This window comes from Phacochoerus africanus, chromosome 4, assembly GCF_016906955.1.
Source record: "Phacochoerus africanus isolate WHEZ1 chromosome 4, ROS_Pafr_v1, whole genome shotgun sequence".
Taxonomy (NCBI): Eukaryota; Metazoa; Chordata; class Mammalia; order Artiodactyla; family Suidae; genus Phacochoerus; species Phacochoerus africanus.
The window spans coordinates 81,619,956-81,764,134 of record NC_062547.1 but is presented as its reverse complement, the minus strand read 5'-3'; the positions used below and the strand labels follow the sequence as shown (position 1 = coordinate 81,764,134).

Genomic DNA, 144,179 nt, shown 5'->3' with positions numbered 1-144,179 from the left:
TCCGACTAGGAACCATGAGGTTGCGGGTTCGGTCCCTGCCCTTGCTCAGTGGGTTAACCATCCGGCGTTGCCGTGAGCTGTGGTGTAGGTTGCAGACGTGGCTCAGATCCCACGTTGCTGTGGCTCTGGCGTAGGCCAGTGGCTACAGCTCAGATTAGACCCCTAGCCTGGGAACCTCCATATGCCGCGGGAGCGGCCCAAGAAATAGCAAAAAAAAAAAAAAAAAAGACAAAAAAAAAGTTCTAAGGCAGGAAACACAAGACAAACTGAGAATATCTTGTCAAAACAAAAGAGCAAGAACTGAAGGCTACTAGGATTGTGGCCAAAAAATGACTTAGCAAGCAATTTCAAGAGGCTCCCACTGGCTAAAGATGAAATAATTTGAACTTCAATAAGGTTAACATATTGAAACTTATCTCCTCTGCTTAAATTCATGAGTCCATAGTGATTCTTAAAGAAAAACAAAAACAAAAACTAGCTGATCATCTTTGGAGGTGATAAGTAACTAGTTCATTATCATATGACAAAGGGGAAGAACCAAGCCTTTATCATGCCTTCTCTAAATGTACTGTATTCCTGGGTAACTGAACAGATGACAGCACATGTCAGATGTCTCTTAAATTCCAATAAATAAGCAGACATATGGAATCAGCAAAATCCAGACTGGGATAAGTTCCACAGGTTAACAGCCTGGTTTTTCAACAGCTAAATTCTAAGTAAAAGAAAGGGATGGGAGTTCCCGTCGTGGCGCAGTGGTTAACGAATCCGACTAGGAACCATGAGGTTGAGGGTTCGGTCCCTGGCCTTGCTCAGTGGGTTAATGATCCGGCGTTGCCGTGAGCTGTGGTGTAGGTTGCAGACGCGGCTCGGATCCTGCGTTGCTGTGGCTCTGGCGTAGGCCGGGGGCTACAGCTCAGATTCGACCCCTAGCCTGGGAACCTCCATATGCCTTGGAAGCGGCCCAAAGAAATAGCAAAAAGACAAAAAAAAAAAAGGAAAAAAAGAAATAAAGCTAAAATCAAAAAAAAAAAGAAAGGGATGGAGGGGATCCCATAGCTTAACAGCCTTAAAACACATATCAAACTTTTTTAAATAGGCAAAATTAGAGTATCTGGAGATGCACACTTGGCAGCTAGAACAATAAAGAAATACTATAAAAGCTGACATAAAGAAACACTATAAAAACTGTTTTGGGGGAGAAGGGGTTTTGATTAGGATAAAGCCCACAGACAGACTTCTTAGGTGGCCAGCAAAGTACTATTTTCTGACCTGGTAGCGTTAAACAGGTGCTAGGCATATAATAATTCATTAAGCTATACTGGTGACATGGTTTTCTACATCTGTTTTATTTTCTAATAAAAGGGCTTTAAAACAACAACAACAAAAAAAAAAAAAACTGCCTATAGAATAGAATTAAAGTTGTTAAACACAATATTCCAGGCCCAAATAATTTGCTCCCAAATTATATTTTGACTTTATCGTCCTGTGTCAGGACCTCTCATACCAACTATTCTCCAAATAAGTCACGCTCATTCACACTTGTTTTGTCCATTGGGCAGTTCTCTTTTGCTGATTCTTAAAATTCTCTAATTCTGGAGTTCCCGTTGTGGCACAGCGGAAATGAATTTAACTAGGATCCATGAGGACGCAGGTTCAATCCCTGGCCTTACGCAGTGGGTTTAGCATCCAGCATTGCTGTGGTATAGGTCGCAGATGCAGCTTAGATCTGGTGGTGCTGTGGCTGTGGTGTAGGCCAGCAGTTTTAGCTCCCATTAGACCCCCCAGCCTGGGAACCTCCATATGCTGTGAGTGCAGCCCTAAAAAAAGAAAGAAAAAAAAATTCTTTAATTATTTCAAGGTCAAGCGCAGAAGCTGCCTCCTTCGACCCCCAATTCCCACAATCAATTTAGTAAGATTCTTTCCTTGGGATTCTACAGCAAACTTCCAGCTTCTCACACAGAACCTATTTCACCCTGCCTTGAACTACTCACCCAGGATAGCAGAAAGAACAGAATCAGAAAGATCTGAATTTCATTTCCAAAGTTTCATTCATTTAGAGGACAAATATTTACTGAGATCCTAACTGTGTATAGCAGGTACTGGGCTAGGCACTAGGGGCTCAACAGCAAACAAGTTAAAGACAGTCCCTTCTCTCATGGAATTTATGGCCTAATGAAGGATACAGACAAGTAAACATACAATTATAAAGTAGAAGGAGGAATGCTTCCAATAAGAAGGACATAAAATAAGCTTCTAACCCTGGGGTGAAGATGGCATCCCCAGAGAGAAAGTGGTATTTAAGCTGAGACTGTAAGGGTACGATTATGCTATAATTCAAGGTGCACGCAGTTCTAACTCTCACTAGCTGACTAGTGACTTAACCTCTTTGAGTCCCTGGTCCTCATGTGTGAAATGGGAAACATACCATCAGCTCCTGAGGATTTGTGTGAGGACTCAGTAAAGATAAGGTGGAAGATTCTCAAGAAAGGTTAGAATTCTTCATTACTACAGTGAAACCTAGAACAAGGTGAGGGGTGCCAAATCTCTGCATTGTCAAAAATCCAAAAATAACCTGAGTTGGCCCTCTATATCCACAGTTCCATATCCCAGATTCAACCAACCACAGATCATCTGGGCAGCCCAAATCCGTGTTGTTCAAAGGTCAACTGTATCTGTCCTTTTGGCTTCTTCAGCATAGACTCACACCTAATTCATCTTGGTATCCACCACAGCACCCAATGCAAAGAGAGGACAGAACCCTAAGCTAAAAGTCCCTTACCTGAGTATGTTGATACAGCCATTGCCATTTGTCAGGAAGAACATGTTATTGTCATTATTCCAGGAGATTTCATTGACCTCGAACTTGAACTGCTCCTCTGCTTTGGAACGGTGTGTCTTGGCATCAATAAAAGTCACCACATCATCCTTATTGCCTACAGCAATGGTCTGCCCGTCAGGACTCCAGCAGATATTAATGTTCTCCCCTGGAAACCCATATAATCAGCAAGATATTGTTAGCCCATAACCCTCTAGAACTTCATTCTGTTATCACAAAAAGACTAGAACATCGTCAGAGCTCATTCACTAAGGTCTTCATCAGTGGAAGCAAACTACTACTTACAAATCACCAACTACCACCACATTCATCTACAAAGTTCCCCTTAGTTCTCATATTTCTCTAAGGGACACTTTTTTATCCCCGCTTTATAGGTGAAGAAATGAAAGATAAGAGAGATGAGCCAAATTGTCAAAGCTGTGAAGTAAGAGAGCTAAAATCTAAACCTGGATTTGATGCCAAAGCCTCTTAGTCTCTCTTACACCTGCGCTTCCCAAACTCTAGCCACTCACATGCCATTTTCACAATTTTTTTTTTTTTTTAAATTTTGCTTTTTAGGGCTGAACCCACAGCATATGGAAGTTTCCAGGCTAGGGGTCAAATGGGAGCTGCAGCTGCCAGCCTACGCCTGCCACAGCCACAGCAACAGCAACGTGGGATCCGAGCCAGTCTGCAACCTACACCACAGATCATGGCAACACCAGATCCTTAACCCACTGAGTGAGGCCAGAGATCCAACCCACATCCTCATGGATACTAGTCAGGTTCATTTCCACTGTGCCGCAACAGGAACTTCCATTTTCACAATTTTTGTACTATCCATGTAACAGCTATACTTTTCTTCATTGGAGATGTTTTTTCCTTAAAACTTACCCCCCCAAATTTTTACTTAAATAAATTTAACTTCACTTTATCAATAAATTCTTCTCTATTAGGTATACACATACAACCAGTTTTTAATGTTCATCCATGTAACCACCTAAATCACTCACATACCATCACTTGTTTACTTGGGGGAATGACTCCATCATTCCAACTCCAGGTACAGGTCTTGCCAACAAAGTCCAATGGCCCCCATTGAATACATCAATTAAAAATTTCATCAACCTTAGGAGTTCCCATCATGGCGCAGAGGAAACAAATCCCACTAGGAACTATGAGGTTGCAGGTTCAATCCCTGACCTCACTCAGTAGGTTAAGGATCTGGCATTGCCATGAGCTGTGGTATAGGTCACAGATGCATCTCCGATCTGGCATGGCTGTGGCTATCGTCTAGGCTGGCAGCTATAGCTTCAATTAGACCCCTAGCCTGGGAACCTCCATATGCCATGGGTGCAGCCCTAAAAAACAAAACAAACAAACAAAAAAAATCCCATCAACCTTATTGATTCTAAGACGCTTTTTTTTCACATTTTATTATCTCAAATTTTTGGTGTATCATCATCTGATAAAGTGGTACATAAAATATTGATGCATTTCATAATCAATACCATCTTAGTCAATAAAATTTAATAAATGGCCTCAAGGTTTATAGGACAATATCTGGTAAAGAACAGAGTCTATAAATCCTTAGACCAGCTATTCTAGCCTATCAGCAGTTTCCCAAATTCTCCATTCCTTTGCACATGCTGTTCCCTTCTGGGGTTGCCCACCCACCCACCCACTGCACTCTCACCATTAAATCTCTATGGCTACTCCATGGGTTTGCTCAAATCCTGGGAGGCCCTCCCTAGCTCCCCCAGGACAATTGAAGCACTTCCACTCTGATATCCACCTTGCAGCCTTCTCTAGTCTAAGATAATCCATGTCATACTACATTAGTTTTTTTATTATTATTATTCATATGTCTCTCACACTGCACTAAACGATAAGGTCCCTGGAGCTGGAGACTGTCTTGTTCAGCTCAGAATGTCCAATACCTACAGGTCTGTGCACAGAGAAGATACTCAGAAAACACTTGCTAAATGGCTATAAGTAGCTTATCTTCCTATTGCCCTCTCTCTGAGTAGTCACCTTTAGTGTTCACGGTGGCAATGCATTTTGTAGTCCTTACATCCCAGATGCGAATGGTTTTGTCTCCAGATGCAGTGACAAAAAGATCAGGATTACTTGGGTGCCAACAGAGCTGGTCCACGCTATCCCCATGGCCCCGATAATTGTTTTCTTTGACCTGAAAGAACAGAATCTATATGTCACTACACTCATAGGTACCTGCCAACATATGTAACTTAACCTTATTCAAACCCTGTGACCAAAAAAAAGTTTGGATAATTAAAAAGAGTCCAACAGGGAACTATTCAATATCCTGTGACAAACCATAATGAAAAAGAATGTTTTTTTAAAAGAATGTCTATATATGTATAACTTTATCACTTTGCTGTACAGCAGAAATTAACACAACACTGTAAATCGACTATACTTAAACTAAAAAAAAAAAAAAGGGTCCAGTCTTTCCAAGCCTTTTCCCCCAATCTCTTCACAGTATTCTTCCTCTCTCCCCCCTCCCCAATCAGTCTGAACTGATCTGAGAATGGGTTCCAGAGCAACACCGTTACTCTTTTGCCCTCCCTGGCTTTTCTCCTTCTTTCAGGTTTTCCAGCCTTACTCTGCCACCAAGGATCCCAATCCACCTACTCACTGCGAAGGCGGTCCTATCGTTTTCAGGGAGGCCTTCCTTACCACCAAAGGAAGCTGCCCCAGCCACTCCTCACCACCACCCAATTCCTTCTACCACTCCCACACCCCCACCATCCTCCTCACCGCCACTGCCCGCTCATCTTCACATCTCACTACTACAACCCTGCACACCGCCACCTCCCCTTACTACCAGTCTTCTCTCCACCACCCCGTCCTCAACCCCCATCACCCCAACCCGTTGTCCCCCCCCTCCTCACACCCCCTCCTCTTTTCCGCACCACGCACGCCGCTGACCCCACACCCCTTCTTAGTCCTCCGCCCTCCTCCCTTCCACCCTCCTTACTACCACACTTCGCTTTACCACAGCCCCTCTCTCTCTCTAGCCTGGGCCGGGCCCCAGCAGCTCACCAACCGGTCCTTCTCCAGCAGGAAGACACTGGCCGTCTTGTCGAAGGACCCCGAGGCCAGGCGACGCCCGTCACAGCTCCAGGCCACTGAGTGCACCTTGGCGCTGTGCGCCGGGAACTCGCGCGTCTTGCTGTGGCCGCGGAACAACTCCTGCATTCCGAGCACATAGCGCGTCGGGCCGCTAGTCACTGAACACCAGGGAGCCATCGAGCCGGGACCGCTCTGGCCCAATGCCGAGGGCCCCATAGACGCCGCGGGTACAGCCATGCTAAGCTCCCGGACGCCTGTTCGGCCTCCTCAGTCCAGGTGCAGTCAGTCCTGCCGCCCCCGCCGTCGCACGCATGCGCACGGGAGAGCGCCCGCTCTTTTGCGCAGCCTCACTGTGGACCACCTCGGAAGGGACTACAAGTCCCGGCACGCAGCGCGCACCCGCTTTAGCTTTTTCAAACTCTATTGGTTCCGCTCTAAATTTCCTTCGCAATTAATGATTGGGAAGGTTTTTGGCGGGGTGGGAGGGGGTCCCTATTTTCCCCTTATCTACAGCTCGGTAGTCATATCTGTATCCCTGTTTAATCTAAAAAAAAATTAACGCAGTTCTTCTAATCCTCAGATCTCCAGGAGTTAAAAACACCTTTTTTCTAGGGTTGCTCCCCACCCTTCAGCTCCCTTCCTCGGAGCAGAAGCCTCTTGACTTCTTGCTGGTGAAGGACCAGCTGGTGAAACTCGTCTGAGTAACAGACAAGGGATTTGGGGGCGGGGACGAAGGGCTTGAGAAGGGCTGAGGGAAGCCTTTGGTGGTAAAGTGGCTGGACATTTGTACAAAAACAAATATTTTTAAAAAGTTAGTACATGCACTTGATAACAAATGTAGAAAATACAAACAGGAATAGGGTGAAAAGTAAGTTTACCTCCTATATCCCTGAATTGCCCTTCCAAAAAGCAATAAATTTCTTGCTTGGCCTTCCCCAGAGAGTTTAGGTGTGAAAAAGCACCTTGGGAGAGGTAGATAGATGTGCATCCCACCCTCCCCTAAAAAATGATAGCATTCCTTACATAACTTGTTTTCAATGGTAAATGTACATAATCATTTCTTATCAGTATATGCAGATGTCTCAGTCTTTTAATGGAGGCAGTCTTTAATAATATAGATGCACAATAGTTTATTGAGCTGATCCCTCTGATGGACATTTTGTGTCCATCACAATTTGCTTTTAGGGCAATACTAAATGTCCTAAATGCTTTTAGGACAATTTGCTTTTAGAGCAATACTACAGTAAGCATCCCTATACAAATTTTATTGTGCACATATGCGCTTTTTTATTGAATAGATATTGCCAAAATACCTGTGGCTTGGAAGAGTGTCTAAGGTCCTAAGTACTAAGTGAGTGAGTCCACATGTGAAGCATAAGGCTCTGAGAGGGGCCTTAGGAAATGGGGTCCTTTTCTTTCCCCAATTCACTTCCCTACCCCTTTAAAACTAGAAATTCTTGGAGACTTTAAAACTTTTTAGACTCCAAAGAATACTGATGATTTTAGACACCACTAAAATCTTGGAATGGGAGGATATTTGGTATCCAGTGTTCCCCCCTTAGCTTTCATTTTCAGGAATCCTCTTTATGTACTAGTATTTTTGTTTCCCTACATACACTAAGCATTTATATCTCCTGGTCTCAGATAAGAATACTGAAGAACAGAGGTAAAACATCTTGCTCTGGGTCACATGGCTGGTATTAGCGCTATGGGACAGATCAAAGATTAGGACTCAAGTGATACTGACTTCAAATTTTATACTCTAATTCTTAGAATCTGAAACCTCTATGTTTTAAATGTCATTTTTAATATTTCTGTATTAATTCTGTATTATGTAATGTGTTTTTTAATTTCATTTTCCCTTGTGTTCTTTTCCTGTATTATGTAAACACAAATATTAGAACCTCAGATGTGATATATGTATCCCACTGCTCCTCACTGAGACTGTTGTAATAGCATATATCTAGAGAGGTTAGGGTCTCCTGAGCAAGGTAGACTCATTACAATGGTCAGGCAAATGGGGGAAAAAAACAAAACTAAGGAAAGGATACAGAGCTTGATTTCAGCAGCTTAGAACTTTAATTCGGAAGCTGATAGTAATACAGTTCTATCATATACCTAGGTAATATTGGGAACAGAGCAGATGTCCCCCCCAAAATAATAATGAACTCACTACCTATTGTAAGAATTGTTTAGGGAGGATTCTGGGAAGATGACAGAGTAGAAATGAGAATCTGTCTCCCCACATAGGAAACAATTGCACTAGAAGAATCTATTTCCACTTCCAATACAAAAAGCATTCTGCAGGTTAGGCCAAGGAGTCCAAGGATAATGCAGGTCTAATCCCAGTATAAGAAACTGCAGCCAAGCTGCCTGGGACAACTGAGGACAAGCTGACTTACCCTCAGCTCCCTCTGGCCCAGCACAGAGCCTAGCACTCTGGAAGAGCTGTATTACCGAAAACTCCTTTCACCTGCAATCAAGAAAGCTTTTTTAACCCACATGACCTTTTAAATTAGATGCCAACATTTAAAAATTAGGAGAGTTCATATACAAATTGAAGCTTAGGCTTCCCACAGAAAAGGGAGCTAATGTTAGATAGTCGAAACATGAAGAACATATGTGATATAGTACCTAATACCACATACAAGTTCCAGGATCAGGGATTGAACCTGCATCACAGCTACAATCCAAGACACAGAAGGGACTGCAATGGATCCTTAACCCATTGCACCAGCAGGAAACTCCAGAAGAATCTCACTTTAAAGAAATTCTCTAAGAACATTTCAAAGCCTCCCAACGTCCAGGAAGAGACCATGTCATCTTCTTCCCAGGCAGCACCCTTCCCTGGAGTGTCACCTTCCAGTGTCCCCACCTGCAACTCTGACACCCATGCTGAGCCTCCTCCGCCTACTTTCTCAGAGCTCGGATCTGTGCATTCGCCTCCCACCACCTCCCTCCCCCACCGCCAGTCATCTGTGCTACCCACCCTGGCAAGCTGTCTCCCTAACACCTCACCTACTCATGGCTTCATTACTTTATCCCCACCTTTCTCACTCAGAAGAGGGGGAGGAGCAGGGAGAATCATGCAAGCCAGGAGATGGGCAGAGAGCAGTGGAGAGCCAGCTGCAACTCCAACCCCCACTTCAGCACACTCAACCCACAGCTTCCACAAGTCCACCCTCTAGCTGTCTGGTGCTTCTACCTCCCCTTCACCCACACACACCCTGCCATGGAATGGCCAGTAACTCTTTCTTTTCCCTGAGGATTTCAGACCCCTAATTCCACAGCTCTGGCAAAAAGCCCAATTCTCCTGTCTGGCTGGATGGATGCATTAGATAGAAGACATCCTCTAAAGTGAGTCAGGAGGAGGTGCAGCAGGAAGACCACTCACTGAGACACCTGACCCTCTCTAAGCACCAGACTCATTAGTGCTGTGACCTTGAAATATTACTCTCTGAGTCCACCTATTTATCTCCCTCCCCACCTCAAAAATACTTTAAAAAATGTAACAGTGCCAACCCTTTCTTCATGTAGCTCCGTTTCCCTGCATAGGAACTACAAGGGCAGCACAGTGTAGTGAGGCTCAGGCTTAATTCTTTATAGTCCTTGTGACTTTGGACAAGTCCCTTCACCCCTCTGAGGCTTGGTGGGATCTGAGACCTAACTCACAGGCTTTCTTTGAGAAAAAAAAAAGCAAAGCAATCATAGGATGATGGAACGCACTTTGTCAAGCTCTTGGCTACTATGGAGGAAGATTGCTTCTAAGGTGAGTTTTAAAAGAAAAATAATAGAATAATAGAATAAAAAGGTAATGGACACTTCTGCTTCCAGTGGGATGGAGTGATAGAATAGATTTAACCTCCCATATGGCACAACTTGGGAAAAAAAAAAAACAGAAAAAGTATGAAACAGTTTTCAAGAGAGCAGACCTCAGGCAATAAGGTAATGAACCATGTGCGACAGAAAACAGAGGGAGTTCTATGAGTGCCCCAGATTACTGCCTTGAGTACTGTCTAGGCACAGGGATAGGAAAACAAAGAGGAGTCACAGGCTCCTGGAGTTGGAGAGACATAGTTGAGAATCTGGGGAGAGCAAGGCAGCTAGTGTTCACAAGGCACAATAACATAGAGGGCAAAACTGGAAAGGAAACTCCAGATATCTGTGGAGCATCTGCCTTGGGCATTCAGTAGAGAACTGATCAGTTGTACAGGGAAACTACCAGAGATGAGAGAGAAATTATCTAAAAGGAAGAGTGAGAATAGTGCCTGAGTCCAGAAAGCTGAGTACCTGTTCCTACCAGTCAGACTATAAACCATAATAATCTATGGGGCTCTGGATAATGTAAGCAAAAAGGTCTTGCTTTGGTAATGGAGAGTGATTAGCTCTAGAAAAAATGCTGCTCTCCTCCAACCTAACAGTTCTTGAAAGTAAGATCTGAAAGGATCAATGTTTTTCTAAGTAACTTAACTATATCCCCCCAAAAAGCTTAAGAATATTTATAGGAGCATTAATATAATCTAGCAACAAACAAGGTATAATTTACAATATCTGGCATCCAATCTGACTAACAGCATAGAAAGCAATAGAAAAAGATGACCAAGAATGAGGAAAAAAATGGATCAACCTGAACTGACCCTGAAATGACAGAACAAGCTGACAAGAACATCAAATAGTTATTATAACTACACTCCACGCTCAAGAAAATACATGGATGACATTTCTAAAAGACCCAAACTGAACTTCTAGAGATGCAAACTACAATGTCTAAGACAAAAAATACAGTAGATAGGATTAATGGAATATTAGACACTACAGAAGAAAAGATTAGTGAACCTGAAGATACAGCAATGTTTACTACAACAAAATAAAACAGACAGAGGGGGAAAAAATTCAGAGCATCAGTAGGCTATGTGACAACTTCAAGGAGCCTATTACAGTCACCCTTCAGTATCCTTGGGGGATTGGTCCAGGACCATTTGTAAATACCAAAATCTATGGATGCTTGAATCCCTTGCACTTGGCCCTCCATATCTATAGGTTCAGCATCTGCAGATTCAACCAACCACGATCAAATAGTATTTTTGATCAATGGCTGGTTGAACCCATGGACACAGAACCTGAAGATATGGAAACCAACTGTATATGTGTAAATGGACTACCTCAAGGAAGTATCAAAGAGGACAGAAATAATAACTAAAAATTTTTCAAATTTGATGGCATTTATGGACTGATAGATCCAGGAAGATCAACAAAACCCAAGCATAAGTAATGAAGAAAACTAAACAAAGGTACATAATTTAAAAAATTCAAATTCGGTAATAAAGAGAAAAACATTAAAGTAGCCAGAAGGAAGAAAGACTACATATAAAGAAACAAAGAAAAAGATGACAGCAGAGAGGAGGGGAAAAAAGGCTTTATAATACAAAGAAATACTGAGATAATTTACGAACAGCTGACCTGTACTACAAGAAATGCTCAAACAAGTCCTTCAGACTGAGCAAAATATTACTATATGGAAATGCAGATCTACACAAAGGAATGAAGAGCACCAGAAATGACAACTACATATATGACTGTTTTCTCATTATTTAAATATCTTTAAAAGATAGTTGACAATGTAAACAAAAATATCTACAAATGGTGGAGTTTATAATATATGTATAAGTAAAATATATGGTGATAATAGCATAAAATCTGAGAAGGAAGAAATGAAGTATAATACAGTAAGATTCTTATACTATACATGAAATGGCATAATGTCACTTGCAGGTAGACTGTGATAAGTTAAATATGTATACTCTAAACCCTAGAGCAACCATTAAAAGAAGAGAATAATAGAACAAATAGAAAAAAAGTAGCAAGATAGTAGACTCAATCCTAACTATATGAATAATCATATTAAATGTAAATAGTCTAAGCATCCCAATTAAAAGGCAGAGACTGATTGTCAGACTGGATTTTTAAAAACTCAATTTTACACTGCCTATAAGAAATGTACTTCAAATATACATACCGGAGTTCCTATTATGGCTCAGCAGTAACGAACCTGAGTAGTATCCATGAGGATGTCGGTTTGTTCCCTGGCCTTGCTCAGTGGGTTAGGGATCCAGTGTTGCCATGAGCTATGGTATAGGTCGCAGATGCGGCTCGGATCCCACGTTGCTGTGGCTGTGGCATAGGCTGGCAGGTGTAGCTCCAATTTGAACCCTAGCCTGGGAACTTTCATATGCTGTAGGTGCAGCCCTAAAAAGAACTAAAAAAAAAACAAAAAAACAAAAAACGAAATCTTACCATTGTGACAAGGTGGATGGACCTAGAAAGTATTACGCTAAGTGAAATGTCAGAGACAAATACTGTATGGTTTCACTTAGATGTGGAATGGAAAAAAAACAAATATACATACTAAAAAAAAAAGAATGGAAAAAGATATATATTGTGCTAACAGTAGTCAAAAAGAGTCATTACTGAAGTTTTCTGGTAGGTCAGCAGGTTAAGGATCCAGCATTGTCACTGTTATGGTACAGGTTTGATCCCTTGCCGCAGAACCTTTGCATGCCATGGCTGCAGCCCCCCAAAAAAGAGTAATTATTTTAATATCAGATAACAGAGGTGTTTTATATATATAAATAGTCCAAATATATTATATTTTATATATTATTGGGGTATCACATCCAATATTCCTGATATTAGTAGTATGTATCTTCTCACTTTTATTGATTAGAATTTCTAGAGGTTTATCAGTTTAATGGATCTTCTCTAATAGCTCTTGGTTCATTGATTTTTCTCTACTGCCTTTCTGTTTCCTATTTTAGTGATTTCTGCTTTGATATTTAGTATTATTTTCTCCTGCCTACTTTGGGTAAGCACTTATTTTTTCTAGTTTCTTAGATGGAATCATGATAAGGAATATTATGAACAACATTATGCCGAAAATGTTGACAACTTATTTGAAATAGCCAAGTTCACCAAATGACAAAAGCTTACCAAAGCTCACCTAAGAAGGATTAATGAATGAGAATAGCCCTCATATATTAAAGAAATGAGGTTTTTTTCCTCCAACTGAATTGCCTTTGCACCTTTTTTTAAAATTAGTTGTTAACTCTAATGGCAATGAACACAACTAGTTGAGCATACCTAGTGTCCAGATCTTGTTTTTTGTGTGTGTCCGTCTTTTGTCTTTTTAGGGCCACACCTGCAGCATATGGAGATTCCCAGGCTAGGGGTCTAATTAGAGCTGTTGCTGCCGGCCTACACCAGAGCCACAGCAACACCAGATCCGAGCCATGTCTGTGACCTACACCACAGCTCAGGGCAACGCTGGATCTTCAACCCACTGAGCGAGGCCAGAGATCAAACCCGAAACCTCATGGTTGGATTTGTTTCTGCTGAGCCACGACTGGAACTCCAGATCTTAGTTTTCTTTTCTTTTTTTTTTTGGTCTTTTTGCCTTTTGAGGGCCGCTCCCTTGGCATATAGAGGTTCCCAGGCTAGGGGTCTAATTGGAGCTGTAGCCACCAGCCTATGCCACAGGCACAGCAACACAGGATCTGAGCTGCGTCTGCAACCTACACCACAGCTCACGGCAACACCGGATCCTCGACCCACTGAACAAGGCCAGGGATTGAACCCGCAACCTCATGGTTCCTAGTCGGATTGTTAGCCACTGAGCCACGACGGGAACTCCCAGATCTTGGTTTTTAATACCATTCTTCAATAAAAGGATCCAGGACTCCTTGGAGAAGTGGCTGGTTTTAGGACTGAGACAGGAAATATACAAGATGAACCTGGAGCATTTTGCAGCATCAGAAAGGAAGTACTGAAAAAAACAAAATCGTGTATTGATGGGGGTTTGTCAAAACAATATAGCAGCCAATTGAAAGAGCTCCCAATGGCCAACTTGAACAACATAAGCAACGGTATATAAATAAAGTAGTATTGGATTATAACCCGAAATATAAAATAAACATTCTTGAGCCTATATGATATAAATAATTAAATAAATAAATGGGAGAGTAGAGAAAAATCTCTCTTGCTGAAGAATTCCAAATAATTTATGTGGATAGTCCATCTTTAAGGAAAAGGAGCATAACTCCCCACTTATTAAGTGGGGCCCTGTATAGTGACTTTTTTCCAAAGAGTACAGTATAGAAGGGAGTGTGGGGGAGAATGATTTTACAGTGGAGAAAAGTGACAGACACTATCTCAGCCATGTGATCAAGCTAAACTTGAAGTGATAAATCATGTTGATAATATAGACCTTTGATAGAATAAGATGAGAATGCTACTTTACCTCTAAAGTCTTCCTTCTCCAAACACATACTGCAGTCTAATCATGAAAAAGTCAGACGAATCCCAATTGAGGGATAATCTACAAAAGACTTGACTAGTACTCCTCAAAATTCAACGTCAGGCATTCTAATGTGGCTCATGGGGTTAAGGATCCAGCATTGTCACTGCTGTGGCTTGGGTTCAGTCCCTGGTCTGGGATCTTCAGATCCCACATGCTGCAGGTGCAGACAAAAAAAAATTTCAAGATGGTAAAAAAACTGGGAAACTCTGAGACAGTGTCACAGCTAAGATATACACAGTTTTTACACTAAATGGTGGTAAAAAACTAGATAGTTGTAAGCAAAAAAATTAACTTGGGATCCACGCCTCATATCATATCATAGACCTAAATGTATAACCTGAAACAATAAGACATATAGAAGAAAAAAATGGAAAATCTTCGTGACCTTGTGCTAGACAAAAATTTATTATATGATACATAAAGATCCATATAAGAATAAATTAACACATTGGAGTTCACCAGGATTAATGTACTCTGCTCTTTGAAAAACACTATTAAGAGAATGAAAAGACAAACCACAGATGCAGGAAAAAAAAATGCGAAGCATATATCTGATAAAGGACTTCAATGCAGAATATATGTCTATTTTTAAAAGTACCACTCAAAAAATAAAAAAATAAAAATACCACTCAATAAGAAAATAATTCCATTTTTTAAATTGGCAAAAAATTTGCATACACTTTTCCAAAATGATATATGGATAGCAAATAAGCACATGAAAAGGTGCTCACCAGCATTCGTCATTAGGGGGACAATAAAATTAAAAGTATATCCATTAAAGAGGATAAAATTTTAAAAACATGTAACCATGCAAAAAGTTGGGAAGGGGGTAGAAAAACTACTAGATATGTAAGAATGAAAACTAATTGAAAAATATTTTAGCAATTTCTCAAAAATTAAACAAATGTCTACCACATGATCTAGCCATTCTACTCCTAGGTATTTAACCAAGAGACAAGAAAGTTACATGTTTATACAAAGACTTGAATACAAATGCTTCTTACTTATCTAGGTCCTGAGCATCAGCCGAAAACCTAGAGCCATATAGACACAAGAGATTGTGGATGGATGAAGAGATAAATGTGTGGATTGAAAGAGAAATAGACTGATGGAAACAGGAACCAATGATAGATGGGTAGGAGTATAAATGAACAGATAGAAAGATTAATAGATGTACCAACAAATATGGTGAGATGAATGGAAAATGGATGGACAGAAACAAATGTACAAAATGATGAAGATGAAGGGATGAATGAGAGATGAATAGGAAAAAAGGGAGATGAATGGATGAACAAACAGATGCATTGGATGGATGGGTGGGTGGGTAGATGGAAGGATGGATGAACAGAGTTCATAGGCACTTCAAGAGCAGGTCGTTTCTTATTTATCTGTTTCTCCAATGCCCCCAAAAGGACCAGGCAAAAGGTGTTAGCAGCTCAATACATATTTTTTGAAGTAATGAGTGAAAATTGAAGTACATGGTTGTGGTGAAAGTTTTTAACTAAGAGTTGGAAGACTGCTTTCCAGCTCTATTCATATCCCCAAGTTATCTCCGTGAACATGAACAACTTAACATCTTCAGTTTACTCTTCTGTAAAATGGGTAGGCTGGCTTAAATGAGATCTAAGGTTTTTTCCAAACACGCTCCTGTTCCCTGATTTGAAGCTGCACAAATCTAAGATAAGGCTGTGGGGTGGGAGGAGGAGCCACATTAGCACAAATGCGTGTTTACTTACAACTTGTCCTAATGCAGAGCTGATCCCAGATCTCTGCCAGCGCCAGGGGAGAAGAGTTAACACACTCCAGATGAGGTTCTGTTCAAACTGTCTGGCTCCAAGCCTGTGGTGGAAATGAAAGACAGGCTGAGAGAAGAGCCTGAGGGGTAATTAAGAGTGAAACATGAACCTTTGGGAGGTTGGACCCAGCTCAAGTTGAAAGGAAGGTGGAAGGGCCCAGCTCCACAAGGCCTCCAGGGCCCTTGGCGCTGGCCAAATGCACCCTTTACCCAGAAGGACGGTTGTTTCTTCTCAGAGCACATGGTCTGTCCTACCAGGGTCACACCTGGACTCCTGGTGTGCTCTGGAGTAGCCACTGTACCAAGAACACTTCTGTCACCAGTGATAGACTGCTGTGTGCCAGGCATGTCCATACATCACCTCATCACTTCTCCCAATAATCCTGGGAGGTAAGAACGAAAATCTTCACTTCATGGAGAAGCAAAACAAAGCTAGTAATTGGCAGATTGAGGACTTGAACCAGGTGGGGGGTGGGGGTTGTTGGCTGCCTGTCTGTGGACAGCTCTCCTGGAACTGGGCAGGTAATAATCCAGGGACTTCAGATTTCATTCATTTTGTTTTTTATTTAGGTATAATTGACATATAACATTATAATAATTTCAGGTATACAACATGATTCAATATTTGTATACACTGAAAAATGGTCTCCATAATAAGTGTAGTTAATATCTGTTACCATACACAGTTATAAATTTTTTCTCTTGTGATGAATTTTTAAGATCCACTCTCTTAGAAACATTAAAATTTGCAATACAGTGTTAACTACAGTCACCATGCTGTACATTATATCCCAGGACTTATTTATCTTATAACTGAAAGTCTATACCTTTTGACCCCCTTCAGTCATTTCACCCATTCTCCTATCCCCCCATCTTTGGCAACCACCAATCTACTTTTTGTATTTATGACCTTAGTTTTTCTTTTTAATTTCATATATGAGTGAGATCATATGGTATTTGTCTTTCTCTGTCTGACTTATTTCATTTAGCATAATGCCCTCAAGGTTCATCCATGTTGTTGCAAAATGGCAGAATTTTATTCTTTCCTATGGCTGAAGTATATTCCATTTTATATATACACACCACATTTCTTTATTGATTCATCCATCAATAGACACTTAGGTTGTTTGCATATCCTGGCTATTGTAAATAATGCTGCAATGAACATGGGGGTACAGATACCTTTTTGAGTTAGTGTTTGTTTGTTTGTTTGTTTGTTTGCTTGTTTGTTTTGTCTTTTTGCCTTTTTCTAGGGCCGCTCCCGCGGCATATGGAGATTCCCAGGCTAGGGGTCTAATTGGAGCTATAGCCACCGGCCTACGCCAGAGCCACAGCAACTGGGGATCCCAGCCGTGTCTGCAACCTACACCACAGCTCACGGCAATGCTGGATCCTCAACCCACTGAGCAAGGCCAGGGATCGAACCCGCAACCTTATGGTTCCTAGTCGGATCCGTTAACCACTGCGCCACGATGGGAACTCCTGAGTTAGTGTTTTAATTTCCTTTGATTAAATATTCAGAAGTTGATTCACTGGACCAGAGACTTCAGACTTCATGACACCACAAGTAGCTGTGACACACCTGCTGGAGCTTGCATGGTGCCTTTGCAATGTGCTGTCACTCTGATTCAGGCCCACAATTCTGGACCATCACTCCCATTTAATGGGGACACAGACCCATACTGACTGGTGACATGATCCAGCCATGGTCACACAATTTGTAAATGGTAGAATTGGGACTCCATCCCCAGACACTGGGGTCCCAAGCCAGGGCTCTTAAACCTGGATTATTCTCTTCCCATGTGGGAATTGTTGTGGACATCTGCGCCTTTTGCATAAACATCCATTCTTCCTTCTTCCCTCTGGTGACTTCATCTGAATTTTCTTTGGGGAAATCATACCTACCACAGCCCACCATCACCACCTTAGTCCACGTGATTTGGGTGAAATTGATATGCCCCGGCAAGCAGAGGATGAATGCTAGAGGGAAGGGGCCCCCAGTTTTGAACTGGCAGAAGAATAACTGGTTCTTCCTAAGCTCTGTTCTGCAGCCACTTGTGCTCCTGAGAAATAAACACAGCTGTCATTGAAAGTAAGAGGCTTTAGTCATGACTAATCCCAGGCCATAGATAAACAGGAACTCAGGGGTGCCCTGAGATGTGAAATGTTTGGAAAAAATGTCAGCAAGTACGCAGAGCAAGGAGGGAGGAGACAGTGCAGAGCAAATACGCAATTAGGCTTCAGACCACAAATAACAGCTGAATAATCTTCCCGGGAAGCCCCCTTCTATGTGTGTGCTTGGCTCTACTGCCCTCTAGTGATCAGACAGGGACCAGCCAGCAGACTTTAATCGAATTCCAAGGGCCAGAAAAGTAAAACTTCTCCAAGGAGGAAGGATCCATCTCAGAGAAACCAGATCCTCTCCTCTCTACTCCCTCAACCACTGGCCACAGTTCCTTCAGTTCTCTCTTACACTTCTGAATAGCCTCCTCATGGATACTTTTTAAAATAATAAAACCAACCCACTGAATGCTGACTGCAGGCACTAAGCTTACACGTGGCACTTATACCCATTTTCTCAGTGAATTCTTACAACATCCTTTGGAATTGGGTAGTATTCCATTTACCTCTAAGGAAACAGGCTCACACAAGTAAGGAAACTTACCCAAAGGCACATGAGTGAGTATACAGAGAAAAGAGGAGTGACCACTGGTGGGGATAATCTTCTTTAAGGGGGACAGTGATAAAATGTCCTAAAATTGATTGTGGTAATGGCTGTACAACTTGAAGAATACATGAAGAACCAATTAACTGTGTGGCATGTATATTATTTTCCTATTGCTCCTGAAATTACCACAACCAAGTGGCTTTAAACAACACGAATCTATTATTTTATAGTCTGGAGGCTAAAAGCTAAAATCAAGGTATTGGCAGGGCTTTTTTCCTTCTGGGAGCCCAGAAAGGAATTTCTTTTCTTGCCTTTTCTAGCTTCTTGGGTCCACTTTATTCCCTGGCTCTTGATTCCTTCCTGCGTCTTCCAAGTGTGTCACTTAACCCTCGAGATCCAACATCACATTTCCATTTTCTCTCTCTCATCCTCCTGCCTCTCTCTTATGAGGACCCTTGTTATTACACTTGACCCATCTGAATAATCCAGGATAGTTTTCCCATTTCCAGAACATTAATTTAATCACACATCCGATGTCATTTCTACCAGGCGAGGTTACACATTCACATGCTCCAGGGATTCTGAGTCCACCTCCTCTCCATCCAGGCCCTTTCCAGCAAGCTCAGCTAACAAGAGCTTACCCTCCTCCTGCCCCTCCTTCCCACGTGCATGCACAGCCCTGACTTTCACTCCACTTGTTCCCAAGTGTGCCATCCATCCTGGGAAAAAAAAAAAAAGCAGCCCTCAATCTCTCCTCTGGACCTCCCACCATGCTCAGGCCGTGATGGATAAGTTTCCTCCCTGCACAGCGCCTTCTCCCGGAATGATGAATGCAGCTCACTAAGCTTAGGCACATGGAGCAGAGAAAGCTGGCAGACTGATGGCCTGTCTCTGTGGGCAGCCTGGGCTCATGTTAGAAGCTGCTCCTCCTCCCATGGAAGGGATGTATGACCATCTCCTGTGTGTCAGGTGCTGTGTCAGATGCATCACTATCACTTATCTAAGTATAGTTGATTTACAATATTGTATTAGTTTCTGGTATAGAACAAAGTGATTCAGTTATCTCGGTATATATATTATTTTTTCATACTCTTTTCCATTATGGTTTATTACAAGACATTGAATGTAGTTCCTTGGGTTATACAGTAGGACCTTGTTGTTTATATATAGTAGTTTGTAGCTGCTAATCTCAAACTCCTAATTTATCCCCTTACCCAGCTTTCCCTTTTGGTGATCATAAGTTTATTTTCCATGTCTGTGAGTCACTTTCTGTTCTATAAATAAGTTCATTTGTATCATATTTTAGATTCCACAAATAAGTGATAGATATAATATTTATCTGTCTCTCTGGCATAATTCACTTAGTATGATAATCTCTAGGTCCATCCATGCTGCTGCAAATGGCATTATTTCCTTCTTTTTATGGCTGAGTAATATTCCGTTGCATATATACACCACAGCTTCTTTATCCATTCATCTGTTGATGAACATTTAGGTCACTTCCATGTCTTGGCTATTGTAAATAGTGCTATGAACACTGGGGTACATGTATCTTTTCAAATCAGAGCTTTCTCCAGATACATGCCCAGGAATGGGACTTCTGGGTCATATGGTAACTCTGTTTTTCATTTTTTATGGAAGTTCCATACTGTCCTCCATAGTGGTTGTACCAATTTACACTCCCATCAACAGTACAGGGAAATAACCCTCTTTCTTAGCTGCTCCCAGGGGCTGGAGAATAAGCCGTCTAGGACTGTGTGCCAAAGGAAAGAAGGTAGTGGAACATGACCTTGATAGTCAGCTGAGGCTGCCACAAACTGGCAGCCTCTTTACTGGTGTGGGTATTAATAATTTTCCTATTGCTACTGTTACCCTTAGTTAAAAGTAATGAACCTCCTCTTGTTTCAGTGATAAGTGGCAATGTTTGCTACTTTTACTTTTCACACATCCAGAGGAGAAAGTAAAAGAATCCATAGGAGTTCCCATCATGGTTCAGCAATAATGAACCCAACTAGTACCCATGAGGACGCAGGTTCAATTCCCAGTCTCGCTTGGTGGGATGAGAATCCGGCATTGCCATGAGCTGCAGTGTAGGGTCTCAGACACACCTCGGATCTGGCATTGCTGTGGCTGTAAGCCGACAGCTGCGGGTCTGATTGGACCCCTAGCCTGGGAAATTCGGCCCTAAACACATACACACACAAAATATCCATAATGACGGGGAGGGGCTGTCACTAGGTCAAATGATGCCTGGAACAAACCTTTTCCATTTTATCACAATGCCAAGGGGATGTTCACAGAAATGGAGCCACAAGCAGCCATTAAATGACAGATGCTTGCAAATTCATCCAAGTTTACTCTCGCTGACCTTTCACTGAAACCTTAAGTGTCCCCCAGGCATCTGAACAGCAATATCCTGCCAGCACAAAGTGGCAACAAGCTGGTTTGCAACATCCTTCAGGGAAAGTGGGAGCTGGCTATTCCCAGGAAGGTGCAAGTTAGTCCTCTGAGACTGAACACATGGCTCCATCCCTCCCTAACCTAGGCCAAGAGTCAACTTCTCAGAGCCATGTCAATCTGTAAAATGAGAAGCAACACTTGCAGAGACAGGCTAGCCTGCTACAATAGAAGGCATATAGGCTTTTAGACAAATCTGGATCTGAGTACTTTCATTGAGTAACCTTGAGTTACTTAGTTTCCCTGAAGCCCTAAAACAATGGTAACCCAGTCTGAGAGAGATCTGTGGTGACAACTGGTAGCAGCTTCTATAAAATGCTTGTTACAGCACCAGGCACAGAAGGCACACCTAATAAATGAAAATAGTCTATTAACCGTTACTGGCTTTTTGCTTACATTTGGCCTACAATATTGCTAACAACTCTATTGAATACTGTGCATGATTTATCATGTCATACTTGCTTTGTCTATGCCCCCAAAGATTTCTATGATGATAAAACAAACTAATATATATTTTATGTGCACATATGAGTACAGAAAAAGCTATGAAAAGATATCACCAAAATGTAATGGTTATCACATAGAGCTGTGATTATGGATGTTTTTGTTTGTTTGTTTTACCTGCCTTCTCAAGAATTTCTACAAGCTTCTCTTATGAATGTTTTGGTTTTGTCTTCTTTTTAAAAATACCTTTTAAAATGATATTGTTTATATGTAACAACCTCCTACATCAGCCATTTCTTTTGGAGGTAAGAACTAACAAAAGCTTTGCTTTCCTATGGAGCTGGTATTTTTCTTTCTAATAATACAAGTTAGCTGATCCCCCTCTTCACTTTGCCAAGGGAGCTCAGAGCCAAATGTTTACTCATTCAGGTAGGCCCTTACTCTTTGCATTTCTCTGCCTGCCTCAGTCCTGACTTTCTATTCTAACTTGTATTTGTCTTATCTTGATTTTGTATTTCTTACTTCTATTTTACTACTTTTTCTCAGTGTTTGTCATAAGCCACCACAAATCCTTTATAGAATGAGGCCAGATATACACACACATACACGTGACTAACTGATGACTTTTAAGGCTTGCTGTAGGCAGCGCACTGCATTTCCCATTTCATGCATTTCACACAGTTCTTGGTTACAACGTGAAGGACAGAATTATAGTCATCTTTAAACTCTATTTCTAAGGTTTAAAAAATGCAAAACCATAAAACCTCCCTGTAATAACATAATTTTAGAACTCCTAGACTTGGATCCACTTTCATTAAATGCTGAATTCTCAAAATTATATACATGTATGTATATATGCATATATATTTACATACTATATTTTTAGATTTTTGTATATTAAATTTTTCTTCATTTTAAAATTAAAATTAGATATTAAAAACTCCATATTTATCCCTACCCACACCACTGAATTTCGATATAGCCAAGCTGTAGCAAGCCTAACAAAGTCACTCCTAAGGAAAGGTTATAGACACTAACAAAACCCCTCTCTCTCCAAGCCCTGAGATAGAATTTCAAGAGGTCCTCAACCAAAGCCTAGTTGATTAGCCTGCAACAGCCAGCCAATCAGCCCGCAATAACTCTATACCATCATTCTCAAAAGAGGGGCCTCCTTCACGCTGGGGAAATAGGAAGTCCACAATTTTCTGCTGCTTGAAAAGACACTCAGGCAGTCCATTTGCAAATACTTAAGATGCCCACCAACTTCAAGAGAAGAGACCAGACCAATTACACAAAGGAAGGCCTCTCTCTGCCAGGCCCTTCTCCCTATGCCAAGTCTTCCTACCCAGCATCATTAGGATATCCAAACAATTTCACAGTTTCTGCTTTCTGACTGCTGTCGTGTTTGCCATCTTGATTGGCAAAGGCAAATGCCAGCAGAGGCTTTTGAGATGGCAATCCACCATAAAGTCATGGAATCATCTACACATTCCCCAGATTGCCTTTTTTGGAAATCAACAGAGAGAAACCAATGATATTAATAATAAAAGTATACATTCATGAAGTATTTGCCTATATTAACTTATTTTCTGCTTAATAACTCAATGCTCACTACCCCATTTTACAGAGAACACTAAGGTGCAGGAAGCTCACATGCCAGGAGGTGGCAGCACAGGACCTCAACACATGCTAAGAGCCTGTGCTGAACCCCTATCCCACACTCCCAGAAAAAACAGTAACAGCAGTTACTATTTGATGAGAATCCCTTAGGAATCAGACGGCTTATACTCTATTGAAAGCCAATAACAACCCAGCCAGGAAGGCTTTTTTTTTTTTTAATCACAAAAAGTAAAATTTGTCTTTTTCGATGTATTGCTCTCTAAGATTTTAAACATGCATGCATTATTGTAACCACCACCATATACAGAACATAGAATAATTCCAACCAGGGGACAAATTCCTTTGAACCTTTATATTCAAACCCCCAACCCTAACTCCTGGCAACCACTGATCTGTTCTCAGTGCCTGCATTTTTTCCTTTTCTAGACTATCATATAAATGAAATATTATGTGACATTTTGAGACAGGGTTCTTTTACTTACAATATCATATCTGAACTGCATTCATGTTGTTGTTTGCAGTCATAGTTCATTCCTCTATTGCTGAGTAGTACTTCACAGTTTGTTTATCCATTCACCTACAGACAGACATTTGAGTGGCTTCCTTTTTCTTTCTTTCTTTTTTTTTTTTTTGAGCATTATGAGTTACACATATATATACAAATCTTTGTGTAAACACAGGTTTTCATTTCTCTGGGATAAACCCTTAGAAGTGGAATTGCTAAATCATATGATAAAGGCATGTTTAACTTGTTTAAGAAACAGCCAAGCTATTTTCCAAAGTGACAATACCATTTTGCAGCCCTACCAGAAATGTATGAGAGTTCTGGTTATTATGCATGGGTCATCAGGAACTTGGCAATGTCAGTATTTTTTAATTTACCAATTGTATGGGTAGATAATGATACTTCATTGTGGTTTTAGTTATTACGAATGGCACTGAACATCTTTTCAGTTGCTTATTTGCTGTCCTTATATCCACCATGGTGAAAAGTCTGTTCAAATATTTTGCTCATTGTTAAAATCTGGTTAAATATTGTTGGGATTTCTTTATAAATTTCAGATATAAGCACTTTTTCCTTATGTGGAACGTGCCCCAATATGGAGCGGCCTTTCTATTCTCTTAATAGGGTTCTTTGTAGAGCAAATGTTTTAATTCTGACTGGGTTCAATATATTAATTTTTCTTTATGGATCTCACTAAGAAGTATTTGCCTAAGCCAACAGGAGGAATTTTCTCCTATGTTTTCTTCTAAGAACTTTACAGTTCTACGTTTTACACTTGGCTCTGTCATCCAGGCAGAGTTTGTTTTGTTTTGAAATGTAGGTAAACAATAATCACTTTTTTGCCTTTGGATGTTCCAGCACTCTTTGTTTAAAATTGCCATTGCACTTTTGTCAAAAATCAGTCGACCCTGTTTATTTCATATTGCATACCTATTTCATTGTCTGTATGTCAATGCTTTTACTAATATTACACTGTCTTAACAACTATAGCTTAACAGTGTGTCTTAAAATCAGGTAGTGAAAATCTTCTAACTTGGTTATTTTTCAAAGTTGTTTTGGTTTTCCAATTTCTGTTCATACGAATTTTAGAATAAGCTGTATCTACAAAGAATCTGTTTTAGTCTGTTCAGGCTGCCATAAGAGAGTACCACAGATGGGGTGGCTTATAAACAACAGAAGTTTATTTCTCACAGTTCTGGAGGCTGGCAAGTCCAAGATCAAGGCACCAGCAGATTCAGTGTCTTATGAGAGCCTATTTCCTAGTTCATAGGCAGCTGTCTTCTTGCTATGTCTTCATATGGCGGATGGGGCAAGGTTGCCCTCTGAGGTCTCTTTTATAAGATCATTGATCCCATTCATGACAACTCTGCCTTAACCACATGAGGATAAACATATCTTTATAAAAACAGCCCAACAAATAAGTTAAAAAGAAATAACAGAATCACAGTACCACTATTTTGCAACCCCAAATTAATAATCTAGGCAATGAGCACCAACAGCTGCAAGCCACCCACACACAGAAAAAAGGGACAGCCAGACATGACAAGCCTCTGATGAAAGTATACAACAGCATCTACATCTTGCCAAGGGGATTAAAGCTAAATCTGAGCAAGCCTCTAGAGACAACTGCCAATGTGCAGAAGTATCTCAGAGGAGCATGGCCAATCGCATCCGAAGTATGGAATCAGAAAAATCCAGATTTGGAGAATCTCTACGGGTCATGGGAATATTATTTCCCATGGTTCACTGGTTTTTCAAAGGAAAATAAAGTGATGGAGAAGGAATCTGTAGATTAAAAGAAGCTGACTTCACTATCCTGGCAAAAAGATGAGAGCTCTTTCCTTCAAAGTTTACTCCAAATGATTCTAGCCAACAGACGGGAACTGTCATTTATGCATCACAACTATGAGTCCAGCACATTCACCTACAAATGCCCCCACTAGTTCTCACAACAACTCTCTAAGATACATTTTAACCCCATTTTACAGATAGAGAAATGGAAGATAAGAGAGACCAGCCAAAATGTCAAAGCTATTAAGCAGAAGAGCAAGAATCAAAATATCCATCATTAAGGAATGGATAAACAAAATATGTAAGTTGTGAGTATGAGAAGGAGAGGGAGAGAATATGCATAAATATGAGAGAGAAAAAAATCAGCCATAAAAAAGGAATACAGTACTGATACATGCTAATATGGATGAACTTTGAAAACAGGCTAACAGAAGGGAGCCAGTCACAAAAGGCCACATACTGGATGTTTCCACTTATATGAAATGTCCAGAATAGAAAAAATCCACAGAGAGAGGAAATATATTAGAGGTTGCCACGGGGTGGGGGAGAGATGGAAATGGGGAGTGACTACTAATGGGTTTGGGGTTTCTCTCTGGAAAATGTTCTGAAATTAGAACAGAATTGGGGTGATGCTTGCACTACTTCATGACTACACCTAAGAGTGCTGAATTGTACACTTTAAAAGGGTGAATTTTACAGTCTTGGAATTATATTTCAACTTTTAAAAAGGACGTTAAGGGAGTTCCCATCGTGGCACAGTGGTTAATGAATCCAACTAGGACCCATGAGGCTGCAGGTTCAATTCTTGGCCTTGCTCAGTGGGTTAACGATCCGGCATTGCCGTGAGCTGTGGTGTAGGTTGCAGACGCGGCTCGGATCCTGCGTTGCTGTGGCTCTGGTGTAAGCTGGCAGCTACAGCTCCAATTAGACCCCTAGCCTGGGAACCTCCATATGCCGCGGGAGCGGCCCAAGAAATGGCAAAAAGACAAAAAAATAAAAATAAAAATAAACAGGATGTTAAAACAATGGGCAAAATCTGAATGTGAATTACACCCTGAATGTTAATATTGTATCAACATTAATTTTCCTGAGTTCAATCACTGTAAAGTGGTAGTATAAGAGAATGTTCCTGTTTTTAGGACAAACACACTGAAATATATAGCAGTAAAGAGTCATAATGTCTATGACAACAAAAATAATAAAAATGAATCAATGAGGCAATTAATAGTTTGCAAATTATTAATTGGTGACTCAAGGTGAGAGTTCATTGATCCATTTTCTTGCAAGTTATTGCACTATTCTTACAAGCTTAAAAGTTTTTCAGAGTAAGGAATTCCCTTCATGGCTCAGTGGTTAATGTACCTGACTAGGATCCATGAGGATGTAGGTTCGATCCCTGGCTTCGCTCGGGGGGTTAAGGATATGGTGTTGCCATGTGCTGTGATGTAGGCAAAAGCAAAGCCACTTAGCAAAGCCAGGGATTGAACCTGCATCCTCAAGAACACTATGTCGGGCTCTTAACCCATTGATCCACAATGGGAACTCTGAAAAAATTTTGCCAGTGTAACTTTTCATCTGTCTGCTTTACATTCACTTGTTATTATGATTTAATGTCATAAGCATTTCCATACCAGTGTCCTTTAAATACTTTAATAAGTGTTGCTTCTAATTCCAGAGCTATGAAAGGAGTCTGCAAAATATGAAAGGTGACAAAACCTTAAGAGGAAGGCCAATCACCATGATATACCATGCTGACATTTGAAAGAGTATAGTCTGCTAAAGAGTTCCTGCTATGGTGAAGTGAATCAACGGTAGTTCTACAGTGCTGGGATACAGGTTCAATCCCCAGGCCAGCACAGTGGGTTAAGGATCCAGCAAAGCAGGATGGAACATTGACTCTGATCTGGTCCTTGGCCTGGGAACTCCATATGCCACAGGATGGTCAAAAAAAAAAAAAAATAGAGATCATGCTGAGAAATGTTTAGAAATCAACATTAAAACACATATAAGTAACATTAGTTATTAACCTAGAAATGGATAAGTTTGGAATTACATGAAAGATATAGATCTGTGTCCCCCTCATAAAGAGAACTGCCCTTGAAGTGTCTTCAAAGTTCTCATTTCTGCTTTGGAGCTTAAGAGCTGTGAGACATCTAGCAAGCAACTTAATCTCTCAAAGCCTCAGTTTCCTCATTGGAAAATGAGGATGATAACAGGATTTAGCTCAGAGCTTTCATCAGAATTAAATGAGATAATGCACATAAAGTGCTTTTCAAAGAGACTGGTACAAAATAAATAATCACATAAGGCTCACAGTGACAGGGTAGTTTTCGCTGTGGCTTACTTCAAAAATGTTAGCTGCTAGATTACTGGTCCCTCAAAACTGATAGAGGCACCTTATCTGGGAGCCAAAACATCCAGTTTCAATTAAATCAGAACAGTGGTTCTCTACTAGGGGAAGGGGAGTGAGGAGTGACTGCAATGGGGCATAAGGGAACTTTCTGGGTGATGGAAATCTTCGATATCTTTTTTGGGGTATGGGTTTACAAGAGGGCATACAGTCATCAAAATTCATAAGACCTACACATATTACAGTATATAAACTTTCTTTTTTTTTTTTTTTGTCTTTTGCCATTTCTTGGGCCGCTGCTGTGGCATATGGAGGTTCCCGGGCTAGGGGTCGAATCGGAGCTGTAGCTGCCAGCCTATGCCAGAGCCACAGCGACGCAGGATCCGAGCCGCGTCTGCGACCTACACCACAGCTCACGGCAACGCCGGAACCTTGACCCACTGAGCAAGGGCAGGGATCGAACCCGCAACCTCATGGTTCCTAGTCGGATTCGTTAACCACTGCGCCACGATGGGAACTCCAAAACTTTCAATTCAATTTTTAAAAATTAGCATTTTGAGCTACTCACTGTCCTACTGTGGGAACAAGGCACCACTTCTTAGCGTTTAGCAGGTAAGATAAATTATTTTTGAGGCCATGCAGACATTCTTCCCATCCTAAGACTACAAAGCCCCACAGATGGGAGAGAAGTAGGAGACAAATAAAGAAGATTAGAGGCAGTGTTATTATACTGCTGCAAGCTCCACACCAGCTCCCCCATATCTAAGGTATGGCAGAGGAAGAAGCAATGAAAGGCCAATCGAAATGTGGGGGACCCAAGAATAAGACTTGTGTACCATGTCCTGCCTGGCACTTTGAAAGTAGTACCCCAATGTATGTCCCTTGTACCACTGGCATGCTAAAGAGGGCAGCATGTTCATCTGGGCAAGCCTCTCTGGAGTCTCTCCAGTACAGTTTCTGCCTGGCCCAGATTGGTCAAGGAAAAAATAATAACAGTAACAATACATTTGAAGGATTAACTCTATTCCAGGTACTTTTCTAAGGGCTTTATATGGATTATCTGTTAATCCTTTTAGAAATCCTATGTAAGTAGATACTATTATTATTCTCTTTTTATTGGTTAAGATACCAAGGTCAGGATGGCTAAGAAATTTGATCAAGGATGTGTAACTGATAAGTGATAGAATTAGGCAGTATGTAGGCAGAGCCCTTATCCTCCAACATTTTGTTTTTCAAAATTATTTTTCCTATTCTGAGTTATTCTTAATAACACTTATTTATTAATGAATTATTTCACTATTCTAATTAATGTATTAGAATCAGCTTGTCATTCTATAAAAAAAACTGCTGGGATTAGGAATGCATTGACACTATAAATGCAGTGGAGGCGTTCCTGGAGTGGCACAGCAGCACAGTGGAAACGAATCCAACTAGGAACCATGAGGTGGCGGGTTCGATCCCTGGCCTCGCTCAGGGGGTTGAGGATCCAGCGTTGCCATGAGCTATGGTGTATGTAGGTCACAGACGAGGCTTGGATCCTGCGTTGCTGTGGCTGTGGCATAGGCCAGCGGCCACAGCTCCGATTGGACCCCTAGCCTGGGAACCTCCATATGCAGCCCTGAAAAGACTAAATAAATAAATGCAATGGATATTATAGCACTATTGAATCTTCAAAATACACAAATATGGTGTATTTCTCCACTTATTTAAGTCTTCTTTAATTTTTCAGAGATATTTTTCAATTTTCACTGTATATATTTTGTTAAATTTATCTCAGCATTTCATATCTATTAATGCTATTATAAATATTATTAATTTTCAATTTCAGTTGCTTATTACTATTATATGTAAATACAACTAATGCTTGTTACGGATACATAATTCACATACCATAAAATTCACCCTTTTAAAGTACATAGTTCAGTGGCGTTTAGTATATTCATGAGGTTGTACAAACATCACCACTATCTACTTCCATAATATATTCATCATCCCTGAAAGAAACCCAGTATCCTCTTGTAGACTCACTCCTCATTTCCCCTCCCCAAGCCATTGTCAACTACAAATCTACTTCAATCTCTATGGATTTGCCCATAGAATTAATTTTTATGTATTGATCTTACATCGTGAGAACTTGCTAAACTTATTATTTCCAGAGCTTTTTTACACATTCCTCTGAATTTTCTACATATATGTTCATGTTGTCTGAGAGAATGAATATACAAATAGATGATAGCCAGACCATATATGGCAATAGAACTCTGATCCACAATCTCTTTAGCAATCAGTCTAGGAAGTCAAATCACAACCTTTGAAGCAATCTACCCAAAGGTCAGAATTTAATCAGTTTCCCTATTTTTTGATCCTGATTCTAACGCAACACCGACCAGAAAAAGATAAACATGGTTCCCAAACCATCACACAAGATGCTCACTTCTAGTTAACCCATTGCTAGCTTCCCTATGCCAATAGCCTCCAATCAGTGCATACCTGAAGCCTTCCTTTTTTGGTTGTTGTTGTCTTTTTGCCATTTCTCGGGCCACTCCCGTGGCATATGGAGGTTCCCAGGCTAGGGGTCTAATCGGAGCTGTAGCCACCAGCCTACGCCAGAGCCACAGCAACGCGGGATCCCAGCCGTGTCTGCGACCTACACCACAGCTCACGGCAACGCCGGATCGTTAACCCACTGAGCAAGGGCAGGGATCGAACCCAAAACCTCATAGTTCCTAGTCGGACTCATTAACCACTGTGCCATGACGGGAACTCCCATATTTTTTTTAATTCGAAAGCTTTCCCATCCCCCTCTCTGACTTCAAATCTCTGCTAAATGCAAGTGTTAGTAGCTAAATATCGTCTACAGCAAACTCTGAATAAATAAACTCTGTTCACATTTGGGTGGTCTTCGTTTATTTCCATATATCTGTGAATAAAGAAAGTTTTACTTCTTCCTTTCCAATTTGTGTCTTTTCTTTCTTTTTCTTGACTTGTTGCTCTGGATAGAACTTCAAGTACAATGCTTTATAAAAGTGAAAGCAGACACTTTTACCTTGTTTCTCATCTTAGAAAACTAAGGTATTTTTTCCTGAAATTAAATTGCTATGGTATTTTGACTTCTTTGGATACAGTTAAAAGTATGGGATAATAGTTGTATTTTTCTTTTTTTTTTTTTAAGGGTGGCACCTGTGGCATATGGAGGTTCCCAGGCTAGGGATCTAATCGGAACTACAGTTGCCTGCCTACACCACAGCCACAGCAACGGCAGATCAAAGCCATGTCTGTGACCTACACTACAGCTTACAGCAACACCGGATCCTTAACCCACTGAGCGAGGCCAGGAGTCGCACCTGCAACCTCATGATTCCCAGTCGCTGCACCAGGATGGGAACTCCTAATAGTTGTGTATTAAAATACTTACAGATGCAGTATCCTAGTAAATATTTTGCAACTATTTACGCTTATGATGCAAAATTTAAATGTCAACTAAAAATTGACCAAGGAGTAACACAGACGTTCTACATTCTTTTATAGGGCAATGTGCAAAATGTGAAGCAGCTCCAGTAAAGGCCATTGCTGAATCTAGGGAAGCAACAGTGTCCGAGTTTGTCAGAAGAGATCAACGAAGAGGATTAAGATTCAACTGGAACGGGCAAAGAATTTTCTGCCATTATGCAAAATGAGGGTGCAAAGTCAGAAATCAAAGAGGTATTAAAAATAAAGAAAATTGGAGCTCCTGCTGTGGCGCAAGGGGATTGGAAGTGTCTTAGGAGCGCTGGAGGGTGGGTTTGATCCCTAGCCTGGCACATGGGCTAAAGCATCTGGTATTGCTGTGGCTGCAGCTTAGGTTGAGACTGCGGCTTGGATCTGATCCCTGGCCTAGGAGCTCCAGATGCCATGGGGCGGCCAAAAATGAAAAAAAAAAAAAAAAAAAGAAAGAAAATTACACTTTATGCATACCTAATATTGTGACTGGAATTAAATTCACATTACAATTATAATAATAATTATGATGATGATGATTAGAGAGCACAGAGCCTTCCAAGACAGATGCTCTATTTTGAAAACCTCCTGCTGGTAGGGAAGAGTATAAATGAGTAAGAACCTTTCATTAGTTGGCATAATTCCTTCTCTCTCTGGGTATCACCTTACTAACTAAAACTGAAAAGTCATATTTGCAATGCTAATACCCAGCCCTGGAGAAGGCCCACAGTTACCCATCAGGCCTACTGACCTCAGAGAGCATGACTTTCCAAAGAAAAAGCTGCCCAAGGGTCAGCAGTAGCTCCCAGTAACCAAAAAGCAAGGGTCCTCCAAAGAAAAGAAAAGTTAACAACCACAGGCTGGCATCAACTTAGGGCTGAACACCCAACCCAAGAGTGACAAAACTTTTGAGGAAAATTCTAACATCAAAAATGAGAAAGAATAGGTGTTCCCACCGTGGTGCAGTGGGTTAAGAATCCAACTGCAGTGGCTCGGGTTGCTGTGGAGGTGCAGGTTCAATCCCCAGCCGGTGCAGTAGGTTAAAGGATCTGGCATTGCCACAGCTGGTCACAGATATGGCTTGGATTCATTCCATATGCCCTGGGTGCAACCACAAAAAAATAAAAAAGAGAGAGAGAGAAACTACACAAAAGAGAGAAGTAACACTTAAGGAAATATAACTGATAGGGCAAGCAGACTGGGCTCTTCTCTCCACTGAGTGAAAGTGAAGAAACTGGTTCAGAATGTCTTATACCTGAACCTCAGCTAGGACATTCACTAGACAAGAATATGCCTCTTTTGTACTCTGGCTCTATTGTGACAACCTCCCTTATGGCAAAGGATGACTAAGAGTCTAGTCATCTGAATGGGAAAAGAATAACATAGTGTATAAAACATATGGGTTTAAATATCAAAATATTTTCCCAGCATACCAAACAAAAGACTGTGGTGTGTATGTTACAATATTAATGTAACAAATGGTAGAATTCAAGATAAAAGGCACTAAAAAGGACACATAGTGATATTTCATATCAACAGAAGAACCACTGACAAAGAAGGATTGAATTTCTATGTATCTCATGTTTGAGCTTGTAAAAATATAAAGCAAAATCTAATACAAATATAGACTTAAAGGGAACCCTCCTTCACTGTTGGTGGGAATGTAAATTGGTACAACCACTATGGAAAACAGTATGGAGGTACCTTAGAAAACTATATCTAGAATTACCATATGACCCAGCAATCCCACTCGTGAGCATATATCCGGACAAAACTTTCCTTGAAAGAGACACATGCGCCCTTTAGGGTCATTGCAGCACTATTCGCAATAGCCAAGACATGGAAACAACCTAAATGTCCATCAACAGATGATTGGATTAAGGAGATGTGGTATAGGAGTTCCCGTCGTGGCGCAGTGGTTAACGAATCCGACTAGGAATCATGAGGTTGCGGGTTCGGTCCCTGGCCTTGCTCAGTAGGTTAAGGATCCAGCATTGCCGTGAACTGTGTGTAGGTCGCAGACGAGGCTCGGATCCCGAGTCACTGTGGCTCTGGCGTAGGCCAGTGGATACAGCTCCAATTTGACCCCTAGCCTAGGAACCTCCATATGCTGAGGGAGCGGCTCAAGAAAAGGCAAAGACAAAAAAAAAAAAAAAAAAAAGAAGGAAGATGTGGTAGATATCCCAGTCAGATTTGTTAACCACTGAGTCATGACAGGAACTCCGAGTTTTCACTTTCAATATCTAATGAGGAGTTCCCGTCGTGGCGCAGCAGAAACGAATCCGACTGGTACCATGAGGTTGCAGGTTCGATCCCTGGCCTCGCTCAGTGGGTTGAGGATCTGGCATTGCTGTAAACTGTGGGGTAGGTCACAGACGAGGCTCAGATCTGACTTTGCTGTTGCTGTGGTGTAGGCTGGCAGCTACAGCTCCGATTCAATTCAATCCCTAGCCTGGGAATCTCCATATGCTGAGGGTGTAGCTCTAAAAAGTCAAAAAAAAAAGAAAGAAAAAGAAAAAAGAAAGGTTAATGTTTTATATGTGTGTGTGTATCCTCATAATAATCAAATAAATCCATATTTGACCAACAAATGAGAAGAAAAACCTACTTTTTCCTATTTGATTTTGTCTGACAATAATACAAAGGCAGAAAATATCTCTTTAGACAATTATTTTGTATAAAATGGTCTTAAAAACTCCATGCAAGGTGGCCCACTCAAGCAGTCCCAAAATGCCTAGTTTAATGCAGTGTCACTAGATAATTCCCATAAAACTAAGGTCGCCATCCTGGTTATTAATGTAATTTTGGCCTAAATTGGTGTCCTAATCCAATTATTACTCAAATCAGAAATGTAAAATTTCCTTACTCTACATATTCTGCTACACTTACTGCTAATGAACAAATTGTTAGGTACAAAAATCAGATTTAAGTAATTCATCCTCCCCCAAACATTTTCCTACACATGTTTAATTTGATGGATTGCTTGGTGCATAGTTTCTTTTGAACTCTGCTTCCCCAGGAGCCCACCAGGTCCATAGGTAACTGACTCAATTCTCCCACTTCTTTCCTCCATTCAATTCAAACTCAAGTGAACTACCATAATGCTAAATGTTCTTTTAAGGAGTATGTACCAACTCAAACAATTATAAACAGAAATATAAAGCCAACACTAAAACTGCATGGTCATAAAATGATTCAGAATGTGCTCATAATTTTTAAATACTATTATTTACTTTGAAATTACAAAGTTACTTTTTTTCTTTTTTTCCCCCAAAGAATTCACAGATTCCCAGGAGGTCTGCGCACACAAATAGAGAAGGAGATTGAGGATTTTAAGAAGCTTACTGATAAAAGCAACTAGGATGATAACATCATCAATTAGCCCAATAGTTCCACTGTCATTTAGAGTTGATTAATTAGCCTTGCAATTAGGAGCAATGATTTAGTTCCTTTTTTTTTCCTCCCACTTGGACAGTTCCCTCGTGAAACAGTGCTATTTTGAAAATTTTGACAAAGACTTTGGCTTTAAGTAAGGAATTTTATTTCTAGACATCTAACAAACAGAGATTTGGTCCAGAGTACAAAGATGTAAGCACAAGAATGCTTGAAGTTGCAGTATGATGTAAACATCCAAAGTGTTCACTATTAGGTCATTAGTTAAATAAATCTTAAAATAATGTAATACTTTCCTCTGTAAACATTAGGTTTTCATACAAATTCTACTGAGAGCTATTGCAAAAGATGAACAGCCTAGGAGAAAAAAATAGTCAATGTCTATGAACAGACAGTTTCAAGAAAAAAAACTAAATGGCCAATGAACATTTTAAAAGTATCTCAACTTCATTCATAATAAAGTAAATGTAAATCAGAACAAGATATCAATTTTAATATTGATATTTAAAATTTTTAGTTGTTGACTCTCCACAACTAAAAATTTTGATAAGCAATGCTAGGAAACAAGCACTCCAACAATTGCCAGAATGTTATTTGGTGCAACCATTCTGGGTAATAATTTGGTAATTTCTATCAAGAGTAAAACACATAGATCCTTTAACCCTGTCCTCATTGCTTAGGATTTTCTCTGTGGATATGCTGGGAAAACTTATTAAGATAAGCACATAGATACTCTTGTTGTTGGTAATAGTAAAATCAAAACCACACAACAAATAAACTAGCAAAACCCCAGGAACAACCAAAATTACTATGATACAAAACTGATTAAATAAATTGTAGCATATTCTAACAAATGACTTTTTAATGCAGTTTCAGAAATATAGTTATTATAAATTATAACTTGCATTTAGGGAACTATCCCCATAATGCATTAAATGAAAAAAATCAAAGTAAATAACTGTGTATAGCATGACCTTTTTGTGTAAAAACAAACAAAAAAGAGAAAGATAGAAATATGTATATGTAAATAATTTGGGCTGTTTTGAAGGATTCACAAGAAACTAAGAAAGGCATTTGGCCTTGGGAAGATGAACTAGGAAAGAGAGGGTGGCTCTGAACTTTCATTTTTTATTTTGTAACTTTTTGTAGCATGAATTTTCTAATCTCATAGATACGTTTCTTTTACTTTAACAAACTGTTCCTTGTAGGGTCTCAGGGATGAGAGAACATGATAATACTCTTTTGTTTGCTTCTTTGTGCTTTTCTGTAAAGTAAGAACAAATCTGACACTATTTTTAAAATATTATCATGAGACAATAAAATGGATAATGTGGATCTACAGTCCCTGACACAGAAAACTGTAAAGACTTTTTTTTTTTTTTTAATTTAAGAAAGCCAACCGCAATACCATGTACATACTGTTATCCAATTTATGTAAAATTGCGCGTTGGCACCTGTGGGTATTGACATAAAGAAGTGTCTGGAAAGACATTATCAAAGTGTAATGTTGTTACATATTCTGTTCAGTAATCATTCTAAGTTGCCTTAATTTACTCAAAATGAGGATGTATAATCTTTGAATACAGAGGAGAAGACAAAATGTTAATAAGATCTCAGGCATCTATTTGATATCTCAGTCAACTAGAAGCTGGGATGGAAACAGAGAAAGGATAAGAAAATGATTTCAATACAGGTATGCACACTGAGAGGTTGCCTACTGAGGCAGCCCAGTGGCAAAGCTAGGAGTGGCCTGAAACTGGGAGATTATACCTGGAATCCAGCAAGGGGAACAGAGTGTTCCCTCGGGCAGGGAGAAACCTGAGCTGTCTAGCTCCAACATAAACAAAAGTGGGTCTGTAAGCACTGAACCTGCCACAAAGAAAAAAGAAAAAATGGGGAAATAAATTAAAGATGTATATCCGCCAAAAAAGTCCCCTTGTTAATCAAGAAGGAAGCTCTATTTCTCGGGACATCTTACTGCCAATCATGGTTTCAAATCTCCATACTAAAGCAGACTGCTCTGGTTAAAGCTAAAAATACATGCCATCTTAATGAGTACATATGAATACAGGCGAAAATACAGGAAAGCTCTAGAAGAGTAAACGCGAAAGCACTGAAGAGGGGAAATTGGGATCAGGATGGGGGAGGTGGTCAAAGAGGCCTTTAACCTTGTCTATAACATTTCCATTTTTTAATAAAAGAAAAGTATTCATACGTTTTTTACTGTGGTTAAAATATACATAAAATTTACATTATAGCCTTTTTTTTAGAGTACAATTCGGTAGCATAGCACAGTCACAAGATTATGCAATCATCACCACTCTCTACTTCTAAAACTTTGTCACCAGCCCAAATAGAAGCTCTGTCCTCATTAAAGAGCTCCCCATTTTCCCTTCCCCCAGCCCTGAATTTTTCTGTCCATCCTTTTTTTCTGTCTCTATGAATGTGCCTATTCTAGATAACTCACATAAGTAGAATCATAAAATATTTGTCCCTTGGAGTTCCCACTATGGCACTATAGGATCGGTGGTGTCTTGGAAGCACTGGGATGCAGGTTCGACCTCCACCCTTGCACAGTAAGTTAAGGATCTGGCAATGACACAGAGGCAGCTTAGGTTGCATCTGTGGCTCAGATCTGATCCCTGGCCAGGGAACTCCATATGCTGCTGGGCAGCCAAAAAAAAAAAAAAATTGTCCCTTTGTGACTGGCTTATTATATTTAGCATAATTTCCTCAACTTTCATCCATAGTGTAGCTGATGTCATAAATTCCACCCCATTTAAGGCTGAACAGAATTCTATTGTGTTGCTATACCATATTTTTGTTTATCCATTCATCTACTGATGAACACTTGAATACTTATTTCTACCTTTTGGTTATTATGAATAATGCTATGAAGATTGGTGAATAAGTATCTGAGTCTCTGCTTTCAATGTTTCGGGGAAAATACCTAGGAGTAGAATTGCTGGATCCTATGGTAATTCTAACTTTTTGAGGAACCGCCAAACTGCTCTCCACAGCAGCTGCACTGTTTTACATTCCCCTCAGCAATGCATGAGGGTTCCAATTTCTCCACATTCTCACCAAAACTTCCACCCCAACTTTTTGAAATTTTTTTTTTCTTCTTTTTAGGGCCATAACTGCAGCATGGACTAGGGGGCAAACTGGAGCTGCAGCTGCTGGCCTACACCACAGCCATAGCAATGCCAGATCTGAGCCATGTCTGCAGCTTGTGGCAGCACTAGATCCTTAACCCACTAAGCAAGGCCAAGAATTGAACCCACATCCTCATAGATACCAGCCAGGTTCTTAACCCACTGAGCCACAACAGGAACTCCTCCCTCCTTTTTAAAAAGTAATAGCTACCCTAATGGATGTGAAATGGTAACTTGCTGTGGTTTTGACTTGCATTTTCGCTTATTATTAAATTTTTAATTGAAAATTATTTTAGGAAAGAAAGGGATCAGGATTTTTCTTCATTCACAATCTTGAGATAGCTTCTTCACTGCTAAGCTCTGTGAGGACTGTCTTGTTGGTGGTTTCATACCCAACCCCTAACAAGGTGCCGGGCACATAATAGGCACTGATTAAATACGATATATATTGGATGAATAAATGATAGCATTAGTCTCCCAAGTTATGTGTGAGTTGAGGGGAATAAGTCTATGAAGAAGTATCACTCTTGAAAAATAAACACACAAATATTATTCAGTCATAAGAAGGAAATCCTACCATTTGCAACGGCATGGATGAACCTTGAGGTTAGGTGAAATAATTCAAACAGAGAAAGACAAATATTCCATGATCTCATTTATAACAAGGACTCTGAAAACACTGAGCTTGTAGAAAATGAGAGTAGAATGGTGGTTGTCAGGGTCTGGGGGTGGGGAGAATGGGGAGATGCTCGTCAAAAGGTACAAACGTGTGATTTTAAGATGAATAAGTTCCAGGGATCTAATGAACAGCATGATGACTAAGGATAATACTGTATTATATACTTCAAAGTTGCTTCACTGTTCTCACCATAATAACAACAAAATGGTAATTATGTGAGGTAAAGCATGTGTTAACTAACCTTATTTTGGTAAATATTTCCCACTATGTACATATATCGAAACATCACACTGGGGAGCTGCTGTATAGCACAGGGAACTCTACGCAATATTCTGTGATGGTCTGTGTGGGAAAAGAATCTGAAAAAGAATGGATGCGTGTACATGTATAACTGAATCACTTTGCTGGACAACAGAAATGATCACAACATTGTGAGTCAACTATACCTCAAACTTTAAAAAATAAAAAAAATTGTAAAAATAAAAATAAAATTGTAAAAAAAAATTGCACAGTATACCTCAACCGTCACAATGCTATGTCAATTATATCTCAATAAATATGGAAACATTAAATAAGACAAGTCACCTAGGAGAAAAAGAAAAGAAACATACACATACATACTAACTTCTGAAAAAGACCTCATCATTAGTTTAGAAGTCTTAGGTAAACAGCGTATTTCAAGGCAGATGCAGGATGGCCAAGAAAACATAAGTGACACTACTTACAGTTTTAAGAAAAGCATCTTCAGGGCCAGTATTTATCCATCTGGGTTGCCAGATAAGGACGAGGAACTTTCAAGTGTACTCATATTACACAACGAGGGACCTTGTGTTTCCTGAGTTTCAGGCAGGATGGCTGATTAGAAAGATATATACAATCAGAACACTGTTGTACCTCTAAGGTGATATTATTTCTATGCTTGAAAGTCAATTACTAACAAAAATCAATTTATCATAAATTCTGCAACACAGGTAGATAATTGAATTTTTTTCCAATTAGTTCATATATCCATGAAGAAACATTACCTCTTGTAGATGGCAACCATCCATTGCATCTCTCTAGCTGAAGAAGATGGAGGCCATTCATCTTGTTCTCCACTACCTTTCCACAAGTTTAAAGTGCAGTAAACTTCCTCTCCACACTCCCCAAGCTGACAATTTGTGTAAAAGTCACTGAACCATTGTCCTGGCAAAGCCCCTGATGCCCTGGGGGTGAAGGACGGGAGAGGAGAGCTAGTTGCAGAGATGGTACCCGAGATGGGAGCTACTCTCATTCCCTTCCTCCTTGAGTTCTTATGCATGTAAATTCTCCACATATGAGTCAACTGGAGAGCATGAAAGTGGCTGAAACTTGGGGCCTTGCTGGCACTCCCCAAGAAGCCCCTCCAGACAAGGATCTCCCAACAATAAAAGGCCATATTTTAGGCTGCCCCTGGGAGGCGCCAGTGGGGATGTCTGGGAGAAAGAGTTAAAACTTGACCTCTGGAGTTCCTGCTGTGGCTCAGTGGGTTAAGAACCCAACTAGTTTCCAGGAGGATGTGGGTTCGATCCCTGGCCTCACTCAATGGATTAAGGGTCCAGCATTGCCACAAGCTGCGGTGCAGGTCACAGATGCAGCTCTAATCCTAGCCCAGGAACTTCCATATGCCACTGGTGTGGCCATTAAAAAGAAAAGAAAAGAAACTTGACCATTACAGTGTGCAGGGGAGGCCCCAAGGAACAATAATGTGCCCAGTCCAGTAAGAGACCTAGTCCAGTAAGAGAGCTGGCATCTAGACTCCGGTCACAGTGGGAGAACTGTTACTGAAGTAGCAATAACCAGAAGAAAAAGAACAGGCAACTCTTCCTGGACAGTCTTGCAGAGAACATTCTTTCTCCCTCCTCCTTATCCCTACTTGGGAGCAGCAGGAGCCAAGGAGAGAGAAAGAGAAGGACATTGCCCCTCTTTCCACTAAAAGCTGTTGAGCCACAAGTCCACCTGCACTAGGAGAATGGGAAGAGCTATGAATTAAATAAGAGATTAAAGATTTTAAAAGGGCAGGCCTAAGTCATTACACTTGGAATGGGACTATATTAGTTGCTGAAAGTGACTGCATGACTGCGGGACCAGAGTAGAATTTTTTTTTTTTTCCTTTTCTCTTTTGGCCACCCTGCATCTGATCCCTGGCTTAGGAATCAGATCCGCAGTTTCAAACCAACCCCAGATACTTCAGAGATAATGACAGATCCTTAACCTGCTGTGCCACAGTGGGAACTCCTATCCATCTTGTTTCTGATGCATTTCAAAGCAACTTGCAGACAATTATACTTCACCACTTAGCACTACAGCACTCATATGATACAGCACTCATAAATTTTTATGGCAAAATTTACTTACAATGAAATCATAAATTTACTATATCAAATAACATTTGCTATATAAAATAACATTTATTTATATAATCTATATAAAATAACATTTATTTATATAATCTACAAAAATATGTATTATTATGTCCTGATATTTAGAAGTTCATAGCATGTTATGTTCATGTTCCCCCAAAATTAGTTATGTTGAAGTTCTATCCCCCAACGGAGCGGTATCTGGAGATGGGTTCTTTGGGAAGTCATTAAGGTTAGATTAGATTAGGGCATGAGGACGGAGCCTTCATGATAGGATTAGTGGCCTTACAAGAAGAGGAAGAGATCTCTCACCTCTCCCCTCTCCCCACATACGCCCACTGGGGAAAGGCCATTTGAAGATAAACTCAGAAGTCTGCAACTCCAGAAGAGTCTTCACCAGAAACTGAATTGGCCAGCACCTTAATCCTGGACTTCACAGCCTCCAGGACTGTGAGAAAATAAACTTCTGTTTAAGTCACCAATCTACGGCATTTTGTTATGGTAGCCTGAGCACACCAAGACATAGAGTTATTGGGAAGCCACAGAAAGGGCTTGAATACATACTTTCTTCAAGATCACATTGGCTGAGTGTGGAGGAAGGGATGAACAAGGACAAGAATAGATTCAGGAAGACTGGATAGGAGGCTAAGACAGTAGATTGGGCCAGAAGTGATCTCAGCTTGCCTAGAACCATAACAGTAGAGGCGGAAAATAGTAAGTGCAAGAAACACTTAGTGGGTAAGACAGACAGAATTTGTTGATGAAGAAAGGATAGAAACCAAGCATAAATCTCAGATTTCTTACTTGAGCAATTGCTGGCTGTTGGTATGACCAGTTACTGAGGTAGGGAACACAGAGGAGAAGCGGGCTTTATTTTTGGTGGGTGGGGTAGGGGAAGTTGAGTTTAGTTTTAGACATACTCAACTTGAGATGCCTATGAGATTCAGTAGACATTTGAAAAGTACATCTGGAGCTTTGAGGACTGGGCTGGGCTGGAGATAAACATGTGGGAGTCACCAGAATAAAAATTATCATTAAAGCATGGGAATGATTGAGATTGTGTAAGGAGTAGTACATGAAGGTCATGAAAACACCATGATTTAAAGGAGTGAGTTCCAGCCATAAAAAAGAACAAAATAATGCCATTTACAGCAACATGGATGGAACTAGAGACTCTCATACTAAGTAAGTCAGAGAAAGACAAATACCATATGATTATCATGTACATCTGGAATCTAATATAAGGCACAAATGAACTTTTCCACAGAAAAGAAAATCATGGACTTGGAGAAAAGACTTGTGGTTGCCAAGTCTGCCAAATTCCTGACAAGGGGAGGAGGGAGCTGGATGGACTGGGAATTTGGGGTTAATAGATGCAAACTACTGCCTTTGGAATGGATAAGCAATGAGATCCTGCTGTATAGCCTGGAAACTATATCTAGTCACTTATGATGGAGCATGATAATGTGAGAAAGAAGAATGTATATATGTATGTGTGACTGGGTCACCTTGCTGTACAGGAGAAAATTGACAGAACACTGTAAACCATCTATAATGGGAAAAAATCATTAAAAATAAATAAATAAATAAATAAATAAATAAATAAAGAGTTAGAGCAGCAAGTGTCAGCTGAGACTGAAAAGAAGTAGTAACAGAGGTAAAGAGTACCAGAAGCCTAGATAAGTTAAATAAGCTAAATGTTTAATCGCATTTGGTGAAGACAATGAATCTCTTCACCACAAAGATGGTTTCACACCATCAGAACATCTGAAACCAGTGGGCCACAGACCAGTGGTTTTCATTGTGTGGTCCTCAGAACAGCGGCATCCACATCACCTGGGCACTTCTTAGCAATGAAAACTGGGCAGCCTCACCTCATACCAACTGAGTCAGAATCCTGGGGTTGGGCGTGGCAATCTGTGTTTTAACAAGCCTCTGGGTGATTCTGATGCTTACTAAAGTCTGAGAATTGCTGCTCTAGGCAGTGCTAAAAGAGCACCTGATAACAATTGCTTAAGAAACCAATGCCCTTTGCATAAACACGTTTTCCTTTGGATCTCTTAATACGTTTCACCAAATTGCTAGAGCCTGAGCAGCAACATTCTGTGTCTACCCCACGTTTATTGTAACACAGATCCCATCTGGTCCTCTGACTACCTACCACTTCTCCCTCCACTGGGTATATCTTTTTTGCTCACTCCTAACATCTAATTATTTATGATGTTTGCTCCTTCATCGCTTCTCTCTGTGCATTTTTTCAATTTCTGATCCTGCTACCAACTGAATAAATCTCTAAATCTCACGGTTTAAATTTGTGAGCGACATAGATTGTTGGTGTAACCGCACTGGTACAACTTGGGGGAGTCATTTGGCATCATTTATTGAAACAACAGAAACATCGCCTTTGACCCAGTAATTAGACTTCCAAGAATTGATTCTACAGAGGTACCTGCACATGTGTACAAAGAAGTGAAGCCTCTCTCCCCACACTCGGCCAGAGGCCAGCTCAACCACTCTCAGTCGGTGGCAAGGCCACCCTTTACGCCGCCAGTCCGAGGCCAGGTCCCACCCGGAGGGCCTCTCTCCCGGGGTCTCAGTTCACACCTCACTTCCCACTTCAGTCAGCAGCTGGGGAAGTTCTCACAGCCTCCCCGTTCCGCGCGACCGCCCCCAACACCGGGCCAAGCCGGCTGCGACTTGATTTTCTCTCTCTCTCTCTTTTTTTCTCCTGAGTAACGAAGGACGAGGGCCACCGCCAAGCCCTGTGACCGCGGCTCCGACCGAGCGGAAGGCTACCCGCAGCCAGGGGGAGGGGCTCCGACGGGGCGGGGCCTGGCCGACGGGGCGGGGCTCGGGGCGGGAAGGGGCGGGGCGGCAGGGTGATGGCCCAGGTTGTCGCTGCCGCCTCCGCCGCCGCCGCCTCAGCCACAGGAACTGAAGTCGCCGCCGCTCCCTTAGCTGCCGCCTCCTGGGTCGCCGGCCGCCCGCGCGCTGGCTCGGCCGGGACCCGCAGCCATGGAGGACTTCATCGTGATCTCGGACGACAGCGGCTCCGAGAGCTCCGGGGGGAATCGCTCCGGCCGGGCACGGAGGCTCCGCCGGGCCCTGTCCCGGACCCCTGGCACGCTGCCCCGCCGGACCGTGGTGAGTGAGCGAGCCGCCTCTCGCCCAGCCCCGCCTGGGCTGGAGCGCCGCCCCTACTAGGGATACCCGCGGCCCGGCCTGCCGCCTCGGGCTGCCCCGCGGCCCGCCCCTGGGCGCCTCACAGCTGCAGCCGCTTCCCGCCTTGCCGCCTTCCCGGCGTGTCCCGCCCCGAGGAGCGTGTCGGGCCCGGGCCGGGGTAGCCAGGCCTCCCGCGCTCCGGGCTCAAGCCCGAGCAGGCTGAGGCTGGAGAGTGGGGGCCGAGCACATGGAAGAGGTCCTGGCGCGCCCGGTGGTGGGGGTGCTGGAGCCCACAGCGGGCGGAGGCCGGGCCGCAGGCTTCCCCGAGCTTTGGCAGGACCGGTGGCTGGGGGTCCGTGGGGACGCGAGGTCCTGAACCTCGAGGCGGGGACGCGGGAGCGTGTAATTGTTTGGCTTGTGGTGGGTACAGATGTATGCAGGGGAGGTAACAGGAGCCCAGGCTCGGAGGGAGGGAAGCCAGGGCCTGGGCCAGATGGTGGCTGCGCTCCAGGGCCTGGCAGCGGAGTGAGGGGCCCGATTTTGGAGTTGTGCGGGGGGCGGGGGGGGGTGATTTATTTCGCTGAGCAAACATTCACCAAGCTCTAAAGGGAGGGAAACATCTCTCACGATTTCTTTTTCCTTCAGGCTCCTTAGTCTTTGTCCTTCCTGAGGTGGTGAATAAAACATCTATGTCCCTGCCTTTCTAGAATCCTCCACAGATATTTATTGAACCCCTACTTTGAGCCAGATGCCCTAGGAGCTCGGAATATGATGGAGAACACAGCATCCGTGGCTCCTGTCATAGAAGGTGATATAATCAACAAGTGGCTATTGAGTACTCAAGGGATGGGAGACGGCGTTCTCTCAGGAGACTCAGCATCAGACTTCCAACAATCTTCCCAGCTGCCCAAAGCCACACCCCAGAAATAACAGAATTGTCACGCTGACGTCATTTGTAAAGGCCTGCCTTCATATGCAAATACACCGTCCATACTAATCTAGTTTCTGCTTCTCCAGTCCCCTTCCCACAGAGAGCCACTTCTGTGTCCCAGGTGTAGTTAGTGCTAAATCTAGGAGGTCACTGTAGAATGAATGGCATGCAAAACTAATTAACTTTCGGTGCTATGTTGCCATGGTTCAACCAAGAGTGATTCTCAATAAATTTGAATAAAGATTTTAGGTGAGATGGACAGACAAGAGATTTTCAAGGTAAAAGTGACCCAACTTGGGAAGTGAAGGGATGTACCTACTGCTGTGACAGTATGGGGTACATACTAGATCCACACAAAAAAATTTGTTGGAAGAAAGAATGTTTGAAGGAATTTGAATGGGGGGGCATGGGGAGAGAGCAGTTCAGACAGATGTTTGATGAGTGAGCAAATACAATGGGTGTAGGCTTGGGGTGGTGGGAATGCCAAGTTCAAGAAGACTTGAACTCTGGAGGAAAATCATAACAGGAGAGATTTGGTAATCTAAGTAGAAAGGAGCATTGGAGACCTAATTGCGACTGAGATAATCAAGGAAAAGAATATAGGAAGGAAAAAATAACTGCAGAATAACTCCCAACTGCCTCTCCCAGTTCTTCTTCTTTCCTGTTCCTCCTCTCAGTCCCCCTTTAACTATGTCCTTCCAGCCTGCTTCCATTCCTGCCAATCGATGTCCGTCTTCCCTCATCCTGGTCCAGCTTTCTTCTTCAAGTGCCCAGATGTGTATACTGTGATCTTTATATACATACATGGGGCACTCTCAAACTGTCCCCCTCCCCATGAGCACCCAATCAAGCATTTTGATGCGGAGCTTTTTTTTTTTGTCTTTTTTTTTGCTATTTCTTTGGGCCGCTCCTGCGGCATATGGAGGTTCCCAGGCTAGGGGTTGAATCGGAGCTGTAGCCACCGGCCTACGCCAGAGCCACAGCAACGCGGGATCCGAGCCGCGTCTGCAACCTACACCACAGCTCACGGCAACGCCGGATCGTTAACCCACTGAGCAAGGCCAGGGATTGAACCCGCAACCTCATGGTTCCTAGTCGGATTCGTTAACCACTGTGCCACGACGGGAACTCCATGATGCAGAGCTTTTTGAGTTGAAAAGAAATGAAGGTTAATTGCCAGAGTAGTACTCAAAGTAAATCTGGCTTCTCCAGATATTTACTCCAGCTTTCTAAAAACTGCAGGCTGGTTCTCCTTTTACCTTCATTGCAAGTTAGATAATGGTGGTAGGATAACCACACAAAGATCAGAGGCAGTAAGAGACTTGCAAGGTTATAGAGCCTAAAGCACCTTTGCCCAGGTTTTCCTCAAGGCCTGGAGGTCAGAGAAACCTCTGTTCAAATCAGGAAACTTCTCCCACCCCCCGACCCCATAACAGCTGTGTGAGCTTTGGCAAGTTCTGTCATCTCTCTCAGCTTTTGCACTTGAGAATATTAATACCTACCTGACAGAACCATTAGAAAGTTTTAAATGAAGCAATGCAAGAAAAATGCCCAGCATAAATGATAGCTTTTGCTACACTTTGTGCTGTTTCTCAGGCCTGATCTTTCCAAGCTTGGCAAGCGATGAAGAAACAAGTTTTGTCATTTTTTTTTCCTTTTTTGCAAAAATTGACTGTGGGGAGACAACTTGCTTGAATTCAGGAAATCATAAAGCGATCTCCAGTGTTGAAGTTTATGTTGCTGAACTCTTAACCCAGACTTTAGACATCATTAAGTTGATGAAATGTATCTGTGTTTTTTATAATATTTGTTGGATTTTTTCCCACCTATAAAAGCAGGACATGTTCAGCTAAGTTTCATTGACCTAATTACAGAAAATTTAGAAATGTGAATAGAAGAAAATTTAAATTGCTCTTAACCTCACCATCTAAAGATAACCAATGTTGGAGTTCCCTCGTGGCTTAGCGGGTTAAGGATCTGGCATTGTCACTTCTATGGCTCTTGTTCCTGCTGTGGCAAGGGGTTGATAACTGGCCTGGGAACTTCTGCATCCCACAAGCAAAGCCAAAGAGGGGGAAAAAAAATGATAACCAATGTTAACGTTTTGAAATATACCTGCCTAAACTTTTATCTGTAAATGCCTGTGTGTGTAAATAGTATCCATGTGTCTTGACCCATACATATTTTTTTTGCAAAAATGAAGTCTTGCTATACTTCTTTTTTTAAGCTTGTCTTTTTCTCCTCATATACTTTTTATCTTTCTGCATCAATAAGTACACATTTTCACCAATTTTTTAATATATTTAATTATACTGATTTATAATTACATTTATCTTCCATAAATTGATATCATACTGCCATTTATAAATTTTCTTATAAAGAACTCAGTGATATAGCACAGGAAAATCTACTGAAAGGTTTGTAATACCTATATGGGAAAAAAGAACGGATATATTTATATGTATGACTGATTCACTGTGCTGTACACCTGAAACTAATACAATATTGGAAGTCTACTCCAATAAAATTAAATTTTAAAAAAAAGGGAGTTCCCGTCGTGGCGCAGTGGTTAACGAATCCGACTAGGAACCATGAGGTTGCGGGTTCGGTCCCTGCCCTTGCTCAGTGGGTTGGCGATCCGGCGTTGCCGTGAGCTGTGGTGTAGGTTGCAGACGTGGCTCGGATCCTGCGTTGCTGTGGCTCTGGCGTAGGCTGGTGGCTACAGCTCCGATTGGACCCCTAGCCTGGGAAACTCCATATGCCGCAGGAGCGGCCCAAAGAAATAGCAAAAAAAAAAAAAGACAAAAAAAAAAGAACTTGGAAATTTCCTCATAAATAATCTTTTTACTCTTGTTCAGTGGTTTGTTTAGGATAAGTTCCTCTTCTGAGATTGCTGAGTTTAAAAGTATGCCCTCTTTTGAGGGGTTTTGATGTACATTTTCAAATTCCTGCAGAAATCATGAACCAATTATATTCTCACCATGCCCCTTTCTCCACTACCTAGACCCTCCTAGATATTGTCAGTTTACTCAGTGAATATTTATTGAACACTTACTGTATACCATGCACTCTTGTAGGTGCTAAGAATACAGCTGTGAACAAAACCAAGTCCCTATTCTCATCAAGGTTTCATTTTAGAGGGAAACAAAGAGTAAACAATCATATGAATGTCATGTCAGATGATATACTGAGTGTTAGGAAGAAAAGTAAGGCATTTTTGTTCTTTTAATCTTTGGTGATTTGATAGCCAGGATCTGTGAGCTGTTACAGCTTTAATTTTTTTTTTCCTTTGGCTCTGATTCATTCTCTGATTACATACTTATTGAGTACATGCTCTGACCCTGGGTACCAAAGGTGAACAAAATGACATTGGTTGAGAGAGATATGCAATAAACAAACAAGTGAACAATATAATAAGAGAGTAACTTCCTTGGGGTTGGAAACATTAAATCCTGTTTTCAAAGAGGGTCTCTGAAGAGTTAATATTTGATCTGAGAACAAAATGACAGAACAGATTTGTTAAGAGACCGTCTTGGGGAATCAAGTAGCAGCAAAGAGTGCAACAAAAACAAAGCCTTGGAGCTGGGAATGGGCATAGCTAATTGGAGGAATGGAAAGGCTAGAATGTGAGTGAAGGAAAGAATTGGAAGAGATGAAAAGTAGGTGGGCTCTGTTATATATGGCTTGTAGACCACAGTAAGGAACTTGGACTTTATTCTTATGTAATTAGAAATCTTTGAAGGCTTTTAAGCAGGGGAATAACATCTGATTTACATTTATAAAAGGTGACTCTAGGAGTTCCCACTGTGGCATAGTGGGTTCAGAATCAGACTGCAGTGGCTCAGGTTGCTGTGGAGGTATGGGTTCAATTTCCAACCCAGTGCAGTAGGTTAAAGGATCCAGTGTTGCTTGCAGTTTGGATTCAATCCTTGGCCAGGGAGCTTCCATATGCCACAGATATGGCGATTAGGAAAAAAAAAAAAAAAGGTGACCTTAGCTACCATGAGAAGAAAAGACTGTGAGCAAGGTGACCATATAATTTATCATTCCAATGGGCATTCTTCTGCAAATGAAAAGAGGTGCTAACGGGACAGGGTGTCAAGCAACAGGTGAAAACTGAAACTGTTCAAATTAACCAGAAGTATGGTCACCTTACTGTGAGGGGACAAAAGTGGAATCTGGAAGATCCGTCTTGGAGGCTGCAGTGGTAATCCAGGCCAGAGATAATGGTAGCTTAGCCTAGAGTGGTGGGCAGCTGGGAGACAGGAGGGATATGGAAAGAATTTATGAAGTAAAAGCAGCTGGACCTGATCCTTGGATTTGTTTAATGAGCAAAGGAAGGAAAGTAGAATGATGCACTGCTTTTGGCTTGAGTGACTGGATTCAAGTTGGTGTCATTCACTGAAAGACTTGGAGAGGAACAGGTTTGGAGAAAAGATTCAAGAGTTCTCTTTGAAAAGTGTTGAATTTAAGATGCCTGTGGGATAGCCAGCTGAGATGCCAGGTATGATGTTTGTAGTGAGTTTGGAGGCCAGGGAACAAGTCCTGACTAGGGTCACAAATTCAGGGTCATTAGCACATAGGTTGTAGTAAAGTCATTGACCTAGATGAGGTCATGTAGCTGAGAGTCTACAAGAGGAAGAGCTTCTAGGATGTAGCCCCAAGAGCATGCCACAGCACCCAGCCCAGGCAAAGGAAGGAGGAGCAGCTAGTGAGGTTGGAGTATGTGCTTGGCATATAGCACAGCTGGACATCTTGTTAGTGTTTATTGGAGACAGACATATTGGAGATCTCTCTCTTTCATGTATATATACACACACATACATATAAATATACATACTTATATATGTACACTGTGTGTGTATGTATGGTGTGAGAGAATTGTCTGTTCTTGTCCTGTTGAGGCGGGTTGTTTTGTTTTGTTTTGTTTTGTTTTTACTAATTTGTCAGTTTTACTTAGTAAAGATGTTTTATAGGTTGAATTGAGTCCTCCAGAAAGAAGTGTTGAAGTCCTCACCACTTCAACAGGTGGCCTTATTTGAAAATCGGGTCATTGCAGTTATACTCAGTGAAGATGAGATCATGCAGAGCAGGGTGGGCCCTTAGTCCCGTATAAGATATGAAGGAGAGGAGGAATACTATGTGAGATGGGAGTTATGCAGCTCCAAATCAAGGAACATCAAGGATCGCTGGCGACACCAGAAGCTAAGAGAAAGGCACAGAACAGATTCGGCCCTTGAGCCTCTGAGGAAAGCATGGTCCTGCAAACTCCTTGCTTTTGAACTTTTGAGCCTCCAGAACTGTGAGAAGATCAATTTCTGTTGTTTTAAGCCAGCTGGTTTGTAGTAATGTGTACTAGGAATCTAAAAAAGCTCCCTGTGTTATATAAGTTACATTCTTTCCCAACTTTGTGTGTGTGTGTGTTTGTCTTCTTAGGGCCACGCCACTGGCCTGTGGAAGTTCCCAGGCTAGGGGTGGAATCAGAGCTGCGGCCACAGCGAATCAGGATCTGAGCTGCATCTGCAACCTACACAGCAGCTCACGGCAATGCCAGATTCTTAACCCACTGAGCAAGGCCAGGAATCAAACCTGCATCTTCATGGATCCTAGTCAGTTTCGTTACTGCTGAGCCACAGTGGGAGCTCCCTCTTTCCCAACTTTTTATCTCTTTGGTTTTCTTTACAAAGATTTTACTTTTTTATGTACTCAATTCTGTCACTCTTTTCCTTTTATGATTTCTTTGTTGCCATACTTAGAAAGGCTTTCCTTACTTCTAAGATTATAAAAATAGTTTTTATATTTAATTCATTAATCTGCCTGATTTTAGTCTAAAAAAATAGAATCATAATCTAATATTTTCTTTCAAGATGGTTATTATCCTTTTTAGCCAGTGGTTTGAAATATTACCTTTATCAATTGATAACCTTTGTGACTATTTGTGGACTTTGTGTTCTGGCCTTATTACATGCTGTTCTAATAATAAGCAGAGGAAACTCTTTTTTTTTTTTTGTCTTTTTGCTATTTCTTGGGCCGCTTCCGCAGCATATGGAGGTTCCCAGGCTAGGGGTCTAATCGGAGCTGCAGCCACCGGCCTACACCAGAGCCACAGCAACGTGGGATCCGAGCTGCGTCTGCAACCTACACCACAGCTCACAGCAACGCCGGATTGTTAACCCACTGAGCAAGGGCAGGGACCGAACCCGCAACCTCATGATTTGTTAACCACTGTGCCATGACAGGAACTCCAGGAAACTCTTTATTGCTCTTCTTTTTAAAAATTTTCTGCTAGTTTGCCATATACTTTCAGATAATTTTAAAATCAATTTTGGTCAACTTCCAAATAATTTTTACTTTTTGAAATTGAGATTATACTAAACTTAGAAATCTATAGTTTATAATGTTTTATTTAATGAAGTTTTGTATTTTTACATAAATATTTGTGTATCTTTTTTCTTTGTTTTTTTTTTGTTGTTGTTGTTTAGAAAGATTTTTCCTGTCCTGAGAATATTTTCCTGTTACTTCCTTATTATTTTACTATCTCATTCTTAGTATTTATTTCTTTAATTCATCTGAATTGTTTTATATGGCACAAAGTATACTTACCATTTTCCATATACTATATTGCCTTATTTCTAAGAGAGCACTGAATTTGAGACTTGCTATCAATTTAAGAGAGCTTTTCGGGAAAAGAAACTACTGCTAGAAATATTTACACTGTTAGATGCATCTTGATTTGCAGATGTATGAGGGAAACATTCTGGATAATAGAATATTTAATACATGATAATCAATTGTCTGAGAATCATTTCCTAAAGAGTTAATTTGAAACACATTTTTTAACACCATATTATTTTATGCGTTTGTATTGGTTTTCTGGGTTTTTTATTGTTTCATGTTCTCAATGCTAGAACTTTACTGTTTTATTTTTACAGTTTGATAATATTTTTTGGTATCTTATAGAGCAATTACCTCTCCTTGCTTCTTTTTCCCCCCAGAATTTCTTGGCACCTGTGACCACTTTAGTCTTCCAAGTGAATTTTAGAATCATCTCATCATTAGATCAGGGTTTCTTTGGGCCAGATAATTCTTTGTTGTGGGAAGCTGTCCTGTGCACTGTGGAATGCTTAGTTTAGCTGTCCCGTGCACTGTTTGCTATAACGGGTTGACTGTGTTAATCGCAGTGAGCATCACATAGTAAGAAAAGCTGGCATTTATGCTGGGTATCATGTTAAGTGCTTTGCAAGGATTAACTCATGTAATCCTCACTGCAGTGCCATGAGGTGGGTACTATTATTGTCCCTATGTGATAGATGAGGAAACTGAGGTCGGTTCAACAAGGTACTAATTGGTAGAGCAAGTTTGCCACCACTAGTGATCCTGAAAATCCTGGAGTGAACTTGAAAACCTCTCACCAGGTTTCTAAAGGAACATCCTCTGGGGATGCTAGAAATAAATAGTTAAGTGGAAAACAAGTTGCAAAATATAATTCTATTTTTCAAATGTATATTTTTATCAGAATAGACCCACCAGGGTTTTTTATTCCAAAAATTATTTTTTATTTTTATTTTTATTTTTTTTAGGGCCTTACCTGTGGCATATGTAAGTTCCCAGGCCACAGGTTGAATCCAAGCTGCAGCTGCCAGCCTGTGCCACAGCCACATCAACGCTGGATCCCAGCCATGTCTGTGATCTATGCCACAAATTGCGACAATGCCAGATCCTTTAACCCACTGAGCCAGGCCAGGGATCGAACCCACATCCTCATGGATGCTAGTCAGGTTCTTAACCTACTGAGCCACAATGGGAACTCCTCAAATTGTTTTTTAAACTTTATCATGTACTTTAAAAATATTTTTTAAGTTGCCTTCTATTTCTCAATCCCTTCTCTCAAATATTGTAAGTTTACTGCTGAACACAGCCACATACTTAATGCCTCAAACATAATAGGTGCTCATTAATTATTTACTCAAGGAGAAACAGAATTCTTATTACTGGTTTCCTAAGGAATCCTTTCCTCCCGAGATAAATTATGGTACAGTTATAGCAGAATACCCTCTGCAGGATGGGGAAAACCAAAGGGTAAATAATGGCATCCATCCCAGAAAAGTTTTTTATAAAGATTTGGGGAACTGAAAATATGAATATGTTATAGAGTATAAGGAAAAATTCACCTATATTTTAAATTTAAAACATCAAATGTAGGAATTCCCATCTTGGCACAGCAGAAATGAATCAAATCCAACTAGGAACCATGAGGTTGCGGGTTCAATCCCTGGCCTCACACAGTGGGTTAAAGGATCCGGCATTGCCACAAGCTGTGGCCTAGGTCACAGCTATGGTGTTGCCTCGAGCTATGGTGCAGGTCACAGATGCAGCTCGGATCTGGCACTGCTGTGTTTGGGGTGTAGGCAAGCAGCTGTAGCTCTGATTCGACCTCTGGCATGGGAACCTCCATATGCCTCAGGTGCAGCCCTAAAAAGCAAAACAAACAAACAACCCCAAAAAACAACAAAAAAAGATCAAATGTCAAACCAATTTGGATCTTAAGTCAAGGTCAGTCCCATGTAAGCCTGCACATCACTTACTCCGTTCCCCATTAACAGCATTAAGATAAAATTCCAGTAGTTCTCATTGTGTCTCAGTGATAACAAGCCCAACTAGTATCCATGAGGATGCAGGTTCGATCCTGGCTTTGCTCAGTGGGTTAAGAATCCATCTGGTGTTGCTGTGAGCTGTGACATAGGTCACAGACGCACCTTGGATCCCGTGTGGCTGTGGCTGTGGCTTAGGCTGGCAGCTGCAGCTCCAATTCAACTCCTAGTCTGGGAACTTAAATGTGCTGCATCTGCAGCCATAAAAAGCAAAAAAAAAAAAAAAAAAAAAAAAAGAAGAAGAAGATAAAGTTCCGTACCATACATAAAATTCTTTGAATTCCCTGAGTTGTTTTACCATTACCACTATCTAATTTTAGAACATTTTCTTCACTCCAAAAGGGAACCCTATATCCTTCAATGAGTTGTCTGGTTTTTTTTAAAGGTACACAATCATATCATTTGAAAATAGAATCTACCTTATCCTGTAGCAGTAGGGTGTGAGGTAGAGCTGGCCATGTGAGAGTGATAATTGCAAATTCAGTTGTGTAATACGGTTTAAGACATTAATTTTGACTGTGTAGACTCCAAACTTGGTTCTCAGGCTCTCTTCTAGATTCTAGGAGCTACCTATTATCCTTAATTAGTTCCTGTTGTGATTAAATTGGTCAGAGTTTTGTTTATGTTTTTGTTTTTGCTTGTAATTAAAATCACTAGTTGATCTATAATCACCAAATTGTACTTCACAAAGGCTATAATATATATTCTAACATGGACAGTGTTTAAGAATACCTGTTCTCTTATGCTGACTCACAGACATTGAAAAACTTATGGTCTCCGGAGGAGACAGTTTGGGGGGGTGGGGGGATGTGCCTGGGATGTGGGATGGAAATCCTGTGAAATCAAATTGTTATGATCATTATACAACTACAGATGTGATAAATTCATTTGAGTAATAAAAAAATAGAAAAAAAAAGAATACCTGTTCTCTTATTTGGGTCAACCCAGATATTATCAGACTTCTTAGATTTGTACCAAATGTAATTGTCTAATTTTTCAATTATCTAGAATTTTGCTGAAAGGAAAAACTCTCAAATGATTAGTTTTTTTTTTTTTTTTTTTTTTTTTTGCTTTTTAGGGCTGCACTCGCAGCATATGGAGATTCCCAGGCTAGGGGTCTAGTCGGAGCTGTAGCCACTGGCCTACACCACAGCCACAGCAACGCTGGATCTGATCCATGTCTGCAACCTACACCATAGCTCGTGGCAATGCCAGATCCTTAACCCACTGAGCAAGGCCAGGGATGGAACCTAAGTCCTCATGGATACTAGTTGTGTTCATTAACCATTGAGCCATGACAGGAACTCCCATAGTTAGCTCATTTAATAGTATTGAATAATCTATGCAATTATATGAAAAACTACCTGTATCTTAAACTAAATTTTCAGATAATTTGGGGCCTATTTTTACATATATTAATTACTATAGTTTTAAATTTTGACTTAATATTTGGTCAGGCAAAGCCTCCTAATTAATTTTTTGTTTTGTTTTCCTCTTAAGTTTATTCTCATTTTGGCCACACTCATGTCATATAGAAGTTCCATGCTAGGAATCAAACCCATGCCACAGCAGTGGCCCAAGCCACCGCAGTGACAATGCCAAATACTTAAGCTGCTGTGCCATCAAGGAACTCAGTCCCTTTATGTTATTCTTGAGATTTCTTCTTTCAAATGAACTTTTAAATCATCTTATTTATTCCTTTTATCTTTTGTCTTTTTCTTGTTGTTGTTGTTGTTGCTATTTCTTGGGCCGCTCCCGCGGCATATGGAGGTTCCCAGGCTAGGGGTCCAATTGGAGCTGTAGCCCCCGGCCTACGCCAGAGCCACAGCAACGCGGGATCCGAGCCGCGTCTGCAACCTACACCACAAGCTCACGGCAACGCCGGATCGTTAACCCACTGAGCAAGGGCAGGGACCGAACCTGCAACCTCATGGTTCCTAGTCGGATTCGTTAACCACTGCGCCACGACGGGAACTCCTTATTTATTCCTTTTAAAAATGCTACTGGAGGAGTTCCCATTGTGGCTCAGCATGGTAAGAACCCGACATAGTGCCCGTGAGGATACAGGTTCAATCCCTGGCCTCACTTAGTGAGTTAACTATCTGATATTGCCACAAGCTGCCATGTAGGTTGCAGATGTGGCTCAGATCCCATGTAGCTATGGCCATGGCATAGGGCAGCAGCTGCTGATCTGATTTGACCCCTAGCCGGGGAACTTCCATGTGCCATGGGTAGGGCCCTAAAAAGAAAAAAAAAAAATACTATTGGAATTTTGTTTGGAGTTTATTAAATTTATAGATTAATTTGGAGGTAGCCAATACTTTTTAAACTTTAAATTTTTTGTTATAAAAGTTATATGTCTAAACTATCTGAATAGACCTGTATCTCTTAGCTTGAATCAAAAATTAGTAACTCTACAAATCAGAAAGCATCAGGCCCAGACGGATTCACTTGTATATTCTGCTAAACATTTAAAAAAGAAATTATGCCAGTTCTCTGCAGAAGATAGAAGCAGAGGGAATACTTCCTAATTCAGTCTATTACCCTAATACCCTAAACCTAGACAAAGACATTACAAGAAGAGAAAACAGACCAGTATCTCTCATTGAACATAGATGCAAAAGTCCTCAATAAAATATTAGCAAATTGGATCCAACAATGTATGAAAGGAATTATACAGCACAACCAAGAGGAATTTTTCTCAGGTATGCAAGTCTGGTTCATACAAAAATCCATTAATGTAATCCACCACATCAGCAGGCTAAAGAAGAAAATTTTTCTTCATATGATCTTATTAATAAATGCAGAAAATACATTTGAAAAAATCCAATACCCATTCATGGTTTAAAAAACAAACAACCTGGTGTTCCTGTCATGGTGCAGTGGAAATTAATCCGACTAGGAACCATGAGGTTTTGGGTTCGACCCCTGGCCTCACTCAGTGGGTTAAGGGTCCCGCGTTGCCGTGAGCTGTGGTATAGGTCACAGATGCGGCTCAAATCCTGAGTTGCTGTGGCTCTGGCATAGGCCGGCAGCTGTAGCTCTGATTAGACCCCTAGCCTGGGAACCTCCATGTGCTGCAGGTGCAGCCCTAAAAAAAGACAAAAAAAAAAAAAAACCCAACCAACTAAAAGCTTCTCAGCAAGCTAGGATTAAAGGAGGAAATTCCTCACCTTGATAAAGAACATTTTCAAAAAACGTCTCATACTTAATGGTAGGAAACTTGAAATTTTCTGCCAATCAAGAACAAGGCAAGTTCTCTCACCAATGTGTTTCAGCATTGTACTGGAAATCCTAGCTTATGCTGTTGGATAAGAAAAAGTATACAAATTGAGGAAGAAATAAAATTTTCTTTACTCAGATGTCATAATCACCTATGTAGAAAAAATCCAGCAGAATTAACAATAACAACACAAAAACCAATAAGTAAATAGCAGGATTAAAGGATGCAAGGTCAGTTTACAAAAGTCAGTCACTTTCCTGTATACCAGCAGTGGACAAGTAGAATTTAAAATTAAAAAGATATAACCATTTATATTAAAATCTAAAGAATGAAATACTTAAGTATAAATGTAATAAAATGTAATTGAGGAAAACTACAAGACTGATAAAAGGTATCAAAGAAGAACTAAATAAATGGAGATATATACCATGTTCATGGATAGAAACAATATTGTCAAGATGTCAGTTCTTATGAACCTGATCTATAGATTCAATGCAATCCCAATCAAAATCCTAGCAAATTATTTTGTGTATATTAATAAACTGATTAAAGTTTATATGTAGAGACAAATGAGAATAGCCAACTCAATTTTGAAGAACAAAGTCAGAGGACTGCCACTACCTGACTTCAAGACTACTAGAAACTACAGTGATCGAAACAGTGTGGTATTAGTGAAAGAATAGACAAGTAGATCAGCAGAAAAGAAAGCTCAGAAATAGACCTACATTACTATAGTTGACTGATCTTTTACAAAGGAGCTAAACTAATACAACGGAGCAAAGATTGTCAATTCAACAAATGATGCTGGAACAACTGGACATTTACATGCAAATAAATAAATCTAGACATAGACCTTACACCCTTCATAAAAATTAACTCAAAATGAATTATAGACCTCAAACTAAATTGTAAAATTCCTGAAAGATAACATTGGAGAAAACCTAGATGCCTTTGGATTTGGTAATGTTGTTTTGGATAAAATACCAAGGATATGATCCATGGAAGAAATAATTCTTAAGCTAGACTTTATTACTACTAAAAACTTCTCTGTGAGACACAATGTCAAGAGAATAAGATAAACCACAGATTAGAAGAAAATATTTGCATAAGACACATTTGATAAAGGACTGTTCTTTTAAAAATGCAAAGAACTCTTAAAACTCAACAACAACAACAACAAAAAACGGAACAACCTGATTTAAAAATGGCGAAAAGGAGTTCCCGTCGTGGCGCAGTGGTTAACGAATCCGACCAGGAACCATGAGGTTGCGGGTTCGGTCCCTGCCCTTGCTCAGTGGGTTAACGATCCCGCGTTGCCGTGAGCTGTGGTGTAGGTTGCAGACGCAGCTCGGATCCCGCGTTGCTGTGGCTCTGGTGTAGGCTGGTGGCTACAGCTCCGATTTGACCCCTAGCCTGGGAATCTCCATATGCCGCAGGAGCGGCCCAAGAAATAGCAAAAAGACCAAAAATAAATAAATTATAAAAAAAATAATAAAAATGGCGAAAAGACAGACACATCACCAAAAACAGTATACAAATGACAAGTAAATACATGAAAAGATGTTCAACATCATAAGCCATTAGGGAACTGCAAATTAAAATAACAATGAAATATTACTACCTTTAGATTTTAGAATAGCCAAAATCAAAATCACTGTCAACATCAAATGCTGTTGAGGATGTGGAACAATGGAATTCTCAATCATTACTCTTGGGAATGCAAAATGGTACAGCCAATTTGGAAGATAGTTTGGCAGTTTCTTAAAAATTAAATGTATTCTTACCCACACAATCCAGTAATTGCATTTTTGGTATTTACCCAAATGAATTGAAACATGTCAAAAATATACAAAACTTATGTCCACACACATGCAACATCTGGGTACAGATGTTTACATCAACTTTATTCTTAATTGCTGAAACTTGGAAGCAACTAAGATGTTCTTCACTAAGAGAATGGATAAGTAAACTGGTAATCCAGACACTGGAATATTATTCAGCACTATTTAAGAAATGAGCTATCAAACCATGAAAATACTTGGAGGAAACTTCAATGCATATTACTAAGTGAAAATGCCAATCTGAAAAGAGTACATACTATATGATTCCAAATGACATTCTGGAAAAGTAAAACTATGGCACAGTAAAAAGATTAGTGGTTGCCAGGAGTTAGTGGAGAGGGAGAACCAAATAGACAGAGCACAGGATTTTTCAAGCAGTGAAACTACTCTGTATGATACTACAATGGTAGATACATGTAATTATCCATGTATTTGTCAAAACTCATAAAATGTACAGCACCAAGAGTAAACCCTAATGTAAACTATGGGCTTTGGGTGTTGATAATGTCAATGTAGGTTCATCAGTTGTAACTAACGTACCGCAGTGATGCTGGTTGCTGATAGTGGGGAAGCTTGTGCATATGTGGGGAGAGGGAATATATGGGAACACTTTGTACTTTCTGCTAAATTTTGCTCTAAACATTCTCTAAAAAATAATGTTTATTGATTAAAAAAAACTAAATGTACTAGTCCAAAAAATTCGAATACTAGAGAATGGTATACAGTGAAAATTAAGGTAGTGTTAGTCCCCAGCTCATTATTTTCCAGATTTTTTCTGGGTTTTGTCACATTTCCCTTTTCTAAAGTTATTTGAATTTCAGCTTTATTGATGTGTAATTGACAAAATTGTAAAATATTTAGTGTACATGGTGGTGATTTTATATATACACACACATACATACATAGGCATTGTGAAAAGACTCTTCTCATCTAATTAATTACCAAAGTTTTTTAATCAAAGTTTCACACATTATAAATGAATTTTGGTGTCATTTTGTCACATTTTCTAAAAATCCTCATGATTTTTTATTGAGATATAATTGCTATCCACCATATTAGTTTCATATGTAGAGCATGATTCAGTGTTTGTATACGCTACAAAATGATCTCCATAGTAAGTCTAGTTACCATAATTCCTTATACAAAGTTACAAAAATTTTTTTTTTTTGTGATGAGAATTTAAGATTTACTCTCTTTGCAACTTTCAAATATGAGTTAAGATATTATTGACTGTAATCACTATGCTAAACATTACATTCTTATAACTTATTGTATAAATGGAGGTTCATACTTTTTATCCTCCTTCACCCATTTGGCCCACCCTCCCAATCCTCCTGGCAATTGCCATTCTGTTCTCTGTACCTGTGAGTTTTGTTTTTTATGTTTGTTTTTTTTTTTTGCTTTTAGATTCCGCATATAAAAGAAATCATATGGTATTTGTCTTTGTCTTATTTCACTTAATATAATACCCTCAAGGTCCACCTGTATTGTCACAAATGTCAAGATTTTGTACTTTTTGTGGCTGAGTAGTATTCCATTGTGTGTGTGTATCACACTACATATTTTTTCTATTCTTCCATCAATGGACTTGGGTTGTTTGTATTTCTTGAGTATTGTACCTAATGTTGCAGTGATCACAGGGGTGCTTATATCTTTTCAAATTATTGTTTCATTTTCTTCAGATAAATACCCAGAAGTAGAATTGGTGAATCATAAGTTCTATTTTTAATTTTGAGGGGAACCTCCATACTGTTTTCCATAGTGGCTGCGCCATTCCCACTAACAGTGCAGGAGGGTGTGCTTTTCTTCACATACCTTGTTATCATTTGTCTCTTTTATAAGAGCCACTGTACACAGGTGAGAGGTGATAGCTCAATGTGGTGTTTTTTCAAAGTAAAATGTAGCATTTATGTTGACTAAGCTTGTTAATTTTTCCTTGATAACTTTTGGCAAAGAAATTATAGAAATTATAAATTCAAGTCTTTAGGTAAAGACATAAATCATGTAACATTAATTTATAAGCATATTGAACACAATATTTAATTTGTAAACATGATAAATACAATATTTGTGGCTAATATTTGTGTCAAAGATTTTTATAAGAAAGGTTGATAATTATGAAATACTTTAGTCAGAAGGATCAGGCATAAACTATTTTTCTTTATTTTTTAATTTTATTTTTATTAGAGTATAATTGATTTACAGCGTTGTGTCAATTTCTGCGGTACAGCATAGTGACCCAGTCATTATTCATATTCATATATACATTCATATATATATATATATTCTTTTTCTCATATTCCATCAAGAGACTGGATATGGTTCCCTGTGCTATACAGTAGGACCTCATTGCTTATCCATTCTAAATATAATAGTTTGCATCTACCAACCCTAAACACCCCCTCCATCCCACTTCCTTCCCCTGACGACCTCAAGACTGTTCTCCATGTCTCATTGTAGTTTTGATTTGCATTTCCCTCATGATTAGTGATGTTGAGCATTTTTCATGTGTCTGTTGGCCATCTCTATGTCTTCTTTGAGAAAATGTCTATTTATATCCTCTGTCCATTTCTTAATCACATTTTTTGCTTTCTGATATTGTGTATAAGTTCTTTATATACTTTGGATATTAACTTTTTATCAGATATTAATTTGCAAATATTTTCTCTCAGTAAGTTGCCTTTTAATTTTGTTGATGGTTTCCTTTGCTGTACAGATGCTTTTTAGTTTGATGTGGTTCCACTTGTTTGTTTTTGCTTTTGTTGCCTTTGCTTTTGGAGTCTAGATACAAAAATAATCACCAATAATCACTGATGTCAGGGAGCTTACAACCTATGTTTTCTTCTAGGAGTTCCTTGGTTTCAAGCCTTGCATTCCAGTCTCTAATCCATTTTGACTTAATTTTTGTATAAAATAGTAGTCTAGTTTCATTATTTTGTGTGAGGCTGTCTAGTTTTCCCAACACCATTTATCAAAGAGACTGTCCCTTCCATATTGAACAGTCTGTATAGTTACCTCCTTTGTCATAAATTAATTGACCACATATTCATGGATTTGTTTCTGGGCTCTCTGTTTTATTTTGTTTTCTTTTGATCCACGTATCTGTTTTAATACCACAATACTGTAGCTTTGCAATACAGTTTGAAATCGGGGCATGTGATACCTTCATCTTTGTTCTTTCTCATGACTGTTTGACTATTTTGGGTCTTTTGTAGTTCCATGAAAATTTTAGGATTGTTTATTCTATTTCTGTGAAATGTGCCATTGGGATTTTGATGGGGAGTGCATTGAATCTGTAGATTGCTGTGGGTAATATGGGCATTTTAACAATATTAATTCTTCCAAACTGTGATCATGAAACATCTTTCCATTTATTTGTGTTTTCTTCTATTTCTTTCATCATTGTCTTATAGTTTTTGCTATATAGCAAAAACTTTCACCTCCTTGGTTAAATTTATTCCTAGGTATTTTATTCTTTTGGATGCAGTTGTAAGTGGGATTGTTTCCTTAATTTCTTTTTTGATAGTTCATTGTTAATGTGTAGAAATGCAGCAGATTGTTGTACATTTATTTTGCATTCTGCAACTTTACTGAATTCATTTGTTAATTCTTACAGTTTTTTTTGGTGAATTTGTTAGCACTTTCCATATATAATATATTGTCTGGAAATAGTGGCAGTTTTACTTCTTCCTTTCCAATTTGGATACTGTTTATTTCTGCTTCTTGCCTAATTGCTCTGGCTGGGACTTCCAATACTATGTTGAATAAAAGTGGTGAGAGTGGGTATCCTTGTCTTGTTCCTGATCTTAGAGGAAAAGCTTTCAGCTTTTCACTGTTGAACATATTAGCTGTGGCCTAACATATTTTGAAATATGTTTCCATCTCTACCCACTTTGTAGGGTTTTTTTTATCATAAATGCATGTTGAATTTTGTTAAATGTTTTTCTGCAACTATTGATACGATCAAAAATGGAGAAAAAGGGGGAAAGGTAGGAGGAAGGACAAATCAGGAGTTTGGGGTTAACATATGCACGCTATTATATATAAAATAATTAATAAGGACCTACTATATAGCACAGGGAACTCTACTCAATATTCCATAATAACCTATGTGGGAAAAGAATATGGAAAAAAAAGTGGATAAATGTATATGTATACCTGAATCATTTTTCTGTACACCTAAAACTAACACAACATTGTAAATCAAGTATACCCCAATATAAAGTAAACTGAAAATTTTAAAAATCAAAATAAATTTAAAACAGCCATACAATTCTACCGGCAATGTACGAGTGCTCCAGTTTCTCTGCATCCTCACTAGCATTTACTGTTGTCACTATTTTTATTTTAGTCATTCTGTTATGTAGTGATACCTCATTGTGATTTTAATTTGAACTTCCCTAATGGCTAATCATGTTGAAATATTTCCATGTTGAAATATTTGCCATTTGTGTACCTTCTCAGTTCTCAATTTCTCAAATATGAAATTTCTGTTCATATCTAACCCATTTTCTAATCAAATTTTTTTCTACTGTTGAGGTATGTGAGTTCTTTATATATTCCAGTTACTAACTCTTTGTTGGATCTGTGGTTTGCAAACATTTTCTCTCAGTCTGTAGCATGTCTTTCCATCCTCTTCACACAGGCTTTTGCAGAGCAAAAGTTTTTAATTTCAATTGTCTTATTTATTCATTTTTTCTTTCATAGATAGTGCTTTTGGTGCTGTCTAAAAACTCTTTGCCTGGCCCTCTTTGCCTGACCCTCTTCCTGACCCCAAAGATTTTCTTTTATTTTTTTCTAAAAGTTTTATAGTTTTACAGCTTATGTTTAAGTCTGTAATGTGTTTTGAGTTAATTTTGGTATAAGTTGTGAGATTTAGGTTGAGGTTCATATTTTTTGCCTCTGGTTGTCTAACTGCTCCAGCATCATTTGTTGAATTACTATTTATTTGATGCTCAAATTGTCCCAGTTTGGGCCAGTGGGAGCCCCTTTATGCAAGCTTCTGTTCAGGGCAATTTTGAATAGGCACTATGTTTGGCTTATTGGCCTACTTTGGAACTAAATCCCCAAGTAACATGTGCCTATACCATACTAACTATCTTAGTATTGGGGATGAGTTCACCTTGAGTTGTGTGAGATTTCTATAACTCTGGTGTGTAAAGGGAGGGTCTCCTGCTCTAGAATCCTTCAGATTCTGATCTTCTAATGCAATTTTCAAATTTCCCAAGGTTGCAAAGTTTGGTCCTACTTATTTAAAAACTAAAAAAATCTCTTTTTTAGCATGAGAGAGGGGAGTCACTCTTCTTCTTATTCTTAGTACATCATTGGGCCAAGAACTGGATTAAAACATATGATATCACTTATATGTAGAATCGAAAATATGGCACAAACGAACCTATCTAGAAAACAGGAACAGACTCACAGATAGAGAGCAGACCTATGGTTGCCAACAGGGTGGGGAATGGGAGTAGGATGGATGGGGAGTTTGGAGTTAGTAGATGCAAACTATTACATTTAGAATGGATAAGCAATGAGGTCCTACTGTTCAGCACAGGGAACTATTTTCAGTTTCTTAGGATAGAACATGATGGAAGATAGTATGAGAAAAAAAATGTATATATATGTATGACTGGGTCACTATGCTGTATAGCAGAAATTGACACAACACTGTAAATGAACTTTAATTAATTTGTTTTTTAAAAAATCTGTTAAAAAATAGTTGGCACTCTACCCAGTAACAAAGAAATATATACATTCTGTTCTGTCACACATTGGACTTTCACCAAGATAGTCCATATCTTAAGTCATTAAACCTTATAAATTTTTAAAATTTTATTGAAGTATAGCTGAATTTACAATGTTGTGTTAATTTCTCTTGTACAGCAAAGTGACTCAGTTATACATATATTCTTTTTCATATTCTTTTCTATTACGGTTTGTCACAGGATATTGACTATAGATCTTTGTTCTGTATAATAGGACCTTATTGTTTATCCATCCTATGTATAATAATTTGCCTCTGCTAATCCTGAATTCTCAGTCCATCCCTCCTCCCCCTTGGCGACCACAAGCTTCTCTCTGTGAGTCTGTTTTTGTTTCATAGATATGTTGATTTGTGTCATATTTTACATTCCATATATAAGTGATATCACATGGTATTTTCTTTCTCTGACTTGCTTTGCTTAGTATGATAATCTCTAGGCCCATCCACATTGCACCAAATGGCATTATTTCATTCTTTTTCATGGCTGAGTAATATTCTACCACATGCATATATATATATATATATGCATATATATATATATATATGCATATGCACACACCACATTTTGTTTATGGTTTCCTTTGCTGTGCAAAAGTTGTAAGTTTGATGGAGTTCCTGTCATGGCACAGTGGTTAACGAATCCGACTAGGAAATATGAGGTTGCAAGTTTGATCCCTGGCCTTGCTCAGTGGGTTAAGGATCCGGCGTTGCCGTGAGCTGTGGTGTAGGTCACAGACACAGCTTGGATCACGTGTTGCTGTGGTTCTGGTGTAGGCCTGCGGCTACAGCTCCAACTAGACCCCTAGCCTGAGAACCCCCATATGCTGCGGGTGCAGCCCTAGAAAAGGCAAAAAGACCAAAAAAAAAAATTATAAGTTTGATTAGGTTTCATTTGTTTATTTTTGCTTTAATTTCTATTTTCTTGGGAGAGTGACCTAAGAAAACATTGGTACAATTTATGTCAGAGAATACTTTGCCTATGTTCTCCTATGGGAGTTTTATGCCATCTTATCTTATATTTAAGTCCTTAAGCCATTTTGAGTTTATTTTTGTGTATGGTGTGAGGGTGTGTTCTAACTACATGTGGCTGTCCAGCTTTCCCAACACTACTTGCTGAAGAGATGTCTTTTCTTCATTGTGTATTCTTGCCTCCTTTGTGGAAGATTAATTGTCCATAGGTGTTTGGGTTTATTTCTAGGTTCTCTCTTCTGTTCTATTGATCTATATGTCTTTTTTGATGCTAATGCCACACTGTTTTGATTACTGTAGCTTTGCCTTATTATCTGAAGTCTGGGAAGGTTATGCCTCCTCCTGCTTTGTTTTCCTCAGGATTACTTTGGCAATTCTGGGTCTTTTATGATTCCATGTAATTTTAGGATAATTTGTTCTAGTTCTGTGAAAAATGTCAAGAGTAATTTTGTAGGAATTGTACTAAGTCTGTAATTACTTTGGGTAATATGGCCATTTTAACAATATTAATTCTTCTAATCCAAGAGCATGGGATATCATTCCATATCTTTGAGTCGTCTTCAGTTTCCTTTGTTAATGTTTAGTAGTTCTCAAAATATAGGTCTTTCACTTCCTTGGTTAAGGTTATTCCTAAGTAATTTTAATGTGATTTTAAAAGGGATTGTTTGTTTACATTCCCTTTCTGTTTCATTGTTGGTGTAAAGAAATGCAACCAATTTCTATATATTAATCTTGTATCCTGCTACGTTGTTGAATTTGTTTATCAGTTCTAGCGGTTTTTGTTAAGGTTTTCTATGTATAGTATCATGTCATCTATGTACAATGACAATTTTGCCTTTTCCCTGCCAATTTGAATGCATTTTATTTCTTTTTCTGTCTGATTGCTGTTGCTTGGACTTCAATACTGTATTGAAGAGAATTGGTGTGAATGGACATCCTTGTCTTCTTCCAGATTTTAGTGGGAAGACTTTCAGCTTTTCATCATTAAGTATTATATTGGCTGTGGTTTTCTCATAAATAGCTTTTATTATGTTGAGATATGTCCCCTCTATATCCACTTTCATAAGGGTTTTTATCCAGAATGGATGTTGAGGAGTTCCCATCGTGGCACACGGAAACAAATCCAACTAGGAACCATGAGTTTGCAGGTTCAATTCCTGGCCTCAGTGGGTTAAGGATCTGGTATTGCCATGAGCTGTGGTGTAGGTCACAGATGCAGCTTGGATCCAGTATTGCTGTGGCTGTGGTGTAGGCCAGCAGCTGTAGCTCTGATTGGACCCCTAGCCTGAGAACCTCCATATGCCGTGGGTGCGGCCCTAAAAAGACAAAAGACAAAAAAAAAAAAAAAAGAATGGATGTTGAATTTTATCAAGTGCCTTTTCTGTATCTATTGAGATGATCATGTGTTTTTTTGGTAGGTGGGCTTTTGGGCTGCACCCGTGGCATGTGGAATTTCCTGGGCCAGGAGTCCAATCTGAGCCACAGCTGTGACCTGCATCACAGCTGCAGCAATGCCAAGTCCTTAACCCACCACACCACAGTGGGAATTCTAATCATGTGGGTTTTTACTTTTGTTGATGTGGTGTATCACATTAATTGATATGTATATGTTGAACCATCCTTGTGACCTTGGGATGAATCCAACTTAGTCTTGGTATATGATCTTTTTTGTGTTGTTGGATTCAGTTTGCTAACATTTTGTTGAGAATTTTTACATCTCCATTGATCAAAGATACTGGCCTGTAATTTTCTTTTTTGGAAGTGTCTTTGGTTTTGATATCAGGGTGATAGTGATTTAACTGAATGTCTTTAGGAGTGGTCCTTCCTCTTCAATCTTTTGGAAGAGTGTGAGAATGATTGGTGTAAATTCTTCTTTGTATGTTTGGTAGAGTTCCCCTGTGAAGCCATCTGGTCGTTGACCCTTTGGGCTCTTTTTTTTTTTTTTTTCTTTTTTTTCTTAGAGCCACACTTGTGGTACATGGAAGCTCCCAGACTAGAGGTTGAATTGGAGCTGCAGCTGCCAGTCTACACCATAGCCACAGTAACACAGGATCCAAGCCATGTCTGTGACCTACACCACAGCTCATGACAATGCCAGATCCTTAACCCACTGAGCAAGGCCAGGGATTGAACCCACATCCTCATGGTTACTAGTCAGGTTTGTTACTGCTGAGCCACAACAGAAATTCTGACCTTTTTTTTTTTTTTTTTAACTGAGGAAGAAATTTTATTTCATTTTATTTTAGTAAAATATAGTTGATTTACAATGTTGTGCCAATTTCTGCTCTACAACAAAGTGACCCAGTCATACATATATATGTTTGTAGAGAGGTTTTTTTAATTATTATTATAAATGCTATTTCACTGCTAGTAATTAGTCTGTTCAAGTTATCTATTTCTTCTTGATTTGGTTTTAGTGGGCTGTATGTTTCTAAAAAGTTGTCCATTTCTTCTAGGTTGTCATATTTTTGACTTATTGCTATGTCTGTAGTATCAGTTGTGATTTCTCCTTTTTCATTCTTATTTTGATTATTTGGGTTTTCTCTCTTTTCTTCTTGGTGAGCCCAGCCAGAGGTTTGTCAATTTTGTTTACCCTTTCAAAAACAGCTCTTGGTTTTATTAATTTTTTTCTATTTTTAAAAAATGTCTATTTCACTTACTTCCTCTCTGGTCTATTTTATCCCCTTCTTTCTGCTGACTTTAGGTTTTTTCTTCTTCTTTTTCTGATTCTTTTAGGTTGTGGGTTAGGTTGTTTATTTGATATTTTTCTTATTTCTTAAAGAAGGCCTGTATTGCCTCTAAAGCTCCTTTTCTGACCTGGCTGATCTCCTCAACAATGAGGTTCTTCCCAGGGGCATGCATACTGTCCTGCTTCATCTTTTTTTATTTTTTTCCTTCCATCCTACCTGGTTACATGGAGATCTTTTTTGTCCTTTCAGATGTTTGAGGTCTTCTGCTAGTGTTTAGTAGGTGTTCTATGAGAATTTGTAGATTTATTTCTGATGTATTTGTGGGAGGAAGTGAGTTCCATGTCTTAAGACTCTGCCGTCTTGGTTGGAGCCTCCTTTAAAATGTTTTAAAAATTGAAATCATAAAAATTATGCCCTCAGAAGTTGAGTTTGCATACTATAATCATAAGAGCAACCACTAAAAATATATTAAAGTATAGCTAGAAAACCAACAGGGAAATTAAAATGGAACTCCAAAGAATATATGTGATTAATTCAAAGGGAGGCAGGAAAGGAGGAACAGAGGAACAATGAGTAGATATGACAATTAGGAAACAAATGGCATGATTGTAGATATAACAGAAAATATATCAACAATTAAGTATAAATGAATCAAAACATAATCAAAAGGCAGAGGTCGTCAGACTGGACAAAAAAATAACAACTACGTGCTATCTGTAGGAGATGCACTTTAAATACAAAGTCACAGGAGTTCCTGCTATGGCACAGTGGGTTAAGGATCCAGCACTGCCGCAGCTGTAGCATGCTGGTCACAGCTGCAACTCCGATTCAGCCCCTGGCCCAAGAACTGTCATGTCAAGCAGGTGTAGCCAAAAAAAAGACACAAACACATGGATTATAAAAGTATGGAAATATGTCATGCAAACAGCATAAGAAATTTAAAGTGGCTATGTTAATACCAGGAAAAAAATAACAGACATCAATACGAGGAAAATTGCTGGAGACTAAGAGAATCCTTCATAGTGGTAAATGGGTTAATACATTAAGAAGGTATAACAATTATACAATATCTAATAAGTGGAATTTCAAAACACATGAAGCAAAAACTAACTGAAGTAAAGGGATAAATTGTTGAAGCCACAATCATAACTGGATACTTTAATACACTTCTCTCAGTACTTGATAGCACAACTGGATCCCCTCGAAAGTGAAGAAATCAAAGATCTGAAAGCTACTATCAATAATCATGATCTAATTGGCTTTTATATCCAACAACTGCATAATGAACTTTTTTTTTTCAAGTGTACAAGGAGCATTCAGCAAGTGGGCCGTGTGTTAGGGCATAAAACAAGTCTCAATGTATTTCAAAAGCTTGAAGTCTTACAAGGTTTGTTTTCTGATCATAATGAAAGTAAGTTTGAAATGCATGATAATTAGATGACTATATTAAAAACTGTGAGATGAAGCCAAAGCATATTTACAGGCAAATTTTTAGCTTTAGGTGCTAATGACAGAAAAGAAAGATCTCAAAAATCAAGTGTCTAAGCTTCCACATTAAGAAGATAGAGAAAGAAGGGCAAATTAAATCCACTGTAAGTAGAAGAAAGGATATGATTATAACAATAAAAATAAATGAAACAAAAGACAGATGAAACACCTGGCACTTTAGAAAGATCAATAAAATTGATAAGTTTCTAGCCAGACTGATCAGAGAAAAAAATGCAAAGGATGTAAGTTATCAATATTGGGGGAAAAAAAAGAGAATTGGGAACAAATCTATACAGAGTATAGACTTGAAAGATGATAATGGACTGTTGTGAATAACTTTGTGCTAATAAATTTGACAATTTAGATGAAACAGACATATTCCACAAGTCACAAAACACATGAAGGAATAGAAAATGTTAGTATGTCTACTAAATTTTAACTACAAAGCAAATTTCAGATCCACACAGCTTCACTGGTGACTTTTATAAACGTTGAAGGAATATATAGTACCAGTCCAACACAACCTAAATAGAGGGGCTAGGAATAGTTCTCAATTCATTTTTAAAGGCTAGCTTTATTATGATAACAAAAGCAGTAAAAGCAATCACAAGAACAGAAAATTACAAACTAATATCCCTCATGAATATGAATGAATTTTTAACAAAATACTGACATATTAAACCAAACAATATATAAAAGGTATAATACATCATAACCAAGTGGAGTTTCCCCCAGGATTGATTCAACATTAGAAAATCGGTGAATAAAAAAAAATTTTTTTTTTCAAGTCTGAATGTGCAACATATGGAAGACTAGAGGTCCTATGGGAGCTGCAGCTGCCGGCCTACACCACAGCCACAGCCACACGGGATCCAAGCCACATCTGCAACTTATACCACAGCTCACAGGGACATTGGATCCTTACCCACTGAGCCAGGGATCAAACCCACATCCTCATGGATAGTCAGATTCGTTTCCGCTGTGCTACAACAGGAACTCCAGTGAATAAAAGTTTTGATATTAATAGGGCAAAGGAAAATCATAAGATATGTCAATAGGTGCAGAAAAATCATTTGACAATATTTAACATCCATTCCCAAGTAAAACTCCAATAAAAGAAGGAAACGAAAGGAAAGTTTCTCAAACTGATACTGGGGCATCTATGAAAACCATACAGCTAACATTATACTTGATGAAAGTCTCATGTATCTGCTTTCAGCATTTCTGTTGAGAATTATACTGGACCCTTAGCCATTACAATAGTAAAGAAAAAGAAAAGTCATGCAAAGAAGTAAAACTCTTTTATTTGCAGATGACATGATTTTTTATATGGAAAACCCTAAGGAATCTACAAGAAGAAGTTACTTGAACTAATAAGTGAAATTTAGCAAAGTCAGAAGATACAGGGATAATATACATAAATCATTAGTATTCATATACTAGCAATAAGTAACTGAAAAATGTCAAAAGATATTTCCATTTTCAATATCGTTTTAAAACATTAAAACCTTTGGGATTAAGGAAGAGGTTTGTACAGATGCAGTGGGGATATGAGGGGAGTAACAAATAATTTAATCTGGGATGCGAAGTGATCTGGAAGAATTTCACATAGTGATGTCTATGCTGGGTCTTAAAAGACAATAAACGTCCAAACAAAGGGATAATAGTCATTCCAGGCAAAAGAAAAAACATCAGCAAACATAAAGATAAAAATACCTGAGAAAGCATGCACAGTTGGGGATCTGACATGGTTCTGTGTGATTTGATCACATGAGGAGGAAGAGTAGTCAAGAAGAGGCTGAATTATGAAGGACTTTATGAGTCTTACTAAGATATTTGTCCTTTATCCTGTAGCTCATATGGTGGATTATAAGAGGGGGAGACATGGTGATGTTGCATTTTAGGAGTTGGCAATGGAAGAGGACTTGAATTCAGACCCTCTGTGGCCTTGCAGCTATTTCTGTTGAGTTCAGCTAGCAGTAGAGAGGCATTGACACTGTGTGGCTGCTTCCGAAGAATGAGGCATTAGGTTTCACCACACAGTTCCTGTTCCAGGATGAGGTGCATGCCTACTTCTCTCTTGATCCACCCAGAATCTTCTGCCCTGCTTTGATGCCATTGGCAGTGGTGACCTTCACATCTATTAAAAGAAATAAGCATGGTAGCTGCAACAGCACTGCTAGCCCAGCAGTTGGCACCTAACATACCAATGGCAGTGGTACCCAACAAAATGAGGAGACACCTGAGAGATAGAACAATTTTGCTCCTTATTCATGACACAGAGGTTGTTTACAGTACCTCTGACTGGCATCCTCAGGCTTTGTGAACTGCCTAATCATTTTGCCAAAGAATGGGGGTAAAGATAGGAGAGCTTTTAGTAATTTATGTAGTCTGAGACTTATACTTGTTAGTTTTATAACCCCTTATTGTATTGTCTTCTATATCTGACTGTGGGCTGACTATACAATGAATGAAGTTGTACATTCTTAGGTCCTAACAGAGAAAGAAGAAAACCTGGGTTTGACTGTCTGTCTCTGCTACATAGCTATATAATCCACAGGTACATAACCTAAGCCCTCTGAACTCTAGTTTCCCCACCTGTGTAATGGAAATGATAGTGCCTTCTTGATAGGGTCTTTGTAAAAATTAAACATAGGTGAAGGCACTCAACATTTTCTTGGCACAAAGTAGATTCTCTTTTATTAGCTTCCCTTATTTAGCTTCTGTTGTATCTTCTGTTGTTTATCCTGTGTATCTGCTTTTCCAAAGGTTGCTTTTCACTTTGACTTAAGGTCAAAATCCTTCCTACTACTCCCCTGTCCCTCTTGGATCACAAAGCATTTCCCCCTGTGCCCTCGATTATGTGCTTATGGCCGTTGGATAATTTAAGAAGGTACAGAAATGGACAGCTTTGACAGTAGCAAAATTGTGACCAAAGGAAACAAACTCATGCTTACGTTATATAAAATATGTAAATTGTCAGTGAAGTGAAAAGGTAAACTATGTATCCTTAAAAGCTAAGATTTCAGCCCTCTTAGAAAAAGCTAAGATCCCTACTTGACCTCTTATCTTCTCACAATCCTTCAACAGGATTTCATTGACTTAACTAGAGAAACCAGACCAAGGGCAAAGGATCGCAGTGGACTCTGTGTGATTGACCTGACAAGATCTGAGGAAGAAAATAGACCTATTGCCACTCTTGACTTGACTCTAGAACCTGTCGCTCCTTCCCAGAAGGAGCCGGCCAGTCTTCAAACATGTGCCAGCCTTTCCAGCAAAGAGGTGATGGAAGGGCGGGTAGACAGAAGCTCTCGGCCTGCAGCTCGGAGAATCATTAACAGTGATCCTGTGGATCTGGACCTTTTGGAAGAAACCACATCTGAAGGTCCCCAACCTCCTACTTCCCTCAGTGGGGACTCTCTTTATCCAGCAGAGCCGAATTGTAGTTCATCTGTATTCAAAGGTGACCTCAGCTTCTTTGCAAGCCTGCAGCTCTCTTCAGATGTTCACTCCCTCTCCCCAATGAGCAATAACGGTAGCAGCAGCAATCAGAGGGCACCCTTTCCATGCCCACAGCAAGATGTGCCTTGCCCACCGCAAGCCTTGCCCTGCCCACTGCGAGCCTTGCCGTGCCCACTACGAGCCTCTCCATGTCCACCGCGAGCCTCCTCATGCCCACCACGAGCCTTGTCATGCCCATCACAAACCGTGCAGTGCCAGCTACAAACCTTGCCTCACCTTCCTCAAGAAGTGCCATACCCTCCTCAAGAAGTGCCATGCCCTCCTCAAGATGTACCATGCCCTCCTCAAGATGTTCTGTGCCCTCAAAATGTGCCATGCCCTCAGCGGAATATGCCAAGTCCACCTCAAGACTCACCATGGCATTCTCAACTCTCACCAAGCCCACCTCAAGACTCACTGGGCCTACCTCAAGGTGTACCAGGCCCACATCAAAACATATCATATCCACAAAATGTGGCATACCTACAAGACATGCTACAGTCCCTGGGAGACCTGCCACCATCACCAGATGTGCCACAGTCATTGGTAGACGTGCCAAAGTCATCAAGAGACATACCACAGTCACCAGCAGATGTGCCACAGTCACCAGCAGACATACCACAGTCACCAAGAGACATGCCACAGTCACCAGGAAGTGTACCGCATTCACCTAGGGAAGTCCCATACTTGTCAGGAGATGTGCTCCGCTCACCTGGAGACATGCCAGGCTCACCAGAAGACATGCCACACACACTTAGAGACTTGCCTCGTTTACCACGAATCAGGCCCGACTCACCCCAAAATGATGTGCAGAGCCATGACATGCCTATGGAAGTCTCAGCCCCATCCTCTCCAAGCTGCTCTCCCAGCCCACAGTCTCCACAGTTTGAAACTTCCTTAGAGAAAATTCCTTGGCTCTCAGTCACAGAAACTCCAACCAGAAAAGAGATGTTACTGTCAGAGCCTGTCAACCCCGGGTCTACCCAGGTGCAAGTGCGAACACCACAAGGTGGGTTGTACAACAGACCGTGCCTGCATAGGTTGAAGTACTTCTTACGACCTCCGGTGCACCACCTCTTCTTCCAGACACTAATACCAGATAAAGACACGAGAGAGGTGAGCTGACATGTCTCCCCTGGGGATTAGGTGTGCTTCGTGTAGGCCTGGCATAGTGTGCTGTAAGGAGTCCATGCACAAGAGAACAGGCCCAGTTGAGTTTGACATTTTTCTCTTTCTCCCACTTGTGGAACCATTCAATGTGGAGTCAGATCTGGGTTCAGATTTCAGCCCTACACTTAAAAACTGGTAGTGGAGAAGTCACTTTCCCAATCTATAAAATGGGGATAAGAACGTACCTTACAGTGTAATTAAATGAGATAATGTGCAAAGTGCCTGTTAGAGTGCCGGGCTCATCATAGGGCTTCATCAAATACTTCAATTGCTACGCCTTTCCCTTCCTGATGCCCTCGTTATAGCTACTGTGTTACAGAAATAATACTCTTGACTTTTCAGAGCCTTCAAAATTATTACTCTTTGACTTTGGGGGAGAAAATTCAACTTAAAAAAATGTTTTTATTTGAAGCATAGTTGATTTACAATATTGTGTTAGTTTCAGGTGTACAGCAAAGTGACTCAGCTATGTATTTTTTTCAGATTTTTTTATTACAAGATATTGAGTTTTGTTTCCTCTTCTACATAGTAGGTCCTTGTTGCTTACCTATTTTATGTATATTAGTTTGTATCTGTTAATCCCATACTCCTAATTTATCCTTCTCCACCTCCTTTCCCCTTTGGTAACCATAAATTTGTTTTCTAGGTGAGTCTGTTTCTGTTTTGTGTCTAGATTTTATTATTTTTTAGATTCCACATATAAGTGCTATCATATAATATTTGTCTTTCCCTGTCTGACTTAGTATAATAACCTCTAGGTCCATTCATGTTCCTGCAAATGGCATTAATTCATTCTTTTTATGGATGACTAATTTTCCATTTTACACACACACACATGCACGCACGCACACACACACACCCCACACCGTCTTAAACCAATCATCCGTGATGAGCACTTGGGTTGTATCCATGCCTTGACTATTGTGAGTAGTGCTACTATGAACATTGGGATGCCTGTATCTTTTCAAGTTGGAGTTTTTGTCTTTTCCAGATACATGGCTAGGAGTGAGATTGCTAGATCATATGGTAGTTCTCTTTTTGTTTTTTTGAGCAGCCTCCACACTGTTCTCCATAGTGGCTATACCAATTTACATTCCCACTATTAGTGTAGGAGGGCTCCCTTTTCTTCACACCTTCTCCAGCTAAATTTTAAGATTTTAATGGGAATGCTACTTATTAATCTTCATTGATCTATATGAACTAAACCAGATGTGTAAGGAAAAGAATTGTGGCTAAGTCCCACAAAATGAGCTTTTTTCATTATACATAACCACATTCTCAACATTAAGCAGACTGGCTTGAAGTAGTTTAAGAATTCAAAAGGTACAGTCTCCTTTTGGAGCAATCAGTGATCCACCTTAGCCAGTGTCAGGCATCCACATTGACTTGGCCTTGGAGAGTGAATTTTTTTCCTTTCATTTTAATCATTCTATCTTCTAGTAGATTTTATGACTCCTCTTTCTGAATGACTCTTCCCAACACTAGCTCATTCTCTTTTTTCTGGTGGGTTTGCCTCAGGTTGGTGATACACCATTCCACTATCAAGAGCACTTGGCGAACTTGAAAAAGTTTGTGTTTCCCTAGTCAAGGCCGTAGTGCTTTATAGATGCTACACAACTAGAGAAGCCATCACTAGGTGCAGATCACCTTCTGTGTACACATAGCTCAGATTACAAGGTGGCAATTAGGCCTCACAGAGTGGATTTTCTTCTTCATCTTTATTTCTTAGCTTCTTAAAGAACCTCCACTATCTAGAATACATCTGTAAATCTTTTCTGTCTCTTCTGATTACTTTTGGGCTTTTCATAAGTACTTCTTCACTAAGTCGTCCATCTGTGCCCCTCCCCCCAGCCCAGAACTGTTTTTTGTTTTGTCGGGGTTTTTTTTTTTTTTCATGTGATTCACTGTATTTTCTATTCTATTTAAGTTTGTTGGAGTTTGGGGTCAATTTCACATTATTTTTTATTGAAGTATAGTTGATTCACAATACTATATTAGTCATGGGCAAAAGATTTGAATAGACATTTTTCCAAAATGTTCAGTATCCTCAGTCATTAGGGAAATGCAGTTAATTGCTCTACCACTGAGCTATACCCATTCTTCATTAGGAAAATGCAAATCAAAATCACAATGGGATAATACCACTTTACATCCACTAGGATGGCTATAGTATTTTTAATTGAAATATAGTCAATTTATACTATTGTGTTGCTTTCAGGTGTACAGCAAAGTGATTCAGTTAGTTTTCAGATTATATTCCATTATCAGTTATTACCAGATATTGAATATAATTTCCTGTCTGTGACAGGAAATCCCCCCAAGAATTTCTTAGCTGTTCTCCATGCCGCTACTTACCAGCCACTGGACTTAACTCTCTGAGTCTGTTTTTGTTTAGCTCTAAAATAAGTCCTAACACCCATATCATGGTGTTGTGTGGCTTAAAGGTAAACACAGAAAAGCACAATGCCACCTTTAAGGGCCTGTAGAAGTGCTCTATAGAATAGACTTCTGTTTGCGAAGGGGGAGGGAGAGGTTGATGTTACTAGATGCAAACTATTACATTTTGAATGGATAAGCAATGAGGTCCTACCATACAGCATAGGGAACTATATCCAGTCTCCTGGGATAGAACATGATGGAAGATAATATGAGAAAAAGAATATATATATGTATGACTGGGTAACATTGCTGTACAGAAATTGGAGGTTTAAGTTCTTCTGCCCGTGTTTAGTAGATGTGCTGTGCGACTCATTCGACATGTAGATGTGGTTTTTTGATGTGTTTGTGGGAGAAGGTGAGTGTGACTTCTTACTCCTCTGCCATCTGGAATCTTCTCCTCCAGAAATTGGCACAACATGGTAAATCAACTATATTTTAATAAAAAAAAAAGAAGTGCCCTATAAATACTGGTTCCCTTAAGGATATGGGCATCAAAATAATTTATATATGTTGTACTTTCTATGCTGTATTTTAATACAGATGAAATCATGTATATGTAGAACTTTGAATTCCTATTTGTTAATTTAATATAAGCATTTTCCCATGTCATTAGGGGTGTTTTTATTTATCTTTTATTTTTCATTTATTTTTTTGCTTTTTAGGGCCAAAGGTGCAGCATATGGAATTTCCCAGGCTAGGGGTCTAATTGGAGCTGCAGCTGCCAGCATACGCCACAGCCACAGCAACTTGGCATCCAAGCCTTGTCTGTGACATACATCACAGCTCATGGCAACACCAGATGCTTAACCAACTGAGCGAGGCCAGGGATTGAACCCATGTCCTCATGGATACTAGTCGGATTCATTTCCACTGCGCCACAACAGGAACTCCTAGAAGGGTTTTTAGATAAGGCTTTCCTGTCTCTCTTTTTTTAATTATGAATATTTCAAATGCATGGAAAGTTTTTGCTGTCTTCAACTTGTTCCAAAACCTTTTGCTTTTATTCTGTAGAATCCCATCCTAATTTATTTATTTTTATCTCTATAGAGCAAGGGTCAAAAATTAGAACCTATCCCTCATCGAAGACTAAGGATGGTAACAAACACCATTGAAGAAAATTTTCCCCTGGGGACCGTGCAGTTTTTGATGGACTTTGTGTCACCTCAGCATTATCCACCCAGAGAAATTGTGGCTCACATCATCCAGAAAATCCTGCTCAGTGGCTCCGAGACTGTGGATGTCCTAAAGGAGGCCTACATGCTTCTCATGAAAATTCAACAGTATGAACCTTAGCTGTTGGCAAATCTTCCAGGGAATCTGGACTCTGGGCACAACATTCTCTTGCCTAAGCCTTATTTGGCTAACCCTTAGAGAGGGTGACTTAGTATATTAGTATTTGGATTGCAAGTGACAGGAAACTTGATCCAAACTGGCTTGAAATTTCTCTTTTACCAGCTGTTAAGTTCTCTTTTAGCAGGTGGTAAAAGAGAATTCCGTGACTTAATGTTACTAGAAACCTAGGAATAAGATATGACTTAATTTAGCTCAAAAATAGTTGCCAGAATCCATTTTTCTTTTTTAAATTTTTTTAAATTAAAAAAAAATTTTTCTTTTCTTTTTTTTTAGGGCCACACCCACAGCATATGGAGGTACCCACACTAGGGGTCTAATTAGAGCTACAGCTACTAGCCTATGCCACAGCCACAGCAACACCAGATTGGAGCCTCGTCCGCGACCTACACCACAGCTCATGGCAACATCACATCCTTAACCCACTGAGCAAGGCCAGGGATCGAACCCACAACTTCATGGTTCCTAGTCAGATTCATTTCCACTGCACCATGACGGGAACTCCAGGATCCATTTTTCAACTCATATACTATGTTTCTGTTTTTAGGCTTCATATGGTAGCCTCAGCCTCTAGCTTTTAGAACACTCTTAGTGCAAGGGAGAGTCCACTTCCTTTATAAGGACACAAGAGTTCTGAAATTGAGTCTTGAGGTTTTAACTGGCATAAGACATGAGTCCCTCTTAGAGTCAGAACTGAGGGGTAAAATATCATGATTAGCTCAACATGATTCGCAGTCGTCATGCCAGGGTCCTAGTGGGTAAAGCGAGTGGTACTAATGTCTCCCAAAAGAGAAGTGGATACTGGGTAGCAAAAAAAAAAAAAAAAGATGTTCCACTACCCTCAGGTGACATGGTATTGTTTCAGAGGGTGGGCGAGAGCACTGAGGATAAGAGGAAGCTTCTTGCTTCTGTCGTCTTCTAGATCCCATCCCTTCTAACACTAAACTCCCCAGAATTCTAATTGATCTCGTTGGACTTTCAGGCTACATCCAGCTAATGCCAAGACGGTGGAGTGGGACTGGAAGCTGCTAGCATATGTCATGGAAGAAGAGGTACCATAACAATTGCCAGTGTGACTCTTTTGCAGTGGACGTTTTAACTTGAAACAAAAATGACAGTAAATCTGGTGATAAAACCTTTACCATTATTCCTTCCTTTTACTACCCCCCTACCCTAACCAAAACATTCCTATTGAAATGGTATGTGCTGTCTTCCAATTCAAGGTTGAATACACTCACTTATCCCTCTCCTTGAGATCTCCTTGAAAGTAACAGTAAATGGGAGTTCCTGTCCTGGTTCAGCGGTTAACAAATCTGACTGGCATCCATGAGGACGCAGTTTTGATCCCTGGCCTCGTTCAGTGGGTTAAGGATCTAGTGTTGCCATGAGCTGTGGTGTAGGTCACAGAATGCATCTCGCATCCCGAGTTGCTGTGGCCCTGGCATAGGCTGGTGGTTACAGCTTCGATTGGAACCTCCACATGCCGCGAGTGCGGCCCTAAAAAGACAGAAAGACCAAAATAAATAAATAAATAAAGTAACAGTAAATGAATAGGAAAAGTTATAAACCCATGGCACTGAAAATAAGGGCGAAAACAGTAGATTTGAATGAAGATTGAAGAGCTAACGGAAATGTGAGCCTGATGACTGATGAAGCTAAGAAGAGAGAGCTACAGACTAGAACACATGAGGAAGGGCTGTAGCCAAAGAGAGAAGAAATCTGCCCTTTAGGTAGAGAAGTTTTGGACTCAGAAACACCATATATAAGAAGGTTGGAGTAGGATATCAACTGTAAATTTGTTGCAAGCTTGTAGATGGAACTGACAACCTCTCCATTTTTGAGTATAGAAAGTTCGATTGTCAGGTTACCTATCCTTCAGGCAAAAATAAATCAGAGGATTCATTGTCTAAAGAGATTGAATGAGCCATCTGTCATACACGAAAGTAGCTAGTGTAGAGTTTGTGTTCCAGAAAAAAAACCTCTGCATTCTGACCTTTAGGGATCCCTAAATTTAATTGCTACCTTTCTGTCTGCTCACTCAAAAGCAGTTGGATGGATTGAGTTATTGTCGACTTAGAATTCTGTACTCAGCCAAACTATTAGTCAAGAGTGAAGGCAGAATAAAGACATTTCCAGACATGTACAAACTTGAAAAAATAACCACACACACTCCATTTCTTAGGTTACTTGAAGATATGCATCCAAAGAATAGGGGAAGAATCAAAAAAGGAGGCACAGGATCCAGGGAGCACTAAGTCTAATCTAGAAGAGTACAAAAGAGAAGCCCTGAGATAACCACAAATAGCTGACCTAGAGAGCAGTCATTCCAGATTGGAGCAAAATAACACAGGGCTTTAAGAGAGGATGATCTGGTAAATCAACTATACTTCAATAAAAAAATTTTTTTTAAAAAAAGAAAGAAACAGTGATCTGGGGAAGATCACCAAGATGGTAGACAAGAAAGCTCCAGACCCTCATTCCCCAGTGGAGACACCGAGTTAACAACAATGTGTGGACCAGAATACTTGTGTGAAAACTCTAGAGATCAGTTGAGAAGCTACAGGACCTAGACAATGCATAACCAAGAAGGGACACCATTGAAAGGAGTAGGAAGGTTTTGTGGTATTTTGTGTGCCTGTACCCTGCCCCGCCTCCAACATAGCACAGTATGCATGGAACTCTCCCATACCCTGGTCTCTCCCTCGGGATAGAAACAGAAAAGTGGACGTTGAGTCCAGTGTTCTGGCTAATGAAGGGAGTAGTTTCTGTCTCACCTGACTCAGAGCACTGTTGCGAACAGTAGCATGTCTTCAGGCTGAAAAAAGAGGTGAGCACTGCAGCATTTTAGCATTGCAGAGAGTATGTAGTTCCACAAATAAGAACTGGTGGAGTAAGACACCGTGGGCTCTTGAGAAGAAATATGGGCAAACCACTTAGGAGATTAAGACAGATAGAAGCGTTCACACAAGCTCAGAGAAAACACATCCCCAGAAAAGGTCTGAGAGGTCCCAGAACCTCTAGCCAGGCTGATTGGTGAAGGTCTTGCCCTACATGAACTCAGTGGATAAAGCCTGGGAAAGGTGGTTGTTTTTTCAAATGTTTAAATCTGAAAAGAAGATTACAAAGCGTAAAAAGAAACAGAAATGTGGCCCAATCAAAGGAATGAAATCAAGCTCCAGAAACTGACCCTAAAGAAAGATAAATCTCTCAACGTTCTGATAAAGAATTTCATAAAACTATCTTAAAGATGCTCAAGCAGTTGAAAGAGAACATAGATAGGCAACAGAATGAAGTAGGAAAATGATGCATAAACAAAATGAGAATATTAAACCAAAAAACCGTAGAAAATAATCAAACACATTCTGGGGCTGAAAAATATAATAACTGCTTTAAAAAAATTCACTAGAGGGATTCAACAGCAGTCTTAATCAGGCAGGAGAAAAAAATCAATGAACATGAAGAGACATCATAGCTTAGGAATTGGGGAGTATTATATACACATTACTACTATATAAAATAGATAACCAATAAGGACCTACTGTAAGCATAGGAAACTATACTCAGTATTTTATAATAACTTATTTGGGGAAAGAATCTGAAAAAGTATATATCTTAGAAATCAACCATACTTCAATAAACTGAAAATGAGGGAGAAATAAAGGCATTCCCAGATAAACAAAAGCTGGGGGAATTCATTACCACTAGCCCTACCCAGCAAGGAATGCCGAGGGGAGTCTTGCAGGGTAAAATCAAACCCTCAACGGTAACTTGAAGCTATATGAAGAAATAAAGATGTCAATAAAGATGCATGGGCAGTTATAAAAGCTATTATTGTAACAATGGGGTTTGTAACTCCACATTGGTTTGCTATGTAATTTAAGTGACTAAAACATTTTTAATTGTTAATCTGAAAGCTAGTATTACTATAACTTTGTAACTCCACATTTTTTTCTACATAATTTAAGAGACTAATGCATTTAAAATAATTATGGAGTTCCCGTTGTGGCTCAGTGGATTAAAAACCCGACATAGTGTCCATGAGGATGTGGATTCAATCCCTGGCCTCGATCAGTGGGTTAAGGATCTGGTGTCGCCACAAGTTGCAGTGTAGGTCACAGATACAGCGCAGATCTGGTGTTGCTGTAGCTGTGGTGTAGCCTGGCAGCTGCAGTTCCTATTTGACCCCTAGCCTGGGAACTTCCATGTGTTGTGGATGTGGCAATAAGATAAGACAAAATGTTTATCTGGAGGAATGCAATATATAAAGATGTAGTTCTGTGACATCGGCAACCAAAAAGAATGAGCTGTAAAGGAGCGGAGTTGTTGTATGTCATTGAAGTTAAGCTGGTATAAATTGAAATTAGAGTATTATAATTTTAGAGTATTAAATATAATCCCCCTGGTAACCACAAAGACAACAGCTATAGAATATAGGCAAAGGGAAATGAGAAAGGAATGTAAACACTTCACTACAAAAAATCAGCTAAAGACAAAAGGCAGTAACGCAGGACATGAAGGACAAAAAAAAAAAAAAAAACCCTGTAAGGACAGTCTATAGAAAACAAATAGCACAAGGACAGAAGTCCAGAATTATCATTAAAGGGAAACCAACAAATCCTGCCTGCCTGCCTGCTGTGTGACAGGCACATACAGTGGCTTTGGTAAGGTTAGAGTTATCACCACATAAATCACCAGGACACTGAGACTCAGGGTTGACTTAAATAAGGGATGAAGCTGAGTTTCAAACGAACAGAAAGAAAAAAAGTCTGTGCGCCGCTAAAGCCCATGCTCGCTACGTGCATCAGTTTGGCTTCAACAGGTAGGATCATTTCACCTGTAACAGAAAACTCAGGTCAGTCTTGCTTAAGTAATGAGGATATGCATCTGCTCATATTACTTCAAGTTTAGCAGTGAGGTAGGCACCATGGTTGCTTGATTTAGCAGCTTGGCAGAGTCATTTTTCTGTCTCTCTGTTCAGATATCCACAGTTTGGGGTTTATCCTCAGACTGACAGTTAGATTCAGCGAGAGAGGCTGACTTTTCAAGCTCGAGGCTTGCCCTACTTGCCCTCTTTCGTATGACCTAGACTGCCTGCTCTCTCCCAGAAGACTCTCTTTTAGATAGACACATATGTTGACTCAAGGCCTTCCCTTGACTTAGTATTTATGAGAGCACAATGCTCACCATCACCCATCGAGATTGAGAGGCCATACTTCTCATTTTCTCTCCCCCAGGGACAAAATCTGCCTGGGCGTGTCCTTTTTCTGCGTTACGTAGTGCAGACCCTGGAAGATGATTTCCAGCAGATCCTGAGGAAGCAGCGACAGCACCTGCAGCAATCCATTGCAAGCACTGTGCTGTCCTGTGACAAGCAACCCCACAATGTCAGGTAACCAGCCACCTGAGCCCTGGGATGACAATAGGAAGGGGCTGTAGGTGGGCAGCTGCTCAAGTCCGGAGCACATCGAGTGGATGAGATTTCCTCGTGACTAGGTGGCATCACAGGGGTAGTTATGACAGCTCTAGACAGTCCTATAAGAAAACCTCTCTGTACCAACTATGTGTCAGGCACCACTGCTTGTGTGATTTTTCTTCCAAGACCATCAGACTTCCTTTAGTCTAGTTCAGTATTGTTCAGACAGCCTCGTGAGATCAAGGGGGAAACCTCAAAGTGTGTAAAACTTCTCACAGCTTTTATAAACTGAGATTTATTTTCATAAATCCATAAATTCCTTGAGTAACTCAAGATAAATCTCATTTATCACTTCTACTTCCTGAAGTCTATCATGACAATAGGTCCCATGGCTGGCAGTGAGGTGCAATAAAGTAGTAAGCATGTGTTCTTTTATTGTAGAATCAGGGCTGAAGCTTCTGGAAGCTTCAGAGTGGGGAACTACCATATCCTTATACCAAGGAGGGGAAATGTGGTTTCTAGGGTGGGAATCCCAGGCTAGAATCTTCTTCCTGGAACTACAACCCTTGCTTCTTTTGGAAACTCTTCTCACCAGCATTACTTTGTTTTCAGAGCATCATTGAAATCCTTTCACTTGTATTACGTTCTCATATATTCTTGCATATTTGTGGAAGTTTTTTTTCCTTTTTATGGCCGCACCTGTGGCATATAGAAGTTCCTGGGCTAGGGGTTGAGTTGGAACTGCCCCGGCGGCCTATGCCACAGCCATGGCAACACTAGATCTGAGCTGCATCTCAGCAATGTCGGATCCTTAACCCACTGAGTGAGAACAGGGATCGAACTCACATCCTCACAGAGACAACACTGGATCCTTAACCCACTGAGTCACAACAGGAACTCCTATTCTTGCATATTTGTGAAGAATAGTTTTTACAGACCAATATGGGATATTGACTATTACAACTCCTTTAATTAAAAGGACATTTCATTATATTTTGAGTATCAGCTTTTTCTTCCTTGGTTACATGCTTATATTCATTTCCCTAGATGTGGTATTTTATGTAAAGCTCAAATGTTCATGATCATGGGGGTAGAAAATCAGTGAGAGAATCTACAAAGAGCAAAGAGTAGCATATTTGGGTTTGAGATGGAAAAATAACAATTCAAATAACAAGAGCAACTCTCCTGACCAGTCTGCTTTGTGAGCGAGCATAGGCATTGGATTGTGAGACAGGAGACAGGAACCCAACCCAATCGGATGACACGTCTCATGGTGTAAGCCTCTCACTATACAGAGTTTAACTCTGGGATTTAAAGATAGCTATTTTTGTGACCTCTACATGCAGGCCACATCCTCCATTTTGTGCTTTTTCGGTGAAAAAAATAAGTTCCACCTGGAGGGAAAGAGATTGAGGTTGTGGTTACACGGATGTGTGCATATATTTATCAAAACCCATCAAAGATAAATCTGACCTCTAACATGTAGAACAGTTCTCAGAGTCTCTGAGAGGCTGTTTCTGGGTTATAATCCTCAGCCTGGCTTGAATAAGATTTTCCATTTCTTTCTTCAAAAAAAAAAAAAAACTCATCAAACAAAAACCAATGTGCAATTTATTTCGTATAAGTTATAACTCAAAGATAAGTTTTTCAAAAGAGAATGATGGGAAATCAGTCTTCATATGACCCCTTCTTAAGTAATTTTCTGTTCTTTTTTAACTGTGCATACAAAGAGTAAACTAGTTCTAGAAGATTTAAGAAATATACTATTCCAGAGTTCCCGTCATGGCTCAGCAGAAACGAATCTGACTAGCATCCATGAGGACGCAGGTTCAATCCCTGGTCTCGCTCAGTGGGTTAAGGATCCTGCGTTGCTGTGGTGTGGGCTAGTGGCTACAGCTCCAGTTCGACGCCTATTCTGGGAACCTCCATATGTTGCAGGTGCAGTCCTAAAAAGCCAAAAAGAAAAGAAAATGTACTATTCCCCAGATTCCCTCACCCATGTTTCCCTTTTCCACAGGGATAACTACTTTCAACTCTTTAAGTGATTCTTTGGATTTTTACCTCTTTGTGGCTAAATAACCTGCTTGTGTTGCTAATTCTTGGTTTTTCATTATTAGCTATTATCTATTGACTCCCTACACGAAAGATGAGGAGTTATCTTTCTTTTCCTCCCTAACTCCTCCCTCACACACACACTTAGCCCCTATACCATCAACATAGGATATTATAACTTTGTTTAGATCAGTATTCAGTGTTTCTATTACTGTAACTATGTGTACTAGTCAGAGTTGAGCCAAGTACTGAACTATGATTACTTTTTCTTTCATTCATACCTTTTCGTTTTCCTTAGAGTTAATGATTGCCTCGTCTTTAGTTTCCTCATATTCTTTGGGCATATCGGAAGTTTCCTCATATTCCTTGTGTGTATCGGAAGTCAACCCCAAGTTCTCTGTGGTTTGATCTGAATATCCTCTAGATGTTTATTCTGGGTAGTCTTCAAGTTCTTCTTGAAGATCTGCTATAGAATGTTTTGACCTTCTTCAGTTTGGATTGGTTGTCATCTTTGCCAGTTTTTATCATAAATGTGAGAATTCCCTTCACTTGTTTCCATGTTGGATCTCTGTTTCAGACCTTCACTTTCTCGGTTTACTCCCTCTTTTGGTGGATCAGTCCCCAGTAGCTTTTTTAAAAGGCATGTGGGAAGTAAAGTTTTTGAGATCTTGTATATCTGAAAATATCTTTACCTCCCCACACACTGACTGACTAATGAGTATGGATATGTAGGTTGGAGATAACTTTTCTACAGAACATTAAAGGAAATCTCCCATTGTCTTCAGCTTCCAGAATTGCTTTTAAGAAGCCATAAGCTACTTTGATTACTAATTCTTTGTAGGTACCTTGATTTTTTTTCCCCTCTGGATGTTTATAGAATCCTCTTTTTACCCAGTATGCGTGTTTCATCCATTATGCTGAGCATTCAGTGGGCCATTTCATGTCTTTTATTCTTGGAAAATAGTTTTCCTTCCTGTTAGCATATCATTAATTTCTAAGAGCTCTTTTTATTTAAATGCTCCTTTTTAAAATTAATCAATAGTTTTATGTTCTTCTTTCATGGATCCATATCTTTTTATATCTTTGATGATACTGATGATGTCTTTTGTTTTTGGTAATTCTCCATATAATGTCTGTTTTTCTCTAAGTTGCTTTTTTAAGGAGAGAGGAGGGTTGCTTTTTGCTATTTTGATCTTTCTCTCTTGTGTTAGAATGTATCCTTAGATGTTTAGTAAACCCTGATAATCTATCCATGTTTAAGGGGGACAGGCTCAAACGCTGACAGACTCTCTGAGTACATGGCAGTATATTGTCATTTCCAAGTTTCCCTGTAGGTGGAACTGGCTGCCCATTTCTTAGAAAATACCTTGTCAATGTCTTTACGTCTTTCTTCTTGGGCTGGATGAGTTTTCCAGAAAAGACTTTCAGTCTTCTGCGTGAAGGATGAAGATCAGGATGCCAGGTTTTCGGAAGATGGGTGTGAGAATATGTCAGGTGTCTCTGCGTTGAGCATGGATATGTTCACTTACTGCCCCTGTTTTCTGCTTTGATACCTCCACCTCCCAGCTGTGCCAGGTATCCCAGTCCACAGACCATCTGTTTGACCTCTCCACAGAGTTAGCCTGAAGTCCTCAGGTTTGGAAGAAGGTCTAAGGGTCTAGAAGTTTCTTAAACCACTTACAAGCCATCATATTTGTTTTAACTTGCCCCCTTTCATTCTTACTTCATGGCTGAGTATGTCACCTTGTACTACCAGTTGCAGCACTTAGGGAAGTTTTTTCCCCCCCTTTTTTGGTAAATGGAATTATTTAGGATTGCTCCTCTCTACTGCTGGCTTAGGATTCAGCTTTCTCAATTCTACCAAGTCAGTTAAAATTTGCCCCTTTGCCAAACTGATAGACTTAGATTAAACATCATCTAAACATGACATTTGCCTTATTTACTTAGTTAATTGGTTACTTTCAGTTTTGTAATCAGCATCTCCTAATCCATCCCCTAAATCAAAGACTAGGACCTTGACAATTGCCTGCATCTAACCACACACCCATCCCCTATCACCCACTTTTGCACCTTCTTGCACCCAAAATAATCAGCATCCTGAATGTTCATGTTTTCCTTTCATTTTCACTTAGCTTTAGTGTACTTGCATGTATTCTTATAATGAATATATTTTTATTTTAGCTCCTTGTAGCTGTATATAAGAATATCATGATGTATGTAATTGATTTTATATTTCACTTAATATGATAGAGTACTATTTGTTCATATTGTTACCTATCACTGTAGCTTATTCACCTTCACAATTGTATAATATTCTATTTTGTGAATATACTTCATTTTCCTTTCCGCTTCCAAATTTTCACTGTTATTATCTCCTCTCCTTTTCTTCCCTTCTTTGTGGATTTTTTAAAAAATTATTTATTGTGGCGTTCCCATCATGGATCAGAGGTTAACAAACCTGACCAGTATCCTTGAGCACACAGGTTCAATCCCTGGCCTCACTCAGTGGTTTAAGGATCCAGTCTTGCCATGAGCTGTGGTATAAGTTGCAGACACAGCTCGGATCCTGCATTGCTATGGCTGTTGTGTAGGCCAGCAGCTGTAGTTCCGACTTGACCCCTAGCCTGGGAGCCTCCATATGCCACGGGTGCAGCCCTAAAAAGACAAAAGACAAAAAAAAATTTTTATTTACCGTCGTATTAGTGGGATTTAGGAGGGAACAAAATTAGGTGTGTATATTCAGTCCATCATTTTTACCTGGGTTACCTAAGTGATCACCAAAAGTAACTGACTGTATGAGATGTTTTTACCTTACTGATCTTGAGAGCCTACAGCCTGTATAAAGTGTGACTCCATTATACATACTCTAAACCTTCACATTAATAATGGCTGACACCTAATAATAGAAAAGCTGCAAGGTCATCCAGTCCAACTTTCACCTTGTCAAGGATTGTTCCTGATAAGGAAGCCACAGATAGTGGGCTTTGACCTTCGAGATACTTTTCAATAATTATAACTTCAAGAAAAATGTTGGTATTTTACTTAGCTTTTGTAACCTTACTGCAATTAAATGCAGTGTTTCCATTAGACTTTTTAAATATTGAAAATAGCCTGACACAACTTAGAATAGATTTACAAGGAGATCCTGCTGAGTAGCATTGAGAACTTTGTCTAGATACTCATGTTGCAACAGAACAAAGGGTAGGGGAAAAAAATGTAATTGTAATGTATACATGTAAGGATAACTTGATCCCCTTGCTGTACAATGGGAAAATAAAATAGAAAAGAAAAGGACCTCTTAAAAAAATATATCCTAAGAGCCTTTTCTATTGCTGTTAGGGAAATCGCAGAATCTAGAAGCCCATGTTAAGGTTGCAGTTCTGAATACCATAGAGTAAGACAGAAGTTTAAACTTTTTTGTTCTTATCTTTTTTCCATTGCAGGGATGTCATCAAGTGGTTGGTCAAAGAAGTAACTGAAGACAGATTAACTCAGCCCCCAGATGAGAATCAGACATCTCCAGGAACAGGAATCTTGAAGGCTAACAGTAGCCAACCTTCTCCCCAGCCCAACCTGACAAAGAACACCAGTCAGCTGTAAGGGACAAGCAGAAGTTATCGTTCCTGGGGCTGTTGGGATTTACTGTTTTAGAGAGCAGCGCAACTCCCTAGGAACAGTTTTCCCCAAATTAACAAGCTCTTGGAACATAGGCTGATTCTTACTAAAGACTATCTTAGTTTGACTAAAGGCTGAATTCCTAATTTCAAAGGTACAACAAAAGCAGACGCTTTCCCCCTATGAGTAGGCCTTCACTAAGTGAATTCACAAAGCTGAAGTGGAACAAAAAGCTAGAGGACACTGCCTGCCCTTTCCTGGATTCCAAGAGACAGTACAGGGTTACAGCTACTCCTCACTTCATCTGTCCATTGATGGAAGAGGAGTGAAGGGAGTGGGTGTTTGGCAGCCTCCAGTCCTCAAGGACCTGTGTCTCCCTCCTCCAGTCCTGGGAGAAGGATTGCAGTTAAACTGCAGGTTCCAACAAGTTATAGCAACAATGGCTCAGACTAGGGCAGGTCCAATTTCCTCTGACTCCACTAGAAAAAGATGCCTGGCACATCTTTCTGGGGGTGAATATGGTCTTCACACATTTTTTTTGAAAAATGCCAGGATTTTAGGGGCTGGGGTTGCCCTTTTGCAAGTAACCTACTGTTCCATATCAATTATATTAAAAAAGACAGTCACCCTGGATAGTTCAACTATAGCATTTGTGCCTGAATTCACAAGGCTATATTATAACCTAGTTGTGCTGACCTGATTTTCATATAAGTGTTGCTTTCAACTGATTGAGGAGGCAATCTTGTGTCTAAAGGGAGAATGTTTTAGAACAATGAAGCATTTGCTTGGGCAGATCAGGGAAAGTCCTAAATTAGGAAAGTAGGGTTATCCCAGAACTCCAGTGTATAGGCCCAAGAGAGGCAGACACTGTTTCTTAAATGAAAGCTAATATAATAATCAATAATAATAATAATAAATTATTATAAGTAGATGTTAGTAGAAATAAAAATAGGACCCTCCAAAATTTGGTTTATCGTGATCTTAAAACAGTAGGCACTGCTCTTTACCATTAATGAGTGCCTCTCTGCCAAATATCTCATACAGCACAACTTTATGAAAGAGATGCTATTATTTCCCAGAACTCAGAGCAGTTTAGTAATTTGTCAAAAATTGAACAGCTTGTCCTTGCAGAGCCAGAATCTGATGCCAAAGTCCCTGGTCCACCTATCCTGTCACTGGCTACAGATTTTCTGAAAACAGAGCTCTTCCTTCCTTCATAAATAACAGTGCCTGTTAGAAAAGACCAGGCTCACCTTCTGAGGGGTTGCCCAGATTCCTTCTACCACGTCAGCCTGGCTCTCTCCCACAGTTAGGTCTGATGGGAGAGAAGGTCACATTCCACAGGTTGAAATTCTGAGACTGAACTTGGTAAAGGATTATTGTAAAGGAACCAAGTAACAGGAGAAAACTACATGGTAAATAGGTATTTCTCCTATCAAAGAAATTCAGATAATTGTTAGTCATTCTGGACCTGTCTCTTCATCTGTAAAATGGAGACATTATAGGTTAGATGCTCCTGAAAGTTCTCTAGAGCCTTAAGCTTGTATGTGTCTATTTTTGGATTTAAAAGCAGCTTGCTTTTGCAGCTCAACCCCAGGTTCTGAGAGGTTCAGATAGTATGCTCTGGCAAAAAGGATTCATTCAGGTAGGTGACACTGCTAATAAAAGCATGCTGACAGCTTGAGTAGTTCTCCCTGACCTGGTATGTGTTTTCCAAGACCCTTTAGTACACTGGTGGGGACCTCATCCCAGCCAGCAGGGTAGCTCTTTGTCAGACCCTCCCGCTCATTCGTGTTCTATGTTCTGGACTCAGGATTGTATGCCAGCTGCAGAGGATGCTGTCCATAGCTGTCGAGGTGGACAGGACCCCCACGTGCAGCTCTAATAAGATTGCTGAAATGATGTTTGGGTTTGTGCTGGACATTCCTGAGAGAAGTCAGAGGTGAGTCTTAGTTTTGTTCTTGTTTTGGGGGTCTGGGAACATAATTTCAAAAAAAAATTTCAAACAGTAGTTAAATTAGGAAGAAAAAAAAAAGACATAGAAGGATAGTTCCTGTCTCTTTAACATTTTGGAAGGAAGAGGTTCTCAACCAATTGTTACTATTTGCAAGTAAGGCATAATTTCTTGGGAGGAGAGATAGAGCCTTAAATGCAGCCTAAATTTTCCTACTTTATCTGTTTGGCTAACAACTTTGCTCATCCCTCAAGGTTCAGCTCTTAAGTACTGCCATCTCCTCTGACCCTCAGCCATAGAGCCTGGTATAAATGTTCACTAAAGTCTTGATGGACAAATAAAATAGGCATGTCCAATATTAGAGGAAGAAGAGATGACCCAAATATGAATAAGTTTACGCCTTTAGAATGAGCCCAGATAGTAAGGATAAGGAATTCAATTTCTCTAAGAATGAATTAGTAAAGCATTCTATTAGGAAGAGATAAAGAAAGAGAGTTCTTGGCTAAGACCAATGATCCCTTCTTTGAACCAGTAATTTTAGAATCCAAAGAAAGAAAAATAAACTGGAATGAATATGAATTCATGAACAGTTGCTAGAACAGGAAACAACTATGTGAGAGCCATCGTACGCTGGTGACCCTTGGGGAAATTATCTCTACAGCTCCCTGTTACCATCCCCTCAGCTCTCAGTTGGCAGCCAAGACTACTCATGCACAGTTCTGGCTCCTCTATTAAAAGAAAACGTCATACCAAATAGTATTGTAATAAAGACAATTAAAATACCCTGCTAAGATTGACAAATGTTTATTGGGTCCCTACAGTGTGGCAGTCTTGTCACATTAATTACCTAATGTTTTCATAAAACATTATAATGTTATTCCTATTTAACAAATGAGAAAAATACTCTTAAGTAGTTAAATAACTGGCCCAAGATTACCTGGATAATCAGATTCAGAATCCAAATTTAAACCCATGTTTCAACTCCCATACCATTCATTCATTTAGGTCCAGATTCTGGTGAAAGATGGGAAATCTAAGGAATAGGTAACTATAAACAAATTTAGACTTAACATAGACAAAAATATTTTAAATAAAACCTGGCCCTGCTTTAAAACTTTCTCAGAGGAGTTCCTCTAATGGCTCAGAGTGTTAAGAATCCAAGATAGGGTCCGAGAGGATGCTGATTTGTTCCCTGGCCTTGCTCAGTGGGTTAAGGATCTGGTGTTGATACAAGCTGCAGTGTAGGTCACAGATGCAGATAAGATCCAGCATTGCTGTGGCTGTGCATAGGCTGGCAGCTGCAGCTCTGATTTGACCCCTAGCCCAAGGACTTCCATCTGCTGCAGGTATGGCCGTAAAAATAAATGAATGAATGAATGAATGAAGGAATGACCAAATAAACAAGCAAAATTTTCTCAGAAAAGGCAAATTGGCAACCACCTAAATTATACTAAAAGATGCTTTATATGGCCTTTATCGGTTTATTTTCATTTTTTTTTAAAGTTTAGTTATAATTTGCATGCAGTTAAATGATACAAACTAATTTACATGGGTATCATTCCATGAGTTTTGATAAGCACATAGCCCATGTAACCTTTCATTTTTCCCTTGGAGCTCATTGATAGTTTATAGAAATCCTGCAACCTTGCTGAATTCACTTATTCTAGTAGGAATTTTTTTGTGGTTGCCCTGGAATTTCCTACATATACAACATATTGTCTGCAAATGAAAAGTTTGACCTCTTCCTTTCCAATGTCTATGCCTTTTGCCTCTTTTTCTTGCTTTATTGCATGGACTGATACTTCCAATAGAATATTGGAGTAGTGATAAGACCACACATCCTTGCCTTATTCCTGATCTTAGAGGGGAAACAGTCCATCTTTGACCATTAAGTATAATGTTAGCTATAGAAATTTCATAGGTGCCCTTTGTCAGATTGAGGAGGCTTCCTTCTAATTTATTGAGTGTTTTTGTGAAGAATAGGTATTAAAAATTGTGAAGTGTAATTTCCCTCATCTATTGAGATAGTTATAATTTTTCTCCTGTGTTCCATTGATGTGGTGAATTACGGTGATTAATTTCCTAATATTAAACCAACCTTACCTTCCTGGAATAGAAAACTCTACTTGGGGAGTTCCCGTCGTGGCTCAGTGGTTAATGAATCCGACTAAGAACCATGAGGTTGCGGATTCAATCCCTGCCCTTGCTCAGTGGGTGAAGGATCCAGCATCGCCGTTAGCTGTGGTGTAGGTCGCAGACGCAGCTCGGATCCTGCGTTGCTGTGGCTCTGGTGTGGGCCAGCGGCTACAGTTCCGATTCAACCCCTAGCCTGGGAACTTCCATATGCCGCGGAAGCGGCCCAAGAAATGGCAAAAAGACACAAAAAAAAAACAACCTCTACTTGGTTGTGATATGTTATCCTTTTTGCATTGACAGATTCAATTTGCTAATATTTTGTTAAGGGCTTTTGCATCTATGTTTCCTAGAGATATTGATCTGTAATTTTATTTTCTTATAATGTTCAACCACATTCATGTTTAAAGAACTGTAAATTAAAACTCTACTAAGATAACATTTCTAACCTATCTAAAAAGCAAAAATTGGAGTTCCCGTCGTGGCGCAGTGGTTAACGAATCCGACTAGGAACCATGAGGTTGAGGGTTCGGTCCCTGGCCTTGCTCAGTGGGTTAACGATCCGGCGTTGCCGTGAGCTGTGGTATAGGTTGCAGATGGGGCTCAGATCCTGCGTTGCTTGTGGCTCTGGTGTAGGCCAGTGGCTACAGCTCCGATTCGACCCCTAGCCTGGGAACCTCCACATGCCGCGGAAGCGGCCCAGGGAAATAGCAAAAAGACAAAAAAATAAAAAAATAAAAATTAAAAAAATAAAAAAATAAAAAGCAAAAATTTTAAGTACTATAAAACTCTACTAGTGAAGCTGGAGAAAACAGGTAGGTACTCATACATTGCTGGTGGGAATGCAAAATGATGCAAACCTTATGGAGGAGAATTTTACAATATCTAACAAAACTAAATGAACATTTACCTCTTGACCCAGCAATCTCATGTCTGGGAATGTACCCCCAAGGTACATTTCTAACAATATGAAATATATATAGGTATTCACAATAGCATTGTTTGTAATTGTGAAATACTGGAAACAACCCACATGCCCATACATGGGACAGTGGTTGAATGGCTGTCATATATCTACACATGGATATGTATCTGTAAAAAAACAAAAATTAAAAATAGCAAAATTTTTATGAACTGTTTTCCAAAATATATTGTTAAGTAAAAAAAGCAAAATACAAAAGAGTATGCATGGTAAATATACATACATTTTCTAAGAAGGAGAAATTTTTAAATATACATGATTATAATCGTTTGTGGGGGAAAAAAAGTTAAACTGCTGACTAATCAAACTGCTTACATACAGGGGTGGATGGTAACAGGCTGGAAAGGAGTTAGGGTGTTGGGCTGGAGTGGTAATGGCCTTAGTGGTGGTACAATAATGTAGTAATTCCCTGAGCACACTTCCTTGTATAGTTATAACTTTTATACTTTTAGAGCCATAATTAATCTTTTACATACTCAAAAAAGAGAAATAAATCAGTAAAGAAGTTGGAGGGGAGCCTAACATGTAATGTAAATAGACAAATTAACCTGTGTTTCAAATGTGTGACAACTGGGACCATGGGGTGGGGGGTGGGAGGGAGGAGAATCTCAAATAACTTAAAAAAAATAATAATTACAGATTCACAGGAAGTTGTAGAAACTCATGCAGAGGGATCCTATACACATTCTTCCCAGTGATTACCTCTTGTGTAATTATAGTACAGTATCACAAAAGGAAATTGACTTTGGCACAGGCCATGGAACACATTCAGATTTCAGCCTGGTTACACTTGTATGTAGTTCTGTTTAATTTTATTACTTGTATAGCTTCATATAACCACCAGCACAGTCAGGATATACAGAACTGTTCCATCACCACCAAGACCCCTTGTACTACCCATTTATGGCCATAACTATTCATCTTCCCCAATTCCTGGCAACCACTAGTCTGTCCAAGTAAGCGAACACACAATATTTGGACTATATGCCCTAGACCTAAAGACAAAATGATGGGTGAATAAGTATCTAGTTAGCAGATTTCTTTTTCACAGAAGTATAAGTTAATTCAAAAACTATCTTGTGTGTATTCTAGGATTAAACAAATAAGTGTATTGTGGATAACAAGAGCTAATTTTTTCACTGTCAGAGAAGAGAGTTACACATATGAAAAGGGGAAAGGATAGAAGGAAGCCTGTGATGCTGGATTGGAATTGGAGGTATCGCTATGAACTTGTGGTTTCTAATAAATATGGCTAGATACAGGAATAAATGTGCATGTGTGAGTGTGTTTTCTACATACTATACTGGGTGTGTGTGTGTGTACGTGTGTACTCATAGTCTGTCTCCTACCTCTACCCACTGAGAGAGCATAGAAACAATTACACCCTAGCAACAGTGAGCACACTTAGTCCTCAGATCTTTGTAAATTTCTAAATACTAGTTTACACCGAAAGGAACCAGAGCTGAGGTAAGGAAAAGTATAATATGAACCTAGAGCCTGTTGTTCCAGAAAGTGAGGAAGTGCTCAAAGAATGTTCAGAACTGTTGAATAAAATAAGAATCCATGACTCTAATACTGAAAGGAAGGAAGAGGAAAGACTATCTTCCTTACAGTAGAAAGCCAGCTAATCAATGTAAGAGGAAACAATGAATTAGGGGAAAATGCCATATGATAACCATCATAATGAGTTAATTCTGGTATGAGTGAGCACTAAAATGGTGAAAGTTTGTGGACTACCAAGATGTTTTCATAATCTCAAAAATATATTTTCACAAGACATTCATTAGGAGGTAACAACTTTCCAGTGGAGACACTACTGTAGTCAGATGATAAAAATTAACACCAACAGGAGTTCCCGTCGTGGCGCAGTGGTTAAAGAAACCGACTAGGAACCATGAGGTTGAGGGTTCGGTCCCTGGCCTTGCTCAGTGGGTTAACGATCCGGCGTTGCCGTGAGCTGTGATGTAGGTTGCGGACGCGGCTCGGATCCCGCGTTGCTGTGGCTCTGGCGTAGGGCAGTGGCTACAGCTCCGATTCGACCCCTAGCCTGGGAACCTCCATATGCCCCGGGAGCGGCCCATATAACACCAACAATGGGGCAAATTGGTATCATATGCCCTTTGATATGAAGCACTGAGAAAAACAACATTTTTGCAGCCCTCTTGCCAAAAAAAGGTATAACCTCAATCAAATCATGGGAAGGTATCAGGGTAATTCTAAGTGAGAAATGTTCTATGGGGGAAAAAAAATGACCTGCATTTTTCAAAACTGTCAATGTCATGAAAGACAAAGCAAGACTGAGAAACTGTTTCAGATCAAAGGACATTTAAAAAACAGGAAACTGAATGCAACATATAATCTGGGGTTTTCTTTTGTTATTAGCGGCATCATTAAGACAATGGAGGAAAGCTGATTAAAGTCTATGGTTGATATAATAGTATTGCATTAAGATTTATTTCTGATTTTGATCATTATACTTGGTTTTCTAAGAGGATGTCCTTTGTAGGAATCATACACTGAAGTATTTAGGGATAAATGGGTATCATGTCTGCAACTTACTAATAGTTCAGAGAAAAAAATTGAAAGACAGAAAACAGAAGTATAAAGAAGATATGGTAAATGTTTAACATTTAAGGAAGCTGGGTAAAAAGTATTAAGGGTGTTTGGAATTATTTGTGCTATTCTGCAACTCTTCTGTGAATCTTAACAAAAATTAAAAGAAAAAAAGCCTATTTATTGTAAACAACATACAGTTGGATTTGCTTTTTCAAGCAGCTGACAATCCCTGCCTTTAACTGTAGTTATTCATTCCATTTACATTTAATTATTGATTTTACTTCTATCATCTTACTATTTGTTTTCTATTTGTCCCTTATGTCCTTTGTTCATTTTTACTTCTTTTTCTTCCTTCTTTTCATCAATCAGGTATTTTCTGTTTTTCTATTGTGTCTCTCCTAAGGCTTTTAAACTTTTTTAATTAAAATCTGATTTTGACATAATTGTTGATTCTCATGCAGTTGTAAGGAATCACGCAGAGAGATCGCATGTGTTCTTTACCCAACTTTGCCCAGTGATAACATATTGCAAAACTTGAGCATAAGTATCACAACCAGGATATCAAGATTGATACAAGCCAAGATGCAGAACATTTCCATCACCATAAGGATTATCCATTTTGCCCTTTTATAACCATCCCCACTCCCCTCCCACCCTCACTCCTCATGTCCTGACAGCTACTAATCTGTTCTCTATTTTTATTATTTTGTCATTTCAAGTGTTGTATAGGTGGAATCATTCAATATGTAATATTTTAGGATTAGCTTTTTCATTTAGCATAATTCTCTGGGGATCCATTCAAATTACTGTATCTATCAATAGTTGATTCTTTTTATTGCTGAATAGTATTCCATAGTGTGGATGTACCATCTATTTTTTTAAAAACCCATTTACCCATCGAAGGATATCTTTGTTTCCATTTTGGGGCTATTACAAATAAAGCTTCTATAAACATTCATGTACAAATTTTTGAATAAACTAAATCTTCATGTCACTGACATAAATACTAAGGAGTGCAACTTTTGCATTATGTAGAAGTTACTTATTTAGTTTTGTTTTGTTTTTTCTTTGTCTTTTGTTGTTGTTATTGTTGTTGTTGTTGCTATTTCTTGGGCCGCTCCCTCGGCATATGGAGGTTCCCAGGCTAGGGGTTGAATCGGAGCTGTAGTCACCGGCCTACGCCAGAGCCACAGCAACGCGGGATCCGAGCCGTGTCTGCAACCTACACCACAGCTCACGGCAACGCCGGATCGTTAACCCACTGAGCAAGGGCAGGGACCGAACCTGCAACCTCATGGTTCCTAGTCGGATTCGTTAACCACTGCGCCACGACGGGAACTCCTTATTTAGTTTTTTAAGAAACTGCCAAACTGTTTCCTTGAGTGACTCTACTATATTACATTTCCTCTAGCCTGGTATGAGTGATCCAGTTTCTCTGCATCTTGGCCAGCATTTGGTGTTGTCACTATTTTTTATTTTAGTCATTCTGTGTGATGATATCTCATTGTGGTTTTCATTTTAATTCTTCTAATGACTAATGAAGTTGAACATCTTTTCATGTACTTATTTGCCATCTGTATAACATCTCTTTACTAAACTATCTCTTTTCTCTGGTTCTAAATGGATTACTTGCTTTTTTACTGTTGAGTTTTGAGAGTCTTTATATATTCTAGATACTGATCCTTTTTCAGATCTGTAATTTGCAAGTATTTTCTCCCATTCTGTAGTTTGTCTTTTCATCCTTTTTAACAAGACCTTTCATAGAGCAGGTGTTAAATTTTGATGAAGTCCAGCTTATCACTTTTTTCTTTTATGGAAAATGCTTTCATGCCAAAGATTCCTTGGGATTATCTGTGTAGGTCATTATTGTCATCTGCAAGTAGGGATAGTTTTATTTCTTCCTTTCCAATATGCATGCCTTTTATTGCCTTACTGCAATGGCTGGAACTTCCTGTACGATGTCGAATGGCAGTTCTTTGTTCACTATCTAGGGGAAAGCATTCAGTCCATTAATTATTTATTGATTAATTAAAATATCAGTTCACCATTAGTTATGATGCTAGCTATAGGAGTTTTTGTAGATGTTCATTAATAAATTGAAGAAATTCCCCAACATGCCTAGTTTTCTAGGTTTTTATCATGAATGGATATTAGATTTTATCAAATTGCTTTTTCAGCAATTTTTTAATGGTTACTTAATTTACTAGAGTCTGCCTTCAATTAATATTATATCACAGCATGTAGTGTAAGAATCTTATAACTGTGTTTCCATTTACCCTACTCCCATCCTTTGTGCTATTATTGTCGTACATTTTACTTTTACATATTTTATAAACTCCAAAATGGATGGAATCATATTTTTGCTTTAAACATCTAGTTGTTTTTAAAAGAAACTCAGAGATGAGGGAGAAAAAGTCTTTATACTACCTATCTGTGATATTGTGACTTATAATAAGGACTATATATATATTTGATCTTCATCCTATTCCTGGAACAGAGCGCTTTTGGAGTTTTGTAAGTGATAGGAGTGATAAAGTTATCTTTTGTTACATTAATGAGGTGTCCTTCAGAAAGCTCCTAGGTGACCTAAGAATGAGGACTGGTGGCCAGTGTTAGAGGATTGGCACTGAAAGTTCCAACCCTCCACTTCCATCCCTTCTCCCCACCCCAGCCCCACCTTCTGGGAGAGAACAGGGCCTGGAAGTTGATTTCAATTACAAGTGGCCAATGATTTAATCAGTAGTTCCTATCTAATGCAGCTTCCTTGAAAACCCAAAAGGACTAGGTTCAAAGAGCTTCCAGTTGGTGAACAAGTGGAGATTGCTGGAGAATAATGTACCCAGGGGGCATGGAAGATCCTCACCATTTCCCCCTACGTTATGCATCTTTTCCATTTGGCTGTTCTTGAGCTATATCCTTCTTGGGATTTTTTCTCTTTTTTTATTTTGGGCCACCCTGTGGCATATGGAGTTCCCAGGCCAGGGATCAGATCTGAGCTATAGTTTTGACCTGCAGCAATGCCAGATCCTTAACTCACTGTGCTGGGCCAGGAATCAAACCTGCGTCCCACTGCTCCAGAGATGCTGGGCATCCCTCTGTACCATAGTGGGAACTCCATTGAGTTATATCCTTTTATAATGAACTGGTAAATTGAGTAAGTAAAGTATTTCTCCGAGTTCTGTGAGCCACTGTAGCAAGTTAATTAAACCTACGGTGAAGGTCCTAGGAACCTTCCAAGCACAGGTTGTGACAGCCTGAACTTTCAATTGGCATTTGAAGGGAGGTTTTTTTTGAACAGAATTTTTTTTTCTGTTTTTGAGCCCTGATTTGATACAGAGTGTCACAGGCTGGGTCCCATTGCAAACATAGTCTGTATCAAAAGTTTACCTGTTCAGGAGTTCCCGTCATGGTTCAGTGGTTAACAAACTCGAAACATGAGTACGTGGGTTTGATCCCTGGCCTCGCTCAGTGGGTTAAGGATCCAGCGTTGCCATGAGCTGTAGGTCACAGACGTGGATCCGATCTGGCACTGCTGTGGCTGTGGCATAGGCCGGCCTCTATTGCTCCAATTAGACCCCTAGCCTGGGAACCTCCATATGCTGCAAGTGGGGCCCTAAAAAGCAAAAAAAAAAAAAAAAGAATTGCTAGAGATGATTGTCCCTCCATTTCCTATTATGTCCAATACATTAAAGTTTTGTTCTTGTCCTTTGTTCATCTCTAGGTTTGCCATGTTGGATTATAAAGCCAGGACAGATGCAAACTCTGGAATAAAAATTGGAAGATGAAATGTTGTTTGAAATAGAAGTTATTGAGTAGGAAAACTGTCTTGTGAGAGTAATGGGCCACTTGCAGAGTAGAAATTAGATTTTAAAGGAATTTGGGAAATATCTTACAAATGTAGTAATTTGGAGTCCTTTGCATAAAAGAAGAAAATTTGTCCAGAAGTTATAGAAGAGTACTAAAATACATGCACACACATTAAAGAGATAAAATGTATTTTCACAAATACTGTAGACTTTTTTAAGCTTTCGAATGGTAAGAAGCATAGGTTTAAAAATATTTATGGGAGTTCCCATTTGTGGTTCAGTGGGTTACGAGCCTGACTAGTGTCCATGAGGATGCAGGTTCGATCCACTGGCCTTGCTCAGTGGGTTAAGCATCCAGTGTTGCTGCAAGCTGCAGTGTAAGTCACAGACCCGGCTTGGATCCCACATTGCTGTGACTATGGCGTAGGCCAGCAGCTGTAGCTCTGATTTGATCCCTAGCCTGGGAACTTCCATATGCTACAGGTGCGGCCCTAAAAGAAAAAAAAAATTGTTCTGCTTTTTAAACTTTGTTTTTACACAAATATGCATGCCTGGTAGAAAAGCAAAAGGAAGGGGAGAAAGGAAAATAAAAATGAATGAATACTTTGTTATTTATCATTTTTAGATGTGGCAGTAATACAAAGAGCCCCCTATTTTCCCAGAGGTTGCAAAACTGCAAAGGGGCAGGATGTTGTAGAAGAAGGAACTCTTAGATCTGGGGCTGGCTCCCTTCCTGCCATCTCCTTATCTGCTCATGAGCCATCTGCTCCTCAAAATTGCTCTGACCAGCAGATCTGGTAGGGACCACCAAACAAACCTTCTGGCAAGAGCCTTTGGGCAGTCCGGAGACGCACCCTGTGCCTCCAAGATTCAAAACGTTTTTTGGAAGCTGACATTGCTTTTAAAACAATGAGTCTAATTCACCTTCCTGAAGCACAACCCTGGCTGTATAGCTGTCCTGCTCAGGAGCCTCTGGATATGGTCCATCCCACCCTGGCTGGCCAAGCCCTGTGCTGCATGGAGTGACTATGTCAAGGGCCAGAGTCTCTCTAGGACTCAAGTCTTGGACTTGAAATTTAAGAAAGCTGCAGTGCCCCAGTTCTATCTTTTTCTTCATTTTTGCTAATGTTTCTGCCTCCACTGAAATGCCTTCTGCCTTGGACCTTCTTTACTCCTCCTAGACCGCCATCACCAGTGCCCCCGCCTCCAGAAGAAGTTGCTTCCAGCCCCCTGACCAAATGCGCTCTGTTCTTTGTCTCAGGAGTGCCCTAGACACCTCCTCCCATCATGCACACATGCCCTGTACTTCATGTTGGTTCCCGCTGCACACGTCTTGCCCCTGTTCAGCTGTCAGGTTTTGAGAGCAACATCCGCCTTTATTTCTCTTAATATTCCTTGTTTGTGCCAAACAGTACCTGGCACATTATGGGCATTCAGAAATATTTAATCTCATGATTATTTCCCTTGGTTTACAGTATGATATAATTCTTTTGCGTTTTTTGTTTTTTGTTTTTGTTTTTGTTTTGTAGGGAGCTGCAACCGCGGTATATGAAAGTTCTCAGGCTAGAGCTACAGGTGCCAGCCTACACCACAGCCACAGCAACTCGGGATCCAAGCCCCATCTGCAACCTACGCCACACCTCATGGCAGCACCAGATGCCCCACCCACTGAGCAAGGCCAGGAATCAAACCCATATCCTCTTGGATACTAGTCGGATTCGTTTCCACTGCACCACAACAGGAACTCCCTGTAATTCTTTTTTAACATGTCCCAAACTTGCCTTTTTCAAATGTCAAAGACTTTCCCTCCTCTGGTTGATTCGGGAGCAAATCCATTTCTGCTCCGTGCACAAGCTTTGTGATCATGTAGGCCTTCACTGTGTTCCTTCTTAGCCTCCTCTGTTTTAGGGCAGAGGCTGGAGCCTTCAGGGAGAATTCTGGTATATGTTCCTTGAAACAGCAGTTGTGATGGTGAACCCTCTCTCTCTCCTCTCCACGCAGAGAGATGTTCTTTACCACCATGGAAAGCCACCTTCTGCGCTGCAAAGTGCTGGAGATCATATTCCTCCACAGCTGCGAAACACCCACCCGCCTGCCCTTGTCTCTGGCCCAGGCCCTCTATTTTCTAAACAATTCCACGTCACTGCTCAAGTGTCAGGTACATTTTTTCCTCTTTCAGTTCCAGGCCCAGACCACCTTTTCCTTAATCCTTGAGCGTTATATAAAAGTGACTTGAAAACCACACAAAACCTTTAACTGTGGAAGGCATTTATTGCCAATTGCTTTTGCTCTCTCTGCAGTCAGATAAAACCCAGTGGCAGACATGGGATGAGCTGGTTGAGCATCTGCAGTTTCTGCTATCCAGTTACCAACACGTTTTAAGAGGTAAGGAGCATTTATTCACAAACAAGGGGTGGAAGTCTCACAGTGGACATTGGTATGAATTAAAGTCACATAAGGGACTCTAGCATATTAGCTCAAGGAAAGCATTGTTCCTCGGTATAACTGTAAGGAACAAGGGATGACAGAGCTGGAGTTACGGCTGTAGAAGAGCATTCTCATAGTATTTTTGTTGTGGCAGGTAACACCGCAGTCCTCACAGTCATTAGGTTGTGGAGGCAAGCAGAAGTCATCCTACCATGAGAAAGATTCACTAATGGTGGGACATAGCCTTGGCATCTTTCCCTGGCCCATCACCAGAGTGTCTTGATTGGGTCAATTGCTCACTGAATGTGGACCTTGCAAACATTGTCAGAGCAAATCAGTGGCAAGGTAAAAATGTACATCTTGCAAAAGATGTAAGACACTCTTAAATCTGTGAAAGTGGCTCTGCTCCAGTCCCGGGCAAAGCCAGTGATCCGTGAGGATCTAGGAGACTTAGACTAATTAACACTCAGGGGCAAATATTGACAAGGATAATGATGGAATAGCTTCTTTAAGTAAGAATGATTTGATTAGCCAGGGATTAATGAGGCCCCTGGGAAAACGAATATAATTATTAATTTCTCAAGGAAAGACCGTAAGTTTACAGGGGAGAACACTGACATTCCTCTTGATGTGATGCCCTGAGAAGGACGCCGCGTCACTTACACTGTGTTCTTGCCAAAATTCATAACCTGAATCTAATCACAGGGAAGCACCAGACAAACCCAGATTGAAGGACCTTTTACAAAGGAACTTGCCTGCACTTTCAGAAGTCCCAATGCCCTAAAAACAAAGAAAGACTGAAGAGCTATAACAAATTAAAAACAAACTAAAGCACATGAATATTAAAGGCAAAACATGACCGTAGATGGGATCCTAAACCAGGAACAAAGAAGCTATAGAGTACATTATTGGAACAATAAGTAAATTTTAAATAGATTATGTAATAGTATTGTATTAACATTAAATTTCCTATTTTTTATAATTTATCCTGGCTTATGAAAGTAAATATCCTTGGTTTTAGGAAATCCCTCTTGAAGTACCGAGGGCCACAGTGTCCAACTTATTCTCAAACAGTAAGGGGGGAAAAAGTGTGTATGTGAGTGTCTGTAGACACACATATATACATAATTTACCTGCTGTGATCATTTTGAGGTTGAGAAAATAAGATGGTCCTTATACCCTCTTGGGCCTGGAACTGAGGAAGGTGTTACAGAAACATTCAAGGAAAAAAAAAAAAAAAAGGACTGGGTTTAAGACAAAAGATCTGCATTTAAATCCCTCCTCTACTACCTGCTCTGCCACGGGCAGCTAACTTTATGTCTCTAGACCTCAATTTCTTCCTTCTGTAGAATGGGCAATGTAATACATAACTTACCAAGACTGATCATTAATGGACATGAGAAAAAAGTAGGAAGTGCTCAGGCACTGTTAGCAGACCCTCCGTCTGCCTGTAGCCTGGCCCTAGGAGTCAGCTGCAAGGTTCTTCTGTGTTCCAGGCGCTTATAACTAAAACATAAGAGAGAGCATTGTCAAGGCCACAGCATGTGGTGTGTGGTTGTGCATTTTTAGCACACTTAAAGAAAGGTACACATCCCTCTCCAAACAAAGCCCCAGGCAAATGCCATGCGTCCTCAGCCTCACTGAGGTTTATGCAATTGCTTCTTCTGGAGATCTTGCAGAAAGTTGAATATTAAAGCAGCCTGTTTTTGCGTACAGTTCACCATTAACACTTCTTGTTCATTTCTGTTTTGCTTCCCAGGGAACACACCTGGGTCATAGGCACTAGTGACGTAAGATGGGCATGGGAGCTACCTTACTGCAGAATATTCTTCTGCTTTGAATAAACGAAGGCCTCAGACCAGTATATATTGACCAAGAATAAACAGGATGTGTCCCAATTCTATTTTGTCCTTAACATCCTTTCCAGCTTCTTTGGAGACCAAGCGTTAAGAAAGAGAAAAAAAATATTTAGAAACGATCATTTGAAAGCAGTGCCCTACAAAGAACACAGCTGAATGGTTCCCTGAAATGGCCAGTGCCTCGTCTGTGGGCATTTTACTGTGAGGGCTTCTTAGTCGTCTCTATCCTCTTCAAGAGGGCTGAGGATGTTGTAGAGGGCATTTTGAGGTCAGCCTGAGCTGTCCAGCTCCAGGGGTGTGGGAAGAAAGGAAGAGATTGGGGAGCCCAAGCCTGCTCCTCGTTTATGGGAACCCCTCAGCATGGAGGAAGAGCGGAAGGGAGAATAGGTAAATTCACATATATTGGCTTATGTAATCCAATAACTTTGTGGGGGTGAGTACCATCCCCCTTTCACTGATGGGAAAACAGAGGCTGAGAGAAAAGTAAATGCAGGAGTTCCCGTCGTGTCTCAGTGGTTAACGAACCCCACTAGCATTCATGAGGATGCGGGTTCGATCCCTAGCCTTGCTCAGTGGGTTAAGGATCCGGCGTTGCCATGAGCTGCGGTGTAGGTCGCAGATGCAACAGCTCCAATTTGACCCCTAGCTTGGGAACTTCCACTTGCCACATGTGCGGCACTAAAAAGACAAAAAGAAAAGTAAATGCAGAGCCAGGATTCAAACTTAGGTCTGTTTCCAAAGTCTATGTCCATGAAAACACACTGGGAAGATTTTTCTATGAAACCATTGGGTGAGATTTGAAGGTGAGATTCTAAGGAATTTCCAACCCCCATTTTCTAAACCCTCTACACATGATTAAACGACTTTTGTGTAGACCCTTGACCTTGGCGAGAAGTAGATCTCGAACCCCCATGTTTTATAAATGTTTCCATAGAGGGTAGAGCAGCCCCACTGAGACCTGGATGCTGGGCTATCAGCTGAGCTCACCTCCCATCTGAGAGAATCCATCCCCCACACCCCAGCCTCACAGCCATGCCCCTCAGGTCTGAGCTTTAGCAAATTACAAAGTGTTTTCCTGATGCTTGTGAGTACTTAGAACCTCTAAGTCTAGGAATTTAAACATACAGTATTTAAAGGAACAAAAGGTATGCCTTTCCTGAATTCTGCTCTGCTGGTCCACTTAGACAAGGCGATATGGGAGTCAGACACCTCTTCCTTCCAAGAAGGGTTGCACAGCTGTCCTGCAGAGCGCTCTCCATGGCAGGGAGAAGAGCAGACTCAGGCAAAATCAGTTCAGTTCCTACATTCATCCAATATTTACCAAATGCCTCCTCTGTGCCTGGCTCCTTGGGAAAACTTCAATGAAGAAGACCAACTTCAGTGAAGTTGACTCTTCAGTGAAGAGGCCCCCGCCCTCATAGAGCTTAACTGTCTAGGGAAGAGATTGACCCTATAAACAAATCTCTGTATATGTCATACCAATAGCAGAACTGCAGTGAAAATAAATGCTGTGAAGGAAAGTGCAAGTATAGAAAATAGGACTTCAGCTGTTCATGGAGGAACCTGAGAAGACCCCCCCCTAAAGAAGTGATCCTTGGGCTGAGATCACTTGGTACCGATGTTAGCCAGGCTAATAGGAAGGGTAAAGCTTTCCAGAAAAAAGAAACAGCCTGTCCAAGGGCCTTGAGGCAAGAAGTTGCTTAATGAGTCCAAGGAACATAGAACAAACTGGTAGGACGAGGATGCAGTGAGCAAGGGGAAGAGAGCACAAAATGGGACCCTGACACCAAGAGAGGGTGTGGGGGGCCTTCCTGTAAGGAGTGCGTGTTAAGGAATTTCGCCTTGAGTCCATCCAGGTGGTGTTCAGTAAGGCCACTCTCCCTGACATGTGACAAATAGTGTGGCCGAGGACAGAGAGGTCAGAGGAGGGGTAACAGTGATGAGGGTGTGGGTGGCGCAGTGGGGAAGGCTGAGGACGGGTCAGAAGGACTTTGAAGATCAGTGTGACAGGACTTGGGTGACCGAGGCTGGAGGATGACTCCCAGGGTCCTGTCAGTCCTGACACAGAAAGAAATGGACAATCTGCAGGGCAGATAAAGAGCTCCACGTGACTGTCAGATTGGAGAGACCTCCTCCAGTGGCGATGATGAAGATAAAATCATAGCTAACCCTGGTATTGACCCTGGATTTACTAATAACACTACCAGCCAAAATATCTTGAGCCAGGCCTTGTGCTAAACCCTTTGCATAGATCACCTCACACAGTAATCACACAAACCTCTAATGTAAGAAGTCTCGTCCCTACTGAAGCATAAAATCCAAGGCCTTGCCAACTGGACCAGAATGGTTGAAGTCCACTGGCCAAGACTTCTTCCCCTTGAACAGTACTTAGGTGGGCACGGCCAACCTTTGCTTCTTTGGATTTCCTGCATTAATGAATTCCACTCTTCTTGGTCCCAATCCAGGTCTTCCCTGTCCCACTCTATTCAGCCAATTCTTTCCCTTCTTTCAAAGTCATTTTTATATTTTTCAAGGGAGCACATGCTTCGTTTAAGAAAATCAAATTCTGGAGTTCCCATTGCGGCTCAGCGGGTTAAGAACCCAACATAGTCCATGACAATATAGGTTCAATCCCTGGCCTCACTCGGTGGGTTAAGGAGCTGGTATTGCCGCAAGCTGCCTGTAGGTTGCAAATGGGGCTCAGATCCCGCATTGCTGCGGCTGTGGTGTAGGCCAGAAGCTGCGGCTCTGATGTGACCCCTAGCCTGGGACCTCCATGTGCTGCAGGTGCGGCCCTAAAAAGACAAAAAAAGAAAAGAAAATCAAATTCCACTAAAAGGCTCTTGTCCCACTCTGACCTTTCTCCCCCAGCAGCAGAGTGAGCTAGAGCACATTTCCCTGCTTAAAACCCTTCAGGTCCTTCCCTTTGCTTTCAAAGACCAAACTCCAGGTTGTTCTGTGGCCCAGCCCGCCTTCCGGTTTGATCTAGTCCTGCTCGCCCTCTTACTACCCGGACTTTACCTCCAGTTCTCCAAACAAGCTTTCCCTGCGTCATGGCATTTGCGCTTATTCTGTCTACCTGGGCTGCTTTGCCACGAGTCCTTTACACGCTTACCTCCTTCTCATCCTTGGGGATGAGGCCCTTCCCCGACCAGAGCACGCTGCTTCCCTCATTTCCCCTGTGTTTCTGTTTATCACAGCAACCAATTTATTTATTTGGTTGCACTCACCAAAACTGTAATTGTTTTTGTTGGCTTGTTCACGATCAGGCTTCCTGCAGCCAGAATGTCAGTCCATGAGGACTGGGCCCCAGTCTCTGACCCCACTCTACCCCCGGAGTCTAGCCCAGTTCCAGAGACAGAATAGGTGCTCACTGTAAATGTTCATTGATTGAATATTGAAAGGGCCCTGCAGTGACATCTCAAGGCAGCTTTGCTCTTACGTTTCCAGATTTTTTGGACCCTCTGCAGTGTATTTGTTATCCTTTTTTCAATTTACAGTTAGGCCATTGCAATACATTTAGAAGGACTTTACCTGAAAAAATATCTGAAGGTTGAGGTAAAACACATTGAGCCTATTATTTGAAAATATAAGCGAATATATTGCTTAAAAATAAGTTTATTCTGTTTCCCAAATTCCTGGACACTGTAGTTCAGTCCTACAAATAACCCTGTTAATGAAGGTGCCATTACCCCCATGTTATCAATGAGATGGAGAAAATGATGCTATTGTGACCTCTGGTGCACTTGGGAGCTAGGAAGTCCACAGAGCTCTTCTCAGTTCATTGGTCGTATGCATGACATGTGCTCCTTTGCCTCAATATCACACACTTCCAGAACCCTGTTGGGACGGATCTATGGATTTAGGATGAGATTCCTTTAGAACTTTGTGCTTTTCCCCAGCATTTTATTTTTGGATCTACCAAAAAGTTTAAAGAGTAGTACAATATACACCTACATACCCTTAACCTTGACTCACAAGCTGTTAACATTTTGCCACATTTGGTTTATCTATTGATCCATCTATATGCCTTTTTCTTTGTTTGTTTGTTTGTTTGTTTTGCTGAACCAGTTGAGAAAGAATAAGTTGTGCTGTCATAGCCCCTCATGCTTAAATACTTTAACTTAAGAGTGAGAATATTCTCCTACATATCACTGTTCATCATGCCACTGAGGAAATTTGTCCTTGTTAGAATATTATCTAATACACCCCAATAATATCCTTTTAGGTGTTCAGTTTTGCTTTGAGCCAGGATTCCGTCAGGTATCAGACATTGCACTTGGTGGTTTCATCCTTGGGTCTCCTGGCATCTAACACAGATCCCAGCCTGTACTTGTTTTCCATAATATGGAAATTTTCGAAGAATCCAGGCCAGTTATATTATAGAACGCCCCATAATCGAGGTTGGATGGTTATTCTCTCATGATCAGCAAGAACAGGAATAGATGAGGATGCACACCCTTGCCAGTATATGACATCAAAATGCAGTAACGTCAGTTTGGTTTGGGGACTGTCTATCAGATTTCTCCATTTTTGTCTTTGTTATTAGTAAGTGATCCAGAGGATAAAACTTGGAGAATCAATATCTTGTTCAGCCTTTTTTTTTTTTCTTTGCTCATATTTTTATTGGATTTTTTATTTTAATTTAGTTTTTATCTTACACTGGAGTATAGTTGATTTGCAATGTTGTGTTGGTTTCAGGTGTACAGCAAAGTGATTCAGTTATATATATAAATACACATATATATATATATACATACATATATGTATATCTGTTCTTTTTCAGATTCTTCTCCCATATAGATATTTACATAATATTGAGTAGAGTTCCCTCTGCTATGCTGTAGGTTTTTGTTGATAATCTGTTTTATATAGAGTAGTATGTATTTGTTAATCCCAAACTCCTAATTAATCCTTCTCCCAGCCTTTCCCCTTTGGTAAGCGTAAGTTTATTTTCAAAGTCTGTGAGTCTGTTTCTGTTTTGTAAATAGTCCTTCATTTTTTTAGATTCCACATATAGGTGATATCATATGATATTTGTCTTTCTCTGTCTGACTTACCTCACTTAGCAAATAATCTCTAGGTCCATCTACTTTGCTGCACATGGCATTACTTCATTCTTTTTTATACCTAACATTGCATGGTGTGTATGTACCACGTCTTCTTTATCCATTCCTCTGTTGATGGACATTTAGGTTGCTTCCATGTCTTGGCTTTTGTAAATAGTGCTGCAGTGAACATTGGGGTGCATGCTTTCAAATTACAGTTTTCTCAGGATATATGCCCAGGAGTGGGATTGCTGGATCATATGGTAGTTCTAATTTTAGATTTTTCTGGAATCTTTATACTGTTCTCCATAGTGTTTGCACAAATTTACATTCCCATTTGCAGTGGAGGATGGTTCCCCTTTCTCCACACCACTTCCACCATTTGATGGCCTTTCTGACTGGTGCAAAGTGATACCTCATTGTAGTTTTGCCTTGCATTTTTCTAACAATTAGTGGTGCTGAACTTTCATGTACTTTTTGGCCGTCTGTCTGTATTCTTTGGAGAATGTCTCTTTAAATCTTCTGCTCGTTTTTTAATTCGGTTGATTATACACACACACACACACACATACACACACATACATTGAGCTGTATGATCTATTTGTATATTTCGGAGAGTAATCCCTTGTCAGTCATTTCATTTACAAATATTTTCTCCTATTCTGTGAGCTGTCTTTTTGTTTGTGGTTTCCTTTGCTGAGCAATAATAATAATAATAATAATATCTTTACAGCTGCACCTGAAGCACATGAAAGTTCCTAGGCTAGGAGACGAATCAGAGCTGCAGCTGCTGGCCTACAACACAGCCACAGCAACACCAGATACAAGCCACATCTGCAACCTACACCATAGTTTGCAGCAACACTGGATGCTTAACCCACTGAGTGGGCCCAGGGATCAAACCCACATCCTCATGGATACTGTGCCAGGCTCTTAACCCACTGAGCCACATGGGGAACTCCTGTGCAAAAAAATTGTTTAATTAGGTCCCATTTGTTTAATTTTCATTACTCTAAGAGGTGGATCCAAAAATATATTGCTACAATTTATGTCAAAGTGTGTTCCGCCCATGTTTTCCTCTGAGTTTTATAGTATCCAGTCCTATATTTAGGTCTTTAATCTATTTTGAGTTTATTTTTGTGTATGGTGTTAGAGAGTGTCCTGATTTCATTCTTTTACATGTGGCTGTCCAGTTTTTCCAGCACCACTTATTGAAGCAACTGTCTTCTCCATTGTATATTCTTTCCTCCTTTGTTGTAAATTAATTGACCATAGACGTGTGGGTTTATTTCTGGGCTTTCTATCCTGTTCCATTGATCTCTACGTCTGTTTTATGCCAATATCGTACTGTTTTGATGACTATAATTTTGTTGTATAGTCTGAAGTCAGGGAGTCTGATTCCTCCAGCTCTGCTTTCCTTTCTCAGGATTGCTTTGGCCATTTGGAGTCTTTTCTGTTTCCATACAAATTTAAAAATTTTTGTTCTAGTTCTTTGGAAAATGCCATTAGTAATTTTGTAGGGATTGCACTGAATCTGTAGATTGCCTTGGGTAGTACAGTCATTTTGACAATATTGATTATTCCAATCCAAGAGCATTATATGCCTTTCCATCTGTTTGTGTCATCTTTGATTTCTTTCATCAACATCTTATAGTTTTTGATATACAGGTCTTTTTAGTCTCCTTGTGTAAGTTTATTCCTAGGTACTTTATTCTTTTTGATGCGATGGTAAATGGGATTTTGCAACCAGTGACTGTTTTATTTCTTCCTTTCCAATTTGGATTCTTTTTATTTCATTTTCTTCTCTGATTGTTGTAACTAGGACTTCCAAAACCATATTGAATAAAAGTAGTGAGAGTGGACATCCTTGTCTTGTTCCTGATCTTAGAGGAAATGATTTCAGCTTTTCATCATTGAGTATGATGTTAGCTGTGGGTTTATCATATATGGCCTTTATTATGTTGAGGTCTGGTCCCTCTATGCCCACTTTCTGGAGAGTTTGTGTCATAAATGATGTTGAATTTTGTTAAAATCTTTTTCTGCATATATTGAGATGATCATGTGGTTTTTATTCAATTTTTTTAATGTGGTGTATCATACTGATTGATTTTTGGATATTGAAATATCCTTGCATCCCTGGGATAAATCCCTCTTGATCATGGTACATGATCCTTTTAATGTATTGTTGGATTCAGTTTATCAGTATTTGGTTGAGGTTTTTTGCATCTATGTTCATCAGTGATATTGGCCTGTAATTGTTTTTTTATGCTGGTATCTTTGTCTGGTTTTGGTATCAGGGAAATGGTGGCCTCCTAGAATGAGTTTGGGACTGTTCCTCCCTCTGCAATTTGAGGGAATAGTTTGAGAAGGGTATGTGTTAAGTCTCCTCTGATTCGTGGAATTCACCTGTGAAGCCATCTGGTCCTGGACTTTTGTTTGTTGGAAGTTTTTAAATTACAGTTTCCATTTTAGTACTTGTGACTGGTTTGTTCATATTTTCTATTTCTTCCTGGATTAGTCTTGGAATATTGTGCCTTTCTAATAATGTGTCCATTTCTTCTATATTGTCCATTTTATTGGCATTTAGTTACTTTTAGTAGTCTCTTGTGATCCTTTGAATTTCTGTGGTATCAGTTGTAACTTCTCCTTTTTCATTTCTAATTTTATTGATTTGAGCCCTCTCCCTTTTTTCCAATGAGTCTGGCTAAAGGTTTTTCAATTTTATCTTTTCAAAGAACCAGCTTTTAGCATTATTGATTTTTTTTCTCTTGTTTTCTTCACCTCTATTTCATTTACTTCTGCTCTAATCTTTATGACTTCTTTCCTTCTACTAACTTTGGGTTTTGTTTGTTCTCCTTTCTCTGGTTGCTTTAGTGTAAAGTTAGGTTATTTATTTGAGATTTTTCTTATTTCCTGAGGTAAGATTGTATTGCTTCAAACTTCCCTCTACAACTACTTTTGCTGTGTTCCACAGGTTTTGGATAGTCGTGTTTTATTTTCATTTGACTCTTTTTTTATTTCCTCTTTGCTTTCTTCAGTGATCCATTGGTTGTTTTTTAACATATTGTTTAGCCTCCACATGCTTATGTGTTGTTGGCTTTTTTTATGTTTTTTTCTTGTAGTCAATTCTAATCTCATAGTGTTGTGGTTGTAAGAGATGCTTGATGTGATTTCAGTTTTCTTAAATATACTGAGGGTTACTTTGTGATTTATCCTGGAAAATATTCCATACGCACTTGAGAAGAATGTGTGTTCTGCTGCTTTCAGATGGAATGTTCTAAAATATCAATTAAGTCCATGTGTCATTTAAGACCTGTGTTTCCTTATTGATATTCTCTCTGCATGATTTGTCCATTGCTGTAAGTGGGGTGTTAAAGACCCCATTATTTTTGTGTCATTATCAATTTCTCCTTTTATGATTGTTAGCATCTGTCTTATATATTGAGGTCCTCCTATGTTAGGTGCATATATATTTAGTTGTTATATCTTCTTCTTGGATTGATCCCTTGATCATTATGAAGTTTCCTTCCTTTCTCTTATAACAGCCTTTATTTTAAAGTCTGTTTTGTCTAATATGAGTATTGCTACTCCAGCTTTCTTTTCATTTCTGTTTGCATGGAATACCTTTTCCCATCCTCTACTTTCAGCCTGTATGTGTCCCTAGATCTGAAGTGAGTCACTTGTAGATAGCATATCTGTGGGTCTTATTTTTGTATCCATTCATCCAGTCTGTGTCTTTTGGTTGGAGCATTTGATTCTTTTACATTTAAGGTAAGTATCGATATGTGTGTTCTTAATGCCATTTTGTTAATTCTTTTGGATTTGTTTTTCTAGGTCTTTTTTCTTCCGTTCCTCTTTTATTTTCTTCTCTTGTGATTTTATAACTATCTTTAGTGTTGTGTTTACTTTTTCTTTTTGTGTGTGTTTCTATTATAGATTTTTGGTTTGTAGTTAACAGGAGGTTTTGATATAGCAGTCTACATATATATACTAGATTGTTTTAAGTTGCTAGTCTCTTAATTTCAAATGCATTTCCAATATCTTACATTTATACTCTTCTCACAGTTGCTGGCTTTGATATCATATTTGTCTACATATGATTTCCTACCTTTACTGCATTTGTCTATACCAGTGAGCTTTCCCACTCATAATGTTCTTGTTTCTAGATGTGACTTTTTCTTTTCTACCTAGAAAAGTTCCTTTAGACTTTGTTGTAAAGCTGGTTTGGTGGTACTGAATTCTCTTAACTTTTGCTTGTCTGTGAAGTTTTTGATTTCTCCATTGAATCTGAATGAGACCCTTGATGGGTAGAGTATCTTGGGTTATAGGTTTCTCCCTTTCATCACTTTACCTTTTTTTTTAGGGCCGCATCCATGGCATATGGAGGTTCCCAGGCTAGTGGTCAAATTGGAGCTACAGCTGGTAAGCTACACCAAAGCCACAGCAATGCCAGATCCAAGCCACATCTGTGACCTACACCACAAGTCACTGCAATGCTGGATCCTTAACCCACTGAGCAAGGCCAGGGATCAAACCCACATCCTCATGGTTACTAGTCAGGCTTGTTACCACTGAGCCACAACAAGAACGTTCCCTTTCTTGTTTTTAATATTTTCTCTTTGTCTTTAATTTTTGCCATTTTGATTACTACATCTTGGCATGTTCCTCCTTGGGTTATTTTATCCTGTATGGGACTCTTTGTGCTTCCTGGATTTGAGTGTTTCCTTTCCCATGTTAGGGAAGTTTTCAGCTATTATCTCTTCAGATATTTTCTCAGGCCCTTTCTCTCTCTCTCTTCTCCTTCTGGAACTCCTATATGCACATATTGGTGTGTTTAATGTTGTCCCAGAGGTCTCTTAGACTGTTCTCATTTCTTTTCATTCTTTAATCTGTTCCACAGCAGTGATTTCCACCAATCTGTCTTCCATTATTCATTCTTCCACCTTATTCTATTGATTCTTTCTAGTGTATTTTCCATTTCTGTTACTGTATTATTCATCTGTTTGTTCTTCAAATCTTCTAGCTCATTGTTAAACATTTCTGGTATCTTCTTTTCTGTGTCTCCATTCTTTTCCCCAGATCTTCGATCAACTTTACTATCATTACTGTGAATTCTTTTTCAAATAGATTGCCTCTCTCCACTTCACCTAGTTGTTCTTTTGGCGTTTTATCTTGTTCCTTTGTCTGGAACATATTTCTCTGCCATCTCGTTTTGTCTAACTTTCTGTGTTTGTGGTCTCTGTTCCTCAGGCTGCAGGATTGAAGTTCCTGTGGCTTCTGGTGTCTACCCCATGGTGGGAAAGGTTGGTCCAGGGTTTTGTGAAGGCTTCCTGGTGGGAGGGACTGGTGCCTTCCCACTGGTGGAGCTGGGTCTTGTCCCTCTGGTGGGTAGGGCTGTGGATAGAGGCTGCTGTGGGCTCAGGATGATTTTAGGCAGCCTGTCTGCTGATGGGTGGGGCTGGGTTCCTGCCCTGTTGACTCTATGGCCTGAAGCCTCCCAGCCCTGGAGCCTCAGGCTTTTGGGTGGAGACAGGTCTTGGTGCCCAGATAGAGACCTCCAGGAGAGCTCATGCTGAGGACTATCCCCTGGGACCTCCATGACCACACAGTGAGCCATAGCCAACCCCTGTTCTCCCAGGAGATCCTCCAAGAGCCATGGGTAGTTCTGGCCCAGGCTTCTGTGGAGTCACTGCTTTGTCCTGGGTCCCACTGCACATGAAACCTTGTGTGCACCCTCCAAAAGTGGGGTCTCTATTTCTCTCAGAACTGTGATGCTCCTGCAACTCAAGCCCCACTGGCCTTGAATGCTAAATTCTCTGGGATCTCTTCCTCTTGATGCTAGACCCCCAGGCTGGGGATACTGATGTGGGGCTCAGAACCCTCACTCTGCAAGAGAACCTCTGTGATATAATTATTTTCCAGTTTGTAGGTCACCCACCCAATGGGTATAGGATTTGATTGTTGTCACAAAATCACCCCTCCTACTGTCTCGTTGTGGCTTCTTGTCTTTGGATGTAGAATATCTTTTTTCTTTTTTTTTTTTTTTTTTTTTTTTTGGTAGGTTCCAGGCATTTTTGGTCAGTGGTTATTCAGCATTAGTTGTGATTTTGGTATTTTTGTGAGAAGAGATGAGCTGAAGTCCTTCTGCTCCACCATGTTGCCGAGCCCTCTCCTCAGCCTTTCCCTCAATGGCTTTAGCATTCACTGATGGCTGTTCCATGAATCAATTTAGTGGACTGAAAAGTGGTCACTTTGTAGTTGCAGATTCCTTCTCCCTTAAATGGTCTTCTGTAAAAAGCACCTTCCCCTTCTCCCTACACTTCTTTTTCATTTGCTGTGGATTTGGGACTTTTTAAAATACCGTGTGCAGTAATGCGTTTTTGTCATTATTTATGATCATGTTGTTCAGAATGTGGCCAACAGGACCTCTCTTCGGGCTGGCTTCTTTAACTTTTTGACATGTCTCTGTCCATTTTCAAGTATCTCTTACTTGTAAAAAATATTCGAGGTTCACCTTGTAAATTTCCTTGCCATGATCCTAGAATTTTTTCTCCAAAAAATTTCTAATTTCTTTTAGTAGGGAGTGGGGAATAGTATTTAGAAACTAAGATCTGAGTGCTAAGTATGTTAACTGCTACTGGGGTAGGCATAAGTTATTATTGCTTCTAGGCTCTTTCTGATAAGAGCTAAAAAGTTACATAGTTTTTCAAAAATACAAGTTCAGGAGTTCCTGACGTGGTGACAAGTTCAGGACTTCCTGACGTGGTGCGGCAGAAACTAATCCAACTAGGAACCATGAGGTTGCAGGTTCGATCCCTGGCCTCACTCAATGGGTTAGGGATCTGGTGTTGCCATGAGCTATGGTGTAGGTTGCAGACACGGCTCAGATCCTGCGTTGCTGTGGCTGTGGTGTATGCTGGCAGCTACAGCTCCGATTCGACCCCCAGCCTGGGAACCTGTGTGTGCCACGAGTGTGGCCCTAAAAAGCGAAAAAAAAGCAAAAAAAAAAAAGTTCATACTGATACCTCAGTTTCCACTCCAATAGAATTCTTCCTCTCCTCCTATTCCATAACTGATTCTCTTCTCTCACAATAAGAATCCTTCTCTTATTCTCAACATGGCTATATTTATACATTTGGTCATCCTACATTACATACAAAATGGTTTCTTTTAAAGGCAATTACTACAGTAAACCAGTATCACAACAAACTTACCAAGTTTAATATTTCTTTGCAATTATTTTCCTAGAGTAAATCTCCATGATAATACACAGTATTCACATGAATATTTTTTCAAGTGGTTAGATCAATTTGAGATATAGTTTCATGACTGTGACTAGCATCCATGAGGACGCAGGTTCCATCCCTGGCCTTGCTCAGTGGGTTAAGGATCCAGCGTTGTCATGAGCTGTGGTATAGGCCAGTGGCTGTGGCTCCAATTTGACCCCTAGCCTGGGAACCTCCATATGCTGTGGGTGTGGTCCTAAAGACAAAAAAATTTTTAACATAAATGAAATAGTTTCATCATTTAATATAGGTTCATTGTTTAAGGGAAAAAACTGAAATACATCTTTTTAATATGTAAAACTTGAGGTCCAGAGAGAACAGAGGACCTTTGGAATAGAGTTACCACAGGTCCTCACAGGACTCTTGTAACTAGTAACTAGTTAGCCCAGTAACTAGTCAACAAGTCTCCACCCAGACCCTACCTGCCAAAATTGGACTTCATCTTCCCAAGTCAGAAAGGAATAAAAAGTTCAGAACAGTTCAGCTGACTTTTTCCTTCTTGCAGAGCACTTACGGAGTTCTGTGATTGATCGAAAAGACTTAATAATCAAAAGGATCAAGCCCAAGCCCCAGCAAGGAGATGACATCACAGTGGTGGACGTGGAGAAGCAGATCGAGGCCTTCCGCGGCCGCCTGGTCCAGATGCTGGGGGAGCCACTCGTCCCACAGCTCCAAGACAAAGTGCACTTGTTGAAGCTCCTGCTTTTCTATGCTGCGGACCTGAACCCCGACACGGAGCCCTCCGCAAAGGCCTGGAGCAGCCCCTGAGGTCCCTCTAGGCACTGAACACCAAGAATACCTCCTGAACTCCACCTCCAACTACTTGGAAGTTCTATAAGTATAAAAAGTAGTTTGAAATCTTATAGGACCAAACCCTATCTTATTTATCTGCAGGCTATAACTTTCTAACTCTTTACAAATTTTTTTTTAATAATCCTACCCTAGCCTGTTCTCAGATACGGCTTAAATATATATGGTGTATATATATTTTTTAATAAATTATTTATCTATACTTTTTCTGAAACAGGTAATACTATATGCACTATATGTTTAACATTTCCATTCGAGCTGTGAAAAAAGAATCCCTGTGTTGAACAACTTCGAGACATCAATGTTATGTCATTCAAGGTACTGACAAACCTATTTGGAAGGAGAAAGACATTCGTTTCTCCCTAATGGAACCCAGACATCCTATATTGGACCTGTTATATTGCCTATGAATTTGACGTTGTGGCCAGTCTCTTCAGATCTGATGTAATGGGGGGAGTGGGGTAGAAACAAAAGGATGGGTATGTTACAAAAATTTGATGTTAAAAGGATACAATAAAAAGGCAACGGTTTTTCAAAATACTAAGTTTATCATGCTTTGGTTCCATAACTGTGAGAAGGCAGAATGGAATTAACTGCTCTTAACAGGACAAAAAAACTGCCATCCACATTTGAGAAAGTAGTCAGGCTTTTTATTGTCAAAACAAGAAATACAAGCATAACAGAAGACACAAATAAATTAATTGTTCTGATCATTTCAGACTCCAGGTCTCTGTGGAAGGTCAGCTCAGCTCCTTGTCTAGATGCAACACTGTCCAAAGCAAAAGACAGCAGAAATTTGAAACAGTTTTCAAGACAGTGGTTGAACATGTACACAGTGAGAAGTGAAAAGGTGGTTCCCTAGTTCCTTTCCTCAGTAAGGTACATGTTTGTCTATAAAGGTATGAGGCTCGTTTGGTGGGGTGTGTTGCGGGGGAGGGGGGGGCAGTGATTAATTCTTCCACCTCCCAGGGAAAAAGAAAAAAAAGTTCAGGCCTTGGCCTAAACGATAAAAATCAAAATAGGGCAATGCTAGTTTCACGGGAACCTCAAGACTATCCTCCAACTGCAGTTGCTGCCTTCTTTAAGAAAGTTTTTTTTTTTTATGGTTTTTTTTATAATGATTTTTATTTTTTGCATTACAGCTGGTTTACAGTGTTCTGTCAATTTTCTACTGTACGGCAAGGTGACCCAGTTACACATACATGTATACATTCTTTTTTCTCACATTATCATGTTCCATCATAGGTGACTAGATATAGATCCCAGTGCTACACAGCAAGATCTCATTGCTTATCTATTCCAAAGGCAACAGTTTGCTTCCAAAGGCAATAGTTTGCAGAAAGTTTAATACCCATCTATCTATTACCAAACCAGTAGACTGAATTTTCTCCCTTAGGAAGTCTTCGACCAAATGAGTTAAACTAATCTCACCTTAAAGTGCAACAAAGGATATAGGACTAGCGTTTTGTTCAGTGACACATAAAAGAGAAGCATCCCTCCAACAGCACTGGCCTAAGAGCTACTGCACTAGGTACTGGCCACAGAACCACGTGATCCTCAGCATCTTCCTAAAAGCACAGACTCCAGTTTCAGCTCAGAAAAGAGGATCCCTGCCAAGTCTCCCTCTTAAGTGTACTCAGACCTCAACAGATCTCGGGTCCCCCTCACTAGCAAGGCTGGAGCACACAGTGCCAGCACAGCCAGGAAGGCCAAAGTCGTCTACCCTAGTCAGTGAAGGCCCCCATGTGTCCATGCTCACATGGAGTGTGGCAAAGGAATCAAGAAGCCTTGGTTTTGGACCAACACAAACATCATTTGTTCTGTGTATATAAAGGATACCAAAAATAAGTAACGAGGTCCCCGTACACCTGCTGACATTATTTTGTCTACACTAAAGCGATACGAGATGGCTTCTTCCACACAAGGACAAGCTTTGCACAATGTTTCTCAAAGACCAATTATGTCTCCAGCTCCAGCCTCCATTTGAGAGATTTTTAAAAAGACAAAACAAAACCTTTCCTATGTCAGAGCCAAGGTAAAGGGAGCGGGGCGCAAAACACGCTCTAGCCAGAGTCCCTGGAACAGATGGCTCTAGAAGCCAGTGGGCGTGAGAACATTCAAGTCCCGGGGTTTGAGATTGTGGGTCCGAGGCAGCTGTTTCTTCCCTTCTATCACTGGGATGTCCATCTTGGGCGGCTGGAATGTTGCTGGGTCCTCAGCCATTCGGGTGGCCTGCACACGAATCAGTTCCATTGGAGAAGGTTTCTGGGCTCCTCTGTACACCTGAGTGGCAAAACTTCCTGCAGAAGGAAGCCACAGAGCAAATGACTGCAAAATCAGCAGGCAGCTCACAGCACACACGGTGAAATGCCCGCCACACCGCCTTCTTTAGTGGGAAAGCACTGCCTTACCTGAATCCGACTTCTGGAGGGATCTTGGTGCAAAGAGACCCCACTTATCTGCTGAGCTTCTGTCTTTATCCCCGCTTCCAGAATCCATGGCGCTAAGATTGGGACCAGGTAAGGCTATGGAAGAACCAGAAGTGAACCAGCCTCTGGAAGAGAAAGAATAAAACATATGCTCATCACATATCTTCTTGGAAGCTACAGGCTGTCCTCGGGTGTTGGATGGGGCGCTAGCTTTTCTTTGGCAGGAAGGACTCACCGGGACTTCTGCTTTGGGGAAGAGTGAGGGCTGCTGCTTGGGGTGGACTGGGTGGAGGCCGGCTGCTTCTCCTCTCTTGTTATCTCTCCACTCTGCAGCTTTAGTTTCTGTTCAGATGGGTAAGATGAGAGGCTTTTTAAAAATCAGCAAATACAAAACAGCAAGTTTGGGTATAAACAATCTGGTTTACACTAGCTTCATGCAAAAAAAAAAAAACAAAAAACATTAACAGGTGGAATAATTATGCATTACAGGACAGACATTCCTTTTTGTCCTACTACACCATGTTCCATTTTTTAAAAATTCATTCTCAAACATATTTCAACCATCTCTCTACTAAGCCCACACCAGAGCTTTGGATTTTCGCACACGGACCAGCCAGTAAGCGAGCAGGCCGGCACCCCAGCTGCAGCTTCCTCACTGCCTCTCCTACTGCGCAACCCTGCCACTCCCCGTCCTTCAGGGCCGACTCTGGCCCTCTCATCCAGCTAAATGCTCCCTGTGTGCAGTCTTTCCCTCCCAAACCAGTCATGCTGGGCCCCGCAGCACTGCAAACAGACCTAAGACATGCAGACCAGCAGTCCAGCTGGGGCGACAAGCCCACTTCTCGCTGCTCCCAGGCCAGGGCTCCCACACACTCTGTGCTCGTGTCTAGAATGCCAGCGCTTAGCCCAGACTACACTTCAAATAACCACATCCGAATGTTCTCAAACACTCAACATATCAAGTTCGGTTAGCTGGCATTCCAGCCATCCTCACATTCTACTCGTGTGGCCAAGATGCAGAGGATGGGCCACATTCAATGCCACCCTTACACAGGGTAAGTTGTGCAACTGGCATTCAGGCTGATACTTGCCCTGGAAAGTTCTCAAAGGCTGACAGGGCTCCTCCCCGCAAGCATCTGTCTTGTCTGAGACCTCAGGCTGGCCACCACCCCAACCCTGACCTCCCACAGCAGTGGTTCTAAGTTCAGTGGGTAGAAGTGGGTAGAAATCATCTGGGGTGCTCATGACAAAATGCAACCACCCCAACTCTGACCTCCCACAGCAGTGGTTCTAAGTTCAGTGGGTAGAAATCATCCGGGGTGCTCATGACAAAATGCAAGCGTCCACAATGGCTCGTACCCCTGCCCACAGGCCATTCACTCCACTGTCCCCCCTCCCATGTATGGTGTACACGATCCTCCTTACGAGCCCCCTCAGAAGCCAGAGTCTCAAGACAACTCTGGAATCTGGGCAAACAGCACCTCAGGAGACGTGAGTTCAGGTTCTGACTGGTTAAATACATAACCCGGAAGCTCAGTTTCTTCATTTATAAAACATGAGCAAGAAGAGTATCTCCATCAAAGAATTAATGCAAAGATGAAGTGACCGTGAGTATTTCCTAAACACCGAAGCACTATTAAGTATAAAGTGATACTCCCTGAAAGAAAGTCAAGTGAAACTATTTTATTCATACAAGTATTTGGTTATCATTAACCTCACTGAAAATTATTCATTTGAGCAAAAACATTCCAATGTGCTTTTAATTCAATATAGAGCATAATATTCCTTCCTAGCCAGGGCTACCTCTGTTGCAACTGCCCCCCGCCCCCAACACCCTGCTCTCCCCTTCCCCAGTGTGGATCACTGTGGTGCAGAGACCTGCACTGGCTCTGCTGTCCGTATATCAGGTGCTCCCCGTATCACACGCATAAGCTCAGAACCGCATCTCAGCCTCCTCAACAGAACCAGCTGAAACAGCACGCTTCACAGACGGATGAGCAGAAACCATGCGGCCAAGAGCCCTGGAGCTTTCAGCCAGAGCGTGACCACAAGAGAGACTAAACCGGTTCTAAATTCCTCGCCCAAGTCTCTTTCCATCACTCTCCACAGCCCCCAACTAGCTAGGCTGGTAGCTTCCAAATCAGAGCCACACTTTAAGCTATGAATGATGAAGGTTAGGGGTTTCAGTTTTGTTTCTGGGAGGAGGGCCGCTCTCGTGGCATGCAGAAATTCCCAAGCTAGGGATCAAACCTGTGCCACAGCGGTGACCCCAGCCACTGCAGTGATAATGCTGGATCCTTAACCCACTGCGCTACCAGTCTGGGGTTTGACTTTTTAGGTTTTTTGGCCACACCCACAGCATGTGGAAGTTCCTGGGCCAGGGATTGAACCCACACCACAAGCAATGACAACGCCAGATCCTTACCCACTGCACCCACAAGAGGACTCCCAAATCTGGGTTTTGTTTTTTGAAAGTTCCTAAGAAAACCAGCTTACGTGGAGCGCTTCTGCCACTCGAAGGTAGTTGGTCTCCTCGGTGGTAAGGCCCTTGTGGGGTGTGTAGCCAGCATCTCTCAGCCCTGCCTGTTGCTCAAAACGCTGAATGCTCTCTTGGGTCTGTTCTGGGAACAGAGGAGATGACAGTCATGCCCATCCCCCTCTCCCATCACAATCCAGGGGAGATCAACACACACACATCCACGGTTCTCCCTGGGAGCAAGAAACCAACCCGGCCATCTGGGGAAGAGACAGGCACCTCAGCAGGAATTCTGAAGCTCACACAAAGCTTCTGTAAGCAGGAGAAGCCTTCCCTCACACCAAGCTAAAGAGCAGGTTACACCCGAAGGGGCAGCCGGATGACCTCCAAGGCAACACTCCTCACCTGCCTCTCGTTTGTGCCCTGGGACATTTTACTTAGAAAAGCAACATGGAGAAGGCAGCTGACATTCAGAAACAAGGCAAGTTCTCTAAATATCAAGTTTCCTGAGAGATTTAACCACCCTCGTTAAGACCTTCCCCAAAGAGAAACAGGCCACATTTAGGCTAGATGGCACCAAGGTACCAATTAATCCAAACCAGGGAGAATATATCTCGGGCTAGCCATGGTCTACTGAGCCAACATTTCCCGTGTGTGAATCTGGCCACCACGGTTCCTGGCCTGGCAGGTACCTGGCCCAGCAGACAGGCTCAGCTCCCTGTGAGGTCCAGTCTGTCCCGATTATCTCGTCATCGATGTCAGTTATACCCTAGAATGACTGACGGTAGGATTTCTGCTTGATCTGTACCCACATACTACATAATACACCCCTATGTACAGGAACGTGGCAGCTGTGGACCAAAAGTCCAGACTCCAGATGTCCTTTATGACTTAGCCATTCTCCTTCTAAGGGGCTATTTTATTCCCTTCAGAAACAGAAACAAAGGAAAAACACAAAATCACACACAGTGTAAAAAGATGTTTTCCAGTCTAGCCAGGTGGTCACCTGGAAAATTTAAAAGCGGGAAAGGATTTAATGAATACGGTACAGTAATACCAGAATTTTAAATTCAGTTTTTTAAATTTAAGACTGTAGAACATCAAAAGTTCATGGCAGTATTAACTGAAAAAAAAAATAGAATGGCTTGTCTATTATATCTACAATTATTTAAAAATATGCGGGAATTCCCATCGTGACTTAGTGGTTAATGAATCTGACTAGGAACCATGAGGTTGCATATTCCATCCCTGGCCTCGCTCATTGGGTTAAGGATCCCGCGTTGCTGTGGTATAGGCTGGCGGCTACAGCTCCAATTAGACCTCTAGCCTGGGAACCTCCATCTGCCATGGGTACAGCCCTAGAAAAGACAAAAAAATAATAATAAAAATAAATAAAAATATGCATATGTATGGAAATGACTAAGGTATCTGAATCACCGTATATAGTGATGTGCTAAAATGTTCTATGGTGTTGGTAAACTGTTTTATTTATTTATTTTCTTTTTGCTTTTCAGGGCTGCCCTCGCAGCAGTCAGATTCATTTCTGTTGCACCACGACGGGAACTCTGGTGTATTTTCAATAAAGAAGTTATATTGTGCTAAAAAAAACAATGATTAAGCTTCCTAACACTGCCAGAACACTTTCTCAAGCTTTTAAAATACAAGCAGTAGTTGCTGATTCAAATAGTGCATTTATGTGTGAATAAGGAAAAGTCCAAAGAGTTTGGACTTCTGGCTCCAGGGTGAGTTCTGTAGGAAATGTCCAAGATAAACTGATGCCCTCCCAGAGCAAATAAACAAGGGCTTCCGACTTCAAAACGGAGCCAATTAAGAGGAACCTCTAGGTGCTGCGGCTGACAAGCAGAGCTGTCTAACAACTGCTCACTTCCCACAGCAACTAGAAGGGCCTTTCAGAACAAGTCTAGTTAACTTGTTATAAGGGTTTTAAAAAAAAAAAAAAATTCAAGGTCTCTTGTTTCCAGTCTTAATCAGGAACACAAATCACACATTTTTTTCTTTTTTTGGCTGCACCTGCAGCATACGCAAGTTCCTGGGCCAGAGACTGAATCCCAGCTGCAGATCCTTTAACCCACGGTGCCAGCAACCCACACCCCTGCAGCAAAAGCAACAAATCACACGTTCTTAAGATTAAAAACACCTGAGGCCCAAAATCTGCCTCAAGGTCCAGGAAAAGGAAAAACTTTGAGCCCTTCAATTAAAAAAAAAGTAACCATGGGGCAGGTGGAGCTCCTCGTGCTGTCTCCTTCTCCAGCAGAGCTTGAGTCACAGCAGCAGCTCCCAGCCCCAGGGGCACTGGTGCCATCTAACCCTCCCCGCCTGCCTCTCCCACCTGTAGAGGGAGAAACAGCCTCCACAGTCAAATAACTTGCCCAAGGCCACACTGACAGAGGTGGGAAAATAAGGCTGTGTCAACAAAGCAGCAGGTGTGCACCTAAATCAACTGAGATGCTTAATTGCTGGCCAACCTTCCACCTAAACAGAGTCAATACTGGTGACTCAGCAGCCAGACTGACCTCTGCGGGGCTTGGTCAGGACAGGCTAAGGCAGGTGGGTTGCGGGATCCCCGCGGCTGGTTACAGGAAGCCTAAACCCTCCCCGACTCCCACTTCCCCCTATTTCCAAGGCGCAGAGTGCTTACTTGTGATCAGAGAACTCATGATGACATGGGTAGCTTTAGCCTTCACCACAGGGACCTTGTCTGCACTGTCAGTGGCCGGTGGCAGGGGTACAGCAGGGGAGGAGGCGCTGGCATCCCCTTCCTCCACCTGTTTAAGAGGGGTAAGGAGGCATTGAGCAGGACAAGGGAGTCACGTGACTCAACTCACTCCTTTGGGAATAACGTGATGCATAAGGAAACACACGAAAGGGGGCTGGTCATCCCCACCCCATTAGGTTTATATCATCTGCAGTGACAACAATAAGACATTATATGAAGAGCCTGTGTTTATACAAGTGGGAGAGCCAGGATTTGAAGCTGAGCTCTGCTCTCTTCCCAGACTACATCTGTCGAATATACAGTCCAGATTACTGTGCCCTTGAATGAGAAGAAACACCTCCCCTAGGCACTGAGCACCGCAACGCTCTCTTGCTTAAGCAATCACTGCATTCACTAAGTGGTTCTCAAACTTTGCCGAGCACCAGACTCCACCAGAGGGCGCGCTAAACAGACTGCTGGGCCCCAGCTCAGAGCCGATTCAGTAGGTCTGGGGTGAGGCTCAAGAATTTTGTTTCTACAATATTCCCAAGTGATGCTGATGCTGCTTGGTCCACACTTTGAGGACCGTTGCTCCAAGGGTTCAAGGAACAGTCTTTTAAAAAAACCAAAAAGTCTTCGTAGCTCATCTTTAACATGAGAGCTGGAACATGCTGCCTTCTTTAAACTCCTGACACCAGGCACAGACTACGTGGAAGCAGAGAATGGGATTCTGCTTCTCCCAAGGAAATGAGAAGAAAGATGGTCAGAAAGGAGGGGAGCAGAAGTACTGCAACGCTGTATTCCTGATCCAGAACAGGATTTAAACTTCTCAGCCTACTAAGCTGACACCTGAACCTCTGCTTCCTCACTTGGAAGGATGGTTAGGCCATACGAAAAAATGCCTGTCATAAGTCAGGTTGGGCTCTCCTTAGAGCAGTTGTTCCACACTGTCAGCTGTTCCAGAAGCCCATTCTTTGCAAGCAGAAGCCTTCATAAAGGAAAAGGGCGTGCCGCCCTTCCAAGCACTATCTGGAACCTTGTATATTTTCTGCTCCGGTCCCCAGAGTCAGCTGCTTTGGCAGCACAGCAAGGCTGCCGGGGCCCTTTTCTCCCAGTACTGCCAGTACTTTTTACACAAAATGTTTCCACCTCAACAATTGACTGGGTCAGATCTCAGATTTCGGACACGGTGAACTTCCCCCAGGGCCGTAGGGGCAGCTTCCATAGGAGGGAGCGCCCTGTACTGAGAGCTTAAGGAGGTTGGGGGGGCACACTCATTAGAGAGGAAGGATCAAATGCAGCTCTACCAAGTGAGTAAGCCGGGAGCCAGCAGTCACATCACCTCCACACCCAACACGTGCCGAGCCTCTCAGTCCCCTTTCACTGAATCCCCACACCACCTCCACAACATCAAGTGTTTTCACCTCTCTCGCAGAGACGTAGTGGCTGAGGCATGAAGCCGTGCGCCCAAGCTCACTGCTGCCACACACGCTGTAGGGGGGGACTCACACTGAGGACTGTATAGGCAAGTGCTTCCTGGTCCTTGCTGTCAGGACCTGAGCTGTCACACGGCTTGAAATGCAGCAAAATTCTAGCTTCAGGCTAAAAGGATTCGTCTGAACTGGGCAGGCCTGTCTTATTCAGGCAACAGGACCACCATCCTGGCATTCTTGGTGGTTGGGGAGTCAGAAACAAGGCAGACACAGTCCCCGCCATCAGCCAGCACAGACATCAGGGCCACACCCACAACAAACACCCAACTGCACCGCAGGGCTGTGAGAGCAGATAAGGTGTGTGCCTGCCTGTGTGTCAGGAGGGCCTTAGGAAGGAGGCAGCTCCCGCAGAGGACAGCAGTGGGAAAGGGCATCTGAGGCAGGAGGAACAGCATGAGGAAGATCACAGGAAAGAGCCAAAGTTTTGTCACTCCACAAGTATTTTTTTGGAATCTACTTTATGCCATGTCCTCTGCTAGATACTACAGGTGAGTACAACCCAGACATGGCCCCTGCCCCCAGGAAGCTAATGGGGGGTGACAAAGTAACACAGGAATTACGACAGGGCTCCACAGTACACTGGAGACCTCAAAAGGAGGGGTCAGTCTCCTTGGGAGGATGGAGGAACACCTTCACAGAAGAAATGTTTTGGAGCTAAGACTTAAGGGAGACCATGTGTCAAGCGGATGGAGGAAGATGACAGGATGGGGATCATGAACATTCCAGGCGATTGGAGCAGTGAGAAGCAAAGGCTCAGAGGCATCCAAAATCCTGGTAAGCACCAAGAAATCTTAGGTAACTTGCATGTGTGGGTCACAAGGGATTTGGCTGGCAGTTGGGGGGGGTGCAGTGGCACCTGGATCATGCAAAGCCAGGCCAAGACAAAAGAGCTTGGATTTAATGCTGTGGAAATGACAGGGGTGGGGGTGGGTAGAGGAGATGGGGGAGGTGTCTCAGGTAGGAGAAAACATGGCCATTCTAGTTTTTTTTTTGGTTTTTTTTTGTTGTTGTTGTTGTTGTCTTTTTGCCATTTCTTGGGCCGCTCCTGTGGCATATGGAGGTTCCCAGGCTAGGGGTCGAATCGGAGCTGTAGCCACCGGCCTACACCAGAGCCACAGCAACGCGGGATCTGAGCCGCGTCTGCAACCTACATCACAGTTCACGGCAACGCCGGATCGTCAACCCACTGAGCAAGGCCAGGGATCGAACCTGAAACCTCATGGTTCCTAGTCAGTTTCTTTAACCACTGCGCCACGACGGGAACTCCCTCTAGTTTTGAATTAAAAAGGCCAGCCCACCAACTCCACGGAAAACATAACATAAACAGGGATTGGTGGCTGCCCGATTCGATGGGTTCCAGGAGCCACTGGCAGCTTCTGGAACAGGGGGAGGAGAATGAAGGGGACGGGCCTGCCAGCAGCAGTCAACAGGGTCAAATACCTTGGCGAGGTGCTGATACTTGCGCTCTGGAATCACTGGCTTCCAGGGGATGCTGCCCATGTCCGATGGAGGAGGAGTCATGGGCGCAGGGTCCTCGAGGGCATCATCATAGCTGAATGCCCGGCGGTACATCCCGATGGGCAGGGACATCTTGCCTAGAGGCCCACTAGGCTCAAGAGCTAGGAACAGAGACACCTGTCAGGGTGGGCTCAGCAGCTGAACATCCCAGTAGCTTTAAATTAATCTGTAAACAGGCTGACACTTGGGATTCTCCCCTTAACCCACTCAGCAGCCCTAATCCATGTTTACGGATTAGGAAAACCAAAGTTCAATTTCAATTTACCTGTGACATCACACAACTTCAAAGTTCAGTAAGGAATCAAAACCCAAACTTCTCCAGTTTCAGAGCTTGTGTTCTTTAGGCCACAGAAGTCACCCCCCATGACAATCCCAAGTTTCCGTGTCTCAGGCAAGACTGAGGATATAAATAAAGTCTTGTTCCCATTTTATAGATGAGGAAATGAAGGCCCAGAGGTGGCAAAGCCTGTCTTTCCTACCTCACTTAAGAAAACAAAAGCTGGAGTTCCCGTTGTGGCACAGCGGTTAACGAATCCGACTAGGAACCGTGAGGTTGTGGGTTCGATCCCTGCCCTTGCTCAGTGGGTTAACGATCCAGCGTTGCCGTGAGCTGTGGTGTAGGTTGCAGACGGCTCAGATCCCACGTTGCTGTGGCTCTGGCGTAGGCTGGTGTCAACAGCTCCAATTAGACCCCTAGCCTGGGAACCTCCATATGCCGCGGGAGCGGCCCAACAAACGGCAAAAGACAAAAAAAAACCAAAAAACAAAAAACAAAAGCACTATCCATGAAAAGATGCTCAACATCACTAATTACTAGAGAAATGCAAAGAAACTACACCAGTCAGAATGGCCATCATTCAAAAGTCTACAAATAACAAATGCTAGAGGGGGAACCCTCCTACGCTGTTGGTAGGAATGTAAATTGGTATGACCATTATGGAAAACATTATGCCCGATCCTCATAAAACTAAAAATAGAATTACTATATGATCCAGCAATCCCACTTCTGGGAATATATCTAAACGAAACTGTAATTCAAAAATACATGCACCCCTATGTTCATAGCAGCACTATTCACAATAGCCAAGACATGGAAGCAACCTAAATGTCCACTGACAGATGAATGGATTAGGAAGATGTAGTACATATATACAATGAAATATTACTTAGCCATAAAAAAGAATGAAATAATGCCATCCACAGCAGTATGGATGTAACTAGAGATTATCACGAAATAAGTCAGAAAGAGAAAGACAAATACATATGATGTCACTTATATGTTGAATCTAAAATATGGCACAAATGGAGTTCCCGTTGTGGCACAGTGGTTAACGAATCCGACTAGGAACCATGAGGTTGCGGGTTTGGTCCCTGCCCTTGCTCAGTGGGTTAACGATCCAGCGTTGCCGTGAGCTGTGGTGTAGGTTGCAGACACAGCTCGGATCCCGCGTTGCTGTGGCTCTGGCGTAGGCCGGTGGCTACAGCTCCGATTCAACCCCTAGCCTGGGAACCTCCATATGCCGCAGGAGCGGCCCAAGAAATAGCAACAACAACAACAAAAAGACAAAAATAAATAAATAAATAAATAAATAAATAAATAAATAAATAAATAAATAAATAAAATATGGCACAAATGAACCTATCTACAAAACGGAAACAGATCCACAGACACAGAGAACAGACTTGTGGTTGCCAAGGGGGAGAGGGGAAGGAGTGGGATTTACCGGGTATTTGGGGTTAGTCGATGCACAACTATTACATTTGTGCATCGACTACAATCTGGCATTACTGTAGCTATGTCCACCTACGCCATAGCTACAGCTCCAATTCAACCCCTAGCCTGGGAACCTCCATGTGCTGCGGGTGTGGCCCTAAAAGCCAAAAAAAAAAAAAATAGAATGAACAAACAACAAGGTCCTACTGCAGAGCACAAAGAACAATATCCAGTCTCCTGGGACAGACTATGATGGAAAAGTACAAAAAAAGTGTATATACATGTATAACTGAGTCACTTTCCTGTACAGCAGAAATTGGTACAACACAGTAAATCAACTATAATTTAAAAATTTTTAAAAGACAAAGAAAACAAGAGCACTATGACAAGAAATATGTAAAACAATATGCTGTCCAGCGGCATCACTAGTTTCAAGTGTTCTACATGACTAAATAGCAGAACCAATCTTCATCACACAAACTGCTGACACTCATTCTCACAAAGCACTGCCAACTGATCCTGCCATTCCTGTCCACCGGAATGGACCGGCAGAATGCCCCAGTGTGACGCAGGTTCCCCACCTCAGGGCACTCTCAGCTCTGCCAGACCAAGGAAGCAAAGTTCACTTTGTTTGTTTGCTGATCCTTTCATAGCAGAACTAATGTCCAGATCCTGCCTCCAGTGTGACATTTTCCTGTTGCTATAATTACACAATCACACCCTCCAAGACATCAACCTGTGTGGTAATAACATCCAAAACCAGCAAAGAGCTCCGTGTAAACAAACAGCAAGGAGACTACGCAGCTACATGACTACATTAATAACAAATACTAACAAATCCACTGAAATAGAGGACTGGTCCTTGCCAAGAGCCAGGGGTGGACAGGGAGGAGCCACTGGAAGGATGAGGAGGGACTTGACTAAAGGGACAAGGTTTCCTTTTTGGGATGAGGGTGATATTCTGGAATTAGACAGTGATGATGACTGCACAACCTCGTGAATATATTAAACATCATTAAACTGTTCACTTTAAATGGCTGGATTTGATGGTATGTGAATTACCTCAACTTAAACACACAAGCGAATAATAATTACCAAGTATCCTTCCTTGCCAGGCACTTACATTTCTCATCTTTCCTAATCCCCATTAAACAGAAAATCTTCCCATTTTCCAGCTCAGCAAATAGGCATGGTTCTTAAGTGACACCGAGCTAGCAAGTGTGAGGTGGGGGCTGGAAGACAGACCTCAAAGCCAGTGTTCGCACTCTACATGCAATACCCCCACACTCCCCACTCTACAAGCATTAACGTAATGCAAGCAACCCCATGGCCAGGATGCTTACAGGGAGTTGGTGGTCATCCTGACGATGATGAAAGACAAACCAAAATACAAGGTGATGAAGTGAGAGACTAGAGACGGACCCATACTGGGAGACGAGGGAGACTCAGTTACTCCACTCAACTGGGAGCAATTTCAAAAATATGTTAAGGACTCCTCCCCACAGCCAGCCCAATAGCCTTCCTAACAATAATAAAGCCAGCTGGTATTTACTAGGAAATACAGTCCTACAATTAGAGACCAAAAAATTTTCTGGACAGTATTTCCCTATTCATCATTAACTTTTACCTCACATTTTCATGAATTTTATGTTTGATCTTCACAGCAACCCTGAGAGATGGACACTATCATCTATACTTCACTGAGAATCAAAACTTGAATGATTTGATTTTTTAAACTGAAATGTTAAATGTTTAAATCTTTTTAAAAAGATCTTAAAACTCACTGGCCCTTTCCACTAACAGTCCAAGGAGGGATTTCCCTAAACCAGAAATTAACACCTATCTAGACCCAGGACTCACTAAATGCTGCAATGAGCATTTTCATGACTAAATTCAATTTGCCTGGAAACTTTTCCCCAGACTTTCATTCCTCCTGCCGTCCTACCGGCTCCTCACAAAAAAAAAAAAAAGGCGGGGGGGGAGTTTAATCCTTTTGGTACAAGAACTACACAACTTATTCTGACTATTTATTTGATACATAGGAAAGTGACAAATCTGTCACACCCTTAAATGAAATGACTGTTCTTTCAAGTTAGGTTTTGGGTTCACACCCTGGCTGGGTGGTTAATAAGATGATGTTTAAATGATGCCAATCTGTTAAAGTCTAAATACTCTGCTGGTGTCATATTAATATATGGTTCGCAAAAAGTGGTTTCTACCTAGCTTAAAACGTTAAGGGCAAAACATAACTTTACCAAAAAAGAATTAAGTTTACCAGGCACTTCTGGTTGTCTTGAAGCCATTGTAAGACTGGGATCCAGGTGCTTTTCTATACAGAATTCGGAGTTGTGAGTCCCTGCCACCTAATAAAAATAAAGGGCATTTTCTTACAGCGAACACCAAAGAATAGCTCCAATGCTGTTCTTCTGACAGGCACACAGAGTTTTATGGTTTGTTTACAAGGCTGAAACACATAAAGGAGTGAGGGTGACAAACATGCCAAGGGAGGGGAAAAAAGAAAAAAGTCACAGAGTTTTATGGTTTGTTTACAAGGCTGAAACACACATAAAGGAGTGAGGGTGACAAACATGCCAAGGGAGGGGAAAAAAGAAAAAAGTCAAAGGTCTTACCACACCTGTGACTGATCTTAATACCTGTGATAAGACAAAGACACTATACACAGTAAAAAGGTCACCTTACCAAAGTGAAACGATGTGATGGTTATGCTGACAGACAGATATTAAAGAGGAACATTGTCCAGCTGCTGCAAATTAGCCAAGCTGCTCGGGAAGAGTCCATCCATTCCAGAGGTCCTGAGAACAACAACAACCAGCATTGGCACAGCCCTTCAGACTCTGTCAAACAGCTTCCTGTACTTTCATGTATTTCCCATAACAACCCAGGGAGAGGTATTACACTCACTTTTTCTCAGCCACACCCAAACCATATGGAAGTTCCCAGGGCCAGGGATCAAATCTGAGCCACAGCTGTGACCCACACCACAGCTGTGGCAAGGCTAATCCTTAACCCGCTGTGCCTAGCTGGGGGTCTAATCCATGATGCCACAGAGACATTGGATCCTTAACCCACTGTGTCACGGCAGGAACTCCTCATTGTGGTGGTTTTGTTTTTTGCTTTTTAGCACCACAGGTGCAGCATATGGAGGTTCCCAGGCTAGAGGTCGAATTCGAGCTGCAGCTGCCGGCCTATGCCACAGCCACAGGAACACCAGATCTGAGCCCAGTCTGCAACCTACACCGCAGCTTGTGGCAACGCCAGATCCTTAACCCACTGAGCGAGGGACTGAATCCACATCTTCATGGGTACTAGTCAGGTTCATTTCTGCTGAGCCAAAACGGGAACTCCCTCATTTTGTTTTTAAAGTTAGGCTCAGGGTCAAAATAACCTGACCCACAGAAAGGGGCTAGGTACCACAGTGGGTAAATTCATTCTTTGCTGAAACGATGACTGATATTTAAATGAGGAGTTTATACATTTATCTTGTGATTTAACCCTTGCAATGACCCTGCAAAGCAAGCATTGTTTATCCCCAATTTAAAGAGAAGTAAACTAAAAAAGCAGAAGTGATTTGTCCAAGGTTACAGATAAGTGGCCCATCTATAAGACAGGTATTTTACTCCCATTTTACAGGGGAATTCAAACAAAGCCCTAGGAAAGCCAACTTACTTGCTTTTCAACTTGCTACACTGCCCCGTCTATCCTGACGGAGCTCCAGTCAGAAAATCCGTTAGTTCTTCATCAAAGGGCATCGTAGAAACCAAAGTCTGGCCACCCTCCGGGTTCGGGCAACATTCCGACCCCGAACCTCCCTTTCCATTTCGCGGTGCCAATCTCCCCCCTCCTTCCCCTTCACAAGATACAGGACAATGACACCAGGATGTGAAAGGCCTGGGCTGAGTCAACCGCCTCTTCACCCGGCGAGGCTAAGAAAGACTAAACAGATTAGTCGGGGCCTGGCCCACGCCGAAGGTTCCCCAGGGCAGGGCAAGTAGGAGGCTTCAGACGTGAAGGCGAGGAGCGAGGGTCCAGGACTAGGCTGGCCCAGTGAAGTCGGGGCTAGGCCAAGTGCCGGGGCTGCCTGGGTATCAGAGCGAAACCCACAGGGGACCACAAAAGGCGGGGCGAGAGAGGCACGCAGTGATCCGGCCAAGATCTGAACCCCGGTAAGGGGAGAAGGAAGAGGGGCCGCGAGGCCCAAGACCCGGACCTCGGTGGAGGGACCAGGGCACGCCCCTCCGTACCTGCAAGACAGAGCCCCAGGCCCGGCTCATCTGGTTACCTGTTCTGCCGCCGCCGCGGAGCTGCCTGCGGCCCGAGCTCCGACACTAAAGATGTTCCAAGGACCCACGTTTCTCGAGAGGAAGTGGGGCAGTCGAGACGCAAGCCATGGTGTGAATGGCACTGTGCCCGTGGCGACACCAAAGGCCCCAGGCACTGAGCAGGGAGTGAACTCAGGCTGCGGAACCAGCCCGCAGCCTGATAAAGCCTCCGGAGGTCGCGTCATTTCACGCGATACTTGGCCGGGGTTGGGGGTGAGGCTCGAGGAACGCTGGGAGTTGTAGTCCACAATCGGGAAAGCCCCGTGCCTTAGCTGCACGCCTGGATGGTGGAGCCTCCGCTCTGTGTGTGGAACCCAGCAGCTCCCAAAGTAAAAGCACCCTTTACCAGCCCTCTATGCCCGGGTCTGTTTCAGACTGAAGGCAGATGGAGTGACACGACCAAACCCCTTTCACAGAGGGGAAATTAAGGCTCAGAGAGATTCAAAGACACTTTGAAAAGATGTGAAGTGAGCAGAGACCCTCTTCCAGGAACAGCTGAGTTAGGCAGTGTTTACCAGTAGCGGAACCCAAAGGGGGAGCAAACCGAACCTGACTCCCCTAGGTAACGTGGTCGTAATATCATTTTCCTTTTACACTAGGAAAGTGACACTTGGAGAGGTGCCAACTCAAATGTCACATCCTGAAGGAAGAATTTTTTCCTAAAGGATTTACAAATATGACAAACCAACAAAGTTGAGGAAGTAAAGGAAGTTAATAAATCTGTCCACATTTCTACCCTACGTCCAAATCTTGTGGTCAAGGCACATCTCAAGAGGGCTGTAGGGAGTGGGGTTTGGATTTGACTTTTAGATTTCAGTGTTTGACCATTGGCCAAGCCCACTGGCAAAACTGAGAGGCTTTCCTCATGCACCTTTAAACTTGAGTGCCATCACCAGACCCTTGTTTGAGTGCACTGTTAATTAGAATCTTTTCTAAATTCTGTGATTAGTTTATAAATAGCACAATTACATTGCCCTGTGATTTTGTTGTTGTGTTGTTTTTGTTCAAAGTGTTACTTTGTAAATTTTGAACTTCTAAAATATACTATATAATTTTTACCCTCTGTGAAAGCAAAGCTGACTCTTGCCCTCCTCCATCAAAAGGAAGGCATCCCCATGCTGTACAGCGGAAAAAATTAATTAAAAAAAAAAAAAAGGAAGGCGCATTACATCTCAGTCAGGAGGGGAAGAAAGAGCATTTTTCAACCTGACATAAATCATAAAACAGGATCACTTTGTTTTGTTCTTATCCCCAAATTAATGAAAACTGAAGACTTTCCTGGAAGTTAATGACTCTAAGACTACTTTATCCCTGATTTTTTTTTCCTTTGTCTTTTTAGGGCCCACCTGCAGCATATGGAAGTTCCCAGGCTAGGGGTCGAGTAGGAGCTGCAGCTGCCGGCCTACGCCCCTGCTCACAGCCAACACCAGATCCAAACCACATCTTCGACCTACACTGCAGCTTACCACAACGAGGGATCCTTAACCCACTGAGCAAGGCCAGGGACTGAACCCACATCCTCATGGATACTAGTAGGGTTCTTAACCCACTGAGCCATAACAGGAACTCCTTATCCCTGACTTTTATAATACTAATGTCTGAAGCTGTGGCGTGACGTTGGCAAATAGTCGCCATGTGAGAAAATTTGTTTTCCCCAAAGAGCAGACTAGCTACAAACTTTTTGTTGTTTGTTTTGTTGCTTTTTTTTAGGGCAGCACACAGGGCATATGGACGTTCCCAGGCTAGGGGTTGAATCAGAGCCGCAGCTGCCAGCCTGCACCACAACCACAACACCAGATCTGAGCCTCGTCTGTGACCTACATCACAGCTCATGGCAATGCCAGATCCTTAACCAATTGAGTGAGGCCAGGAATTGAACCCACATCCTCATGGATACTAGTTGGATTCATTCCCATTGCCATAAATGTTTAACCTTTTCAAGCTTACAGAGCTTTCTCCGTGAAATGGGTATCATATTTGTTTATTTGGAGAGCTTATTCTTCTAAAGCCTGGACTTCCTTTGGAAACTTCTTTGTAAGTAAACTACATTGGTTGCTTAGCTAAGGAGGATTCAGTCAGTCGCAGCTGAATCCATAAGGCCCAAGAAGGGCACCTTCAGAGTTATTTGATCTCAGGCCATTTTTCTCAGCTCCTCCAGTGGACATCTTGCAGCAATAGAGGTTCCCCTCCACTGCCTTTTCTGTGCTTTTTTACTCACTGGTTTTGGTTCTCAGCCAAGCTCACTTCCAGTTCTGTGCACAGCCACTTTATCCCAAGGGTGGCAGCATCATTGGGAAGTTGGTCTTTTTGAACTGTTGGTTCTTATCTGGGGGCAGACAACTGTCAGGGGTGTGTGTATATGGCTGACCAGGGAATCTGGCTGCCTGTTTTATGTATGTTTACAACATACACTTACCAGGAAACTAATTTTTCTAAATACTTTTGATTCTGAATTTTCTTTTTGCACCTCCTTGGGCATTTCATACTTTAATAAACTTGGAGCCTCAAAAATTGGAGTTCCCGTCGTGGCGCAGTGGTTAACAAATCCGACTAGGAACCATGAGGTTGCAGGTTTGGTCCCTGCCCTTGCTCAGTGGGTTAACGATCCGGCGTTGCCATGAGCTGTGGTGTAGGTTGCAGACGCGGCTTGGATCCCGAGTTGCTGTGGCTCTGGTGTAGGCTGGTGTCTACAGCTCCGATTGGACCCCTAGCCTAGGAAGCTCCATATGCCGCAGGAGCAGCCCAGGAAATAGCAAAAAGACCAAAAAAAAAAAATTGGAGTTGACCAGAAGCTCTCTTGTAACCACCCTGGATGCCCCAAATCATCCTGCATTTCTACCTCATGGAGGAGGAGAGGGGGGTGAGACAAGACTCTGCCCACCCTCCTTCCTCTAGACATCTGTCCTCTCAGGCCAGCCCAAACCCTCAGAAAGGTCCACTCCCTAGAGGGACCTGCCAACATCCTCACAACCTATCAGCAGACTGATGCTTGGTCACTGGGATGGAAGTAAGTGGGGCATTTGCATTTCTGGGGTCTATAGACCAGGCATTCTTTTTTTTTTTTTTTTTTTTTTTTGAGTTTTAGGGCTGCATTTGCAGCATATGAACACTCCCAGGCTAGGAGTTGAATCGGACCTGCAGCTGCCAGCCTACACCACAGCGACAGCAACTCGGGATCTGAGCTGCATCTGCAGTCTGCACTGCAGCTCACAGCAATGCTGGGTCCTTAACCCACTGAGCAAAGCCAGGGATCAAACCCATGTCCTCATGGATACTAGTCAGGTTCATTACTGCTGAGCCACAATGGGAACTCCTAGACTGGGCATTCTATCTGTAAACCTGCCCCCTATAATATCATAGATGAGGGGAGGTTAACCAACCCAACTAATACCTATGAGTACGCAGGTTTGATCCCTGGGCTTGCTCAGTGGGTTAAGGACCCAGCATTGCCATAAGCTGCAGTGCAATTCGCAGACACAGCTCAGACCCCGAGTTGGTGTGGCTGTGGTGCAAGCTGGCAGCTACAGCTCCAATTCGACCCCTATCCTTGGAACCTCCATATGCTGCCAGTGCAGCCCTAAAAAGACAAAATATATATATATATATACACACCATAGATGAGGCATTCCACCTAGCAGGGCTCAGGAATCGTCTATTTCCACTGCCCATTCGGCAGCAGAGGAAACTAACACTCTCAAGGGGACTTTAGCAAAGGTACCTCAGCCAGGAGGCAGCAGAGATGAAATTCAAGCCCAGGGCCTTGTGCCCAGCTGGTAGTTTGGCTGCTGGCTGTCCCTGGCCTCAGCAAGAGAGTTGAAAGCACAGTCCCAAGGAAGCAACAACTAGAACACCTCCCTCTAGTGGTGAGGGAGAAAGTTTTCACTGAAGAAATTAAGGATTCTTGGTTAACTGTCAAGAGTGCCCAACAGAGACCAGCTTCTCCCACCTGATATCACAGATGATGCAGCTAAGGTGCAAACAGAAGGAACCCAGCCAATTCACATAGCTATCCCAGGGAAGCTGGTTAGCTAGAAAATGTGTTCCTGTATCTTAACTTTGTGTCAGGTCCTATGCTTGGTACTCAGAATGCACTGGGGAGGAAGACACATCCCTGGCTATTATGGGCTGAACTGTGTCCTCTCAAAATTCACATGCTGAAGCCCCAAAACCCAGTGCTTCAGAACTTAACATAATTTGTAGATGAGGTCTGTAAAGGGGCAGTTGGGTTAAAATGAAGCTAGTGTCCTTATAAGAAGAGGAAGGAGTTCCCTGGTGGCACAGTGGGTTAAGGATCCAGCACTGTCACTGCTGTGGCCAGGTCACTGCTGTGGCACAGGTTCAATCCCTGGCCCAGGAACTTTTGCATGATGTAGGAGCAGCCAAAGAGAGGGGGGGCAGGAAAGAAGCCCCTGGGTTACACAAGCACAGGGGAAAGGTCACATAAGGACACAGTGAGAAGTTAGCCATCTGGAAGCCAAGGAGGGAGCCCTCAAACCAAACCCGTGGGCACCTTGATCTTGGACTTCTAGCCTCCAGAACTGTGAAAAAGTAAATTTCTGTTGTTTAAGCCACTCAGCCTGCGGTACTTGCTTCTGGCAACCCTAGCAAACTAAAATCAAGAGAAAAACAATGAATAAATGTGAATAATTACAAGTCATGGAGTTGTCTTGTGGGCATGGATTAAGGATCTCGCATTGTCACTACACAGCAGCAGGGGGTCGTGGCGCAGTTTCAACTACTGGCTCAGGAATTTCAACATGCCAAAAAATAATAATAATTATTATTATTACAAGTCAAGTATAATGAAGCAGTAGTACCAGGAGCTGTGTGATAGATGCACTGACTCTGGAACATCAAGGGAGGGTGCCCAGGGAAATGAGTTATAGAGACAAAGAAGCGGGTGGAAGAGGGTGCTCCATATGGGGCACCAAGGCAAGTACAAAGGCCCAGATGCAGGAGAAAGCTTGTGTCTGAGGAACAGAGAGGAAGTAGAGCTGGAGGATGGGGAGCAATGAGCTGAATCCTTGGGCTGGCAGAGCCCCTGCCAGGTCAATGTTGATAGTCAAGGTATGGAGTTTGGTCCCCCCCTACCCCCCGCCTGAGAGCCAGGGGGTGAGGGGCATCTGGAGGTGACCATAGTATAAAAAATTCCAAAGTCTGCCTTGGGTGAGTAGGGGAGGGGAGTTAGAAAGTTAGATAGTTGCAGTGGGCTCTGAGGTGATTTTGCTATGCTAGGTTTTACTAGGCTAGGTTGGGGTTTATCTGGATGTTATCTGGCAGTCTGAATACATTTAAATCGATTTGGGAAGAATCATCAGAGAGGGAAGTGTGGAAGAGCCAGGTAAGCGAGGGGTTAAGAGCCCTGAGAAGCAGGAGGGGCACCTGGCATTTGATTAATTTCCTCAGGCCTGCAGGCTTTTCAGGGACCCACAAAAAAACTTTAAGTACTAAAAGTAAAATGATTGACTCCAAAATTTTTTTTAAACTGCAGACTCAGAATATGTTTAATTAAATGTCTGCACAACAGATTATTACATCAACTTCCTTTATGATAATATTTAATTTTCATAAAGATGACTTTGCATTTGGGTTTTATTTTGTTTTGTTTGACCACATTCTTGGCATGCCTAAATTCCCAGGCCAGGGATCAAACCCAAGCAGTAACCTGAGCCACAGCAGTGACAATGCCAAGTCCCTAACCACTAGTGGTTTCCTTCCCCTTTGTGCTATCCCTCAGCAAGTTGGGTTTCATTTGTAGGTGTGGACCCCATGTTTGCAATGGGGTCACCCCAGCTCATAAATCATAGCTTCCTCATGTGACAGCCCTCTCTGAAGGAAGGGGGAAAAATACTTCCTGGAGGGCTAGCAGCCTTCTGTCTACATCCCCTGGGCCAGCCAGATGCTCACTGAGCTGGATGCTCATCCCTAAACTAACACTAATCAACCGGAACTGGAAGGCTCCAATTTGCTTGGTTGGTTTTTGTTTTGTTTTGTTTTAAAGCCACACCTGTGGCATATGGAAGGTCCCAGGTTAGGAGTTGAATAAAGCTGCAGCCACCAGCCATCGCAAAGCTGGATCTGAGCCGCATCTGTGACTTACACCACAGCTTGTGGGAAAACCAGATCTTTAACCCACTGATCAAGGCCACATCCTCAGGAACACCATGTAGAGTTCCTGCTGAACTGCAAAACGAACTCCCGACTCAATTAGCTTAAAATCATGTCTTCTCCAGAGGCTGGGTATATACCAAATAAAGTTAGGGTTCTGATAGCAAGAAAAACAAAGGAATGGTGTTGGTGGGCCACCAACAATGCCTGCCACAATCATTATTCTCAATTCACAGTTGAATAAACAGGAAGATAATGTGATATGATGAAGCTCACAGACCTAATAAGCAGTCTAGATAAGTCACTTAGAAAGAAAACCTCCAAAATTCTTCATCTTCAACTTCAGCAAATGAAGTCCCCTAAATAAAACCAAAACTCTCCTAGTTTCTCTTATCATTGCAAAGAGCCAGGGCACTGGAAAAGAGGTTGTTGCAGACTCAAGCACTTCAGGCACCATCAGCCCTCAAACTAGGCTTTCCAATGACCTCCTGATTCCCAAGGGTGGGGCTCCAAGAAACTTCCCCATTCGGAAGTCATAAACTCTCACCCTTTGAGATAGTCACAGGACACCCAATACACTTGACTCCTGCTCTTTTGACCCACAACAAACAAAAGGAGAGAGAATCCAATATCACAAAGACTCAATTGCTTCTATTTAAAACAAACACACACACAAACAAGTTGTGGCAGAGCAATTTTCTCACAGTGTGCTCTTGGGAGAAAAAGACTTAAACATTCCACCTTGTAACCTAGATATTTGGTCTATCAGAAAGGACACCAGAACTCTCTTCTGGGAAGGCTCCTGGCAGGTACTGCTGATAAATCCTTGTGCCACCAAAACTCCAAGTAATAGACTCTTGGATTAATGTGACACTCCTAAAGAAAGTACAGAATGCTGGCTGAACCTGCACATCACTTGGTAACCCAAGTAAAGATTTTCTAAAAATGAAGCACACAACATTTTTTTTTTTTTTTTTGCCTTTTAGGGCCACACCAACTGCATATGGAAGTTCCCAGGCCAGGGGTCAAATCACCACAGCCTACACCACAGTCACAGCCACAGCCACGTGGGATCCGAGCTGCATCTGCAACCTATGCCACAGCTCATGGCAACGATGGATCCTTAACCCACTGAACGAGCCCAGGGATCAAACCCATGACCTCATGGTTCCTGGTCGGATTTGTTTCTGCTATGCCACAACACGAACTCTGAAGCAGACAACATCTGATGAGACAGTTTTCCCAAGAATATCTGGACAAGGCCTGCTGGAGTTTTGTCGCCAAAACTTTGATGATGTCCTAACACTTCAGATGATCTCCATCTCCACGGATCTCCACAGTGCACAGACCATGTTTATGATCTTGATAACATGGATTTTAGATTTAAAAATGTCTGTATTCTCCCCCCCCACTACTCCTTCCTACTTGAATGTGAATTCAATAGATTCCCAGTATGTGCACTTTTTCCTCCAACATGAGACACTACCCCCAGCAAAAGGCCTTCCTGATTTAAGGGACAAATAACTGCTAGAAAACCTAACTCTTGATCAGTGATCCTTTCAGAGAAAGATCTTGATCAAAAGGGGAAATGTAATGGAAATGCTGTAAAACTGGGTTGTGATGATCGTTGTACAACTATAAATGCAGTAAAATCCACTGAGTTAAAAAGGGGGGGATGTAAAAAATTAATAAACAGAAAACTTAAATAAATAGAGTTGGGAGACCAGAATGGAGGGGGGGAGCTCTCACACCCTACAACAGCAGAGCCCAATGGGAAGAAGAAAGACCCCTCTTCTTTCCTGGCAAGGATTCAGCTATTAAAAAAACACTGACTCTGTTTGCCTCCCAACTTCTTTTTCTATTAAAATATTCTCTTTCTCTTGTTGTGTGGCAACTTGCATACAGCTCATAATGGTTATAGACCCTGAATTGCAATTCTCTACTGACCCCAAATAAACCCAGCTTTGCTGGAGGAATATCTGGCAGCCTACTTGTTTTAGGCCAACCCCAGGAAGTTTTCAAAAGTCCTAATGAGACCACAGAACCAGTCCCCCAGACTGAACTTAGTGTTAATAATCTGAACATAAGCCAAGCAAGAATTATCAATGGATGAGAATTGCTGGGGAAGAGGCTATCCATGGAGTCTCAAAGAATCACCTCACTGGAGTTCACGTCTAGGCGCAGGGGAAACGAACCCGACTAGGAACCATGAGGTTGCGGGTTCGATCCCTGGCCTTGCTCAGTGGGTTAAGGATCCGGCACTGCCATGAGCTGTGGTGTAGGTTGCAGGTGAGGCTCGGATCTGGCATTGCTGTGGCTCTGGCATAGGTCGGCAGCTACAGCTGTGATTAGACCCCTAGCCTGGGAACCTCCATATGCCAAGGGTGAGGCCCTAAAATGACAAAAGACAAAGAAAAGAAAGAAAAAGAATCACCTCATAGACTATTTATTAATCAGAAGGGGGAAAGGATATCTTTAAAATGGAGCAATCTGGAATTCCCGTCCTGACTCAGTGGTTACAAACCCGACTAATATCCACGAGGATGTGGGTTTAATCCCTGGCCTTGCTCATTAAGGATCTGGCATTGCCATAAGCTGTGGTGTAGGTCGCAGATGCGGCTTGGATCCCACATTGCTGTGGCTGTGATATAGCCTGGCAGCTGCAGCTGCAGCTCCAATTCGACCCCTAGCCTAGGAACTTCCATATGCCATGAGTGCAGCTCTAAAAACAAATTAATAAAATAAAATAAAATGGAGCAATCTGGTACAACCACCTCAACCAAATGATCAAATTAGCATCATCAATACTAGTACATGCTGATATGTATGTGTCCATGGTTTGACATCCTTAGGACATGTCACCCAAGTAATATTCCTATCCAAAACTCAAATCTAACCATAAGAAAAAATCAGACAAGTCCAAATTATGGGACTCCAAGAGTCTACCAAAATGTCAATGTCATAAAAGACCTCCTTCCCCGCAAAAAAAAGTAGGACTGTTCTGGTTTAAAGTATACTGAAAAAGGAGTTTCTCTTGTGGCTCAGCTGAAATGAATCTAACTAGTATCCATAAAGATGCAGGTTCGATACCTGGCATCACTCAGTGGGTTAAGGATCTGGTGTTGCCGTGAGCTGTGGTATAGGTTACAGATGTAGCTCTGATCTGACATTGCTGTGGCTGAGGTGTAGGCCAGCAGCTACAGTTCCAATTCCACCACTAGCCTGGGAACCTCCCTCCATATGCCACAGGAGGTGACCCTAAAAAGCAAAAGATAAATAAATAGGT

At 41.2% G+C, this 144,179-nt stretch overlaps 3 protein-coding genes across 6 annotated transcripts in view; 1 reads left to right on the top strand and 2 right to left on the bottom strand.

The window, feature by feature from the left end:
- Window positions 1-6,220, bottom strand: part of THOC3 (THO complex subunit 3) — a 12,406-nt gene extending 6,186 nt beyond the window's left edge. Inside the window, exons 1-3 of the mRNA XM_047778072.1 lie at window positions 5,882-6,220; window positions 4,850-5,006; window positions 2,780-2,984 (exon numbers count right to left, since the gene is read on the bottom strand). Coding sequence (XP_047634028.1) covers window positions 2,780-2,984; window positions 4,850-5,006; window positions 5,882-6,148 — 629 coding nt within the window. The 5' untranslated portion in view covers window positions 6,149-6,220. The remainder of the gene's footprint in view (window positions 1-2,779; window positions 2,985-4,849; window positions 5,007-5,881) is intronic.
- Window positions 6,221-43,862: 37,642 nt separating this feature from the next.
- SIMC1 (SUMO interacting motifs containing 1) lies at window positions 43,863-118,639 on the top strand. Its single transcript, XM_047778063.1, has 10 exons — window positions 43,863-44,123; window positions 72,789-74,315; window positions 77,856-78,088; window positions 79,141-79,210; window positions 83,393-83,547; window positions 89,067-89,219; window positions 91,052-91,180; window positions 102,671-102,827; window positions 102,970-103,054; window positions 117,795-118,639. The coding sequence occupies exons 1-10, from the start codon at window positions 43,995-43,997 to the stop codon at window positions 118,055-118,057; spliced, it is 2,901 nt and encodes a 966-aa protein (XP_047634019.1). The 5' UTR covers window positions 43,863-43,994; the 3' UTR covers window positions 118,058-118,639.
- A 719-nt stretch (window positions 118,640-119,358) lies between these two features.
- Window positions 119,359-134,964, bottom strand: KIAA1191 (KIAA1191 ortholog). Of its 4 annotated transcripts, none has more exons than XM_047778065.1 (9): window positions 134,708-134,964; window positions 133,146-133,258; window positions 132,721-132,808; window positions 128,654-128,832; window positions 125,664-125,790; window positions 123,025-123,149; window positions 120,764-120,870; window positions 120,511-120,653; window positions 119,359-120,399 (listed from the first exon to the last, which is right to left on the bottom strand). In XM_047778065.1, exons 3-9 carry the CDS (start codon window positions 132,746-132,748, stop codon window positions 120,191-120,193), a joined length of 918 nt encoding a protein of 305 aa, XP_047634021.1. In that variant the 5' UTR covers window positions 132,749-132,808; window positions 133,146-133,258; window positions 134,708-134,964; the 3' UTR covers window positions 119,359-120,190. The 4 variants fall into 4 exon arrangements, with proteins under 4 accessions (XP_047634021.1, XP_047634020.1, XP_047634022.1 ...); XM_047778064.1 differs by having other exon boundaries at window positions 134,746-134,964; XM_047778066.1 differs by lacking the exon at window positions 134,708-134,964 and adding an exon at window positions 134,133-134,670.
- Between the last annotated feature and the right edge of the window lie 9,215 nt (window positions 134,965-144,179).

Excerpts from the sequence above, each read along its gene's own strand:
- SIMC1 (XM_047778063.1), top strand. The coding sequence starts at position 43,995 with ATGGAGGACTTCATCGTGATCTCGGACGACAGCGGCTCCGAGAGCTCC. Across the intron at positions 74,316-77,855 it reads CAGATAAAGACACGAGAGAG|AGCAAGGGTCAAAAATTAGA; the intron begins GTGAGCTGACAT and ends TTATCTCTATAG. Across the intron at positions 78,089-79,140 it reads CTTCTCATGAAAATTCAACA|GCTACATCCAGCTAATGCCA; the intron begins GTATGAACCTTA and ends TTGGACTTTCAG.
- KIAA1191 (XM_047778065.1), bottom strand. The coding sequence starts at position 132,748 with ATGGCTTCAAGACAACCAGAAGTGCCTG. Across the intron at positions 120,871-123,024 it reads GAGTGGCAGAAGCGCTCCAC|AAACTAAAGCTGCAGAGTGG; the intron begins GTAAGCTGGTTT and ends CCATCTGAACAG. Across the intron at positions 120,400-120,510 it reads CCTCCAGAAGTCGGATTCAG|GAAGTTTTGCCACTCAGGTG; the intron begins GTAAGGCAGTGC and ends TTCCTTCTGCAG.